At 49.8% G+C, this 144,179-nt stretch overlaps 1 long non-coding RNA gene across 1 annotated transcript; it reads left to right on the forward strand.

Annotated features, from left to right (window-relative positions):
- Positions 1-17,350: 17,350 nt before the first annotated feature.
- LOC144889852 (uncharacterized) lies at positions 17,351-92,123 on the forward strand. Its single transcript, XR_013622114.1, has 2 exons — positions 17,351-17,428; positions 90,972-92,123. It is a non-coding gene; the product is annotated as an uncharacterized LOC144889852 (long non-coding RNA).
- Positions 92,124-144,179: the final 52,056 nt, after the last annotated feature.

The following is a 144,179-nucleotide window of genomic DNA, read 5'->3' on the forward strand; positions in this document are numbered from 1 at the left end:
TTACAGTGACATATCGGAGCAATATCGAGAAATTATAAGCGATTTTCTTGCTCCAAAACTAAGGAACGTGGGATTGATGGTCAAACCTAGTTATTACCTGGCCCATACTGCTCATGCATCAATGTCACTCCTGAAGGACCTTCTTCTTTTTTTTGTATACAAGATCGAGGCTCGTGAAAGAGCTAACATTAATCACACAAAAAATCAAACAGACACAAACATATAATAAGGGGAGCGATAGACAAGATGGGAAAGAGGGGAAGCACACAAACACAACACTTGAGTGCAGGGACATCGGGAGACCTTTTCCCAGATTATCTCATTTCACGATTTGGAGATGGTAAATGAAGTCCAGTCCAGCCAGAAGTCCAGATTTAACAAATTGATCAGGAAATAACCCGTATTCCACTTGAAACCTAAAGAAAAGTGATGAAAAACATCGTTTTTTGGGTGTCAATGGTCAATCAATAGGTGTTATTTTGAAGACCTACAATTTGTGAACTGAAATTCTGGAAACTGCAAACGCCAAGCAACGGCTCCCACACAAGTGCGGCCCATGTATTAATGAAGCAAATAACATGCCAGCATGCTTAGGGTCATATATAAAAATGCTGCACAGGCCTGGTTGCCTATAATAATGGCTGCAAGAGGATATCCTATATATTAATTATATACGAGCAGAAGCCCATGGTAAAAAATACCACGATATAAAAGAACCCTTTTATTCCGGCACTGGTTGAAAGAGCTCAAAAATGGGAAATTCTATATTTCTTCCAGATAAGAGATGGTGGTTTCACCCTCTCTCTGTTCTTTTCACCCTATCTTTTGCTCAAGGTCATCTGCCAGCATCCTGGAAATCAGCAAACATTACCGCTTTACACAAAAAAGGTGCAAAAACAGATCCTTGCAACTACAGACCAATCAGCCTGCTCCCAATTATCAGCAAAGTCATGGAATCCATCATTGCTTCGGATATGAAATCTTTCCTCTTCTCCAATGGCTTGATCTCTGATCATCAATTTGGTTTCAGACCAGGTCACTCTACTCTGGACATGCTGCTTCTGCTGTCTCAACAATGGATGGAGGTCCTCAATGCCAAACAGGAAATCAGAGCTGTCTCCCTTGACATATCACGTGCCTTCGATACGGTCTGGCACCCAGCTCTGCTCACCAAACTCTCCTCCTATGGTATCCATGGAAATCTCCATGCATGGCTTGCGGACTTCCTCTCTGGTCGTAGTCAACGTGTGGCCCTGAATGGATTTCTCTCATCTCCCCTTCCCGTTCAAGCTGGAGTTCCCCAAGGCAGTGTGCTGGGCCCTGTGCTTTTTCTGGTCTTTATCAATGATCTCTCCGACTCTCTGGAAAATCCTCTGTATCTCTTTGCTGATGACTCCACTCTCTGCCGCTCCATTCCTCTTCCCTCAGATCGGCAGTCTGCAGCCTCCTCACTCTCTGAAGACCTGGACAAAATCACAGACTGGTCAAACATGTGGAACATGTCTTTCAATCCTGACAAATCTCACACTCTTACTATGTCTCTCCGAAAAGATCGACTGGACAACCCTCCCATCTACTTTCTCAACAATCCTCTCCAAGAAGTTCTGTCGCTCAAGCTTTTGGGTCTCACCATCTGCCATGATCTTTCTTGGGAAAACCACATTTCCAAGCTGGCCTCCAAAGCCAGTCGCCGACTGGGCATCCTCCGTCGTGTGAAGTCCTTCCTAGGCACACCTGAGCTCCTCACCACATACAAGGCTTTCATCCGCAGCTCAATGGAATACTGTTCTCCCCTATGGGCTGGTGCTCCTGCCTCACACCTGGCTCGGCTTCACGCTGTTGAATCCAAAGCTTTCAGAATCATTGGAATCTCCCGCGATGAAGCTATCTCTGAGGGCCTTTCACTCACTCACCGCAGGCAGGTAGGTGGTCTTTCTGTCTTCTACCGACTCCTCTCCGGCCTTGCTCCCCCAGCTCTCTCTGTGCTCTGTCCCCCAAATATTCCTACAGGTCGCACAAGATCTGCCAGCCACCCTCTGATGGTTAAACTGCCGAAATCTCGGCTCTCTGCTCACCTTCACTCTTTCATTCCTCTTTTCTCCCGCCTCTGGAACAAACTCCCACACTCACTTCAATCACACTCCTCCCTCCAGGTCTTCAAAACAGCTGTTCACCACCATCTCTTATCTTCCCCCATCCAAAACCTTGATCTTTTCTACCCCCACTAATTCACCCCAGATCCACCTTGTTTGAAATTCCAACTTCCTTCCTGGAAGTCTTGGCAGTGTCCATATGTTTTATACCTCTCCCACCCCCCCCCCCCCTTCCCATGCCTCCCCCCCAAAGCCCTCTCCCTCCCACAGTTCTCTCGATGTCTCCATGTCTCTCGGTCCCTGCTCTCAAATGTTGTGTTTGTGTCCTTCCCCCTCTCTCCCCATCTTGTCTACCGCTCCCGATGTTATTTGTTTTGTGTGTCTGTTTGTCTTTCTGTGTGATTAATGTTCGCTCTTTCACGAGCCTCGATCTTGTATACAAAAAAAAAAAAAAAACTTTGACAATACTTATTTCTCTGAGGAGCATTTCCGTGTTTTAGAATAGGACAGACAGACAGCATTAGCCTATGATCATACGCAATTTTGTGTCTGTCTGTCTGACCGTGATACATTCGGTCGTTACTTATCCAATCTCAACCCAACTTGACAGGAGGACTAAGGGTCACAAAATGAAGGTTGTCGCGACTTTATTTCTAAAATGAAGTTACTTTGCCCACAAAGTTTATTATCCTTTGAAAGTTTATATATTCACTAATCCCTTTTCTTTCATTCTTCCATATCACAAGTTGAGAGGGGATCAATCATGTCACATTATTTAATACTAGTACCCGACTGCAAAGCCGCAATGAGCCGGCGAAGCCAAAGCCTCTTGTCACTATTTTACCCATCACGATGGCATCAGTAGGTCAGGTAGTTGATAGTAGGTCGGTGTAGTAGGTACCGTACCTGGTAAGACTTGGTAAAAGAGAAGCGCAGACAGTCCTCCCCAATACCTACATACAATAAATGTCACAAGAAGCTTAAGGAAGTAACTATACGATGTGCTAGCTTAGGGCCTATTTTAAGAAATTTTAACTGGGCTTAACATGCGTTTTCACAGTATGTGTGTAGTCTTCTAACTTCAGTCGCTGTCAGGGCTGGTTCTCTCCGGGCACTGCCGCTTCCTCCACCAGAAGAAGTTAGCTTGCAGTAAGATCAGTGCCGACAGATCAGACGATAGCGCCGTTATTTCTAAAAAATAATTCTTCGTCAATTTTAGAATATTTGACGCCGTTTTCAGCGTCCGAAACGCATAATAAGCTTTTTAAAAATATTTTTTCAAATGCTCGAATCTCATTGGTTCTGGTGTTTGGTGACGATTTTCGTTGAAGATAACGAGGTTGGTCTTAACGTATTTTAATTACAAATTAGTGGTGCATTAAATTGTGAATCAAAGAAAGACGGGTGAAACAAACTCCTATTTAACTTTTTCGCAATTGTTTTATGCAAACTTCCGCATCCGGTCGATGGCGGCCTCCATTGCGTGATTTGGTTTTAGAAATATTTTTTCAAATGCTCGAATCTCATTGGTTCCGGTGTTTGGTGATGCTTTTCGTTGAAGATAACCAGGCCCGTGCGGGCCGAGGTTGGTCTTAAAGTATTTTAATAATAAATTGGAGGTGCATAAGATTGTGAATCAAACAAAGACGGGTGAAAGAAACTCCTATTGAACGTTTTTCAATTTGTTATGCATACTTCCGCATCCGCAAGATGGCGGCCTCCATTGAGCTTCGTAATTCTCAAGCCAAGGCATAATCTGCTTTTCGACATAATACGTACGTGTTTATTGACAACACCGGCTTCGCCGGCTATAAAGTATTATTAAATGGAAATACTACTATTCCTACAACCACTACTACAATGGTCTATGTGTAATACTTGAGACAGTGGAAGCACCTAATAGAACATCCTACCACCAAAGCACCAATCCAACAGTTTATAGTCGGTTCGGAATAAGACACCTGAGCTGGATGACAGCTTCTTCTTCTTCTTCTTCTTCTTTTGTATGCAGATGAGGCGAGCATGCAAACCTCTAGGCCAGCCTAGCTAGACAGCTCAACGGTAAGTGCACTCACAACCTGCACACCGGCGTGTATGATTTAAAGTGTTAATGGGAAATGTGCTTTTTAATGCTCGATAAATGCCCTGGGGTATTTGAGATCAGACTCGCACTTAGGACTGAGTTTATCAACCTGCCGAGGTCTTGTCCATGGCAAGAAACACATCAAAGCACAAACAGTGATTCATGTAATTCACAACCACACTGGTGAAGAAATATCAATTACTGTATTGTACAACGTCGTCACAGCAGTGAATGTGCCGATGGATTCCAGTGGGAGAATATTCCTGAAAAATCACAAACAGCCAGCAGAGGGCTCTCGCATCACACAAGTGGTACTCGTGCTACCTTGAGTTTGTGCTCGAAACTCAAGCTTTCACAGAACTGGGGTCCACATACGAGATGGTTCGGAGTCCAATGGGGTCCATGTACGAGACGGTTCGGAGTCCAAAATGTGAAGTTAATTGAGGACAGCATCCCAGTTAGTGCTCGTAAGGCATGCCCGAAGTACTTAGTTGACCATCAGCCCTGGGCAGCTTGGGCAGCCTATTCGAGAAAAATTTGGGCTAATATCTTCCCCCCAGCCAACCCCAGCCAATGGCTAAAGAAGAAGAATCAGCTTTTTTAAAATCACAATCGTTATTTTTCATGGTAAAATGATTAGTTTTAGGATGCGGTATTTTGGTGCCAACATAAATCCATGTGTGATTTGATAAGAAAAACCTCAATCAAAGTGTTGTCTTGACCTCTTCTCTTCATATTCTGATTCTGACACACCTGGTGGTTTGCCTTTGCCTTCCCAACAGTAGTTAGAACAGGAATTTGTAATTTGTTCAGCATGCCAGCCAGCGATAGCTCGCCGAATCTTCATGAAGGACACCGTGGGATCAATAACATCCACCAAACTAATTCCGACAGACGGGTTCATCCAAGGCACGGCTCACATTGATGATTCACCCAGCCTGTGAAACAGCAGGAAGGCAGTTTATAGCTGGGTCGGGATTCAAACCTAGGATAGACAGCTTAGAGGTGAGTGCATCTACCTCTCGGCCATCCTGCCAGACCCTGATAAAAGCTGATTAAAGAATTAGATTTCCGGCCCTACTAGCTGAAGTTCTATTACCATCTGGAGAGACAAACTGAATACAATGATTCACAATCGTTTCCATGACGACAGTTTCCTGGATTGACATTTACACCTCTGTATAGAAATGTAATTTTGGAAAACAAAGAAACATCCCACAACTCTAAATTCCCATAAAGTCATTAGGAAGGCCAAGACATGTGCTTTATGTATAAATTATATACTTTGCAATAATTTCAACAGGAGATGGCATTTCCTCCTGGATGAGACCCTTCGAGATTGATCGTTGCCCTTTCGGTCCACTGAAGTCAGGGACACCAGTTTACCTAAGTGGTTGTTTTTCAGGTCATGCACCTGTGCGGTCAGCGTTCCCAGGTGAAAACCAATGGAGGGTCCAGTCTAATACTGATGTCAAAATATGTACTCTAGACAGAGTACCATTTTTGTACCGTTTGTATCCTTTAGTTGACCAGGAGTTTACTTTTAATGAGAGTGAAAGATTATTCCCTGACCCTATCTGAACTTTTGGGCAACATTATAGAACAGAAATGAGTGTTCTGTTGATCTGTTAATGTGATAATGGTATTTTGGGGGGATTTTGAGATAATTTTCATCACTCTTGAGAAAGGTTGGCGGATGCATGTAGCTTGTCACATGTTATCAACCGAAACGTTGAATAATTGTTTGTTTTTTCAACTAAACGTTGGAGAACTCACCATGGATTCGATTGATTATACTCCCAACTTGTGTGTACACACACACACACACACACACACACACACACACACACACACACACACACACACACACACACACACACACACACACACACACACGGGTGGGAAGCCAAATGCGGAAACGGTGAATGCTAAACCATGGAACCAATAAATTCCACATTATTGTGCTACCTTCAGTCGAACGTCAGGCATGGACAGCAGATTCGTGAATGACTTGGGCAAAAAACATCTGAATGTGCCTGTCTGAGTCGTTCTTTATCCAGTCAATGGTGAATCTGCATATGGCGAATCCGCGAATGTCACGCTAAAAAAGTAGAAAACCGCACGTCATGTCTTCATTCATTTTAACTCAATATTCCTATTTTCATTCCAAACAGCATAATTCCAATCATATATTAACACTATAACAAAAATACTGTGGTAAATGATGATTGTATTGAGATATTATCAAACCAGCTCATTATCGTCATGTGTTCACTTCCGGATACGGAGCTGCTCGGTCAATCGAGTAAATTTCAAAATCATAATTTTATTGAGGAATTTATGAAACCTCCTATCTACCTTACAACATCCGCTGGGACCCCAAAACATTCAACAGAAGGTTTGGCGGGGCTAACCCCAAAACTGAAGGAGTAGTTTCTGGACGGACAGACTCCTTGTTGTGCCGCTCAATAAATGCTAAACATAATCATCATCCCTTCCCAGCAATCCCTAAACATCCGGCAATTCACCAACAACAACAACAACAACGGCAAACTCTGAAATAACCAAACACGTAAGAAATAACAACACTCCTGTTCCATAATAGTCGGCAAAGCCGGTGTTGTGAATGAACGCGTATGTATTATGTTGAAAAGCCAGATTTTGCTGAATCCTTTGAGAATTTCGAAGCTTTGACGCACTAAATCGCTCCATGGAGGCCGCCATCTTGCGGATGCGGAAGTATGCATAAAAAATTGCGAAAAAGTTCAATAGGAGATTGTTTCACCCGTCTTTTTTTGATTCACAATCTTATGCACCTCTAATTTGTAATTAAAATACTTTAAGACCAACCTCGTTCCCCGGGCCCACATGGGCCCTGGTTATCTTCAACGAAAATCGTCACCAAACACCGGAACCAATGAGATTCGAGCATTTGAAAAAATATTTCAAAAAAGCTTTTTACCACATTTCGGACGCTGAAAACGGCGTCAAATATTCAAAAATTGACGAAGAATTATTTTTTAGAAATCTCGCGGCCGTAGGGGATAGTTTTTCACGGCCGGAAATATCCGAAGTTGAGACGGAATTCACCGAATTAATCAAGAAGGAAATTTTATAAATTTTAATCTCATCCACAATGCAAATGGTGTCATTTTGAACTAGGTACGGTACCTACTACACCTATCTACTACCAACTACCTAACCTACTGATGCCAGGGTGATGGGTAAAATAGTGGCAAGAGGCTTTGGCTTCGCCGGCTCATTGCGGCTTTGCAGTCGGGAACTAGTATAGGCACACATGTATATCCATACTATAAGAGAGCCATTTGTCTGTGTGTGTGTGTGTGTGTGTCACCATTTTTCTCAGAGATGGTTGAACGGATCTTTGTCAAACTTTCAGGGGTTTGTCAGTGACTGCCAGGGAGTGTTTTAGACAAAAAGGGGAAATATTTGAAGAAAAAGCTCTATTTTGGGGGGGGATTTAAAAAAATTGCTCTACAGTGCCTAAACCTTTTTGATTAATGGCAGTTGTACACAAGTACACATACGCATAAATAAATACAAAACAATTACCAGACATTTTAACACAAATAATCAAACAAATCAGATTCAATCAAACAATTCCGGAAGCGGTCGAAGTTGGTGGTAATTCTTCTTCTTCTTCCTGAACGTAGTCAAACTTAACTCAGAAACGTGATCAACAGCACATTCACCAGCATATGTTAAAAGAAAAGGTAAAATGATTATTTGACATTTGTGATGGATTTTGATTTGGATGTTATTGCTTTTCCATTATATTTGCCCTCATTTCAAATATGTTAATATTTCTTTTTTGCGTGAGCAACGCCGCGTACTCCAGCTATAAACACTTACATACTTTAATCGGGCTTCAAATACAAATACAACTTTGTCTGGGGGGTGGTAACATAGGCTATGTGGCCGCTGCTTCATGCTGGGGTGTGGGGGACCGGGAGAAGGGCATAATTACTCCCGCCAGGGAGTAATGCATTCGATCGTGTGTGTGTGTGTGTGTGTGTGTGCGTATGTATGGGTATGTGTGTGCGTATGTGTGTTCGTGTGTTTGTGAACAAGATATCTGGAAAAGTTCTGAATGGATTTGGATGAAAGTTGGTGGGATGATTGCACTTGGGATAAGGAAGAATTGATTAGTTTTTGGTGAAGCTCAGGATATTATTCCGGATCCAGGAATTTTTTGAAGGATTTTTTACTTTTGGAAGATATGGCTCCAACTTGACCCATGGCGGGAGTATGCGCTCTACTGAGTGGCGTTATAGTTCTCTATGTAAATGTGTACTGTGTAGCGCCATCTGGTGATAGTGGCAGATGGCATTACAATTCCCTTTTTTAGCTGGCCAACACCAAGGTTAAAGCACTCTTTGAATGGGCACATTTTTCCTCCTTCACTTCCCCCCCCCCCCCCAAGACGGAGGGGCCTGTCAAAGCCACCCTCCCCCCACCCCCCACAAAAAGATGTATATGTGGTATATCTTTCCACTCCCTCTGCCCTCCTTCTCTCTCACCTCTCCCTGCCCTCCCAATTCCACTTCCCACACTCCCTTACTCTCCTCCCCCCCCCCCCCCCACCACCCGGGTACTTCAGCTAGTGTATATATGCTAATACATGCCGGGGGGGGGGGGTTTGTTGGGTAAGAGAAGGAGGAGGATGCTGAAGAGCACTTACCTGCACGAACCCACCGGCAGTCCTCAAACCTCCGGAAAATAACTCAAGCCAAGGCAAGATTAAAATGTACAAAAATGCCGGTTTTATTAAACGGAAGGCCGGTAATACAAAATAAAACTCGCAATAATAAATAATGTTCCTAAATGGGATGTCCACAGACAGACACAGACGAAGAATAAAATTAATGCAATCCAAAATAATGAGTGTGTGGTTGGCACTTATCTGCGAGCGGCTTGAACCTCATCAGGAATCGACCGCCCTTGGCGGGAAACGCACACCGGTTGGCGTGAACTTGTGCGTGGGAATTAGGCCTCGCTGAGCCCTCGTTTGCTTTACTGTGCGGTCCGCTCAAGTCCTGCTGCCTCCTTGGTTCGCTCGGCACGGCTCCCAGCTGCATAAAGCTGGGCTACTCGCACAGAGTCCACGAGCTGCGACCGCCTCGCCACACGATCGCCGCCAAACCCAGGTCCTTTGTTAATAGCGCTATCGAATGTTTTTGGCCTCGTGAAGAAAACCAACGGGAGAATAAAGTGAATAGCTCAACAAGCAACCGCCCACGATGCATCCACAGCGAGGAGGGCCACAAGAAGAACAACCATGTTGGTCAGAGAATTCTTTTAACGTCCAGACTCTGACGCCATCTGTCGTGCTTTTCCAATCAGCAAGTTGCTTCTTACTCGTCCTTGTGTCAATCAAAACCATGACAAATCACGACTCCTCGGGGCATTGCCTCAGCCTGCCCGTTCTATGTGTGCCTCCCAAGTCGGGGTTGTCAGTGGTAACCAGGACTCAATGTCATGGCTTCCGGTAGGTTTTATTATTGAGTGCCATTAAATGCGCGATTCTAACTAGTGTCTAACCCCCCCCCCCCCCCCTTCCCACTGCCAATCAATTCTCAACCACATATTTCCATAAAATATGTCACAAAAAAGATGTTGTGGTGGCCTGTTTACTTGTGAAATCCCCATTCACATTTCAACCACATTACACAATAATCATCTCCATTCCATTTCCATTCCCACGACAACACATAAACAAACGCCACCCAAAAGACACTTTGTGGCCCACGTTCCAATCACTCTCACCCACCCCCCATTCCAAATTCTCATGTCTCACTTTCTAAAAGCAAGTACTTAACCCTGGGACAGTAAACATCAAGGCACCTTACATTACCTTGATGGGCAGGTATTTGCAGGTTGGTCAGGTCCAAGAGTGCCATCCACCCTACTGAATCCTATATTTATCCCATCGGGCCTATCAAATTCCACCAAATTGCTCTTTTTATCTGTTGAACTGGAAAGTATGTGGATCCGCCTCCTCCGGTGACCTTTACTTCACTACCACGTTTGGGTACGACAGCTCCGCCCCTCTACCGTGCAAGGGCCATCGGCACAAGTTGAGCAGCCGAAATGCCAACATAAACCATTAGTGCCCATAAGGGCGTGATCCACCATCCATCCATCGGCCCCCTGTGAGGATCGCTGCTGCACTAGCCCCATCTGTCCAATGTGGTGAGCACCTGCTGCCAACTCCACCATTCCCAAAACCCCGGACTTGGGGGGAACGGTCGCAGTGTGTGGCATCCACATCATGTCCCCTGCACCTCTCACATCCCCCAGTCTACTCACATGCAGCCCCCAGTGCCCACCCAAACTTGACCACACTAAAGTTCGAGTTGACAGCCATGCTCCCCCAGGAGACTCATCCAGAAGACATGGCCCACACACCTCGGACACCCATAGCACCACGTTGACCTCCAGACTACCCAACTCCTTCACCACAACCCCGCGTCCCAAATATCGGCACCGGCGCCCCTGTAGCCAGTTGAAGGCTGTGTCCTGCTACTCTATCCATTTTTGTCCCAGCCTTTAACATTTTGGTCTAACACACCTGGATCAATAATGGTGTCACTGAGGTCAGTGTACACCTGACCTGACAAAATGAACCCTTAAATTTGCAGCTAACCCTCAGATTGCTCATGCCAATTATTTTTCACAATTCACCAATTTCACCAAAGAAGGGTGCTTCTCCATACATTTGCCAGCCGAGCATGGCCCATATGCTTCCATCAAACCCATGGCTCTCTTCCCAAGCCGAGAGTCCACAAATCAAAACAGATCATCTCTGGAAGACCATGCTCTTACCATCACGTTCCACAGATGCTCCAATGCTTGTCCGGTGGGATATAACATTCCTGTCCATGCGGTTCAACCCGCGTCCATAGACCAGCACAGCATGGCAGGTCACCGCATGCTGGCTGTCCCAGAGTCTCAGAGAGAGTCTGCCAGGCCGCATGCCAGGGCAGTCACCACATCAGGTCCTTATTGGCCCTCCGTGGTGCCGCCACCAAAGCGTGACCTACAACACCCCCCCCCCCCCTAGTGGTCCTCATTATACACCATCCTAGGCGCATGTGAGAAACCACCCCAGAGGTCTTAACCCCCACCAGGCTCCGGTGACCCTGCCAGCCTGAGACACTCGTTCGGGCGGTGCCCCAATGGACAAGGGACGCCACACTCCACCAGACCCCCCATGGGGCCCAGGCCATAGCACATCACCCATGGTCGGACCCCACGTCCAAATTTCACCAGCACAACACCCCAGCTGGCTGGCATAACCCGATTTTGAAAAGGGCAACTTTTCCCCGAGGCCAACCCCAATGACCTCACTTGGTCCAAATTCCACAGCCCGGGGACCAATTTCCTCCAAGGCTGTTCCAAATCAAACGTCCATTTAATTTTAAATTTACTTTTGAAATTTTTTGCGTCGTGTGTCCAACCGCAGCTGCAAGTATCAACCCCTTCCTCGGGTTGTTCTGCCATTCCCTGCAGCTGTTCCAAATTCTCTATGGGGACCAGTTTCTCCAAGGCTCTATTTCCTGACTCTTCCATATCTGAGTCTATCTCGGGGCCAAAACACCCCGGCAACTGGGTATGCAATTTCGGAGCCTCTTGTACCCCATTGTAGTTCGTCGTGAAGGTCCCCTCGGTCACTTTAATCTCATCAATGGACCGACTCAACTCAACCCCCAGGCCCTGTTGGACCTGAGCAACCTCTTCCCTGTTGATACTGTTCAAGGCCTCCAGCCGCTGTGTCAATTCATTTTCATAATCATCCCCAATCAATTCTGGCCCCAACAGGTCTTCATCCACAACTACCCAGTCCGGTTCCGTTACCTGGACCTCCAATATTTTTACCCACTGTTGCTCCGCACCACCACCCTGGTGCTGCAAAAATTCCTCCCCCTGCTGGTGCATTGTGACATCCACACAAGCCTGATAACATTCCAGGTCTTTTTCAGCCAAACATACCCCATTTAAATTTGAGTTTCCCCTATTTTCCTCTAGACACTCCCCATTTACCTCCCGACATTCTGTATTTAAATTTTCCCTCTCCCGTGGCTCAACTGTATAAACTTGGGTTTCACACTTCCATTCCCACTGTTAATTCCCCCCGTTTTGGTTCAAATTCTTCCGCCCATGGCTTTTCCTGTGCCCCATTTTCATTATTTTGTTCTTCCTTTAATTCATTCGTCCAACCATCAATTGTGTCATTCTGGGCATTCAATTCTCCCTTCATCCCATCAATTTTATTTTCCATTCGTTCACTATGCTCATTCTGAGCATTAATTTTCTCACTCATTCCCTCTATGTTGTTTTCCAATCTTTCGTTCATTCCCTTCATTTCGCCCATAACATTTATTATCATGGCCTGGAAAGCGTTCGGGTCTGTTCCCATTGTTCCCGGTTCCCTGGTAGGGGAGGGGGGTGGACTAATGCTCGGGGCGGGGGAAGTTCCAACTCTATTCTCATACCCCTCTATCCCCTGCCCGCCTCCAAGTTTTTCAGGATCCCCAACCCGCTCGGCCATCTCACTCGCTTCCGCCATCCGCGGTGAGAAAGCAGTTCTCCCGCCCGCGTATTTTTACCTCAGAAAAGAAAAGATTTTAAATTTTCCGAAAAACGTCATGTTGCGCTTCGCAAATCAATCAACTATAAAATTTGGACACCCCGGGACTATGATTACCTCCCCCTCGATGAGAGAAACACAATCGTTAAAAAATTTCGATTCCAAAAGCTGAGCACAATTTTCCCTTGGCAGGTGTCGAACTCGCAACCTTCAAACACTGAGTGTCCGAGGTTCGAATCCCTTACTCCTGACACCAAATATCGCGTGACTACCCTTGGTGAACACCGCAGGGTAACACGGATGACCAAAATGAGCTTAATACTCCGAGGCGTTCAGTCAAAAACATAGCGGAGGATATGCGTGGGGGCAAGTGGGGGTGGGGTCGGGGGGGGGGTGGGTGGGAACCGTCACATCTGGATATAGTAACTCAAACAACGCAGGTTTAAAATGTACAAAAATAAACTGGTTTAATGAAAGAAATGCCGGTAACAAAGAAAAGCACAATAAAACTAAATTCATAAATTGAGGGACCCCTCCATACAGACGTGTATACAGACAAATGGGAAAAATTACTGAAAAGAAATGTGTTGTTTTGTCGGGGACTTAGCTCAAATCGGCTGGGGTGTCTCGTCAGTAATCGCCAAAGATCGTCTCAGTCCTTGGCAGGGACGTGCGCTGGTTCACGCTGAGCACGTGGGCGGGAAGCCAGGCCTCGCTGTCCGTCCCTCCACTCCTGGCCTCGCGCGCAAATCGAACAGGCCGCTCCTGTCCACTCGCCGTTCCTGCTTGGAGACCCGCAGTTCATTTCCGAGGCTCTTCTTCCTCACGACCACCAGCAAGATCTCAGCACACGGCCGTTCACGATCGGGTCCAATGTCGGAAGGGGGAGAAGATGTCGGCACACAACCATCAGCTATGGCATCCAGAACAAGAAGGGGCAAGAGGAAGAGATAAATGCCGAATGAACGTGATCAAAACCAGAAGCAGAGAGAGAAAATGTCCGCCAGCGCGTTCCTTTATCGTTCAGGCTCTGACATTATTTGTCCTTCCTTCGCCAACCAGCGAGTCCCTTCTTACTCGTCATGGTGTCAAATCAAATTCCCCACCCAATCACCGCTCTTTGGGTGCATCTCCACGGAACTGCATGTCCTGTGCGATTACCAAGTCGGTGTAATCAGCGGTAGTACTTCATGCATGGCTTCCAGTGTTTTTATTTATTTATTAATTAGTGAGCTTAATTATGGTGTCGGTTGCATGGCTTGGCTATGTGTCTAGTGCGGTGTCACAAGGAACAAAGGAATCAATTACAGAGGCAACGACATACAGGGGATAAATTTACCCATAATCCCTGAGCTAATTAACACGAGCCACCCTCCCTATGGCCACATGTAACACTTAATCTGAACACCCAGAGCTGACTTATTTACATCACGATGGCTACACGACATTCAGAACATATTACCTACACATTCTACCTGTACTAAAGTAATCACTGCCTACCCCATACAAACGTAACAATATACAGATCGTTCCCGACCTACGACGGGGTTACGTTCCGTCATGTCCGTCGGATGTCGGTTCCGTCGGAAGTCGGACCCCCTTTTGTGGACCTGTATTTTTCAGGTAGTAGTTGGGTCATAGCTCCAAAGTACGTGTACTATCATAGTATCATGTGTTAGTCTTATGATGTTAATTACATGGGACATGTATTTCAAGTTAGTATTATGTCTTTAATTACATGTACCTATTATTGGCTTGAATTACATTTACCTATTAATATGCGTATACAAGTACGTATTCATGGATTATTTGTGACATTTTTCACGTCCGTTTTCCATCATATGACTTTGGAATGGAATATGAGATTTAGGCCAACGGCAAGGCACTGGGACCTATAGGGTCATTCAGCGCCGATATGACTTTATTATGTACCATGTATTGATACGTATTCAAGTACGTATCCGGGCATGGTTTTGCTGCTTGGTGGATGTACGTTCGCTCAGGCATCCTCTTCCAATAAAGTCCAGTTTCGTCGACGTTGAAGATTTGTTCTGGTTGTTATCCTTTTTCAACAATCAAAATTGAGTGCTGGTGTGAGTCATACGCTGGCATACGTCGACAAATTTTGTGCATGCACGAAATTTGTCGACGAGCTCGGCGTACTACGACGTATGCCAGCGTGCTTCAGCGTGCTCTTGACGTAGCCAAATTTTTCATACGTCGGCATACGCTGGCTAAAACGTCAAGGTGTGACAGCGGCTTTAGAGGCACACATTTTTGCAGCTGGTCTTCCACCCACGTCATCAGCATCTTCTCCATTTCTGCAATAGGTCCTTTTCTCTTCTTGGTGATGATCTTGATGATGGTAGACCATTGAGTGGGAGAAGCCAAGGCCACGTACGATGACGGCAACACTTTTACCGTTCTCATGCTGCACAATAATTTTGAGCTTAACTTCAAGATTGATCGCCTTCCTCTTCTTCTTATCGGCACCAGCCATGGGTGGACGTCTCTTGGTAGACATGTTGCTTGCAGTGGGGGTATAAACAGCGAACTAGTAGGGCAGTAGTAGCTGGCGAAGCCGGTGTTTGTGAATGAACGCGTACGTATTATGTTGAAAAGCCAGATTTTGCTGGATCCCTTGAGAATTTCGAAGCTTTGACGCACCAAATCGCTCAATGGAGGCCGCCATCTTGCGGATGCGGAAGTATGCATAACAAATTGAAAAATGTTCAATCGGAGTTTGTTTCACCCGTCTTATTTTGATTCACAATCTTATGCACCTCTAATTTGTAATTAAAATACTTTAAGACCAACCTCGGCCCTCAGTGCCTGGTTATCTTCAACGAAAATCGTCACCAAACACCGGAACCAATGAGATTCGAGCATTTGAAAAAATATTTCAAAAAAGCTTTTTACCACATTTCGGATGCTGAAAACAGCGTCAAATATTCCAAAATTGACGAAGAATTCTTTTGTTGAAATCTCGCGGCCGTAGGGGATAGTTTTTCAACGGCCGGAAATATCCGAAGTTGAGACAGAATTCACCGAATTAATCAAGAAGGAAATTTTATAAATTTTAATCTCATCCAGAATGCAAATGGTGTCATTTTGAACTCGGTACGGTACCTACTACACCTACCTACTACCAACTACCTAACCTACTGATGCCATCGTGATGGGTAAAATAGTGGCAAGAGGCTTTGGCTTCGCCGGCTCATTGCGGCTTTGCAGTCGGGTACTAGTAGTAGAGTAATCGTTGGTTTCGCTGAGTTACGGAGCGTAAGGGATGTTGCCAGTGTGAAACACAAAGAGCTACTAAATGAGGACGCTGCCTCGTGTGGGAGAAGCTGCCTGGAGAGCGATGACGTCATAGCGTCTCTCGCCACCATGATTTCTCACTTCGCTTCTTCTTCTTTCCTTTTAGTTTTTTTTTTGACGTATTTTAATTTTTTTTCCGCCCGTCGTTTCCGTCGTCGTACGTCCGGTTCGTCGTAGGTCGCGTACGGTCGTAGGTCGGGGAACTATCTGTATATATATATAGTATATATATATATATAATATATATATATATATATATATATAAATTTATATATATATATAATATATATATATACACATATATATATATATATATATACATATATATATATATATATATATATATATATACTGTATATATATATATATAATATATTATATATATATATATATTGTCCGGTTCCATAGCTAGTTAAGACCAGCCTTGGACAAATAGCCGTGACGGCCTTTCTCCCGAGGCGAGCAGCCGAAAATGGCAGTTAGTATTGTCGTATGCGGATTGAAGGAAAACAAAGCATTTGCCTGACGAAAGCACACTCGTTTATATAGAAACCATAACGGAAAAAAACACGACAGTAAATTCAGCCAATATATTTAATGAAAGTAAATTCAAGATGAAAATTTCAAATTAAATGTCGAGGTAAAAACTAAAATTTAAAATGAGGTACCTCACATGCAGGCTCAAAAACAGACAAGGGGAAAGATACAATAAAATTAATGTTCCTTTTTATAGTGCACTTATAGACTGCATGCTGACCCCGAAAATCTTTCACTTTTGTGACCACCGTGCTGCAACTACATAATATCCTAACATGATGTATATAAATATATTTCAGTAAGTTTGTGAAACTCGTCAAGAATATAACTTGCACAAAAGAGAGAAAATGAGAAAAAACGAACAAAAAATTAGCTTTTCCTATCCAAAATATTGACCAATCACAGCGCGTGTCTTACGCGAAACCGCAATCGCCATCTCCTCTTAACCAATTATGCCTCTTGTTACATTTGCGCAATACTAAACAACATGGCGACCTACATGCCGTATGTGTCTTCCATGTCGTCTGAGGCAGATTCCGAAGGAAAATCTTCTGCATTTTGCTACATGCACACAGTAGACACGCATGGCAAGGTTCTTTCTTTCAGTGAGAAAAGTTTTTAAAAATTCAAAGAATGTGCCGAGCAGTGGAAAGAGTTGGATGGGAGCCCGGAAAGTGCGATTGCTGTGAATGCAGAAAGTCTGGAATTCGACCGGGATGGTGCTCGCATTAAATCACGCCATGGGTCAGGATCAAGTGAAGTTGAAAGTGGACATTCCACACGGTAGGCCTTCGTAAACAGTGTTTTAGATTGTGTATTTTGGTAGAGTCAATTTCGTTGTATAATGTCATGGTTTATTAGGTCTAATTTGTATTTTAAAACAAATAAATTAGGGGTCTATAGTCGGTCGCCGACCGTCGGAGCTAGTCTCGACCCTCCTCTTGTCAAGTCAAGCCAGGCTCAACTTCGGTTCGAGTCAGGCCAGGATACTTTCTGTATGATCTGACTCGGCTTTGAGTACAAAGAGTGGCCAGCAGTGGCTGAGTAGAAAGAAGGCAGCAAGATTTGTTACCAACGTAACACTCATCAAGGTCTATCACGTATCACTATCAGTATCAGCGTTGTCAACCTGTGTTATCTTCTCTGCTCATGATCGATGATCATCAGATCAACACGAGAACAGTGTGAACACTAAATCCTGATTGAAAGTAAAAAATTCAATCAAATTCAGTTGACAATTACACCGCCCACGGTCCACAAGTCTATTCTATTCTATTCTTTTCTATTCTATTCTGTTACTCATCAAAGCCTGTTCACCGTCCTGATGAGGAGCGGCAATTGTGGATGAAATGTCCTGCCGGAAGGACATAACATGTGTCAAATACTCATCAAATGTGGAAGCAATATGAGAGCCGAATAAATAAAATGTATCCCAGTTGAACGAAGCTTTATATTTACTAGGGCATGCCCGTACTATATATATATCTAAAATTATATCCCCCCCCCCTCTATTTACATGAAATGGTTTGGTCCATTCGCAAAGCCAAAGCGAACGGCTTGCGAGTACGGTGACAATCCCCCCCTCTATTTACATGAAATGGTTTGGTCCATTCGCAAAGCCAAAGCGAACGGCTTGCGAGTACGGTGACAATCCCCCCCCCCCCCCTCTATTTACATGAAATGGTTTGGTCCAAAGCGAACGGCTTGCGGAGTTTGGTAAATAAATCGCCATAGCTCGGTAACTACTTGTCCGATTAATATGAAACCTTGAAAAGGCACATCCTCGGGTCCCCAGCAATATACCTGGCAAGTTTCAAGTATATCGGACCCGTGGTTGTCGAGAAACAGCGGTCACAGACAAACGACACACACACATACACACATACACACACACATACACACAGAGATTACTGGAATTATAGATAGATAGATAGATGACTAATTTGGCACAACATCAGCAATTTGCACACAAGCACAAGTCACTGTACACAGGTACAACTCAAGTCATGATAACCTTGCTGGATTGTACAGAAACCTACACTACCGATACAGATAAGAATTAGATCTAATCATGGACCCCGCATGTTTCAATACGTAAAGAAAACTGTTTCTTCTAAGTTGGCTATGCTCAATAGAATTCGCGACTGTGTTCCCCAAAGCAGTCTGCACACTCTTTTTACAAGCTTAGTTTTGCAATCTAGAATATTGTTGGTGTACTTGTCAGAGCGCAAGATATATCAGAAAGCATTAATTTATGAACAGTAGAATGACAAACACTTTGTGAATATATGATCTTCATTTGGTCATATTTGTGGAAGATGTTATGTGGGGATGAGTATCATATCTCCACTATATAATGTACATCCCTGTAGTGATTTCACTATAAATCTCAATCTAATTTTCAACAACTACTACATAAAGTTTAATCAAGTGTCTCATTTCATAAGAAGTTGTTTTAATTTGTTCCCACAATTGTTACAACTCACCAAAATGCTTGCTAGTGATTGGCCAAGGGCATATTTATATTTGTTATTGATAAGTAATTCTGAAACAGGATAAAGATGGTTAGGTATGTGTAACGGCATCCATAATCCATGAAATTATGAAATATTCAATGTTTATCTTGTCAACTAAACATATTAATGTGTACATGTCATATGGTGCACAATTACCATATACATGTAATTTAATGATTGAACTGTGTTTGGTTATGAAATTTTGTTGTCTTAATTTCTATTCTTCTTTGACACAAAGAATAACATTGTTTTATCTGGAGATACATTCTAGTATTGGATGTGGTTTATGGTATGATGGACATTGCCTCCGAAACGTTTCAGTTTTGTTTTGATACATATTGGCACTTAAAAAGCTTTTAAAGCTTTTTGTCTCGTCTTTGACAGTTCATCAATTTCAAATAAGATAGTAAAACAACAACAGAAATAAATGAAGAGGCTTGGTTTGCATGTGTCATGTTCACAAATAAAACATTTATTAATGAAAAAGAATGTGCATTTAAATTAATTAGCTGTTATTTCACAACAAATTGAATGAGACAAAGGGAAATGGAAAGTTTGTTCATTGTTGTAATGGAGTATGTTGCGAGAGGAAAGGAAATTAGAAATTCAGTGATTTTACAAGATGTGAAGAGTGGATTTGATGAAGTGGAATAGATGAATGGAATTGTTGATGAACCCGATGTCAGAGAAGAGAGAAAATTCATTTCAAGCAGAACATATAAAATGTAGCAGATAATAGACAAGAGAGAGGGGGGGGGGGGAGGGAGAAAAAAATGACCATGTCACAGAATATTCAAACTGGTTTTGACAAAAAATAAAGAAAGTAATTGAATATTAAATGAAATAATACATGGAGCATCTCTTGGATATTTAGCAAGCTGTAATATACAAAATATGCTATGGATTGGTGTTGTATTTTGTTAGTGCCATTATTCTTTTTTTTTAAATCCGCGGGTGGTTCTAGACCAATAAAAGCCACTAAATCCTAGTTGTCAATGCATCCTTCAGATAGGATGTAAAACCAAACATGGTAAATTAATTTGCATAAAAAAACACCCACATGTAACATTTCTTTGACGAGTAATAGCACATATATGCCATGGATGGGAGCTCTATTTGCCATTATTCATTCAAAGAATCCACCAGTGATTATAGAAAAGAAAATACAGTGAATCATAGTTATCCAAGCATCCTTTGGGTAGGATGTAAACTCAAATGTGTTCCTGGATCATAGAAAATAAATTGAGTCTTCAAGATTTCATACCAAATTCGTATATCACGTACTCGCGGAGAGGATTCCGTTGGAAGTCAGTCAGTAATAATCCTTATTATACAATCCCCCAACAGGACTCAAGAGGGCGACAAACAGAAGTTCTGAAATTTTAAATTACTATTACTAAATAATGTGCAAGTTTTATCCTTGACGACTTTGTGTGTTTATTCAATGTATTTTTCCTCATCTTTCTACAAAATTTCAAGTAGTTGCCAGATGGTGGTTGCAAAAGTCAAGAAATAGAGCTCTTTCTGCTCATTGCATTGTGGTCTATTATCTGGTCCCAACGAGCAGTTTGGTGAGGTCAGCAGTGCAAGGTGACGACGGCCGACGAAAGGCCTGCGTGTCGTAGCGCCCCAAAATGGCGCTGGTCAATGACGCAAGCACACTGAGCCATAAAGAGGGCAGCTAAAACGTCCTCCTCTCGATTCCTGGCCAGCAAGCACAACCGCTGCCCCCAGCTTCTCTGAAGAGCACCACAACTGCCAACACCTCCACCTCTGACTTTGCAAAACCGCTTCAAAGCTCCAAAAGCTCTTCTCACATGTGCACACACCAAAAAGGCCAGTGTCTTTCTCCTCAGGCTCCCTATCAAAGCTTCTCGCTCTCTGACGTCACCCCCCCCCCCAACCCCAGCCCTCATCACTCCGGGGGCGTGGCCTGTCGGCTCGACTCTTCCACGCCTCTCGTACCACTTTGGGAGAATGGCCTTTTGCCATATGTCTCCATGTGGGCGGGCTTACTTGCCGATCGGCTCTGTTCGGGTTCTGTCTGCGGTTGTGGTTGTTTAAAGGAGGTTTTGATTGCCGGCCTTTTCAATGTAAAATATAAAGGGAAAGTGACAAAGGCAAATCACACACTGGGAAAAACTAACCGTAACCCCTCACTAATTATCATAGCTTCACCCCTCGTGTGAAGATGCGTAAACAATCTTAAGATACAGTTTCCCTACTTAATACATCGAGATTTCTCCTACGAATCCACGGTCCATGCTATAATGATACAATCCTTCCTTTGCTATGAGTTTCCTTCATCCACTCCAACAAACATAACAATATATATATATATATATATATATATATATATATATATATATATATATATATATATACAGTGGAACCTTGACTTACGAGTGCCCCAACTTACGAGTTTTTCGAGATACGAGCCGTCGCTCGGGCGGTTTATTGCTTTGAGATGCGAGCCGAGATCTGAGTTACGAGCTTTTGCCACCCGGTCACGTGGTTATCTTGCCGTGCAAGTACAGTATCTCTGTCGTATAGCGCTGCATTTTTGTTTTCGCATGTTGGTTATTTTGAGTTTACGCCACCAGGTGGGTTCTGGTCACGTGGTTATCTTGCCGTGCAAGTACAGTATCTCTGTCGTATAGCGCTGCATTTTTGTTTTCGCATGTTGGTTATTTTGAGTTTACGCCACCAGGTGGGTTCTGGTCACGTGGTTATCTTGCCGTGCAAGTACAGTATCTCTGTCGTATAGCGCTGCATTTTTGTTTTCGCATGTTGGTTATTTTGAGTTTACGCCACCAGGTGGGTTCTGGTCACGTGGTTATCTTGCTGTGCAAGTACAGTATCTCTGTCGTATAGCACTGCATTTTTGTTTTCGCATGTTGGTTATTTTGAGTTTACGCCACCAGGTGGGTTCTGGTCACGTGGTTATCTTGCCGTGCAAGTACAGTATCTCTGTCGTATAGCGCTGCATTTTTGTTTTCGCATGTTGGTTATTTTGAGTTTACGCCACCAGGTGGGTTCTGGTCACGTGGTTATCTTGCCGTGCAAGTACAGTATCTCTGTCGTATAGCGCTGCATTTTTGTTTTCGCATGTTGGTTATTTTGAGTTTACGCCACCAGGTGGGTTCTGGTCACGTGGTTATCTTGCCGTGCAAGTACAGTATCTCTGTCGTATAGCGCTGCATTTTTGTTTTCGCATGTTGGTTATTTTGAGTTTACGCCACCAGGTGGGTTCTGGTCACGTGGTTATCTTGCCGTACAAGTACAGTATCTCTGTCATATAGCGCTGCATTTTTGTTTTCGCATGTTGGTTATTTTGAGTTTACGCCACCAGGTGGGTTCTGGTCACGTGGTTATCTTGCCGTGCAAGTACAGTATCTCTGCCGTCAACTTGTTCAGAGTGCCGGCGATAGCTCGCCTTCTCTTTGTGGAAAACACGGTACTGAGAAGAAGTAGAGGATGATGTGCTTGGATATAAAACACGCAATCGTCGAAAAACATGAGCGAGGTGTGCGTGTTGTCGACTTGGTGAGGCGGATGTGAAGGCAGCTGAAGATTTTATTATAACTGAGAAGAAGAAGAGGATGATGTGCTTGGATATAAAACACGCAATCGTCGAAAAACATGAGCGAGGTGTGCGTGTTGTCGACTTGGTGAGGCGGATGTGAAGGCAGCTGAAGATTTTATTATAACTTTTGCCGAACTGATAGAAGCCGAACGATACATCCCCCAGCAAATCTTCAACTGTGATGAGACAGGGCTCTTCTGGAAAAAGATGCCGAGGAGGACGTATATAACGGCAGAGGAGAAGAGCATGCCAGGCCACAACTTGTTCAGAGTGCCGGCGATAGCTCGCCTTCTCTTTGTGGAAAACACGGTGAGATCCTTAACATCCAACAACTAATGGGACGCAAACGGGGCGCCCAGTTTAGCGGTACACACATTGATGAATCACCCTGCCTGTGATTCACCCATGACAGGTTATAGCTGGGTCGGGATTCAAACCCAGGCTGGACAGTTTAGACTTTAGAGTCAAGTGTGCGTACCTCCAGTGCAGGCCATCCTGCCAACTTGTATGCTGCATACAGGTGAAATATAAAGCGCGAGATATTTTTATATATACTGTATATTTAAAAAAAAATTGGTGTGGTTTTTGGCGGGCTGGAACGGATTAATAGCATTTCAATGCATTTTAATGGGGAAATTTGATTTGAGAAACGAGCAATTTGAGTTACGAGCTCGGTCACAGAACGAATTAAACTTGTAAGTCAAGGTTCCACTGTATATATATATATATATATACTGTATATATATATATATATATATATATATATATATATATATATATATATATATATATATTGTTACGGAAATGGGGACGGCGCTCCCCTTAGCGGGGGGGGGGGGGGGGGTTTAATCCCCATTCTATTTGCACTGGCCGTCTCCGATCCTGAAGCTACCCTGCTCCCATGTGGGGTGGAATTGCCCGAAGTGATTGGTCAAGGGATTCCTGTACACCTCCGGCAATCCCTTCACAAGGCAGGTGGGTAACTCCGCTCGAACCCCGGTTTTAGATGGACTAGTTGCCGAGCGGTTTTTAGCAACCCGAAGTTCGAGCCATTTATCAAGGACTAACCCAATTCTGAGCGTTGCCCAAATCGTGCCACAGGTATTCAATGGGGGAAATCACAAAGATGATCGGATGTGGACGAGGAAGCCAAAGTAAGGAGGAACAGGAATTTATTAACCAATTATGTACACAATCAAAGAAACCAAGGGAGAAGGAAAGATACGAAAATAATTACAGAAGAGGAGGAAGACCGTGCTATTCTAGCTTATCTACAGGCTTAACTTATTCCCAAGACAGAACAAACAAGACAAACTCACGTACACGAATGGGGAATTCTCAGGCAGGAATGGCGGGAAGGATGCGAAGGTGGGACCACAGGGCACAGCAAGCGGGTCCGCTCCGGGCGGGAAGCGAAGAGCCGGCAGTTCCTCGTATTCGGCTTTACACCACACACCGGCAGTGTCACTCGCTGCCCCGTCAGGGCTTCACGTGGCTGGTTGAAACGGGGCTGGTTGAAGCGGCTCTCTGCAGAAATCTCTCTTGTGCAGAACTCAGCTGGGTCACGCATCTGCTGTGAAAAGGCTTGCGCGGGCGCTTATATAACGCGCTTCAAGATCAATGCGCGCCATGCCCTTCATGGTATCTCATCAGCCCTGGTTGGCTGGTGGGGGCTCGCTGGCTCCACCCTTGATGACGAGGTGGTGCCACACCCGTGATCCGACGGCTCCTCCTCCTTCTTCTCCAGCTTAACCATGTGCGTAATGGAGGTTTTGGGGCGATTCGAGCGAGCCCCAGCCAAAGGGCAGCGAACGCTGCCGGCAATTGCGTTTTGGTGGCAATTGAAAGGGGATTCTACCTTATTTCATTTGGTGCAATGCAGAGTCAACTAATGGGAAACAGACTTATACTGACAAAGAATAAAGAGATAACTATTTAGAAGATCCTATGATTTTCTACGTGTATGCGATGGACTAGCTAAAGCGACGACCTTTGACCTTTACAATTAATGGCGGTATTTACAAGGAATTACTATTATTTACAGAGGGTTATATTTACAACAATTATCAACGTGCAGGATTCTCAAATCCGCAACACGGCACCCTCATCCTCCAGGCACGTCCCGGGCCTTTAAAACTTTAACTTAATGTGGCACATAGGTGTAATTCCCTCTACAATTAACCTGAACCTGAGTGTGACAGTTTTAAAACACAAATAAGTATGTCCTGCTGTTGCATTGCACCCACCTAACAGATTCACGCCCACAGGATAACCGAATTGTGGAATTGATTTTCAAACTACACATGAACGGTGGGGAGCATTATTTACAAGTGACGCTATTTCGACTATTAACAAAACGCAACCCAGGACCTGTGATTTTTTCTTTTAGGGAACAAAAATAATCCTGTGGGAGGGGAAGAGACAGCATGCACTGCATCGACGCACCAGCACCAATAAAGAGCACCAAAACACCAATCACCAAAACGCACCGAAGTGCACAGTCACCACAGTTCAATAAAACAAACAAACACACTGTTGGTGGTCTTGTTCTTCTGCTCCCTCTGCTGGCCGTTGTCGTTCTTGATGTTATTTTTCTTCCTTCATGTTCTTTGCTTGCGGCCTATTTGCACATAATAATAAAAAGCACAAAACGTGTCCACTTTTTTTTATTTAGAGCCCACAGGGGCCAACTAGGGGTGGTTCACCTGTATGGCATGGGTGCCACGTTACCGAGGTCCGCAAGCAAGATCTTCCTCTAGCCAACCTGGCCGGTCCCAGCAGAGGGGCCATGCCACAAAACTTGTGGTCCATAAGTGGTGCTTGGCCACAGACTGCGGTCCATAAGTGGTGCGTGGATGCAGGCAGCTGGTTGTGGAAATTTCAGGTTCACAGACGCGGCCTCCCGCATGCTCCCCCTCAGTGCCCAGAGAGCACGATCCTCGGGTCGGGCAAGGAAGACAGAGATGACAGGTTAGCGAGGGTTAAGGTCACAAGGGTACACATCAACAAAGGCAATGCAAGGTGAGGTGCGCACGGAGAGCGAAGTGAGAAAGCTCGTCCCTACCATACGCCCCCCCCCCCGACCCCCTCCCCCGTCACCTACTCCACCCTTGCCCTTACCCATATTTACAACAATTTACAATTCGTCTATTACGATTTACAATTCATATTTACAACAATCTAGCGTCACGTCTTCCCCATATCTCCCCTAATACCAAATTCGTCACAATCCCTCGAACCAAATTTGACATCATCCAAATTCCTCATCAATTCCTCATAAGGAGGAAGAGATGGAACATCAAGCACAATGTCACACCCACGTCATGATGCATCTCACAATCCAAACATTTGCACAAAAATAACCAAAACATGGCATGGTGTGGAGCTACGTCACCTCAGGTGAGTGGATGTAGATGGTGCGAGGAGATTTCAATCCTAACTACTTCCTAAATGACATTAACACACTTTACACTACCCGGGGTCTTTCCCTGCCAATCCATTGGCCATCTTACAATCTATGCGGTTTTAAGAACCAAACTCCCATTGACCAAACTGTGGTGCCCATCAATTTGGGGTCTCACTCCCCCGATTCAACTCCCTGTGCCTTCGCACAATTTCTTGGCTGAGTCGTGTGGGTCTCCCAGCAGGTCTACCCACCTGCACACCTCCACCACTGCAGTTGCCTCCGAGCTTACCTGCTCCTTACCTAACCTATCTACCTGGGGAAGGCCCTCCTTGGCGCTTACCCCCTCGGTGCCCTCTCTGGCACTGGGCTATCCGGGTCCTTCCTCTGGATCCTCGGGCCCCATTGAACTCTACCGGCTCCCAGAGCCCACCTGCGGCCTCACCTGGCCGACATCCTCACAGTGGCGGAGTGCCCATTTAACTACACACACTAACAGGCCACACGCCCAGCCATTTCCACGTCACTAATGCACCAATCCAAACACCATTCTTCCACACGCACCACAGATGCTAATATCCAACCACAGTTTACCTATACCCTCTACCTAACTCTTAAACTACCCTCCCCGGGTATTCGTGATGGGGTCCATCCTCCCCATACACTGCTTTCGCACCAACCACTCCACTCCACAGTTTTCACCATACTCACTCCACACCATCCATTCCATACTCCATGTATTCCATACCAGCTATTCCACACCACCATTCTCACCTGAATTTGCACACCTGTGCAATCACACCTGGTGCCACCTGCACTCTCCTTCCTCCCAGGCTTCTTCATTCACTCAATACAATGCACAGTCACAATTGTTCCTCATACACTGCTCCATACACTTCCATGCTCAATACAACTCGCAATGTCGTCACACTTTTCACAATACACTTCCGAATACACTTTCAACACTCACATGGCGCCATTCGCGAGCATTGCCTCATTTGCTCAACATGCTCACCCGCAAAAACTTCCATACCAATTCCTCATCCCATAAACCACAAACACACGGCATCATCTAAGCTGACTACTCCCTTCTGAAACTCGCGCTTCCCAGTCGCCCCTTATATTATCGCGCTCCCTCGTCGTTATAATCCAACTAATCTGCTACGTCCCCTACTACCTGTACAATGTCGCTACTTACTCCTTATGTCACCTATGGTCATTTTTCTAGATCCCTATACAATTATCCAAACCCTCCCTCGGTGAGCTTACACTGCCAAACCCCAAAGCTAGTGCTCATGTGCCCCGGCTGCGAGGGATGGTGGATTTACCATCGTTGCACATCGGGCATCTCCCACCATAAATTTTGCCCATCCAATTTCCTGCAAATCAAAATTTGCCAATCACTGCCAATCATTTTACCAAGCATCAATTTGCCAATCATTACTGCCAATCCTATGCACTATTCTCAATTTCGGATCCAAAACACGAACATCATCACAGTCCGCCATATCTGAGCCTCTCGGTACATCATTACCTCATTACAACTCGGCTTCGCAAAGCCAAGCAATGAATTCGGGTAGTTTGGTCACCTGCAGGTTGAGTCCGCCCGGCATTCGGTTCAAGGGAGGCGGCATGCTCGGCCCGAGATTCCACGCACCATCTCGGCGTGGAACCTTTCGGTCTCCGGCCCGATGGCTCGATCCCGCCCGGCCGGAACGCCGCAACCACAAGGGGGCGCCGCCTCCGGTCCCTCCTACCTGCCCTTGAACCGGACCGGTCGCTTTGCCCGGCAAAGCCCGGACTCGACCGTGCAGGGCGGGGCTTGGTCCGAATCCGCGGTGAGCCTCGCATCCAACAAAGCGCACCGCGCCCGAGTGCTCGCGTCGTCTATCCGTCGCCCTAAACGCTGCCCCGTTTAACGTCGATGCCTTACTCGCCTGCTCACACGCATACGCGACCCGTTTTACACTCACCAAGCCCGACGTTCCAACGCCGCCCATACATTCCACACACTCCGTCCATTCCACCACCGCACTCCCTGTTACACACCACACCTTTCGCGCACCCTCTTGCGCACACTCGTCGTTCGCACACTTCGTTCCACACCTCTCCTCCGTTACGTCCTCCGCAACACTCACCATGGGCGTGCACTCTCGCATCCACCCACTCACGCACTTCAATGGGCTCTCCCGCACCCGCGCCACAACCAACTCAGATGTGCTTTCTCGCACACTCTCGCCGTCCATCCCAAGCGTGCATCCTCGCACCCGCTCCTCCACCAACTCACTCTCCGGGTCACTCTCACCCTCGCACATACACTCCGTATCACTCTCACTCTCTGTGTCACACTCCGTACACTCCGACGTGCATTGCTGCTTGCACTCGGTTTTACTCCCACACTTTATAACACACTCACTCGCCGACGCACACTTTTTCCTCACACGAGTGCCATTTTCTCACACCACGCATCACGGACCTCCCACAAACGCCCGGGTGCCATGTCGACTCCAATTGCGCGACAATTCTTTTCGCGCCAAACATTCTGCTGAAAAACCTCTTAGCACCATACACAGCCCGTCTCACCTTCGTAGTTCTTCTTCCTCCCTGCTCCAACACCTGCAAATCTTTATAAGGATGAATAAGCACAGCATCGTGATGTGAGCATGGACTTTGGGCAATTTCCATTCCTTCCTCCAACTGTTGCTCTTCTAAGTCTGTCGTCTCTACAATATCAATTCCCACTATTTGTTTTTCTTTATTCACCTCAATGACCGCTGGCTTTAATAAAATTTTCTCTACCTCAGTGGTCGCCGGCTTTTCCAAACCCCAGGTCGCGATCTCTATACCCGTCATTTTAACCGCGCTTTGCTCTGCCTCGCTCAACCAGCGCTTCTCAACCCCCTTTACCTCGTCGTGCACCCTTGGGACCTGCTCGCCCAACATGCGATCCATGCTCTCCCCACTTTTTTGTATGAGGTCACCCATTCTGTCCCCAACTTTACCGATTCGCTCCAATTTGCTTCCCAGCCCCCCTAATTTGCTTTCCAAATCATTTCCCATTTCTTTAATTTGATTTCCCAATCGCTCCCCCATTCCCCCCCACGTCTCGACCATAACGGCCCTCATTTGCTCCATGAAGGTGTCCATATATGATTGCAAATCGACCACCCCCATCTGCACAGTGGGCGTGGCCCCCGCCGCTACCGCGGGCTTGACCTCCGCGGCGCCGCCCCTTTGTGCGCCTGAAACCTCGTGCGCAAGGCCGGCATCTTGTGCGCCGGAACCCTCCGCAACCCAATGTGTATTGCTTTCCTCCCGCATTACTCCCACCTCTTTGTGGTCCTGGGCTGCTTCTAACCCTTCTTCTAACTCCCCCACCGGCATCCGGTCGCCTTGATTATCCATGGCACGATTTTAAAATTTAGGATATAAAATAAAATTTTGGCCACTCGTAATTTTGAGTGCGTTAAGCGCACTTCGGGTCCGAATCTCACTCCCAGACACCAATGGTTACGGAAACGGAGGACGGCGCTCCCCTTAGCGGGGGCGGGGGGGTTAATCCCCCTTCTATTTGCACTGGCCGTCTCCGATCCTGAAGCTACCCCACTCCCCTGTGGGGTGGAATTGCCCGAAGCGATTGGTCAAGGGATTCCCTTTCACCTCCGGCAATCCCTTCACAAGGCAGGTGGGTAACTCCGCTCGAACCCCGGTTTTAGATGGACTAGTTGCCGAGCGGTTTTTAGCAACCCGAAGTTCGAGCCATTTATCAAGGACTAACCCGATTCTGAGCGTTGGCCAAATCGTGCCACAGGTATTCAATGGGGGAAATCACAAAGACGATCGGATGTGGAAGAAGAAGCCAAAGTAAGGAGGAACAGGAATTTATTAACCAATTATGTACACAATCAAAGAAACCAAGGGAGAAGGAAAGATACGAAAATAATTACAGAAGAAGAAGAAGACAGTGCAATTCTAGCTTATCTACAGGCTTAACTTATTCCCAAGACAGAACAAACAAGACAAACTCACGTACATGAATGGGGAATTCTCAGGCAGGAATGGTGGGAAGGATGCGAAGGTGGGATCCACAGGGCACAGCAAGCGGGTCCGCTCTGGGCGGGAAGCGAAGAGCCGGCAGTTCCTCGTATTCGGCTTTACACCGCACACCGGCAGGGTCACTCGCTGCCCCGTCAGGGCTTCACGCGGCTGGTTGAAACGGGGCTGGTTGAAGCGGCTCTCTGCAGAAATCTCTCTTGTGCAGAACTCAGCTGGGTCACGCATCTGCTGCGAAAAGGCTTGCGCGGGCGCTTATATAACGCGCTTCAAGATCAATGCGCGCCATGCCCGTCATGGTATCTCATCAGCCCTGGTTGGCTGGTGGGGGCTCGCTGGCTCCACCTTTGATGATGAGGTGGTGCCACACCCGTGATCCGACGGCTCCTCCTCCTTCTGCTCCAGCTTAACCATGTGCGTAATGGAGGTTTTGGGGCGATTCGAGTGAGCCCCAGCCAAAGGGCAGCGAACGCTGCCGGCAATTGCGTTTTGGTGGCAATTGAAAGGGGATTCTACCTTATTTCACTTGGTGCAATGCAGAGTCAACTAATGGGAAACAGAGCCTTCTACTGACATAGAATAAAGAGATAACTATTGAGAAGATCCTATGATTTTCTACGTGTATGCGATGGACTAGCTAAAGGGACGGCCTTTGACCTTTACAATTAATAATAATAATAATAATTCATTTATTTTGTATAGCGCTTTTCATGAAGCCCAAAGGCGCTTTGACAGAGTGCAAAACATAATGCATAACAAAACATGAAAACAACAATTGCAAAAAGACAAGAATCAATAGGGAAATATTTAAAGCAAAAGGAGGGAGAAGGAGAAGTGATAGTCAGGGGTTAAATGCTGTGGGTTGAATGTTGAATGCAGTGCTGAACAGGTGGGTCTTGAGTGATGTTTTGAATGTGGTGAGTGAGGAGGAGTCTCTGATGGTGTGAGGTAGTGAGTTCCAGAGGGTGGGAGCAGCGATGGAGAAGGCCCTGTCCCCCCAGGATCTGAATTTGGTCCGGATGGGGGGGGGGGCAGGAGGTTGGTACCAGCAGAGCGGAGGTTGCGGGTCAGCCAGGTCAGCCAGGTAGGATGGGGCCAGGTTATGGAGGGCTTTGTAGGTCAAGAGGAGGATTTTGTACTGGATTCTCTGGGAGATGGGGAGCCAGTGAAGCTTGTAAAGGACGGGGGTGATGTGGTCACGGGTCCGGGAATGGGTGAGTAGATGGGCAGCGGAGTTCTGAATGTATTGGAGTTTATTGGTGATTGTTGAGGGTGAAACATAGAGGAGGCTATTGCAATAGTCCAGACGGGAGGTGATGAAGGCGTGGATGAGGGTTTCTGCAACCGTGGAGGAAAGGGATGAGCGGAGACGGGCGATGTTTTTCAGGTGAAAGAAGGCTGTCTTTCTGATCTGTTTAGTGTATTTGTCGAAGGAGAGGGTTTGGTCAAAGATGACGCCAAGATTCCGGATGAGAGGGGAGGTGGATACTGGGATACCGTCGATGTTGAGGGCAAAGTTATGGGTGGATTTTGTGAGCGTTTTTGGGCCAATGATGATTATTTCAGATTTATCACAGTTAAGTTTGAGGAAGTTGATTTGAAGCCAGGATTTTATTTCAGTGATGCAGTTTGTCAGGATAGAGTGGGTGCCGGTGGAGACGGACTTGGTGGAGATGAAAAGCTGGATGTCATCGGCGAAGCAGTGGAATTGGAGACCATGACGGCAGATTAAGTGACTGAGGGGGGACAGGTAAAGGATGAAGAGGAGGGGGCCAAGAACTGAACCTTGGGGGACACCTTGGGGGAGGGGAGCAGTGGGGGATTTGCAGTTATTGATGGAGATGAACTGGTGTCTGTCAGAGAGGTATGATTTAATCCAAGAGAGGGCAGTGCCGGTAACGTTAAAGGTGGATTCAAGTCGGGTGAGGAGGATGGTGTGATCGATGGTGTCAAAGGCAGCGCTGAGGTCGAGGAGGACGAGAATGTTGAGGTTGCCAGCGTCAAAGGAGAGGAGAAGGTCGTTGGTGATTTTGAGGAGAGCAGTTTCAGTACTGTGGTTGGAGCGGATTCCGGATTGGAATGTTTCATACAGGTTATTGACAGAGAGGTGATGTTTGAGTTGAGCGGCTACAGCGTGTTCCAAAACTTTTGACAGAAAGGGTAGGTTGGAGATGGGTCTGAAGTTATTTAGGGTGTCAGGGTTTAGACCAGGTTTTTTTAGAATGGGGGTAACAGCAGCAATTTTGAGGGATGGTGGGATGATGCCTGTAGACAGGAAGGAGTTTATTGTTGCAATGATAAGTGGAGAGAGAGCAGGGAGGGAGGCCTTGACAAATCTGGAGGGGATGGGGTCAAGAGTGCAGGTGGCAGTTTTCATTCCTATGAGGAGTTCAGAGAGGTCAGTAGGGGAGACCGGGGAGAATTGAGACAGGGGAAGGCAGGATAAGGGGGGGGGGGGGCAGGTGGTTGGAGGGGGAGCGGGTGCGGCGGTGGTCAAGCTGTTGTAGATGTTGTCAATTTTGCGTTGGAAGAAAGAAAGGAAGGAGATGCAGTTGTCTACTGTCAATGACTGGGTGGTGGTTTCCAAGGGGCGGAGGAGTTTGTTTATTGTCGAGAAGAGTGCTTTTGGGTTTCCGGAGCCAGAGTGGATAACTTGAGAGTAGTAGGCGGAGCGGGCGTGGGAGAGGGCATCTTTGTAGTGTTGTAGGTGGTCCTTGTAGGCTTGGGAGTGAACTATGAGACCTGTTTTATTGCGGAGTCTTTCAAGTTGGCGAGCACGAGTTTTCATCAGGCGGATTTCAGGGGTAAACCAGGGAGCAGAATTGGGTGAAAGAAACTGTTTTGGTTTTTACATGCGCAAGCTGGTCAAGGCAGGAGGAGAGAGTGTGGTTGTAGTAGTCAGTGAGGTCGGAAGGGGTGTGGAGGTCAATGAAGGGAGAAGTGGACATTTTTTCAGAGAGGGTGGATGAGAATGAGGTAGGTGAAAGAGCGTTTAGCTTACGGAAGTTGATAGTGCGATAATGTCTTGGAGGTATTTACAAGGAATTACTATTATTTACAGAGGTTGATATTTACAACAATTATCAACGTGCAGGATTCTCAAATCCGCAACAATATATATATATATATATATATATATATATATATATATATATATGTGTGTGTGTGTGTGTGTGTCACGCTACCAGATTCTTGTACCAGATGCGCTAAACATCTACTGCGTATAAACGCCGTTGAAAGGCGGCGCCGCGTGTTTCACCGTTTTCGCTTCCGGATTGATCGTTTATCAGCAATAAACCGCCGGAAATATACCTTTATTGGACAGTTTCGTCTTATATTTCACCCACCGATGGAAAAATATACGATCTTTCGTTCTATGACAGTGGCATTACCTGTTATGACCGTTGAAGCCTGAATTTTGCTTCGGACCCGACGGTCATTTTCCGCGATTCCGCGGCAACAGTCGCCTGGTGGCGTGCTAGTCGCTACACGTGTTTGTTTAGATAATGATTAATGATACTGATAATGAATAATACTGATACGTGACTGATAATGATTGAGACAGTCATCATAGTTTGTGCAATTGATAAAACCTGTACATGCTGCTCAGTGCTGTGCATCCAGTGTGCATGATATTTTATTCATATACTGGACAAAGAATATCGTTTACTGAACAATGCTGTCCTTGTATGTACTTTGTGAATTAGGCTCACAAGACAATGACTTGACCTTTGAATCACACTTCTGGCGGCCAACTTAATATCCCGTGGGGTTTTCAAATGTAACCAGTATGATGCCACATGCATTTATTGTCCTTCATGGATAAGTCAAGCCTTGTGTACATACTTCTTGTAAATGGTGCTTCACCAAACATGTGTGTGAAAATTCTATACATGTAGGCCTACTCGTCATTTTGCCTTGATATTTTGGCATGACAGCTTGGGCTAGCGTACAGATTGGGGGTGGGGGGGGGGGGGCGAGGATTTACAGTATTTGTGCATAGTTGCAATGCAGATTATGCTTGAAGATTCAATGCAGATTATGCTGCACATAATAAATACAGCAGTAGTAGAAGAAACATGAGTGTGTTTGTTTCCCATAAATTCCAATTAAAATCAGTGCTGGTCACAACTTATTTGCTAGGAAAAAGTGAAAAATACAGAATATTGGCACGGTGCCAAAAATAATTGGCACTCAGCCAATAACTCTTATGGTACTTTTATTTACTTTACTTGCCCAACATCATGCTTGAAAAAAACCTTTAGAACCCTAGAAATGGATTCTGATTGTAAATTACTGGTTGGTATTTTTTGCGAAATTTTCTAGATTTCCTGGCATGAAAAGTTGAAAAACTTGACATTTTGGGTAACACATGAATATTTAAATTTTTGTTTTCATGCATTTGTAATTCCCCAATTTGACCAACCCTGCTATTTAACAGAGGTACAGGGTTGGTACTTCAATGCTGCAGGTAGAACTCTAAATCCATAATTTGAGCACCTGGTACAAGAATCCGGTAGCGTGACACAATATTATATATACATATATATATATATATATATATATATATATATATATATATATATATTGTTGCGGTTTTTGTAAATAAAGGCAACCCCCCTATAGTTAGTTGCACCACAACATGTAGCCTCGCTTAGTTATTCCTTATTAAATCTGAAGTATAGTCTCCTTCCCAGTTTTAGTATGCGTTGAGGCAGGTAGAGTAAGGGTAGGCCTCATTGAAGCCTGGAATGCCATTACATGGGCCGAGGACAAGTCTAGGAGGCCCGAGGGAGGAGCTGGAGGGCGTGGCTGGTAAGCAGCGAACGGCCAATGGGAGCTAAAGGGAGTGGCCAGGAAATAACGGCCAATGGGAGTTAAAGGGAGTGGCCAATAATGGCGGCCAATGAGAGCTATGGGGAGTGACTAATGGGGGGTGTCGCGACACGTGACCCCCGGCAGCCAGTGGAGACCCATGGAACATTCTGGTGCGGCTCCGGAGGATATACAACCCAGCCCGGACCCCGGATTCTTTCTCTGGCAGGACGATCTCTCTAGGTCTGGATTTGCACTCTGAATGCGCTCTCTGCCCGGACGACCTCTGCCTGGACTCCCTGCACGTGCGCTTTGCCTCGCTGACCATTGGGGCAGGCTCAGTGGATTCCCGTTACGTGCACGACTGAGATCGACGTCCCTGCCGCTAACATCCTCGGGGGGGGGGGGAGGGGGACCACCCAACGAGCTGTCCAGGCGAACTGCACCAAGCGGCCGTGCTTTGTGTGCATTCCCCTCTTCCTCCCCTTCCCCCGAACGAGTCTGAGGGCCCTTGTCTGGGAATGTAAGTAAGGCTGTTACGGTTCTCTTCTGTGTCCCTTTTCTATCACCATTGTACATTTGTGAATAAATCCTGTGGTTTGTTTCCAACTTGGTTGTCTTCATCCCTTCACCATTGGCCTAGCATTGCACGAGTTAAAACCGCTCGATCGGGTTCATAGTGATGAATGGCATGAGTTACGCGACACACAAACTGCTCGGGCGTACCATACCAGCGTGACTCGTGCGAGGTTCAGCTCCCGTTCTCACAGCTGCATGTGTTGAAGGTACTCGGGTTGTGACCGTTAACCCTTCCACGCATTAGCTGTGGGTTTGGTGTCTGGAATTGCCCAGCAATCCGTCCTCCACGAGTAGAGCGTAGTGGCGGCTTCGTGGACTCGAAGCTCGAGGGGGAGCAGGGCTTAACCCCCCCTCGGTACGTCGACGGGCTCGAGATCCGCAACAATATATATATATGTCAGGTAGCTGATTTGTTACTGCATAAGCTCTGTTATAAATGTTGTTTGACTGATTTGTTACTGCATAAGCTCTGTTATAAAGGTTGTTTGAAAATGTTATTTCATAGTTAATAAAAAGGTTTTCGCTTTGCCATAGTTTAAAATGAGAAAATACTCGCTTCATCTGTGCAGAACAGATGGCTTCGTTGTATATGTGCGTTCTTTACAGGCCAGATAGCCTAGTCGTAAAACTCTCTCCTTGATCCTCAAACGGCGCTTCGAGCCGCGGGCAGGAAGGCGGATTATATATGTGTGAAATGTGAACCTTACGTAGGATGCTTGAATTGTAGACATAGACCTTCTTTGATAGACTGTTAAAACATTAACTATATTTCGTATAATCAAAGTGACGCTTGAGTTACGATAAATATGCTCTGGATTTAAGTTTAAATGAGAAAGTGAGCTGAAAGGTACATTCAACACCTGGAACTCATCAGAACGCCCTCATACATTTTATGGCCTTATCAGAACCAGGAATGCAATCCCCCTTCAGTGAGTTATATTTCCTGTCACCTCGGAGCCTTGAAAACACATCTGGTCCGGATCCTAACGGTGCGTGCTTCACTCCTCCAAGACGAAAGGACGGATGACGGTGGGGAACATGGCCCACTGGGGATGATGGTGGGAGGACCCTTTGCCAGTTCCTTTGTCCTCCCGGACTCTAGCGGAGATTCTCTGATAAAGCGTGCCACTATATAACTGAACTGCGAATCGATGTGTCTTTAGGAAGGTTGACATGGCATGCTGTTCCTTCATGCTGTAGACGTCTCCGTTTTCCTCCCAGCTGTGTAATTGGTATTTAATAAAAGTTTGTCATTCTCAATCTGTTGGTGGAATTCTGTTACGATCAAGGAGTCACTCCCGACATTTTATGGTGCCATGACTCGGATTGCATCAGCGAGAGGACGAGAGGAGCGGACCCCGAACGACAGGAGGGAGGCTGCCTGAGACCTTGGCCGGCACGCTGATTTGTTTTAAGGTGAGCATTGCCTTGTATTAAAGGGCTACTTTTCCAAATTCGAACCTCCCTCCCTCGAACGGGCTCAGTCCGCTCCCTTGTCATCTGCCCTGCCTGCTCTCCGAACGAAAATTGTAAGTAAAGGCTATTTTCAAGCCTCAGAATGACAATCCTTTGTTAAATTCACCAGGATAACGTTAAGGATAGAATTTTCGCAGGATAACATTAAGGATAAAGTTAAGGATAGAATTTGCGCAGGATAACATTAAGGATAACGTTAAGGATAGAATTTGTGCAGGATAACAGTAAGGATAACGTTACAGTTAGCAAGGAGGAGGGGGAAATGTGAGGTCGGACAGCCATAAGGCTGCGCCGGTGGCCAAGAACTTTCCAGGAAGGATCATCCCAGAGCAATAAGATGGGAAACAAGCTAAAGGAAGAGGGGGAGCCCCTCAAGGGAACCCCGGCATCTTTCATGTTTAAGAGGCATCATTTTGCCGCGGTAAGACCAGGAAAGGACTGGGCTGTTTTAACTAAAGATTTGAGTAATCCCTGGCCAGAGGAGGGATCGTTTGCACTTGACAAATTGGAAGTGCTGTACGGGGCTTTGGATAAGCTAGAGAAAGAAAGGCAACACTTCCCACCCGATTATTGGAAGGTGTATGGGTGGTGGGAAAAGGAAGGGATGAAGCGACTGGCGGCCTCAAGACAGGCTAGCTTGGCAGGGGAAGTACTGAAGCTTCAGGGCCAAAAGAAACAAGCAGACAAGGTTCAGGACAAAACAATTAGGGAGGTAGTTAAGCAAGCAAATCAGCGGCTAATGCCGCTCGTCCAAAATCCGGACCAAGACCCCGCGGTAGGGGAGGTAGCTACCATGCCTCTACCCCCCCCCCCCCCAAGCCCTGAGCCCTGTCCCCGGGCCACAGGCGCCACCTCTCCCACCCCCGCCCCTGTTTCCCCAGGGGTTAGACCCCTAGAGAACTAGACCAGCCGCCCCTCAGGTTCACCTTAGCCCGGGTAATCCATTTAGAGAACAAGAGGTTAGTGGGGCGGACAGCGGGTTCGCGCCTCCAGTAGGGCTAGGAGAACTGTACCCCTCATTGGAAGGGTTCACGGAATCGGAGAACCCACAGCCTACAATCGGGATGTGTCCCTTAAAAACCATAGGACTGAGAGCGGCGGGACCCATTAACATCAGGGTACCCTGGAGAGAATCAGATTTGGCGTCTATGCAGGAGCGGGTGAGAGCCTTGCTGGCTGACGAGCCCGGTCAGATACCGGAATTTATGCGTTTGTGGATACACAATACAGGCGCAGATTGGCGGGACGTCTGCTATATGGGGAAGGCTGTATTGCCCGCGCGGGTGTGGGACCAGGCCAAAATACACGCACGCTGGCCAAATGTAGCACCAACCCCGGCCCAAACCGCAGCCCAGACTCTCGTCGCTTGGAATGCCCTTGTCGACCTATTGTTGACCGGGGTATACACCGCACTGATGCCAGCCGCGGGGCCAGATTGGAATAAAATATACGGCCTAAAACAGAAACATGGCGAAGCAGCAATCGATTGGAGAGAGAGGGTAGAAAGAGCAGTGTTAAAGTGGGGAGGACTGGGCCAGGTGCGGGCACAAGATCTCCCTCGCGCTGTAGTGAACAATTTTATGGTAGAAGGGATGAGACCGGCAGTTAGGAAGCGCATTCAAACGGCTATGATAGGATGGAGGAACACCCCAACCGACCAACTAGTTGAAGCGGCCGAGCAATGTGGCGACGGCGATGATAAGAAGGCCGATGTAAAGGACGACATGTTGCAAATGCTTGTCCAGGAAAAACGGGCCCAACTCAACCAAAATAAGAAGGGAAATCGAGGCCAAATACGGGCCCAGAATCGGAACACCAGGATAGAGCCCAACGAAGAGTGGGGCCGCGATAACGAAAACGAAAATGACGTCGACGACAACGACAGTGGACGAGTCGACATGCGGACACAAGGGAACCCACAAGGGCCCCCTCCCCAAAATTGGAACCCACAAGGGCCCCCTCCCAAAAACTGGAATATGCAGGGGCCCCCTCCACAGCCGCAGAATTGGGCCGTGCAAACACCCCCTCCACAGACCTGGGCAGTACAGACGCCCCTTCCCCAGAACGGGTATCCACAGGGACCCCCTCCCCCTCCCCAGAACGGGTATCCACAGGGACCCCCTCCCCAAAACGATGGACCTCCCCCAAGTTATTGGGCCCCAAGCGGAGCAAACGGGAATGGGCCGCCACAATGGGGACAGCAGAACCAACAGCCTGCGAGGCGTCCGACACAACAGGGTCCGCACAATAACAATGGGTACCCCGCATCCACCGCTCCACAAGGGGCGTGCTTTCGCTGCGGACGGATGGGACATTGGAAACGTGATTGCCGGGGGCCCCGCCAGGGATACCCGCCACCGAGAAATCAAGTAGCCTATTGACGGGACGCCGGCGGGCTGCCCGTAGAATGCCCTCTCTTGACTATGACACCAACCGAGGAGCCGACCCCACCCCCCCCCAAGACCTGAGCTCAGTCCCAGGGCTCTAGGCAACACCCCAACACCCCCCGCCCTGCCATACCCTTTCCACCTCAACCCACCCCGTCCAACCCATCCCAAAAAATCCTTTTTCCTTGAATGAGAGACGTAATATGAATGAACAAAGATTGTACATGGGAGTGGCTGGAGGAGGGGCATGATTTGAGTCGATCTGGTGTTCGCGCGACGTCTGGGAGACTCACTGGTATACGAATGAGGAATGAATGTATATTGGGATATTAATTGACGTGTGTATCTGGCCAATGTATTTGTCTGTATGACATATGCAAAGCAGAGGGTTTCGGTGTGAAGCTTTGTAAGTGGTCTGCTTGACGTGCGGAAATCCAGGCCGGGAATGTCGATTTTAGCGTCTATCCGAGGGACCAGGTGAGGTCCTTAACTGAGTCCGGATTTTCATTTGTTTGGGAGTGTTTGGGAGCGATTTGATATAAATCGGGTCAGGAGAGCACTCGGAGGAACGTTGATATGAAGTGGTTTCTTGGAGATGGTTACAAGATGGGCTGCCTTTGTCTTTCGAGTGGCAGTCGGGCAGAAATTTGGAATTTGTTGAATTAAATTCAGAATTTGAATCGAATCGTATGTTTGACTTGAATTGAAGAGTTCATTCAATGACAGAGTGAAGAATTCAGTCAACTTAACTGAATTCAGAAGTTGAATTTAGAATACGGAGTTTGCTCAGAGTGCAGGTGATAACCTGCCCATTCAAAAAGGATGTGCCCCGCACGGTGGGAGGTCCGTGAATGGTTGACAAAAGGTTTCTTGAATTGCCTGCAGGAATTATGTGATTAACGATTATATTGTGTATTGGTGACTTGTGGATTGTATGAGTATATCCCTGAGGCCGATGTGACCTTGGGAGTCAATGGGTCGTGTAATGAGAAAGATTACAGTTTTGCTGGTGTGAAATTATGTCATGGTGTGAAATGCGGTCAGAGGTGCGAAATACACACCCTTGATCTGGAGAGAGAGCGGAGGTTGTGGTTTCATTGCTGTGTCTGTCTGTGGAGATATATTTCTGAGGCATGGATTTCAAGGAGGAGGTGTGTGCCCCGAGAAGATTGTGGGTCGCAGATTGGGCACTCTGGGTGGGCACTGGGGGCTGCAGTTGTGTGGGTGCGCAGGAGAGTGCAGGGGGAGTGGGCGTGAGGAGGTGTGTTGATGAAGTGTGCGAACGAGGAGGGATGTGCGAAAGGTGTGCACCAGGTAGTGAGGGTGCTGCATGGTAGAGCACGCCTCCCACGGAAGTTCCTGGGCAGATTGTTGACGGTTGTTTGATTCGTAGGGTGTTAGCATTTTGCAATGTGGAGCCTCAATAATGGTCGTTTGTCTGTCCGGATGTGGAGTTCTTGCCACGGCAGGATGTCGCCGGACTTGTATTATTTGTGGGATGAAAGCGCTGGTTACCCCAATTCGACGTTTGTACCACCTTTCTTCGTTTGAAGTTTGACCTTTTGAAGTTTATTTGACCTTTGTTCGAGATATGCAAGGGAACGAGGTCAGAGGTAATTCACTAACCTTGGAAGAACGACAGGCTGAGTCAATCTACTGGGTGTTGCTTTAACGGCAGGATATAGAACTTAAATCTGGAAAGAAAGGACATATATTGTTGGTTAAAACTGAAATCATGTACGTAATTAGTGAACAGAGAATATCGAGTTCTGTTTTTTGTTGTTGTGGTTGTCGTTGACGTCTCAATAGGTAATTCAGGGGACTCAAGAAATAAACAGATTTCCGGTGCCGACCGGAAGCGTCAGGTACAGTATGCTTCGAATTTAATTTAACCGGGCCGAGTACAGTGACGTGTTTGATCGAGCTCTGGGGATAGTCATGTTAAATGGAGGACATTTGGGAGGATGCAAAGAGAGGCAAGTAACATGGATTAAGTTGTGGTATCAAGAGATGGGTGCCCAGGTGTATTGTGGTTAGTATAACTTGCGGATTATGGGGGGCGCACCAAGTAGAGATCGGGTTGCATGGTGGAGCATGCATGCATGGAGCGTGGAGCTTGGAGCATGCATGGAGCATGGAGCAGGGTGGAACACCCCGTGTGGTTGGAGGTTGCAATTGCGTGAAATGCAGTGAACATGCCCGACTTTTGGCTTTGCGAGGCTCAAGATAGAAGTTGGCATTTCGATACTGTGGATTATATTGTGCCTGTCTGGAGAGGTGATGTCCTGTGCTGAGGCTGGTGACACGCCTCTGTTATTTGTCTGTCTGTCTGTCTGATTGTAAGTCTGTGGTACGATGGAGGGCTAATTGAGTGCTCAGGTGTCATTGTATTAAACATCGGAATGCACCTTTGGGAGGACCACCAACTGTTCCATGGAGGTAAATATGGCAGTGTAAGCTCGCTGAGGAAGAGTTACCTGTAGTAGGGGACGTAACAGATTGGTGGATTATAATGACGGGGGAGCGCAATAGTATAAGAGGCGACTGGGAAGCGCAAGTCTCAGAAGGGAGTAGTCAGCTTAAATGATGCAGTGTGTGGGAAGGAGGTGATGAAAGCGTGGATGAGGGTTTCTGCAGCCGTGGAGGAGAGGGATGGACGGAGACGGGCGATGTTTTTAAGGTGAAAGAGGCTGTCTTTATGATCTGTTTAGTGTATTTGTCAAAGGAGAGGGTTTGGTCAATGATGATGCCAAGATTCCGGATGTGAGGGAAGGTGGATACTGGGAAACCATCAATCTTGAGGGCAGAGTTATGGGTGGTTGAGGTCGTTGTTGGTTGTTGTTGATCTGAAGCCAGGATTTTATTTCAGTGATGCAGTTTGTCAGGATAGAGCGGGTTGTGGTGATTGAGCCGTTGTAGATGTCATCAATTTTGCTTTGGATGAATGAAAGGAAGGAGATGCAGTTGTCTACTGTGAATGACAGGTGGTGTGTGTTATCGTTGTTGTCTTGGAAGTTCAGTTGTTGACATAGTCCGGAGTGTTCTAATTTGCACAGGGAATGACAATTGGGATGACAATTGAAAAGAAAAAAATTGAGTAAGTTACATGTTTTGTTTTGTGGATCTGGGGACAAGCTAGTTTGATGGGTACCCTGGGGTCTTCAGCGTGTCTATGTGTTTGTCTGTCTGTTACACCGGACTCTTGAATGGGTTTTCCTGAGACGAATTTCAGACATAACAACAGTGAGAATCTATTTTGAGCGAATCACAGTGGGTGAGAAAAACATTGTGTGTGACCAGACACCAGAACTGACCAGAATTGGAATTGGAATTGACCAGACAGTAAGACACATTTCCAATAAATAGACCAGGTTATTTCTATTATTTGTTTATTCGCGAAAATAAATAAATAATAGGGGGAGGTTCATGGAGGTTAATGGTGGTTTGTTTGTGTTAATGGAGGTTAATGGTGGTTTGTTTGTGGTAATTCTAGTTGAAACTCTAGCTGAAATAATTTTCGTTTATTTATTATTGATGTAGGAAACAGGCAAATGGGAGGCTGAGAGAAGGATTAGAGAAAATTGGATTGAATTTAAAATCGAATATTGGATAAAATTGGATCCACTTGGAAAAAGTGGATTAGGAAATTGGTGACCAGGTGTCCCAGGGCGCTTGTGGACCAGGTGTTCCACCAGAGGAAAAAGACCAGGTGTTTGTGGAGCACTTCACCCACAAGAACGCCCTGGAAAAGGTGGACGGGACCATTCCAGGTATTGCCGACTACACCAACCGCTGTCTTTTGCGAGGGCAAGACCTCGTGGATCCACACCACACATTGTAAGTTGGCCCTACCCACACCCACCGTCACACAGGATGGGGCAGGAGCTGCACAGACATATAGGACTAATTACACTTGCACTGCTAGGATTATACCACCCCGCCAGCACAGCGCCCACCACCCCACTCCTCAAGTGGGCGGACATGGTGGCATATGTTGAAGAATTATATGAAAACCTAACCTCTAAGTCTCACGTCCATTATCAAAGCATTACTTGGGGACAGAAGATAAACGTACCATGTTGTCTAATACCACCAAAGGACCCCCCATGGATATATATAATGTGGAGGTCGGAAAGGACAAATCCAAACGGAATGAAGTCAACACAAGTTTCCCTCTCTCATCGGAGGCAAGTAAAACGGGGAGGAAAGGTTGGACCAACAGTAAGTTCCGCCAGAGCAGGATTCGAATGGGGAAAAGGTCCGAACACTTTAACCACGGACGCTTTACTAGAAAGAAATACCACCCTGATATTGATATGTGAAGTTACGACCACACAATTATTGACTCCCCGACCACCATGCATTGAATACATACTCACGCCGCACCCCCAGGACAAGGCCCCAAAGAAGGGTGAAAACACATATTCGAAATTGGCAAGAGAGGTGGCGACAATTCAAAATAGGACACACTGCTGGTCGTGCATGCACTTTCCCCAAGCAGGCACCACAGGAATACACATGATAGTGCTACCTCTGTCCCTCAATGACCTTTGCTCACAACCTATCGATTCCCCATGTTTAGTCACCACGCTGGAAAGAGAAGGGGTTGGCAACGACAAGAGTTGCAATCGACAATTTAATTATTGCCCTTCAATGATTGCCCATGTGGCCGAGAGGCCTGCCCCCGTCTGGGTCAAACCACAGAAAGGGATGGTCTGCCTCCAGGGTTCCGGCCACTTGCTTATGGGAGAATCAGAATGCGCCTACACTCTCCCCGGGAAGCTGGGACAAGGGAGCGCTGGGATTACACTACGAATAGTACTGCAAGATAAACACAACCACAACATAACGGCTATAACATTCTCTAGGGGGGTTAGTAGGATTAATGGGGTGATAAAGGGACTCCAGTGCTTATCCACCCACCTGGTCCCACCCCATGGGACAATGTTTATATGCGGCGACAAGGCTTACCCCTATTTACCAAATAATTGGGGGGGCACATGTTATCTTGGTTCAGTCCTTCCTGACGTCGAGATACTGGATGAGCTAGACCCAAAGTCCTTGGACAGGCGACATAAGAGGTCAGTCATGAACGAAGATGGAACCACTAAACTACATGGGAGCCTATGGGAAAAGGTGTTAGGTTTCTTCTTCCCAGGTGCGGGCACAGCCATGAACAGCTTCCGGATAGATAAATTGGCTTTGGCCCTAGAAAAGGTGGCAAACGACACCGCTACGGCTCATGACATACTATTGGACACGGTAGTTCACATGCGTACAATGGTGATGCAGAATCGGGTGGCTTTGGACATGCTCCTGGCAGAGAAAGGAGGGGTATGCGGAATAATAGAGGGAAAATGTTGCACTTACATACCTGATCCATCCGAAGGAGTGTCAGCCGCAATAGTGAGACTAAGGGAAACTAGCCACGCCCTGACGATCAATCGGATCGCGCGCGAGAACTCTTATAAATTTAGCTGGCTCACTGACTGGTTCCGGGGATGGACAGGCACTATAGTGAAGTGGTTATTGACCACACTGGCCATGATAATCGGGGTAGTAATTTGGGGGGCACTACTGAAATCTTTAGTCCTCCTCTGTATGAGAAAGTACTTTACAGGATGGAAATTGAAGAAGCCGCCGACAACGACTATGGTTCTGACCACAGAGGCTGTCGACCTGAATGGGTCCTTCAACAAGGCAGATGTGACCGGCACTTCAGAAGATTGTATTGATTTTTGTGATGACTGTGATACTTGTGTTGAAAATCCCTTGTGGGAACTGGCTGATGCCTGTATTGATGTTTGTGATGACTGTGATACTTGTGTTGTAAACCCCTTGCGTGTACTGGCTAACGCCTCTTATGTATTACAAGCTCACAGCTGTACACCCCCTTCCGACCCAACTATGGATCTGATTGCGACACTGGGTCTGGCAGTCGAGGGACCCGACATGGATATCCTAGACCCGCAAGCCGACCAGGCGTCCATGGGAGACTTTGACATAAAGGAAGTCCCTCTCTTTGCTTCAAATGTTTCGGATCTCTTTGCTTCAAGTGATTCGGATTTTAACGCTCTGTACCCTGACCAGGAACATGAGACACAATATACTGACAACATTATGTATTCCCCAGAACAGCAGCACGTGAGAGATCTCATGGGCATGATCGTTGATTAACTTCGAAGATCTGCAAGGACCGCGTCTGCAAAGGGTGGGGGGAGCAAGTTCCGCAGGGGAGGTGATTGGCCCCCTGGCGGGGCAGAACCTCATCTGGACCAGACGCCTTCGTTGTGGATCCGAAACGTTAATGGACTTTCATCTTCTGAGCCCTCAGGTTCCAAGCACGCACCACACGACACGTTCCCCAAATGCACGGGCGAGGCGCTATGGGGTGCACGGTATGCCCTTGGGAGATACCCGCATTACACGATTGTCTTTCAATAAAGCCCGATGCGGCATGTTGTCTCTTGAGATACTTTGTCTCGACGAGACAAGAGGAAGGTTAATTGTCAGGTAGCTGATTTGTTACTGCATAAGCTCTGTTATAAATGTTGTTTGACTGATTTGTTACTGCATAAGCTCTGTTATAAAGGTTGTTTGAAAATGTTATTTCATAGTTAATAAAAAGGTTTTCGCTTTGCCATAGTTTAAAATGAGAAAATACTCGCTTCATCTGTGCAGAACAGATGGCTTCGTTGTAGACGTGCGTTCTTTACAGGCCAGATAGCCTAGTCGTAAAACTCTCTCCTTGATCCTCAAACGGCGCCTCGAGCCGCGGGCAGGAAGGCGGATTATATATGTGTGAAATGTGAACCTTATGTAGGATGCTTGAATTGTAGACATAGACCTTCTTTGATAGACTGTTAAAACATTAACTATATTTCGTATAATCAAAGTGACGCTTGAGTTACGATAAATATGCTCTGGCTTTAAGTTTAAATGAGAAAGTGAGCTGAAAGGTACATTCAACACCTGGAACTCATCAGAACGCCCTCATACATTTTATGGCCTTATCAGAACCAGGAATGCAATCCCCCTTCAGTGAGTTATATTTCCTGTCACCTCGGAGCCTTGAAAACACATCTGGTCCGGATCCTAACGGTGCGTGCTTCACTCCTCCAAGACGAAAGGACGGATGACGGTGGGGAACATGGCCCACTGGGGATGACGGTGGGAGGACCCTTTGCCAGTTTCTTTGTCCTCCCGGACTCTAGCGGAGATTCTCTGATAAAGCGTGCCACTATATAACTGAACTGCGAATCGATGTGTCTTTAGGAAGGTTGACATGGCATGCTGTTCCTTCATGCTGTAGACGTCTCCGTTTTCCTCCCAGCTGTGTAATTGGTATTTAATAAAAGTTTGTCATTCTCAATCTGTTGGTGGAATTCTGTTACGATCAAGGAGTCACTCCCGACATATATATATATATATATATATATATATATATATATATATATATATATATATATATATATATATATATATATATATATATATATATGTATGTATATATATATATATATATATATATATATATATATATATATATATATATATATATATATATATACAGTGAACCCTCGTTTATCGCGGGGGTTACGTTCCAGAACCCCCCGCGATAAACGAAAATCCGCGAAGTAGCGACCACATTTTTTTATTTTTTTTATATATTTTAAAGCATTATGAACTCCCCACACTCTTATTAACCTTTCCCATACTCTTATAAACACTTCCTATACTCTTAAACACTTTTTACACTCTTAAACATACGTAATTTTAACAACATATAAAATTCTAATGGGTACTCACCATTGAAGATACTGTAGCTACCCATGGGTTCCCCAAGCAAGACCAGCATCAGAATCTCCTTGCTCCAGCTGGTGACGTCACCGGCGGGGATTCCCGGCGCGAGAGTGGCTGGTCACGTGACCGCTAAAGCGTGCCGCGCTTTGCGGGTATAATCAGCTACACCTGTTGATCACGTGACCACCGATTCACCGAAGCACGCCACGCTTGAGAGGCGTGGCTTTCGGTTTCTGGTTGTGCTTTATAATGCAGCCCGATAAATGGGCTTTTCAGTGTTCCCGAGTTGGTTTTGAGAATAAATATCTTCTCGGACGAGTTTGTGTCTTGCCCGTCATTTCGTCCGTATCAAGCAAGAGCCCCGGCTCTTCAATACTACAACTTGCGTGATGAAGATGATGATGAATTAGCTGTGCAGTACTGATGACGATGAAGGTGATGACGATGATGAATGTACTGGCGTTTTCCATACGCACGACTCTTTGTCTACCCTTCTACTGTACACTATGTACAGTATTTTATTTCTTGTAATATGTTTTAAATACTGTATTTTTCTTATTTCTTTACGTTTTTTAATTTTTTAGGCTAGAAAATGCTTATTTTACCACAAAAATATTTAAAATAATAGTATATAAAAATACATTTATACCGCAAAATCCCGCGATATAGCGAAAAATCCGCGATATAATTTTACATATACTAGCGAGAAAAAACCGCGATGTACCGAATCCGCGAAAAGTGAACCGCGATATAGCGAGGGATGACTGTATATATATATATATATATATATATATATATATATATATATATACAGTGGAACCTTGACTTACGAGTTTAATTCGTTCTGTGACCGAGCTCGTAACTCAAATTGCTCGTATCTCAAATCAAATTTCCCCATTGAAATGCATTGAAATGCTATTAATCCATTCCAGCCCGCCAAAAACCACACCAATTTTTTTTTAAATATACAGTATATATAAAAATATCTCGCGCTTTGTATTTCACCTGTATGCAGCACACAAGTTGGCAGGATGGCCTGGACTGGAGGTACGCACACTTGACTCTAAAGTCTAAACTGTCCAGCCTGGGTTTGAATCCCGACCCAGCTATAACCTGTCATGGGTGAATCACAGGCAGGGTGATTCATCAATGTGTGTACCGCTAAACTGGGCGCCCCGTTTGCGTCCCATTAGTTGTTGGATGTTAAGGATCTCACCGTGTTTTCCACAAAGAGAAGGCGAGCTATTGCCGGCACTCTGAACAAGTTGTGGCCTGGCATGCTCTTCTCCTCTGCCATTATATACGTCCTCCTCGGCACCTCGCTCATGTTTTTCGACGATTGCGTGTTTTATATCCAAGCACAAGTTTTATATAAAACACGACGATTGCGTGTTTTATATCCACAAGTTGTGGCCTGGCATGCTCTTCTCCTCTGCCGTTATATACGTCCTCCTCGACACCTCGCTCATGTTTTTCGACGATTGCGTGTTTTATATCCAAGCACATCATCCTCTTCTTCTTCTCAGTACCGTGTTTTCCACAAAGACAAGGCCAGCTATCGCCGGCACTCTGAACAAGTTGTGGCCTGGCATGCTCTTCTCCTCTGCTGTTATATACGTCCTCCTCGGCACCTCGCTCATGTTTTTTGATGATTGCGTGTTTTATATCCAAGCACAAGTTTTATATAAAACACGACGATTGCGTGTTTTATATCCACAAGTTGTGGCCTGGCATGCTCTTCTCCTCTGCCGTTATATACGTCCTCCTCGACACCTCGCTCATGTTTTTCGACGATTGCGTGTTTTATATCCAAGCACATCATCCTCTTCTTCTTCTCAGTACCGTGTTTTCCACAAAGAGAAGGCGAGCTATCGCCGGCACTCTGAACAAGTTGTGGCCTGGCATGCTCTTCTCCTCTGCTGTTATATACGTTCTCCTCGGCACCTCGCTCATGTTTTTCGACGATTGCGTGTTTTATATCCAAGCACAAGTTTTATATAAAACACGACGATTGCGTGTTTTATATCCACAAGTTGTGGCCTGGCATGCTCTTCTCCTCTGCCGTTATATACGTCCTCCTCGACACCTCGCTCATGTTTTTCGACGATTGCGTGTTTTATATCCAAGCACATCATCCTCTTCTTCTTCTCAGTACCGTGTTTTCCACAAAGAGAAGGCGAGCTATCGCCGGCACTCTGAACAAGTTGACGGCAGAGATACTGTACTTGCACGGCAAGATAACCACGTGAACAGAACCCACCTGGTGGCGTAAACTCAAAATAACCAACATGCGAAAACAAAAATGCAGCGCTATACGACAGAGATACTGCACTTGCACGGCAAGATAACCACGTGACCAGAACCCACCTGGCGGCGTAAACTCAAAATAACCAACATGCGAAAACAAAAATGCAGCGCTATACGACAGAGATACTGTACTTGCACGGCAAGATAACCACGTGACTGGGTGGCGAAAGCTCGTAACTCGGATCTCGGCTCGCATCTCAAAGCAATAAACCGCCCGAGCGACGGCTCGTATCTCGAAAAACTCGTAAGTTGGGGCACTCGTAAGTCAAGGTTCCACTGTATATATATATATATATATATATATATATATATATATATATATATATATATATATATATTGGTGCTGTTTTGAGTCTGTCAAGTGAGTTTAATGAAGGTTAAAGTCTGTCCCCCATAGTTAGTCACACAAGCAACATGTAGCCTCGTGATAGTATAGTTATGTCTTAGTATTTGTGAGCTTAGTTCCCTTCCAGTGTTAATTCTGCATTGAGTTGGAGCCCGGAAAATAGGCTCTACTGCCACCGATCATCCTACGTCCATAGCCTCAATCCCTTTTGCGTTAACGTTGGTTCATATTGGGTGAGTTAACACAAGGCAGGCAGAGGAGGATCGGGGCGGAGTCGAGGCGGAGCGGCAGAAGCGATGACGGTAAGCACGAGCCGCCAATCAGGGCTCAGATGTGGTGGTGTCAGAGGGTGTGGTGAGAAGAGTCTGGTGAGTTCCAGAAGGTTTGGGGGCGTAGCTATAAGAACCACTGCGCAAAAACCCTCGACAGGACTTGACTTGCTGCGAGAGAGAGAGAGAGAGAGAGAGAGAGAGAGAGAGAGAGAGAGAGAGATAAAAGGACTCGCGTTGTAAAGGACTGCGGCCTGATGAACTTGACCATTGCACGAGAATGCGCGCGCTAACCAACACCAAGTGTATTGAAGAAGAGGAGTTGGTCGCTACATATACACGGGCGCAGCCAGACGCGCCGATAACGAATGTAGCGCATTTCAGCCGTGCGAATGAACAAGGCTGAGTAACCGCCAGCCGCGCTAAATTCCACCCTCTACCGTTCCGCCCCTTCATCTGCTTGTTCGAGAGACGCACTACGAGTCCCTGCCTTCACCTGCCACTATCTTCGCGGGACGTGCCGGGGACCCTGGAGAGCCGGACAGGAACCCTCTCTCGATGCGTGGGGAACACCTGCCCATCTGCAATCCCCTGTGTGAGTGTGACACGGGCCCGTTGTCCAAGGGATAAGTTAAGACTGTTTAAGGATTGCTCTGTGTCTCTTCGTCCTTGAACTGTAGATACGTGTGGGAATAATTAAACCCTTGTTCTTTCTTTCTGATTCGATCATTCCTGTGGTTTCTCCAATTGACTAAGTGTGGCACGAATAAGATCGGTCCAATCGGGTTCCACTAATTAAAACTGCACGGACCACGTGTACGCAATCCGCTCGGTGTACTAACATCATACGTGGTTCGTGCGAGGCTTGTTTCCTCGCTCCCAGGGCAGCGCAGGGACTTAGGTACTAGCGAAAAGTAGTCACGAAACCCTACGCCGCATGTGTCCAGGAGGGACGTAATAAGTCTCGCTTCTGCCAGGCCCAGTAAAGACAAGGGGATTAATCCCCCCTTGGTAAGGGGAAGAAGGCCGGCATAGAGAACCACAAAAATTGGTGTCAGGAGTGGGATTTGGAACCTGGGACAAAATTTGTAGACCAAATTTTGGACACCAATTTTGCATATTGGCAGTAACAATTGGTGTCAGGATTGTGGGATTGGACCCGGAGTGCGCTTCACGTACTTGAAATTGCGAGTGGATGAAATTTAGTTTTAAAATCCAAAATTAAATTTGTGCCATGGCTAGCCAAAGCGATCGAATGCCAGTGGGGGAAGAAGAGGAGGTAGATACGAGGTGCAAGGAACACGGGGAGAGCGGGGTGGAGCAGAGCATGGCTAAATTGACCGAGGGGATAGAAATCGCGACTCGGGGTGTGGAATAGCCGACGGCCGTCAAATTGGAAAAAGAAATTTTATGTGCACCTGCGGTCGTCAAGGAAATAGAAGAAATAAAAGAAATAGTTGAAATTGGGGCCGAAGAGATGGCAGAGATAGAGTCGGGGAATGTATCACGGGAGGAAAAATTGGATTGTACTCAAAGTCTGCATTCGCACCGTGTTGTCGGGCTTGCTAACCCCAATGAAAGTTTCCAGGTGGTGCTGCCAGAGAAGAAGGTCCATAAGGTGAGCAGGAATGTGTATGGCGGGAAAAGGTTTTTGGCACGCTTGGGATTGAAGCGAAACCCTGGCGCTCGTGGAAGGAACGTGGTGCGATGTGTGAGGGTGACTGGGGCGCGTGTGAGAGAGAGGTGTGCACCGGAGCGCGAGTGTATGTGGGAAGAGTGCGTCAGAGAAGAGTGTGAAACAGAGTGTGCGATGGCCAAGGAGAGTGAGAGAGAGTGCACACCAGAGCGTGTTGTAGAGAGTGTGAAGAGTGCACACCAGAGCACGTGATTGGGTGTGTACCAGGAGAGTGCACACCCATGGACATTACTGAGTGTGTAACAAAAGTGTGCATGCAGGTGTGCGATGGCAGATGGTGTTACAGAGTGTGAAATGGAGTGTGTGAGTGGTATGAGCGCCAGGATGTGCGTGAGGGTGTGTGATAATGGAGTGTGTGAATGGCATGAGTGCACATGGGTGGTGTGCACCTGAGTGTGCAAGAGAAGAGTGTGCACAGGAGAGTGCAGTAACGGAATGCATGGAGTGTATGGGGGCACCGCGGTGTACGAGAGTGGAACGGGTCGCATGTGGTGAGAACGCGGCTCAAGCATCGACGCAGACCGGGGTAGCGTTTAGCGCAATGTATAGCCGACGTGAGCCCTCGGTGCGTGGTGTCCTTTGTGTGCAGCGGGCATCGGCAGGGATCATTGCCGCGGCAGTCTCACAAGGACAGATGTGCACGATTCGTGCCGGGCCCCGCCCTGTATGGTCTGCGCCGCGCCTTGGCGGGAAATGCGATCGGCACGGTTCAAGGGGGGTAGGAGAGTTCGGAGCCGTGCCCCTTGATGGCTGCGGTGCTCCGACCGTGGGTGGTTGGGCCATCGTGCGTGGGACTGCAAGGCCTCGCGTAGGGATGGCGCTTTGAACCTTGGCCCAACCAAGCCTCCTCCCCTGAATCGAAAATGCCGGACGGACCCAACCTACAGGAGACAAACCACCCGCATGCATCGCTCGGCTTTTCGAAGCCGAGCTGTGACGACGATGTATTTCCACACGGAGAGGCTCCAGTGTAGCGGACGATTAGCAGTAGTTTTGGGGAATGGTGCCCGGCGTGGGGGAATGGTAGTTTTACCATTCCTCACACTTTGGGGCTCATGAGCATTAGTTTAGGGGATGGCAGTGAAATGCACATGGAGGGACCAGCGATAGTTACCTCCATGGGGCACTGAAGCTCGCCGAAGGCGAGCTAGGTTAATTGTTAGGGATTTAGATGACTTTAGAAGACAAGACGTAAGTAGCGACATTTGTACAGTTAGAGGGGACTTAGTTAGATTAGGTGGATGATAATGACGAGGGTGTGCTTAGTTTAATGGGAAGATGGGGAAGCACGAGTTTTAGGGGAAGTAGTCAGCTAGATGATGCTGTGTGTGTGTAGTAATGTGTGAGGAATTGTGTATTGAGACAGATGGAGTTGTGTTGTGTTTGAGGAAAAAGGTGTGAGAGCACAAAAGGAGTGTGAGGGGAGTAGTGTGTGAGATCAATGGTGTGCGAGAAGAATATATGATGTGGAATGCTTGGTGTGAGATAAAAGGTGTGGAATTCATGGTGCAAAGGAGTGAATGGGGGGAGATGAACCCCTTCACGAATACCCAGGGTGGGTAGTTTAAAGCCAGGTAGAGGGCTTAGGTAAATTGTTTGGATATTGACACCTGTGGTGCAGGAAGTAGCAAGAAGTGCTTGGTTGGGTGCATGAGTATATGGAATTGGCTGGGCGTGTGGTTTAATTTGTAGTTATGGTTATTGACCATAATTGTCCCAATTGGTGTCTGGAGTAACCAATTCCCTTGGGGTTTCAATTGCATGCAGTTCGAATCCCTCGGGGGTTATGCTCCGAACAATACCAGTTGGAGGTTATGGTCATTGAACATGACATTACGTCACCAACTCCCTCGGAGTTTCAGTTGCATGTGGCTCCAATTCCTTGGGGGTTGTGGTAGTTGCGTTACCATTGGTAGTTATGGCACTCCGCCACTGGTAGTTTGTCGGCCAGGTGAGGCCGCAAGTAGGCTCTGGGAGCCGGTTTGTTGTAGTGTTGAGTGGGGCCCGAGGATCCCAGGAGAGGACCTGGGTTACCCAATGCCACGGTGGGCACATAGGGGGTAAGCGCCAGGAAGGGCCTTCCCCAGTTAGGGTAGTTGTGAGTAGTTGTTCAGTGGGGCCCGAGGATCCAAGACATGGACCCGGGTAGCCCAATGCCAAGGAGGGCATCAGAGGGGAAAAGAGCCAGGAGGGGCCTTCCCCAGTTAGATAGTCGCAGGAGCAGGTAAGCTCGGGTGGCGACTTCAGTGGCGGAGGTGCGCAGGTTGTTAGACCTGCTAGTGGAGCCACATGACCCAGCCACGAAATTATGCAAAGGCACAGTGTGAAAAATTGGGGAGTGAGACCCAAATTCAGGGGCACCACAGAGTGGTCAGTGGGAATTTGGTTTTTAGAACCACATAGTGTAAAGAGGCCGATTGGCAGGGTACAACCCCGGGTAGTGTAAGTGAGTTAATGTCATTAGTGTAGTTAGGAGATGAGAGAATTCCCTTCGCGCCATTCCACATTCATTCACCGAGGATGACAAACCTCCACACCAGGACTCTGTGAAACTATTTGAGTGAGTAAGACACATCACGACATAGAGCGACATTGTGTTGGTTCCATCTCTTCCTTCTTGGGAGGGATTGGAAGACGAATTTGGAATTAGAGGGGGATATGGGAGACAGAACGTAGTGACGAATTTGTAAATATAAGGAAGGGCTAGGGTACTGTAATGTAAGCCGACGTTGGTGGGTACGGACGGTTAGGGAGGAGTCTGCTCTGCTCGCTCCTCCGCGCCCCTCGCGTTGCATTACCTTGTGTTGATGTGTACCTTTGCGCCCTTTCTGCTTTGCTGACCGTGCTTTGTCTCTCCCCCCCACCCCTGGACCCACTTTGGAGGAGGAGTTGTGCAGCAACATCGAACTGTGCAGCAACAGTGCTACACCTTGCTGCACCTGTGCAGCACCCTTGCTGCACTTTGCTACAACTGTGCAGATGAACTGCATGGCACTTTGCTGCTGTACCCTTGCATTCATTTGTTATAACTTTGCTGCACAAGTGCAGCACTTGCTGCCACAGACACTTTGCTGCACATTACCACATTACACATTATGGACCACAGGTGTTGTGGCCTTACACTTTGCGGTGCAGCACTTTGCTGCAGGATCACCTTGCATCTTCGGACCGCTTGTTTTGAGTGGCATCAATGTCACGCAGTTGGACCACATAGGGTTGGCCCTGCTGGCAAATAAAACAAACACGTGTTTTGTACATTTTTATTATTGGTGTGCTAGGAAAGAAGAACTGTAAGTTTTATTGCACACAGAAGATGCAGGAAGACAGAAGATGCCGGACAACAGCAGCAAATGTGAATTGTGAACTGTGAACTTTTGATGACTGTGTATTTGTGCATTGCTGTGCTTTTCTCCCCTCCAACGTCTTTCCAAAAAGGACAGGTCCTGGGTCATAGAAATCTAAATAAGGATAGGTTTTGTGATTGTATATAAAATGCTGCCCACCGGCTCTATGTTTAGTTTGAAAATAATTCCGCAATTCGGTTAATTGTGGGTGCGAGTCTGATAGTTAGCTACTCAACGCAGTAGGTGGGACATATTTAGTGTTTTAAAACTGTCACATACACGGGTTAGAGTAAATGTTAGGGGGAACCACCTCTAAGTGTCACACATAATTAAAAGTTAGTCCCAACGCTTTCTCAAAACCGGTCAGTCCAGTGTTTGTAGGTTCAACTCAGGGACGAGTCTGACGAGGGAGGGGGGGGGGCAGTGTTGCAGTTTTGAGCCTGTAAAGTGAGTTTAATAAAGGTTAAAGTCTGTCCCCCATAGTTATTCACACAAGCAACATGTAGCCTCGCGATAGTATAGTTATGTCTTAGTATTTGTGAGCTTAGTTCCCTTCCAGTGTTAATTCTGCGTTGAGTAGGAGCCCGGAAAATAGGCCCTACTGCCACTGATCATCCTACGTCCGTAGCCTCAATCCCTTTTTCCATTAACGTTGGTTCATATTGGGCGAGTTAACACGAGGCAGGCAGAGGAGGATCGGGGCGGAGTCGAGGCAGAGCGGCAGAAGGGATGACGGTAAGCACGAGCCGCCAATCAGAGCTCAGAGGTGGTGGCGGCGGCATGGCATCAGAGGGCGTGGTGAGAAGAGTCTGGTGAGTTCCAGAAGGTTCGGGGGGCATAGCTATAAGAACCGCTGTGCAAAAGCCCTCGACAGGACTTGACTTGCTGCGAGAGAGAGAGATAAAAGGACTCGCGTTGTAAAGGACTGCGGCCTGATGAACTTGACCATTGCACGAGAACACGCACGCTAACCAACACCAAGTGTATTGAAGAAGAGGAGTTGGTTGCTACATATACGAGGGTGCAGCCAGACGCGCCGATAACGAATATAGTGCATTTCAGCCACGCGAATGAACGAGGCTGAGTAACCGCCAGCCACGCTAAAGTCCGCCCTCTACCGTTCCACCCCATCATCTGCTTGTTCGAGAGACGCGCTACGAGTCCCTGCCTTCGCCTGCCACTATCTTCGCGGGACATGCCGGGGACCGTGGAGAGCCGGACGGGAACCCTCTCTCGATGCGTGGGGAACACCTGCCCATCTGCAATCCCCTGTGTGAGTGTGAGACGGGCCCGTTGTCCAAGGGATAAGTTAAGACTGCTTAAGGATTGCTCTGTGTCTCTTCGTCCTTGAACTGTAGATACGTGTGGGAATAATTAAACCCTTGTTCTTTCTTTCTGATTCGATCGTTCCTGCGGTTTCTCCAATTGACTAAGCATGGCACGAATAAGATCGCTCCAATCGGGTTCCACTAATTAAGACTGCGCAGACCACGTGTACGCAATCCGCTCGGCGTACTAACATCACACGTGGTTCGTGCGAGGCTTGTTTCCTCGCTCCCAGGGCAGCGCGGGGACTTAGGTACGAGTGTAAAGTAGTCCCGAAACCCTACGCCGCGTGTGTCCGGGAGGGACGTAATAAGTCTCGGTTCCGCCAGACCCAGTAAAGGCAAGGGGATTAATCCCCCCTTGATAAGGGGAAGAAGGCCGGCGTAGAGAACCGCAACAATATATATATACAGTTATCCTGCCTTTTATACTCCTTTTGTTTGATTTTACTGCTCCAGGAGTTAATTTTTCCATTCAGGTAATCCAACTCCACAAGGAGCCACGACTGCCAGCTACGTTGTGGCGGTCGAGCAAGCGGGGTCAACCGCAACACCTGCCAGACAAAGTGGAACTTTCCAGCATTCCAGCAATTTACTCCTTCATCCTGGTGTGCTCGACGATTGCCCAGGGATTCCGAAGACGTTCGAGTTTTGAGCTGCTGTTGGCAATGTGAATAAAACATGCCGGTTCTTTCAGTCGTCGCACGAAATGAGGAATTACTGTGTCTCACATTCACTTTAAGGCAACATAAACAAGAACAGACTGAAAAAGTGAGCGGATGCATAATTGAACAACTCATAAGCAAATGTTTCTCGTTTATATTTGTGCCCTCGTTGGAAACATCATTCTTGTCTCCGTAATTATATAACATCTAACTAAATTGAATTTCCGCACGTACATTGTGCTTTATTGGCCACAACTAATTAGCGCTCAAAACGAATTTTCCACTGTGCCTCTTTGTGGTCCGACATGGTCGCAACAAAAGAATGGAATCCTTCAATTTGCGAAACCGCTAATTGAATGGGGAAAAAAACATTGGCAAACATTTTTACATGTACCATCTTGATTATATCATGATGTAATGTAACATGTACCTCCAGCACCCCTAACCACCTTTTCCCCCGACCCCCTCCCATGTTATTTTTTTCAGCAGTGAATTCTGAGGATCATCAGAAATGATTTAAGAAAATCTTCAGAATTGAAGTTGAGCTAAATTTCTGTTATCAGGAGCTTAGCGAAACCACAAGATGAAATTTACTCTGTAAAATTTTAAAACTACCACACTCTACCCTCATACGCAGATATATGACATGATCCATGGGGGCGTTGCGCCATTTTCAAGGTAAAATGGTGAAACTACGAGGGAGGCAACATTTAAAATATATGAAGAAGAAGAAGAAAGATTGATGTTTGGTAGCTGTAGCAAAGATAACTAGATGGTATTCGTAGAATACTTACCCTGCGCAGTCAACTTATTGCGAGCCAACTATTCTGTTTTTAAACATTTTTTTCCTTTTATCCAATATGGCTGCCAGACCACGTGAGCGATGACGTCATAAATTTATATTCTCTAATATAATTGTTGCATAGATCACGCTCAATACATTTCAAACTGATCAGACTAAGCGTTGTCCCTGTCGAATTATGACGTCATAATTATGGCACCAATGACATCATCGTTAACAACATCTATTCCCCATATGGATTTCTTTACAATGAGCCGTGTTTCAATTTTTCCCAAGCAGTGGTTTTGGAGATATAGAGGTGTGAGGTTATTCCAAGATGGCGCCTGTACCACGTGACCTATGACGTCATAATAATCATTGAAATATTCTGCAGGAGGCGGCGCTCCTATGGTGAAAATTTCATGTCAATCGGACCAACAGTTGCCGAGAAAATGATTTTTTTTTTCAATGCAGACATGTACGGCACACGGCACACGGCACACATACGCACCTGAATGCTTAACCCCGATTTTCGTTTCACGAGCGCAGGGTAATAACCTGGGAGAGCACCACGGCAATATTGGACCAAATGGCCTTATTTCCTTGTTTGAGGTCCTTTATAATCGCAAGAGACTACTTACTCTCAGTGTAATCCCGCGGCGGCTGTGGACACTTTGTATATTCATATCTATTCCACATATGGAATATAAATACTTAAAAGAAATTGGTTAGATTCCTGTCAAATAATTCATCTTCAAACTTGAGGCAGAAAGGGCTCGAAGACATCAGCCATAAGGCAATCTTTGTCCCTCTTACCAACAAGGGGGAGACTCGATACAACGCTCGATTGTCCAGACCGGCGTTATTTCTTGTCTTAAGATAAATTTGATTCAAAATTGCATTTTTAGCCGCGTCGCAGACGCTGCTCATAGAGTGCCCTCTGCTGTTGTTGTTGTTGTTGTTGTTGTTGTTCTTCTTCTTCTTGTTCTTGCAGAGAAGACAAAACCTCAAAGCTCCACCCATTCTGGGAGAGCCTTCATATAAACAAATATCCACCATTTTATTAACTCGCATAGCTTTGAGGCCTGTTTTGTAGGCCCGTGGTGTCTTCCTCTCTCACACAGTTTTATTTCAAATCAAATTCGATATATCATTTCATTTTTCACAGTCGCTAACATAGTTTTAGACTCGGTTGAAAAAAAACGGGAAGAAAATCCGATGAAAGTTGCCCTTTATAGAACGAAATGAATTCTCAAAGGCCTGTAACTTCAAGTCCATTGAGATATTTTTTTTTTAAATCGCGGCATGGTCAGTCATACACTGCCCGAAATAAGAGACGGGAAAATGCCGAGATATATATATATTTTTTGTTTAAATCGCGGCATGCTCAGTCATACACCGCCCGAAATAACAGACGGGAAAATGCCGAGATATATTAAAAATTCGTCCATTTGATGACAATCGTCACGATGAAATATTTAATTTATACGTCGTCACAATAATGTGGAGAGAGGAGCATAGCTTCGTTCATGTGTCGCCACACACGGGAGATTGCCGAGATATATATTTTTTTAATCGCGGCATGGTCAGTCATACACCGCCTGAAATAACAGATGGGAAAATGCCGAGATATATTAAAAATTCGTCGCCACACACTGGAAATTGCCGAGATATATTTTCACTTTGCACAAAAATAACATCAAGTAATCGAATCAATAGGAATGTCCTGTGCCTATAACATCGACGTTATAGGCACAGCTGCATCTAGGCATTGTGTAACATCGACGCGGCTTTTGTTTTAATTAAAACTTTTTGTACTTGTTTTTATTGTGATGATGACATTGCACCTGTTATAACTAGAACGGTACTCAGTAGAGAGCATACCTCCGCCTGGTTGGCCATATCACTCAATGGTGAAGAATCACTTTTAAAATTATATGAGCCTCACTCAGATCTTCACCAAAATCGAATCGTCCTTGTCAAACACCCAACCGGTCCAACAAGTTTCGTCCAAATCCGTCAAAACTTTTTGAGATGTCCTGCTATGTATCGTTTTGGCCCGATCTCCAAATGGTGAAGAATCACTTTAAAAATTCTAGTAGCCGGATCCGAATCCGGATCTTCACCAAAATCGAATCATTTCGTCGGTGTCACATTCGCTACATCTTTGCCAAGTTTCGTCCGAATCCGTCTCCAACCTTTTGAGATATTTTGTTCACAAACGGACAGACAGACAGACAGGCAGCGGTGAAAACAAAACACCTGTCGGGTCAGGCACTCCCTGCACGTATTTTGCGCCGTACGTGCTTCGACATCCTTCCTTAAAGCATGGCCAATCTCTCCCTTTAACTTTCTAGCCAAAGCTATTAAATCTTTTACAGTTTCACCCGCCTGAGTTCGATATAAATTATTGCGTACCGGTTTTTACAATTCCCTATCTCCCGTGGCTCCGTCTCTCCCTTAGCCTGCAACCCATTTCTCCCTCTACATGACCCCTGGCCTCACCAGCCGCCATTACACACTGCGTACCACACACGCACCCCACATTCTCCCGCACACTCATGTCACTGCCGGGGCCTGCCAACCGAGTCTCCAATTCCGCCCGCATCGCTTGTATTCCTCTGCTCGCCGCCTCGTCTATTTTCACGCTCAAATTGTTGGTCACCATTTGCATATCACTCTTCATTTCTACGGGCATCATTTCCATTCGTGCCATCAATTGTTCAAAGTACGGTTCAAAGAACGGTGCTTGTTGTGCCGGTGCCAATCCGCAATTTTGCGGGGGATGATGGTGGGGGCTATTCTTTGTGCAGAGCACCTCTCTTGTTTCCTGGTCCTGGATCGTCATTTCCTTATCCATATTCACATCACTAAGGCCCACCGGGATCTGTCCACGTTGATCAGCCATTGTTCGCGCCAATAGAGTACACAGAATCTTGTTTCTCACAGTTTGAGAGTCCTTCAGGTGCTTTTTTGCAAACTCCAAGCGGGCTTTCATGTGTCTTTCACTGAGGAGGGGCTTCCGTCTGGCCACTCTGCCATAAAGCCCAGATCGGTGGAGTGTTGCAGTGATGGTTGTCCTCCTCGAAGTTTCTCCCATCTCCACACAGGATCCCTGGAGCTCAGCCAGAGTGACCATCGGGTTCTTTGTCACCTCTGTTATCAAGGCCCTTCTCCCCCAATTCCTCAGTTTGGCCGGGTGGCCAGCTCTAGGAAGAGTCCTGGTTGTTCCAAACTTCTTCCATTTAAGAATTATGGAGGCCACTGTGCTCTTGAGAACCTTCAATGCAGCAGAATATTTTTGTAGGCTTCCCCAAATCTGTGCATCAACACAATCCTGTCTCTGAGCACTGCAGGCAGTTCCTTCGACCTCATGGCTTGGTTTTTGCTCTGATATGCATTGTCAGCTGTGAGACCTTATATAGACAGGTGTGTGCCTTTCCAAATCATGTCCAATCAATTGAATTTACCACAGGTGGACTCCAATCACGGTGTGGCGGACACAATGCCAGCAGGCAATAATTCCGCGCACCAGTGGGTGGCGCGAGCGACCGGGCGTGGAAACGTGGCTCGGGCCACGCCCAGAGCAAAGGCGTCACGAGGCACAGGGTGGAACTGAAATACATGCCCCGCCTTTCGGCCGACCGGCCACGCCCGTGGGCAAGGCGTGGCCTTGGGACATATATGTGGGCTCGAAAGTCGAGCCCGCCCAGTGCTTACGTGCGAGCCTAGAATAAAGTGTTTTGGTTTGTACAATGAGTGGTGGCCTACCTTCTTGGCAATCGAGTTGTGTGTGCACAGCACCACACTGGTGACCCCGACTGGTTCAGCCGTAGCTGACCCCTGAATGCGCCATGGTAATACACTGGTGAAACGCTGTCGCCGTTAAACTCCCGGAGTTCTGGGAAGCGCAGGCTGACGTTTGGTTTGTGCAGGCCGAAGCCCAATTCCAGCTCCGGGGCATCACGGCAGACGACACCATGTACTTTCACGTGGTCGCTGCCCTCGGGCCCGGCACTGCCGCCCGCGTCATGTCCATCCTTCGGCACCCGCCGGGCGCCCACAAGTACACGGCGCTCAAACGACTTCTCCTCGCCACGTTCGGGCTCACGGAGGCCGACTGCGCCGACCGCCACCTGGACCTTCCCGCCCTCGGTGACACACGACTATCCGTTTTTTTTTTTTTTTTTTTTTTTTTTTTTTTTTTTTTTTTTTTTTGTATACAATATCGAGGCTCGTGAAAGAGCGAACATTAATCACACAGAAAGACAAACCGACACATAAAACATATAACATAGGGAGCGGTAGACAAGATGGGGAGAGAGGGGGAAGGACACAAACACAACATTTGAGAGCAGGGACCGAGAGACATGGAGACATCGAGAGATCTGAGAGAGGGCGAGGGCTTTGGGGGGGGGGGGCGTGGGAAGGGGGCAGTGGGAGAGGTATAAAACATATGGACACTGCCAGGACTTCCAGGAAAGAAGTTGGAATTTCAAACAAGGTGGATCTGGGGTGAATTAGCGGGGGTAGAAAAGATCAAGGTTTTGGATGGGGGAAGATAAGAGATGGTGGTGAACAGCTGTTTTAAAGACCTGGAGGGAGGAGTGGGATTGAAGGGAGTGAGGGAGTTTGTTCCAGAGGCGGGAGAAAAGAGGAATGAAAGAGTGAAGGTGAGCGGAGAGCCGAGATTTCGGCAGTTTAACCATCAGAGGGTTGCTGGCAGATCTTGTGCGACCTGTAGGAATATTTGGGGGACAGAGCACAGAGAGAGCTGGGGGTGCAAGGCCGGAGAGGAGTCGGTAGAAGACAGAAAGACCACCTACCTGCCTGCGGTGAGTGAGTGAAAGGCCCTCAGAGATAGCTTCATCGCGGGAGATTCCAATAATTCTGAAAGCTTTGGTTTCAACAGCGTGAAGCCGAGCTAGGTGTGAGGCAGGAGCACCGGCCCATAGGGGAGAACAGTATTCCATTGAGCTGCGGATGAAAGCCTTGTATGTGGTGAGGAGCTCAGGTGTGCCGAGGAAGGACTTCGCACGACGGAGGATGCCCAGTCGGCGACTGGCTTTGGAGGCCAGCTTGGAAATGTGGTTTTCCCAAGAAAGATCATGGCAGATAGTGAGACCCAAAATCTTGAGCGACAGAACTTCTTGGAGAGGATTGTTGAGAAAGTAGATGGGAGGGTTGTCCAGTCGATCTTTTCGGAGAGACATAGTAAGAGTGTGAGATTTGTCAGGATTGAAAGACATGTTCCACTTGTTTGACCAGTCTGTGATTTTGTCGAGGTCTTCAGAGAGTGAGGAGGCAGCAGACTGCCGATCTGAGGGAAGAGGAATGGAGCGGCAGAGAGTGGAGTCATCAGCAAAGAGATAGAGAGGATTTTCGAGAGAGTCAGAGAGATCATTGATGAAGACCAGAAAAAGCACGGGGCCCAGAACACTGCCTTGGGGAACTCCAGCCTGAACAGGAAGAGGAGATGAGAGAAACCCATTCAGGGCCACACGTTGACGACGACTAGAGAGGAAGTCCGCCAGCCATGCGTGGAGATTTCCATGGATACCAAAGGAGGAGAGTTTGGTGAGCAGAGCGGGGTGCCAGACCGTGTCGAAGGCACGTGATATGTCGAGGGAGACAGCTCTAATTTCCTGTTTGGCATTGAGGACCTCCATCCATTGTTGAGACAGCAGAAGCAGCATGTCCAGAGTAGAGTGACCTGGTCTGAAACCAAATTGATGATCAGAGATCAAGCCATTGGAGAAGAGGAAAGATTTCATATCAGAAGCAATGATGGATTCCATGACTTTGCTGATAATTGGGAGAAGGCTGATTGGTCTGTAGTTGCTAGGATCTGTTTTTGCACCTTTTTTGTGCAAAGCGGTGATGTTGGCTGATTTCCAAGCAGATGGCAGTTGACCTTGAGCAAAAGAGAGGGTGAAGAGAACAGAGAGAGGGTGAGATAGAGCAGCAGAGCAGGATTTTAGGACCCGTGGGCTGATGCCGTCGGGTCCAGTTGCAGAATCAGAGTCGAGGGTTGACAGAAACTTTTCCACCTTGTCAGGAGGAAAGGACACGGAGTCCAGGAGCAGCAGGGTACGACTGGGTATGGTGGGTACAGAGAGGGATGGGTTTGGGACACAAGATTTAGAGGCAAACACAGAGTTGAGGCATTCAGCTTTTTCACGTGCGGAGTCAGCTGTGTAGCCGTTTGAGGTAAGGGAGGGGATGGAGGGGGAACAAACACCAGAAACGGATTTGACCAGACGCCACCAGGATTTGGAAGAGGGAGACAGATAAGAGAGTTCGGTCTTGAGAACGGAGAGATATTGTTTCCTGGCTCTCCTGAGGGTGGACACACACTTGTTTCGGGCTTTGTGAAAGGAAATGAGATTTCCTTCCGTTGGATTTGCTTTCCAGGAGACGAAGGCAAGTTGTTTCTGGGCAACAGCCTCACCACAAGATTCCGTGTACCATGGACGGGAGGAAGGGTATGACAACTGAAGACGAGATGGGATAAATCTGTGCATGAGAGAGAGCAATTTACTTTGGAAGAATTCCCAGGATGAGTTGATGTCAGAGGTGGTAGAGATGGGAGACCAGTCCAGATGATTGATGGCTGCTTGAAGACCGTGCCAGTTGGCCTGAGTGAAATGCCAGACTCGTCGACGCTGAGCAGGCTCCCTGAGGATGGTCAGAGAGATGTCCACTTTAACAAGGACATGATCAGATGATCCGATCGGAGCAGAAGAAGAGCAGCAGACATTTTCAGGGAAGTTAGTCATAACCAAGTCCAGAAGAGAAGATGTTCCGTTGACTGAGATCCGGGTCGGGAAATTGACAGATTGTGTCAGTCCCAGTGAGTCGCAGAAGTCCTTTGCTGAGGAGCCATGGCTGGTGAGAGAGGTACCCACACCCAGCCAACTGGCATGATGACAGTTGAAATCACCACATATGAGGAAGAGAGAGTTGGGATGAGTAGATAGAAGTTGGTCCATATCATCAGACAGCGAGATGTAGATGGAGTCATCACTGTTTGGTGGACGGTACAACACACATATGAACAAGAGGTGGGAGCGAATGGGAAGCCGTAGCCAGAGGTATTCCTGGGGGTGAGGTGGAGAGAGTGCAGTGCAGGGCGAGTGAGGAAGAGAGTTTTTGATAAAGATAGCAACCCCGCCTCCAGGACGAGGCTCAGGTCTATCATACCGGAGGAGGGAGTAGCCCGGGAGAGATACTATGGAATCAGAGACATCATAAAGGAGGAAAGTTTCTGTTAAGCAGATCACGTCTGGTTTGACAGAAGCAACCTGTATGGAGAGATCAGTTAAGTTTGAACGAAGGCCCCGGATGTTTGAGGTCCATACTGTTAATGAAGAGGAAGGGGGAGCATCAGATACAGAACAGGGGGGAGGAGGGGTAGGGTAAGATGTGGAAGAGGTGGAAGAGGTAGGGAGAGCTGTTGAAGGTGTGTCAGAGATTTCAGAATAGCTCGGAGAAAGGGAAGGATGGGGCGGACAAAAGGTTTGATGGTGATTGGGTGAGCCACAATGAGGTGTTATTTGAGGAGGGGGAAGAGCGAGGCAGAAGGTTGGGGGAGATGGAGGTGAGAGTTTGAAGGGGGAAGAAGCGGGGAGGACGCTTTGAGGAGGGGGAGTGAGCGGGGGGAAATTGAGAAGCAATGAGGGTGGGGAGATTTGAAGGGGAGGGGTGAGGGGGGAGTTTGGGAGGGAAGGGACAAGGGGAGGGATTTGAAAGGGATGGGATATGGGGGAGATTTGGAGGGGAGGGGTGAGGCAGGAGTCTAGGAGGGGAGGGGCGAGGGGGCGTCTTGGCGGGGAGGGGTGAGGGAGTAGTTTAGGAGGGAGGGGGCAAGGGGGGAGATTTGAAAGGGATGGGTGATGGGGAAGATTTGGAGGGGAGGGGTGATGGGGAAGATTTGGAGGGGAGGGGTTATGGGGAAGATTTGGAGGGGAGGGGTGAGATTGGATTTTTGAAAGTATACGATTTATGGGAAACGAACATTTATTGCAAAATGAGTTTCTTGTGACCTTCGAGTTAAAAATACGTTTAAGGACGCTGGATGGAGGATGGAGTGCAGGAGAGTTTAGGGAATGTAGAACAAAGGCACTATAGGAGATGGATATTTTTTTTGGGATGAATTGATTTGGTGAGCAAGTCGAAAGCAGCCTTTTAAAGAAGAAGAAGAAAAAGGTGTTATAAAATATGACGGAATACATAACTTGAGGGGAAAGTGTAAACATTGAAGGTTAATGAGTGAAAAACTATCTGGGGAAATGGGGGAGAAACACGTGGTCGAAGAACGAACGAACGAATAAGAATGAATAAACGAATGAGAACAGAGAAGGAAATGTTTTTTTTTTTTTTTTTTTGAGTTGAGATTTACACAAGGAAGTAGGCTATGGGTGAAAAGCCTGGGAATACAGAGAACGAAAGTTATTGGATCACAAACGACGGACCACTGAGAGAAAAACAAAGCCTCAAGGTTGTACAGTGCACACTGTACAAGGCCTTGCTCGCGACACGGCAAACAGACGATCAATTTATGAAAGATAAACACCGAGAAACAACCAAAGTTGCACACAATAACTTCACACACCGAAATATAAATACAGTTTCGACAAAATACAATTGTGAACAGACTTAACTTCGAAAAACGTGGAGACCGTGTGGAGCTTCGAAAATCCCTGCCGCCGTCTCCAAGATCTCGCCTGGATGGATTATCCCGGATTATCCCGATCCCGGTTCGGATGGATTATATGTTGTCCCTTCTTGGAGACCAACACCCGGATTTCCTTTTCCGCGCGCTTTTCCTCCACCAGCTACCAGCACAGGTGCGGCTATTTTCGGTTCGAAAATAACGGAACCCCATGCCCTGGCCGGAGAGGCGGACAAATTTTTCGCGGTCTGCGACAAGCGGCCGGCGTATGGCGCTGCCGTAGTGGATCCTGGTGCGGAGGTTTCAGCGCCGCACACGCGGCCGGTGCATGGCGCTGCCGTACTGGATCCCGGTGCGGAGGCTTGAGCGCCGCGCCCCCTTGTGGCCGCTGCTACACCCCGTCCACCACCGCCGTCGTGACCGACGCGGCAGCCACCACCGGGGCAAACCTGGTGTTATTATCATGCCAGGTTCGGCCACAAGGCTAGGGCGTGCCGCCCGCCGTGTTCTTTCGACGGGTCGGGAAACGACCGGGCCGGCGCTCACTTGTGGCCATGAGCGTCGGCCATTCCGGCAGCCTCCTGTTCATCACAGACACCTCGTCTGGTCACCGTTTTCTGTGCGACACTGGAGCGCAGGTAAGCGTCCTCCCTGCCTCCGCGTCCGACAAGCAAGCCACGGGCCGGGGCCCCACCTTGCTCACCGCCAACGGAACTCCCATCTGCACATTCGGAAAGCGTTGCCTCTCGCTGCGTTTCGGGGGACTGCGCTTCCAATGGTCTTTCGTCACCGCCAGCGTGCCAATGGCCCTGCTCGGTGCGGACTTCCTTTGTGCGCATGGGCTGTTGGTGGATGCTAAACGTCGACCGTCCAGGCCGAAACCTTCAGCTCGCTCGCTTGTTCGCTGAGCGGCTCTTTGAGCAGCTCGCTGAGTGGCTCACCGAGCGGCTTACCAAGCGGCTTGCTGAGCGGTTCCATCCCGGCGAGGTTAGTCTGTACGCTTCCGGCAGCGGACGAGTTTACCCGCCTCCTCGCCAGTTTCCCGGCACTCACACGGCCCACCTTTTCAGCGGTGGCCGTCAAACACGGGGTGGAACACCATATTCCCACCGTCCACTGCCCACCGCCACACCCAGGTCCCGTTGGCCCCGTTTACGGTGCCCGAACGTAGGTTCGACCATGTGCACGTCGACTTGGTGGAACCTCTGCCCCCCTCGCGGGGTTTCACCCACCTCCTCACCATGGTGGACCGCACCACCCGGTGGCCGGAGGCCGTGCCCTTGGTGGCGACCGCTGCGGCTGACATCGCGCAAGCTTTCATCGCCACTTGGGTTGCCCGGTTCGGCGCCCCCTCGGACATTTCGTCCGACCGCAGCCCCCAGTTCACCTCGGAGCTCTGGGGAGCGGTGGTGCAAGGGCTCGGCGTCAAGCTGCACCGCAACGCGGCCTACCACCCCCAGGCCAACGGCCTGTGCGAGCGCTTCCATCGCTCAATGAAGGCCGTGCTCTGGGCCAGCCTCCACGACGGCAGCTTGGCCGACAGGCTCCCCTGGGTCCTGCTGGGCCTCAGGACAGCGCCCAAGGACGACCTGTGCACGTCCTAGGTGGAGCTGGTCTTCGGACAACCACTGCGGGTACCGGGCGAATTTATCCCCGACTCCACGGCACCTTGGTCCGTGGCGCAACAGCGCTCCACCCTTCAGGAGACCGCCAGGAGGTTCGCCCCTGTGCCCCGCAAGCTCACCCTTCAGGTGCATGGGAATTCTGGGGGGGGGGGCGCGTGTGGCGGACACAATGCCAGCGGGCAATCATTCTGCTCACCAGTGGGTGGCGCGAGCGACCGGGCGTGGAAGCGTGGCTCGGGCCATGCCCGGAGCAAAGGTGTCATGAGGCGCAGGGTGGAACTGAAATACATGCCCCGCCTTTCGGCCGACCGGCCACGCCCGAGGGCAAGGCGTGGCCTCGGGACATATATGCGGGCTCGAAAGTCGAGCCCGCCCAGTGCTTGCGTGCGAGCCTAGAATAAAGTGTTTTGGTTTGTACAACGAGTGGTGGCCTACCTTCTTGGCAATCGAGTTGTGTGTGCACAGCACCACAACGGTGTAGAAACATCTCAAAAGATGATCAAGAGAATTGGGAGGAACCTGAGCTAAATTTCAAGTGTCATCGCAAAGGGGATGAATACTAATGTCAACGTGATATTTCAGTTTTTTCTTTTTAATAAATTTGCAAAACTTTCTAAAATCCTGTTTTCTCTGTCATTATGGGGTATTGAGTGCAGATTGATGAGGCGAAAAATGAATTTAAACGATTTCAGGATATGGCTGCAACATAACAAAATGTGAAAAAAGTGAAGTGGTCTGAATACTTTCTGAATGCACTGTAAATAAGTATAGGACTTATCTAGCCCGGATGTCGGCTGAGGTGTATATTTGTCCCGATTACGAGGAATGGGGCGTGTTAACTCGTGTTGTAGGAGCTGTGCTCCAACGTAAATCGGAAGAATGGCCGCGACAAAAAGCTGAAATTCGTCCAAGTTTCTTTATTGTGTCAAATCAACTCGGGTACTCTGAAAAGCCCGTTTATCGGGCAGCAATATATATACACATTATCCCGGAGCGTTTGCCCGGGAAACGCGAGACCGGGCGTGCCCGGGCGTCCTGGGCGAACCCTGGAAAGGTGAGTCTGGACATGCCCGGGCGTCCTGGACGAGGCCTGGCAAGTCGAGAGCGGGCATGCCTGGGCGTCCTGGACGAGCCCTGGAAAGGCGAGGCTGGGCGTGCCCGGGTGTTCTGGGCGAACCCTGGAAAGGCGAGTCTGGCCATGCCCGTGCGTCCTGGACGAGGCCTGGCAAGTCGAGAGCGGGCATGCCCGGGCGTCCTGGACGAGCCCTGGAAAGGCGAGGCTGGGCGTGCCCGGGCGTCCTGGGCGAGCCCGGCATGGTGATCGCTCCGCGTCCTCGGTAGGTGCAAGGCGATTGTGTATACCCAGCGGTAGCCGCTACACACGTCCCCCCAGAATCGACTTGCACCGGCAGGGTCAATTTAAGGGGGGTCCTGATGACCCGGCCGAAGCGACTCCTGGCGGGTCGTGGGGGTGGGGGGGGTCCGGTGTGGTGGTGGGCGGTCGAGTGGGGGGCACCGTGGATGGGGGGCGGCCTTGCCGCGGTGGAAGGGCCAACCGTGGCGGTTGGTCGATGTCCACGTGCGCCGGCTTGAGGCGGTCCACCGCAATCCGGTCCGACCTGCCGCCGATGTCGATGACGAACGACTTGGCGTCCCGTCGCAGGACCCGGAAGGGCCCGTCGTACGGCGGCCGGAGTGGCCCCCGATGTGCATCATGACTGCACATCGGATTTTTATGTGAAAAAATAAAAAATATTTTTTCACATAAAACGGCTTTTTTGCGCGCAAAAAAATTATTTTGCTATTTTCGGAGAAAAAAAAAATTTCGCCCTTTTTCGGGAAAAATAAAATAAAATGCCCTTTTTGGTCGAAAATATCTGTCAACGCTAAAAAAAAATTAGGGAATTTTTCGAAATTTTAAACTGCGATCGAAATTTTTAACTGCGATCTAAATTGTTAGCTGCGATCGATCTCAAAAACAAAACGTTGCGTCCACTTGCGTGCATTGAGTCCCCAGCGTGTACAGCAGTGAGGCGGTGTACTACAGTGAGAGAGTGTACACAAAGTGTGAACAAGTCTCCTATCAAGATGAGTGCTGCTCTTCGTGACAAGTGGCTGAAGGAATTCAACGCTGGCGGCGATGGGGCCACCTTCAAGTACGTGTCGAGTGACACGGCTTTCTGTCGAGCTTGTGAAAAGACTTTCCGGGCGAAGCAGAAGTCTGAGCTGGCCCAACATGTCCGAGGAGACCGCCACAAGAGCAACTTGGCCTTGAAGAAGAAGAGGACGGTCATGCAAGCCACCATGGAGGACTTTGGTGGCGGAAAGAGGCACAAGTGCGACGTCGTGGCTCAGGAGCTGTGCCAGGCCATGCTGGCCGCTGGCATCCCATGGTCGAAATTGGAAAACCCTGCCCTCCGGTCATTCCTGGAGAAGCACATCACTCTCCAGATCCCCGATGAAAGCTGGATTAGAAAGCACTACCTCGACAAGTGCTATGACGAGACCTTGGCGGGGATCCGTGCCGACCTCGGACAGCAGCCCATCTGGCTGTCCGTCGACGAGACGACCGATTCGGCAGGTCGATATGTGGCCAACATCATCGCGGTACGCTTGTCCAAGGAGGGGTACTTTCGTCCCCACCTCGTCCAGTGCATGTTTCTGGAGAAGACCAACTCCGGGGAGATCGTGCGCGCAGTCAATGACACGCTGCGCTATCTTTGGCCTGATTTCAAGCCGGAGTGCCTCAAGGTCCTCGTCAGCGACGCCGCGGCCTATATGATCAAGGCCGGCCATGCCCTGAAGAAACTCTTCCCGGACTTGCTGCATGTGACTTGCGTTGCCCACGCGCTCCACCGTGTCTGCGAGACAGTCCGATAAATGTTCAAGGACGTCAACGACCTGATTGCCACGATGAAGAAGGTGTTCGTCAAAGGCCCGTCACGTGTTGTCCTTTGGAAGGAGCAGCAGCCCAATCTTTCTCTCCCCCCGGAGCCCATTCTGACTCGGTGGGGGACGTGGATCGACGCCGCGGTGTTTTACGCCGAGCACTTCGAGGCCGTCAAGGACATTGTGGACCAGCTGAACGATGACGACGCGATGGCAATCCGGAGTGCCAAGGACCTGTTCGGAAAGGCGGACATCAAGCTCAGTTTGGTCTTCTTAAATGCCCACGTGTCGTTCATCCCGAAGATCCTTAAGCAGCTGGAGGAGGCCGGCATGGAGCTGGCCAAGGCCTTCCAGCTCCTTGATCAGGCCAAGGAGGAGCTCGAAAAGATCCGAGGCTGCCGTAAGGAGATCCTGCTCACCAAGTTCAAGGCGGTGCTGCAGCGCAATCCCGACATTGGTGTGCTGAGGACAGTGGCTTTGATCCTGAATGGAGATCAGCATGGATCTGAGGTTGGTGTGCCGGCTGGAGTCAAGCTTGCCGACATCCCCCTCTTGAGGTACTGCCACATCGTCAGCGTCGACGTGGAAAGGTCCTTCTCCGTCTACAGAAACGTACTCACTGACCGCCGACACCGCCTCACCAAGGAGAACATTACCAAGATAATGATTTCAAACACCTACTTTAACCGTTCCTAAAAGGGTCTTGTCAATTTCTTCTAGTCCTCTACTTATCAAACAATGCGGTTGCAATAAAGGTACCTGAACGTCATTTTTTACCTGTTTACTAGCCCAGAGTGCTTAATGTTGTGCAGGAAAAAGCTTACCATTTTTTGTTCTTTTTTTGACTGATTTCTGAAAAATTTGGTAATAATAAAAAATGAATAAATCGGGGGAAAAAAAGATTTCGGGATTTTTTCACATAAAAAAAAAAAATTCCGCTTTTCAAAACATAAAAGGCCTATTTTCTTAACATAAAAATCCGTAGTCTAGTCATGACACACAAAAACGTACTCCGCTGTGCGAAGCGCTGGGGGGACGTAGGACTGGGGGTCACCGTGGTGGGACGTTGGCACGGGGGCAAACCGTCGGGCAGTCTCCTGGAGGTCCGAGCGCTGGTGAACTGCGGACCAGGGACTGGTAGCGTCGGGCACGAATTCGCCCGGGACGCATAGCGCCTGGCCGGAGACAAGCTCGGCGGGGGACGCCCAGAGGTCCTCCTTGGGGGCCGTGCGGAGGCCCCAAAGGACCCACGGCAGCCGGTCGGCCCAACCGCCATCCTGAAGGCCGGCCATGAGCGCGGCCTTCATGGAGCAGTGGAACCGCTCGCACAACCCATTGGCTTGGGGGTGGTAGGCCGTAGTACGGTGGAGCTTGACCCCCAGGTTGCGGGCGACCGCGCGCCACAGCTCGGAGGTGAACTGCGGTCCGCGGTCCGACGAGATGTCCGCCGGTGCGCCGAAGCGCGACCCAGGTGGCGATGAAAGCCTGCGCCACGTCGGCGGTGGTGGTGGAGACGAGGGGAACGGCCTCCGGCCACCTGGTGGTCCTGTCCACCATGGTGAGCAGGTGTGTGAAACCCCGTGATGGGGGGAGGGGGCCCACCAGGTCCACGTTGACGTGGTCGAAATGTCGTTCGGGCACGGTGAAAGGTGCCAGCGGGGCCTGGGTGTGTCGGTGGACCTTGGCCTGTTGGCAGGCTGTGCAGGTGCTGGTCCAATCGCGGACGTCCCGTCGAAGGCCGTGCCAGACAAATCGCGCCGACACCAGCTTCTGGGAAGCTTTCCGGCCCGGGTGGGAAAGACCGTAGAGGGAGGCGAAGATGCGGCGTTGCCAGGTAACGGGCACGATGAGGCGAGGCTGGCCTTGGGAGACGTCGCAGAGCAGGACAGTGTCCGTTTTCTCTGTCATTATGGGGTATTGAGTGCAGATTGATGAGGCGAAAAATGAATTTAAACGATTTCAGGATATGGCTGCAACATAACAAAATGTGACAAAAGTGAAGTGGTCTGAATACTTTCTGAATGCACTGTAATTAAGTATAGGACTTATCTAGCCCGGATGTCGGCTGAGGTGTATATTTGTCCCGATTACGAGGAATGGGGCGTGTTAACTCGTGTTGTAGGAGCTGTGCTCCAACGTAAATCGGAAGAATGGCCGCGACAAAAAGCTGAAATTCGTCCGAGTTTCTTTATTGTGTCAAATCAACTCGGGTACTCTGAAAAGCCCGTTTATCGGGCAGCAATATATATACACATTATCCCGGAGCGTTTGCCCAGGAAACGCGAGACCGGGCGTGCCCGGGCGTCCTGGGCGAACCCTGGAAAGGTGAGTCTGGACATGCCCGGGCGTCCTGGACGAGGCCTGGCAAGTCGAGAGCGGGCATGCCTGGGCGTCCTGGACGAGCCCTGGAAAGGCGAGGCTGGGCGTGCCCGGGTGTTCTGGGCGAACCCTGGAAAGGCGAGTCTGGCCATGCCCGTGCGTCCTGGACGAGGCCTGGCAAGTCGAGAGCGGGCATGCCCGGGCGTCCTGGACGAGCCCTGGAAAGGCGAGGCTGGGCGTGCCCGGGCGTCCTGGGCGAGCCCGGCATGGTGATCTCTCCGCGTCCTCGGTAGGTGCAAGGCGATTGTGTATACCCAGCGGTAGCCGCTACACACGTCCCCCCAGAATCGACTTGCACCGGCAGGGTCAATTTAAGGGGGGTCCTGATGACCCGGCCGAAGCGACTCCTGGCGGGTCGTGGGGGTGGGGGGGTCCGGTGTGGTGGTGGGCGGTCGAGTGGGGGGCACCGTGGATGGGGGGCGGCCTTGCCGCGGTGGAAGGGCCAACCGTGGCGGTTGGTCGATGTCCACGTGCGCCGGCTTGAGGCGGTCCACCGCAATCCGGTCTGACCTGCCGCCGATGTCGATGACGAACGACTTGGCGTCCCGTCGCAGGACCCGGAAGGGCCCGTCGTACGGCGGCCGGAGTGGCCCCCGATGTGCGTCATGACTGCACATCGGATTTTTATGTGAAAAAATAAAAAATATTTTTTCACATAAAACGGCTTTTTTGTGCGCAAAAAAATTATTTTGCTATTTTCGGAGAAAAAAAATATTTCGCCCTTTTTCGGGAAAAATAAAATAAAATGCCCTTTTTGGTCGAAAATATCTGTCAACGCTAAAAAAAAATTAGGGAATTTTTCGAAATTTTTAACTGCGATCGAAATTTTTAACTGCGATCTAAATTGTTAGCTGCGATCGATCTCAAAAACAAAACGTTGCGTCCACTTGCGTGCGTTGCGTCCCCAGCGTGTACAGCAGTGAGGCGGTGTACTACAGTGAGAGAGTGTACACCAAGTGTGAACAAGTCTCCTATCAAGATGAGTGCTGCTCTTCGTGACAAGTGGCTGAAGGAATTCAACGCTGGCGGCGATGGGGCCACCTTCAAGTACGTGTCGAGTGACACGGCTTTCTGTCGAGCTTGTGAAAAGACTTTCCGGGCGAAGCAGAAGTCTGAGCTGGCCCAACATGTCCGAGGAGACCGCCACAAGAGCAACTTGGCCTTGAAGAAGAAGAGGACGGTCACGCAAGCCACCATGGAGGACTTTGGTGGCGGAAAGAGGCACAAGTGCGACGACGTGGCTCAGGAGCTGTGCCAGGCCATGCTGGCCGCTGGCATCCCATGGTCGAAATTGGAAAACCCTGCCCTCCGGTCATTCCTGGAGAAGCACATCACTCTCCAGATCCCCGATGAAAGCTGGATTAGAAAGCACTACCTCGACAAGTGCTATGACGAGACCTTGGCGGGGATCCGTGCTGACCTCGGACAGCAGCCCATCTGGCTGTCCGTCGACGAGACGACCGATTCGGCAGGTCGATATGTGGCCAACATCATCGCGGGACGCTTGTCCAAGGAGGGGTACTTTCGTCCCCACCTCGTCCAGTGCATGTTTCTGGAGAAGACCAACTCCGGGGAGATCGTGCGCGCAGTCAATGACACGCTGCGCTATCTTTGGCCTGATTTCAACCCGGAGTGCCTCAAGGTCCTCGTCAGCGACGCCGCGGCCTATATGATCAAGGCCGGCCATGCCCTGAAGAAACTCTTCCCGGACTTGCTGCATGTGACTTGCGTTGCCCACGCGCTCCACCGTGTCTGCGAGACAGTCCGAGAAATGTTCAAGGACGTCAATGACCTGATTGCCACGACGAAGAAGGTGTTCGTCAAAGCCCCGTCACGTGTTGTCCTTTGGAAGGAGCAGCAGCCCAATCTTTCTCTCCCCCCGGAGCCCATTCTGACTCGGTGGGGGACGTGGATCGACGCCGCGGTGTTTTACGCCGAGCACTTCGAGGCTGTCAAGGACATTGTGGACCAGCTGAACGATGACGACGCGATGGCAATCCGGAGTGCCAAGGACCTGTTCGGAAAGGCGGACATCAAGCTCAGTTTGGTCTTCTTAAATGCCCACGTGTCGTTCATCCCGAAGATCCTTAAGCAGCTGGAGGAGGCCGGCATGGAGCTGGCCAAGGCCTTCCAGCTCCTTGATCAGGCCAAGGAGGAGCTCGAAAAGATCCGAGGCTGCCGTAAGGAGATCCTGCTCACCAAGTTCAAGGCGGTGCTGCAGCGCAATCCCGACATTGGTGTGCTGAGGACAGTGGCTTTGATCCTGAATGGAGATCAGCATGGATCTGAGGTTGGTGTGCCGGCTGGAGTCAAGCTTGCCGACATCCCCCTCTTGAGGTACTGCCACATCGTCAGCGTCGACGTGGAAAGGTCCTTCTCCGTCTACAGAAACGTCCTCACTGACCGCCGACACCGCCTCACCAAGGAGAACATTACCAAGATAATGATTTCAAACACCTACTTCAACCGTTCCTAAAAGGGTCTTGTCAATTTCTTCTAGTCCTCTACTTATCAAACAATGCGGTTGCAATAAAGGTACCTGAACGTCATTTTTTACCTGTTTACTAGCCCAGAGTGCTTAATGTTGTGCAGGAAAAAGCTTACCATTTTTTGTTCTTTTTTTGACTGATTTCTGAAAAATTTGGTAAAAATAAAAAATGAATAAATCGGGGGAAAAAAAGATTTCGGGATTTTTTCACATAAAAAAAAAAAATTCCGCTTTTCAAAACATAAAAGGCCTATTTTCTTAACATAAAAATCCGTAGTCTAGTCATGACACACAAAAACGTACTCTGCTGTGCGAAGCGCTGGGGGGACGTAGGACTGGGGGTCACCGTGGTGGGACGTTGGCACGGGGGCAAACCGTCGGGCGGCCTCCTGGAGGTCCGAGCGCTGGTGAACTGTGGACCAGGGACTGGTAGCGTCGGGCACGAATTCGCCCGGGACGCATAGCGCCTGGCCGGAGACAAGCTCGGCGGTGGACGCCCAGAGGTCCTCCTTGGGGGCCGTGCGGAGGCCCGAAAGGACCCACGGCAGCCGGTCGGCCCAACCGCCATCCTGAAGGCCGGCCATGAGCGTGGCCTTCATGGAGCAGTGGAACCGCTCGCACAACCCATTGGCTTGGGGGTGGTAGGCCATAGTACGGTGGAGCTTGACCCCCAGGTTGCGGGCGACCGCGCGCCACAGCTCGGAGGTGAACTGCGGTCCGCGGTCCGACGAGATGTCCGCCGGTGCGCCGAAGCGCGACCCAGGTGGCGATGAAAGCCTGCGCCACGTCGGCGGTGGTGGTGGAGACGAGGGGAACGGCCTCCGGCCACCTGGTGGTCCTGTCCACCATGGTGAGCAGGTGTGTGAAACCCCGTGATGGGGGGAGGGGGCCCACCAGGTCCACGTTGACGTGGTCGAAATGTCGTTCGGGCACGGTGAAAGGTGCCAGCGGGGCCTGGGTGTGTCGGTGGACCTTGGCCTGTTGGCAGGCTGTGCAGGTGCTGGTCCAATCGCGGACGTCCCGTCGAAGGCCGTGCCAGACAAATCGCGCCGACACCAGCTTCTGGGAAGCTTTCCGGCCCGGGTGGGAAAGACCGTAGAGGGAGGCGAAGATGCGGCATTGCCAGGTAACGGGCACGATGAGGCGAGGCTGGCCTTGGGAGACGTCGCAGAGCAGGACAGTGTCCGCGAAGGGGATGTCGGCCAGGCGGAGGACCGTGTCCGCCGCCCGGAGGGCTTGCACCATGGTGTTGGTGGTTTGATCCACCACCATAAGCGCGAAGTCCACGCCGAGGTGGACCGCGTTCGCGCTGGCCCGAGAAAGACAGTCGGGCACGGCGTTGTCTTTGCCGGCGACGTGCCGGATGTCCGTGGTAAACTCTGACACGGCGGAGAGGTGGCGCTGTTGGCGGGCCGACCACGGCTCCGTGACCTTGGCCATTGCGTAAACCAACGGCTTGTGGTCGACGAACGCCGTGAAGGGTTGGCCCTCCAGGAGGTGGGGGAAATGGCAAATGGCCAGGTGTAGACCGAGGAGCTCACGGTCAAACGTGCTATATTTGAGCTCGTTCGGCCGGAGTTGCCGGCTGAAAAAAGCGAGGGGCTGCCAAACCCCGTTCACCCATTGCTCATGTACGGCGCCCACCGCGTAGTCGGAGGCATCCGTGGTGAGGGCGATGGGAGCGTTGAGCACCGGGTGAGCGAGCAGTGTTGTGTCGGCGAGGGCCCGCTTTGAGTTTTTAAAGGCCGCGTCCATTGCTGCAGACCAGACGACGTCTTGCTTGGCCGGCTTGCCCCGGAGGGCTTCGTAGAGGGGCCACATGAGTTGAGCAGTGCGGGGCACGAAGCGGTGATAGAAATTCACCATTCCCAGGAATTCCTGCGGGGCCTTTATGGAGCGGGGACGCGAAAGCGGGGACCTTTATGGAGCGGGGAAACGTGGTGATGGCCTCGACCTTGGTTGGCAGCGGCACGGCCCCGTTCTTGGTGATGTGGTGGCCCAAAAAAGCAACGGTCGTCGTGCCGAAGTGGCATTTGGCTGGGTTGACGATGAGGCCGTGCTCGCTGAGGCGCCCGAACAGTGTTCGGAGGTGGAGGAGGTGCTCGGCCCGGGACGTGCTGGCGATGAGGATGTCGTCCAGGTAAACGAAGAGGAACGGCAGGTCGCGCAGCACGCCGTCCATCAAGCGCTGGAACGCCTGAGCCGCGTTCTTGAGGCCAAACGGCATTCGCAGGAATTCGAATAAGCCGAACGGCGTGATGACGGCCGTTTTTGGGACGTCGGCCGCCCTGACAGGTACCTGGTGGTATCCCCGTATTAAATCGATCTTCGAAAAAATGACCCGTCCTGCCAAACGGGCAGAGAAGTCTTGGATGTGCGGGATCGGATACCTGTCGGGGGTGGTAGCGTCATTAATGCAGCAGTAGTCGCCACATGGGCGCCAGCCGCCCCCTGGTTTTGGGACGATGTGTAGTGGCGAAGCCAACGCGCTATCGGAGCGCCGCACGATGCCGAGGTGTTCCAAAGCGTCGAACTCGGTTTTGGCCATGGCGAGCTTGGCTGGGTCGAGGCGGCGGGCTCTGGCGTAGACCGGCGGGCCCGTGGTTGGTATGTGGTGCTCGATCCCATGTCGTACTGCGACGGCCGAAAACGTCGGCCGCGTGAGGGCCAGGAACTCCGTGAGCAGGCGAGCAAACTCGTTCGCCGCCGGGAGGGTGCATGCCAGCTCGGTCGGAGCGGAGCTGCTCAATGTGCATGCCAGGGAGCTGAAGGTCTCGGCGTTGACGAGGCGACGCCGTTTGACATCAACCAGCAGTCCGTGTGCGCAGAGGAAGTCGGCGCCTAGCGGAGCCATTGGCATGCTTGCGGTTACAAAAGTCCAATTAAAGCGTTGGCCGCCGAAGCAGAGGGTGACGTTGCGCAGGTCGAAGGTGCGGATGGCCGATCCGTTGGCCGCAACCAAGGAGGGGCCGCAAACTGCGGACTGCCTGTCCTGATCGGAGGTGGGTATGACGCTCAGTTGGGCGCCGGTGTCACACAGGAAGTGCCGTCCGGACGCTTTGTCCCTGATGAAAAGTAAGTTGCCCGTGTGGCCGGCGCTCATGGCTGGTAATGAACGCCGGCCCGGCCGTTTCCCGGCTTGCTGAAGGTGCACGGGGGTTGGCATGTCCGGGCCTTCTGTCCGAACCTGGCATGATAATAACACCACGCCTGGTCAGGTGGAGGCCCCGGTCGTCGTGCTGGAGGTGGCCGGCGCGGCGTAGCCCGGGACGCATAGGGTCCATTGCTGCGGACCAGACGACGTCGTGCTTGGCAGGCTTGCCCCGGAGGGCTTCGTAGAGGGGCCGCATGAGTTGAGCAGCACGGGGCACGAAGCGGTGATAGAAATTCACCATTCCCAGGAATTCCTGCAGGGCCTTTATGGAGCGGGGACGCGGAAACGTGGTGATGGCCTCGACCTTGGTTGGCAGCGGCACGGCCCCGTTCTTGGTGATGTGGTGGCCCAAAAAATCAACGGCCGTCGTGCCGAAGTGGCATTTGGCTGGGTTGACGATGAGGCCGTGCTCGCTGAGGCGCCCGAACAGTGTTCGGAGGTGGAGGAGGTGCTCGGCCCGGGTGAGGTGTTTTGAATCACCTGGTGGTGAGATGTGTCGGCAGTTCGGTCGTCGACCGTGCCGGGTGCTCGGGCGCCATGGGCATTGCTTCAGACGGCGGTGGGCTCCAGGTCGCTGCTCCAATGCGTTGGCCTGCCGCGGAGATCTTGTCGGCTTCCCTGGCGAGGGCGCGGGGATCCGTGATCGTCGTGCTTGCCAGGGCGAGGCGTACCTGGCTAGGCAGCTGACGGAGGAACAGCTCCCGGAACAGGAAAGCTGGAGAGTGCTCGCCGAGCAGCGAAAGCATGTAGTCCATTCGCTCGGACGGGCGCATGTCGCCGAGCTCGGGCAGGTCTAGCAGGCGCCGTGCGCGTTCCGCTGATGAGAGGGCGAAAGCGTCGAGGAGGAGCTTTTTAATCGCGTCGTATTTGTCAGCGGCTGGCGGGCTCTCGAGGAGGCTCAGGGTGCGGGCTGCGGTGGCTGAGCCGAGTGCTGCTACCACATGGTGAAGCGGGTGTCGTCGGCCGTGATGCCTCGCAGGGCGAACAGGGAGTCCGCCTGGGCGAACCAAACCACCGCGTGAGCCTCCCAGAATGTAGGCAGTTTGAGGGCAACTGCCGTGTCCATGTCGGGTCACCAATGTAGGAGCTGTGCTCCAACGTAAATCGGAAGAATGGACGCGACAAAAAGCTGGAATTCGTCCGAGTTTCTTTATTGTGTCAAATCAACTCAGGTACTCTGAAAAGCCCGTTTATCGGGCAGCAATATATATACACATTATCCCGGAGTGTTTGCCTGGGAAAGGCGAGACCGGGCGTGCCCGCGCGTCGTGGGCAAACCCTGGAAAGGCGAGTCTGGACATGCCCGGGCATCCTGGACGAGGCCTGGCAAGTCGAGAGCGGGCATGCCCGGGCGTCCTGGACGAGCCCTGGAAAGGCGAGGCTGGGCATGCCCGGGCGTTCTGGGCGAACCCTGGAAAGGCTAGTCTGGACATGCCCGGGCGTCCTGGACGAGGCCTGGCAAGTCGAGAGCGGGCATGCCCGGGCGTCCTGGACGAGCCCTGGAAAGGCGAGGCTGGGCGTGCCCGGGCGTCCTGGGCGAGCCCGGCATGGTGATTGCTCCGCGTCCTCGGTAGGTGCAAGGCGATTGTGTATACCCAGCGGTAGCCGCTACAGTGTCAGGATTATGTTAATTCCCCTGTGTGTGAAACCTTTGAGGTTATCCCTACATTTTTTTACCATCACCAGTGCCCACTAGTTACCCTAATTAATAATTACCCCAATAAAACTCACCGGAAGTGCAGGCAGGGAGCGCCCACGCATTGCTCTGCCATGGCGATAAAACATTGCTCAGGCAGGCTGAGGCCACGTCCACCTCGCGATGGATTGACACCAAGGGTTTGATGGGAGATTACATCACTGGTAGGGAGGGACAATCGGCACGCAGCTGAAGCCCAGGGACAATAAGGAGCCAGCTGATTGGCCAAGGGGGATCAATAAGAGTGGAGAGAAGTGGGCATTTTTTTCTCTCGTGTTGGAACTGATAGCGAGTGGCCGTAGACCGAGATATTCTCTCTCTCTCCCTTTGTGCTCTCGATTTGGACTGCCGTCTTGCACTTGGATTTTCGGCTTGACCTGGACTCTCTCTGCTCTCTTGCTTTCTCTCTCACTTGGCCCTCACATATTCCTCTGCCATTGACTCTCCCCTCTTCATATCGGACATTGGCGAGCGACTGTGTGCGGGACATGACCTGTGGTTCCGAACCAAGGAAAGATTGTGTGCGGGGGTTCGTAAAAAGGCAGAGCACCAAGAACGAAGAGCCGCAGTTTCCGTGCCGCATTCATGAGGAAGGGCATGGTTGGGGAGCGGGTTGCGCGCTCGTTCGCCTCGCACGGGAGGCGTTCATCAGGGCCGAGCGAACAAGGGCGAATCGAGGCCTTCTTGGCGCCGAGGTGTTTTGACGCGCACGGAGCCGCGTCCGGACGGCGAGTTTGGGGCCGACACCATTCCTGACAAGGTTCAAGCAGTTGAGCTGAGTGCACGATAACTCACACGATTTATTTTATCCAATTATCCTCCCCATTTGTCTGTGTTTAACTTTAAGTCTGGTGTGGGGATGTCCCGATTTAGGAACCATAGTTAGTAACCGGCACGTTTTATTTTGTATTATCGGCATCTGGGGCAATAAAGCCTTGTTTATTCTTGTACATAATTCAGTTTTTCGTGCGAGTTCATTTCCTGCAGGTTTTGAAGACTGCCCGGTGAGATAATGTCTGGTAAAAGCTTTCCGCTTCTTCTTCCTCCCACCCCTCCCGCGCATATATAGTGAAATGCGCATTCGATCGTCGCCTCGCATTAAGGCTCGTTTCCATCCGTGATTTCCCGGTTTTCACCGAGAGGAATCGCATGACAATATATATATATACAGACTTGGCATTTAATATGGAATTTTTTTTTTCTTGACTTGGGTTTACTTTCTTAACTCAGTATCTCAATCTGGTGAGTTTCTTTTACACTTTGGTGATTTATTTGTTAAAAGAACCATGTCACTGATTGTCTGTCGCAGCAAGAAGTCAACAACAGGATTATATCACAGGTGGCGTGGCAAAATTTACGGACAGGTGCATTTGATGATTGGCTTCACAGTCGGTTATACAAGGGTTGTTGCGTTCTGTATTAGTGGAAAACAACTGCTGCACGTCTCCAAAAGTTATTGTCGCTTCCTCTGGAGATGGACCGTCAACTCGACAATGCTGTTTGTCATGGAGTGGTGGCTTTACGAAATTACGGCATGAAACAGCGTGCTATTGCTTGGCAGTATGCCATCACTCAAGGTCAGGTGTCAACGATCCTGAAACGAAATGCTCAGAGGGGTGTCCCGACTCCAATACCGAGGCCAAGACGTCCCCGCAGAACCACAAGGAGGGATGATCGCCAGCTGCACCGGTTAGTCCGCAATGGCCGTACCAAGTCAGCTAATCGGCTTAGGGCTGAGTGGCAGCAACTGACAAATGTGCCTGTATCCAGAAGGCTAGTCAACCAACGACTGGTTCAAGCAGGCTATCGTGCCAGGCGTCCCCTGAGAAAGCCATGCCTGACCAGACAACACAGCTAGCACCGATTGCAGTGGGCCAGAGAGCACCGTCAATGGCAGCCAGGACACTGGAATCATGTGATCTTCAGTGACGAGTCTAGATTTCTGGTCTATCGTCAAGATGGCCGCGTCCGAGTGCGCAGACAAGTGCATGAAGCCTACAACAAAGTTTGTATAGTGCCAAGAGTCCAAGCTGGAGGTGGTGGGGTGACCATTTGGGCTGCTTTTCATGCAGGGGGCAAAACTGACCTGGTTGTTCTGAATGGAAACCTGAACCAGTTCAAGTACAGGGCCATTCTGGAAGAAACATTGCTTCCATTTGCTCGTGCAGCCTTTCGAGGAAACTTTGTCTTCCAAGATGACAATGCACGGCCTCATCGTGCTCGCATGATCCAACACTTTCTTGCTGACTGTGGTGTAGAGCATATGGAGTGGCCTGCCATGTCCCCGGATATGAATCCGATAGAGAACTTGTGGGCAGAATTAACGCATCAAATCGACCACTTGGACCAGCAGCCGACCTCTGTGCGTGAATTGCAGCAGGCTATTGTCACTGCATGGCAAGCGATTCCTGTCCAAACCTTGGCAAATCTCGTGAACAGCATGCCTCAACGTGTACGTGCTCTCCTGAATGCTTGTGGGGGTTACACGAAGTACTGAACTGTAATTTTACTATCCGTAATCCCAGTCGTACTTTAACTTTTGTTTTTGTTAAAACAAAAAATTGGCTAATGTGCAAAATAAAGAGATACTTCTGGAAAACGTACAGAAGTTTAACACAGTACTGTCCATGAATTGAGTTCGATATCAGTTTACATCACTTTCAAGGATCAATTTATTTGTTTCGAAATGTCAAATGTGGTTTTTGCTTCTTTTAAAGGTCACATTAACAAAATCTAGAATAATTTCAACATAATTCCAATGAACTTTTGGTTCTAAGACATCTTGAAAAGTAAATTCACCCCCACAAAAAAATAATCCATATTAAATGCCAAGTCTGTATATATATATATATATATATATATATATATATATATATATATATATATATATATATATATATATATATATATATATATATATATATATATATATATATATGTATATATGTACACTACCGGTCAAAAGTTTTAGAACACCTCAATTTTTTCCAGTTTTTATTGAAATTTATGCAGTATAATGTCTCAATGTACTCTGAAATTAAGCATAGAACAAATAAACAATTGGAGATAAAAATAAATCATCGAATCATTTTGTTTAACAAAATTTAATAAAAACTTTTGATGCAGCAAAGTAGCCACCTTTTGCAGATATAACCGCCGACCACACTTGTGGCATTCTTTCTGCAATGGAAATCAAATATTGGTCGGGAAGTTCTTCCCAACACTGTTGCAGAAGTTCCCACAAATGTGTTGCACTTGTAGGGTGCTTTGCTTTTACCGTTCTGTCCAGTTCATCCCAAACCAGCTCGATGGCGTTTAAGTCTGGAGACTGTTTTGGCCAATCCATGATTTGAAGCCTACTGCCTTGTTCTTTTCCTCGAAGGTAGGTTTGACATAGCCTGGAGGTGTGTTTAGGGTCATTATCTTGCTGTAAGACAAAAAACCCTGACCAACTAGGCGTATACCAGAGGGTATTGAATGGCGCTGCAAATGGCGCCAGAGTCCTTGCAGTGTTCATATGTTTTATTCCTCTCCCACCTCCCCCCAAGTCCTCCCGATGTCCCTGCTCTCAAATGTTGTGTTTGTGTCCTTCCCCCTCTCTCCCCATCTTGTCTACCGCTCCCCTTGTTTTTTGTGTTTTGTGTGTCGGTTTGTCTTTTTGTGTGATTAATGTTAGCTCTTTCACGAGCCTCGATCTTGTATATAAAAAAAAATTTAAAAAAATTATGTGGTAGCCCTTTTGGTTCAGGGTGCCAGTCGCTCTGTGCAAGTCGACGAATCTGGATCCAGCACAAGAGCCCCAGACCATCACGCTTCCTCCTCCATGTTTGACAGTTGGGGTCACACACTGAGGAACCATCCTTTCACCTACTCGACGGCGTACAAAAACCCTGCGTGATGAACCAAAAATTTCAAATTTAGATTCATCGGTCCATAAGACCTTCTCCCAGTCTTCAGTAGTCCACTGGCGGTTCTTCATGGCCCAGGCAAGCCTCTTTTTCTTATTTTGCGATCTTAGCAATGGCTTTCTTACTGCCACTCGACCTGTCAAACCTGTAGCTTGAAGTCTTCTCTTCACAGTTGAAACTGACTTGCTTACTTCGACCAGTGTTAAGCTGTGCTTGAAGCTGTTGTCCTGTGAGCCACCTATCACGCAAGCTGTTGACTCTCAGAAACTTGTCTTCTGATTCTGTTGTGGCTTTGGGTCTGCCAGACCTCTTCCTGTCAGAGTTTCCTCCAGTTTCCAATATACTACTTCCTGCAGTGCAATATTGTCCAAATAATGCTTCAGAGGGTGTAATAACAGTCTGTTCCAATACTGCTTTTATACAGACAGGGGTTTGTAATCAAGTAATCAGTCGGTGGTTGGGACACCTGTAGGAATTGTTTGCATCAACTTTCAAGGCTTAATTTACTTACTTTGCTGCAGAACAGCTGTAAGTAGTTAACCCATTACTTGTTCCCTGAAGAAGGCCTTTTTTTTTTACAATATAACTGTGCAATTTACATTTTCCCCGTTTTTGCTAACCTAATCATTTTTTTTATTTTTTTTAACATCGAGCAGTTTACTGCTCACCTTTGTACCATTTCAGATTTTCACTGGACTTGAAATGCTCAAATTTAAATAAAAACTTGAAAAATTGAGGTGTTCTAAAACTTTTGACCTGGAGTATATATATATATATATATATATCTGTGCAGTGTCTGTCCTGTGTTGTGTTGTCACTGAACTACTTTCTGAAACTTTTGTGAAAGCGTACCAAACTTCTGGTATGCACATATCTCTCCCGTCGGTCTCGGTATGTCCTAAGGGTATTTTTTTTGGAAAAATTTCCATTTTATTTATTTATTTATTTTTTGGGGGAAAATTTTTTTTCAACTTCAATTGTTTATAAAATGTGATATCACGCATATTACAAATACATTTGTGCAAAATAATTGTTGGAATTATGATTGGCTTAAACCATGACAAAACGGCAACTCGGGTACAGTCATTTATCTATACTAGGGCATGCCCGTACTATATCTATATCTAAAATTATATCCCCCCCCTCTATTTACATGAAATGGTTTGGTCCAAAGCAAACGGCTTGCGAGTACGGTGACAATCCCCCCCCTCTATTTACATGAAATGGTTTGGTCCAAAGCGAACGGCTTGCGAGTGCGGTGACAATCCCCCCCCTCTATTTACATGAAATGGTTTGGTCCAAAGCGAACGGCTTGCGGAGTTTGGTAAAGAAATCGCCATCGCGTGCACAAAGGCGCAGGAAAGCGAAAGAATCGCAAATTAGTTTTAATTAGTTTTAAAACATAGTTTAACGCCAACATAGCGCCAACATAGTTTGCCGACGGGAAATAAATGAATACGCTCTCAAATGTGCCATCCGAGGCAGAGTCTGTTCGCCACGTTCGGCACACGTGATAGCTCGCTGCTCTCTGATTGGTTGAATCGTTTTTTGGACATAGCTCGGTAACTACTTCTGCGATTAATTTAAAACCTTGAAAAGGCACATCCTCGGGTCCCCAGCAATATACCTGGCAAGTTTCAAGTATATCGGACCCGTGGTTGTCGAGAAACAGCGGTCACAGACAAACAAACACACACACAGACACACAGACACACACACACACACACACACACACAGAGATTGCTGGAATTATAGATAGATATCTACACATCTGGGCAGTGTCTGTGTTGTCACTTAACGACTCCCTCAAACTTTTGTTTCCGTGGTTGTGAAGTGTTTTTAATAACGTTGTGGTGGTTTTGAATCACGTGGTGGTGAGGTGTTTTTAAATCACATGGTGGTGAGGTGTTTTGAATTACGTGGTGGTGAGGTGTTTTGAATTACGTGGTGGTGAGGTATTTATAATTACGTGGTGGTGAGGTGTTTTTAATTATGTGGTGATGAGGTGTTTTGAATTACTTGGTGGTGAGGTATTTATAATTACGTGGTGGTGAGGTGTTTTTAATTATGTGGTGATGAGGTGTTTTGAATTACTTGGTGGTGAGGTATTTATAATTACGTGGTGATGAGGTATTTATAATTACGTGGTGATGAGGTGTTTTGAATTACTTGGTGGTGAGGTGTTTTGAATTACGTGGTGGTGAGGTGTTTTGAATTACTTGGTGGTGAGGTGTTTTGAATTACGTGGTGGTGAGGTGTTTTGAATTACGTGGTGGTGAGGTATTTATAATTACGTGGTGGTGAGGTGTTTTTATTATGTGTTTTATGGCTGTGAGGTGTTTTTAATTTCGTGGTGGTGAGGTGTTTTTATTTCGTGTTTTATGGCTGTGAGGTGTTTTAAATTTTGTGGTGGTGAGGTGTTTTCAATTTCGTGGTGGTGAGGTGTTTTTATTACATGTTTTATGGCTATGAGGTGTTTTTATTACGTGTTTCATGGCTGTGAGGTGTTTTCAATTTCGTGGTGGTGAGGTGTTTTCAATTTCGTGGTGGTGAGGTGTTTTTATTACATGTTTTATGGCTATGAGGTGTTTTTATTACGTGTTTCATGGCTGTGAGGTGTTTTCAATTTCGTGGTGGTGAGGTGTTTTCAATTACGTGGTGGTGAGGTGTTTTCAATTACGTGGTGGTGAGGTGTTTTGAATTACGTGGTGGTGAGGTGTAATCGTCCCAAACATCCAGTCTGCACCTACCCCTCCCCTATGTGTGTGCAGAGGGGTTCTTTCTTAAAATAAAAAAAACATTCAACCTGAATCTTCAACCTAAATTGCCTATAAAAATGTAATATCACAAACACAACAAATACATTTGTGCAAAGTAATTGTTTGTATTATGATTGGTGAAAATCATGACAACACAGCAACTCAGGTACAGTCATTAGCCTCAGCTAAAATAAGCCCGTTCCTCAGTAACGACGCGCGAGCCGAGCCAAGCTCGTATATATATATATATATATATATATATTTGAGGAAATGCCAGGGACATAGAAAAGCCCCTTTATATCGTATGTGACATGTGGCAAAGTATAGAAAAGAAGGGACATTCCATGGCTTGAAGAAAATGCCAAACAATAGAAAGTAAGGGGCATTCAAAAAATCTCGTGTGCATGATGAACCATCGTCCATCGGGAACTGCGGTTGGTGATTAAATTAACAGCTGGGGACGGAAATGAGATATATGTGGATATGTTAGGAGGAACCAAGTAATGCTCTAGAAAAGTTCATATGAAGGGGCATTAATTTGATTCATACAGTTACATGAAGAAGTAAATGTATTTTATTTGCATATATATATATATATATATATATATATATATATATATATCTATATATATCTATATATATATATATATATATATATATATATATATATATATATATATATATATATATATATATATATATAATCACGGTCTCGTATAGCATGGATGCCATCTCACCTGGCATGGTGTCGTAATAACATGGATGCTATCTGTAGTACAATGTGTGAATAAAAGTGTGGAGTTATTGGAATTGCAACTGTACGTGGCTCTTACACCAACTTAAGGCAGACATTTTACAGGTAGATGGGTCACATGGATTCCAATTATGTCAAAAGTAAAATTCATAACATGATACTCACTGCAAATTACTTGCGTGGGTTTTTATTATGGCAATGATAGGATGAGTAATATAATTGCTCACGAGTGCAGTCAGAGTGGCACTGCCAAGCTTTAGATTAAATTGCGCGAAGCGAGGGTAGGGGAGAGGTGGCGTAAAGACATCAGACAAGAAACACCGTCGTCTCGTAAAAGTCCAGTTGCTTAATGTCAGTGCACAAATCAACACGATATATGGGATTCACGTGCTAGGTGGCACAGGGATGCCAAGCGGGCCTATGCTCAACGCAAACGTGACTGCTTTCACGACGTCCATTTTGGTCGCGTTCGCAGGAGCACATGATGAAGTGCAAAATTATTGAGCTGAGCAAGCCCTTCCATTAAGTGGACCGCAGGATCCTACACCGATTACAATTATCTTGCAAGTGGCAACAAACAAGGTGTAGGGAATGCACCTGAAGAGTCAGCATGCTCACAAGCTGAGTTGGGTCTTCACAGTCACGGCATGGTGTAGCCAATCGTTCATCACCATCCAGAAAAATAAGCAAGGGAGAGAACTGCTGAAGGCAGACAGCCTGATCCCGGAGAGATGCACAAAGATGGCTTTAATTGCTGTACGTAATCCACGTGTTTGTGCTGCTTTGGGATGAATCACTGGAAGTGGGGATTGTCCGATATTACAGATAGGCCACGGACCAGCCTGCTGTGCATGACCAGCACACCTTGTACCATAGCTGGATGATGCAGGAGACTATCGCTCACCAGAGGCCTAATCCATGACACAATCTCGGGACTTGGAATTGCGTACAGAATGGCCGATCAATACATGGACTTTCAGTCCAGCCTGGAAGTGTGCTTGGCTCAGATAAAATCATGAGAGATGCTCAGGCCAAGAAGCTCCAAGGAATGAGGCTCTGAGTTGATGACAGATTCTGTCTTGTGGATATGTTAAGTTGTCCTTTCAGAGAAACAGGGGGTGAGGACATGGGGATGTACGAAGGTTAAACTCATCATGTGTCGACTAAGATCCAATTTTTTTTACATCGGCAGTCAATGAATCCAGCACAATGAGGCCAGCACAATGAAGCCAGAACAATGAGACCAGAACAATGAAGGTAGAACAATGGGACCAGAACAATGAGGCTAGAATAATGAAGGTAGAACAATGGGACCAGAACAAGGAAGCCAGAACGGAGGCCAGCACAATGAAGCCAGCACAATGAAGCCAGCACAATGAAGCCAGCACAATGAAGCCAGCACAATGAAGCCAGCACAATGAAGCCAGCACAATGAAGCCAGCACAATGAAGCCAGAACAATGAGACCAGAACAATGAGGCCAGCACAATGAAGTCAGCACAATGAGACCAGAACAATGAGGCCAGAACAATGAAGGTAGAACAATGGGACCAGCACAATGAAGCCAGAACAATGAGACCAGAACAATGGGACCAGAACAATGAGACCAGAACAATGAGTGTAGAACAATGGGCCCAGAACAATGAGGCCAGCACAATGAGGCCAGCACAATGAAGCCAGAACAATGAGACCAGAACAATGAAGCCAGAACAATGAGGCCAGCACAGTGAGACCACAACAATGTAGGTAGCGCAATGATGCCAGACAATGGGACCAGAACAAGGAAGCCAGAACAATGAGGCCAGAACAATGAAACCAGAACAATGAGGCCAAAAACAATGAAGCCAGAACAATGAGGCCAGAACAATGAGGCCAGAACAATGAGACCAGAATAATGAGACCAGAACAATGAGGCCAGAACAATGAGGCCAGAACAATGAGGCCAGAACAATGAGACCAGAACAATGAGACCAGAACAATGAGACCAGAACAATGAAGGTAGAACAATGATGCTAGACTGAAGCCAGATCAATGAGGCCAGAACAATGAGGCCAGAACAATGAGGCCAGAACAATGAGGCCAGAACAATGAGGCCAGAACAATGAGGCCAGAACAATGAGGCCAGAACAATGAGGCCAGAACAATGAGGCCAGAACCATGAGGCCAGAACCATGAATGTAGAACAATAATGCCAAAACAATGTGACCAGAACAAGGAAGCCAGAACAATGAGTCTAGAACAATGAACCCAGAACAATGAACCCAGAACATTGAAGCCAGAACAATGATGTCAGAACAATGATGTCAGAACAATGTCCAGAGAGGGATGAAGCAGGAATAGGTATATTCCCCATCAAAGTGACGAAGATTCACATCCACAAAGTGATCTGCTTGGTTCCAACAGTGAAGGGTTCTGGTAGTTCTGTAATGTGGGTGCATTTTCCTGGCATGTTTTGGGTACAGTCATTCCCTTAGGCTTAGAAGGTAAAGTCAATGGCAATCACTATGGGTGCCCCAACACCTTCCCCCCGTCCAGCTCTACTGGGTCGCCACTGTACAATGGTGGGCATATAGCGGGAAGGATCATTCATTTGACATCTCAAATACCAAATTTCATAATGATCTAATGAGCCTTTCTTGTTCTGTTGCAGATTTTGTGAAGTGATGTCGTGGTCGGGTGATTCCGAGAAGAAAAGGTGGATATGCCGCATCATGGCTATCGCGTTCCGAGTCGCCAGGGATCAGACGCCGGGAACCATATCCCGATCCTGGGTTGCCAAGTACCTGAACAGGTCTGAGGACTTCGTCAAACGCAATTGGAACCGTGATCCCTTCGATTGCGAGATGGACAGCCGGCCCGAACAGACAGCACAATGTTTGTCTGAGGAAAGCAGGGATATCATCATTGAGTCGCTTGCCAAGGAGAAGAAAAGCATTCGAGGGCTCCAAAAGGAGATTGAACAAGTTTGAGGGAAGAAGAAGAGCTTATCAAGTATCCATAGGTTCCTTCAGTCCATTGGCGCAAAGGCTTTTCACCAAATTCCAGCACCGAAGCTGACGGAGAGAACGTCGAGGATCGAATGTGGTTTTGTGAGTTTTTGAGCGAGTGGACCTCTGATGATTTTCTTTTCCTTGCCCCTTCTGATGAATTTTTCATTTATGAGGCTCGACGTCCCAACTTCCGGAATGACAGAATTTGGGCTCTTCACAATGATGACATTCCACAAGAACTCAAGATTCGAGAGAAATCGAAGAGTGCACGGTGCGTTGGCGTCTTCTTGATGTTCACAGCGAAAAGGCTGATGTGGGTCATCAAAGAGCAAGGACAATCATGGGACGGCAAATACCTCCGAGACGTTGTGCTGATCCGCCATGTTATTCCGTTCTTACGGAACCCAGAAAATGTCCTCAGCATCAAGGAAACCACGTTTCTGCACGACCCAGCCCCGTGCATGAGCGCACTGGCGACCCAGAATCTTCTGAAGGCGAACGAGGTCGATTTTTTCGGAAACGATGAGTGGCCGGGAGCATCGCCTGACCTCAACGCCTGTGAACATTTGGGGGCGATACTCAAGGACAGAGTTGAACAACGCCTCCAGAACACCAGGGAAGAGCTTCTCACTGCTTTGACTAACGTTCTCGAAGAAATGGAGTTCGATCGTGACTTGTTTGTGTCTCTCTTGGAATCCTACCCCACGCGTTTGGAGGCAGTTCGGTCGGCGGGCGGTGGGCACACCAAATATTGAAGCAAAGCTTTGAAACTGTGCACATGAGATGTCGAATAATAAAGCTTTTTCCCCCTATTCTGGTTTCTCCCTACCTCTCCTACGTTGGGCTGGGCAGGGGGGGGGGGGCTAAGGTGTTGGGACATCCTGTACTTGATGGTACTGAGTGAACCCCATGTTGCAGCATCTTCACTTGTGCATTCTTGAACACAGAACAAATTCATTCGTCCTTGTCACACAACCAACATGTCCACCAAGTTTTGTCCGAATACATCCATAACGTTTTGAGAAATCATGCTTAATATTCTTTTTGGCCCTATCCCTATCTATTCAATTAGCGATCAGTATCTGATTATATTACATGATCTTCCAAAGAATACTCACCCCATGAATCCTAAAGGGCCTATCTCATTGGCGGAGACGTCGCCGCGACTGCCGCGACTGATCAATCGCGGCGACTCGGGAGACCAAAAAATGGCTTGCGCTCTCACCAAGGCGACGCCAGGGCGACGTCTACGCCAGGGCGATGATATTCATCACTACTCCTTTCGCTACATATTTTACATATTTTTGCATGTATTTATTTTAATGCAATTAAATATAAATTCAATGCAATTTAAATATACACTCACATGTATGTAGGGGCTTCTTGATCTCCTCGAAGATGTTCCGCATATCAACAAGGAAGGTTTCAACCGCTGCTTTCTTGTATTGGTTATATTTGTATCTTGCATACGATTTATCGTAAAATTCCGGATGATCCTCCCAGAAGTCAGCCATTGCCTCTTGATGCCCCTCTTTCCAATCATATTGTTTTCTAGTCGGATCGCCGCTGGAACCATGTTCCTCATCTTCTCTAGCATCAACTGCTGCCTCAGCATCCACAAACTGTGCTGAAGCTGCTTCATCCTCCTTCTTCTTGCCCTTCCGGCCCCCACTGCCCTTGGGTGGCATGGTGGAAGGACAGTACTACTCTGGAGTTGGAGCTGTCCCCTGGCAAGACAAGATGGTGGGGCCTCTTCCAAGGCAGTACAAGGAGCAGCAGCAGCAGCAGTAGCAGGAACAAGTACCAAATGATGAAGACCTTGACTGGATCCTGTACCTGACTTGGACCAGGAGTGAAGGCGTCTCGATGATGCCAGCACGCGCTGTCACGTGGTCTCTAAAGTGGGTCAAGCAGCGTCAAGCAGCGTCGCGGAGACGTCGCAGCATCGTCGCCGCAACGTCTCCTCAGTCTCCTCAGTCTCCTTGGTCTCCAGCAGGTCGCGGAGACGTCGCGGAGACGTCGCGGAGACGTCTCCCCAGTCGCGGACAAGATTAGTCTCCGCGACGTCGCCGAAAAATCGAACATGTTTGAATTTCCCGCGACTTCCCGGAGACCCGGCTAGTCTCCAGGAGACGTCACGGAGATGCCTCCGCAAACAGCGGAGACTCGAGTCGCCACCAGGTCGCCACCTAGTCTCCAGGCCAATGAGATAGGCCCTTAATCGAGTTGATTATATGGTCATACAAGTTGGGTTATCCGATAAATATTGATTTATTTAGATTTTAACAAACCATCAAGAAGATGGCGACAATGCAACACGGCAATGTTGGGCCAAATGGCCTCATTTCCTTCGTTGTCAGTTTGTCCCCAGTCTCATGGGTGTGGGGAGGAATGGGGGCGGGGGGGGGCAGGAGTGGATGCATGGGGTGGACAAGATGGATACAGGGAAAAAACTCCAAGGAAGCAAATTTTTGATGGAGGAGGGATTGGAGCAGAGTTGGAGGGTGGGGTTAATGAGAGTAGAAAAGATGATTGTTTTAGATTGGGGATGATCTGAGATGGTGGGGAACAGCTGTCTTGGCGAGATTTCATCGGAGGGTTAGTCGAAGGTATTTCACCGGGATTCAAACCAAGAATAAAAAGCGGCTCACGAACGGAACACACAAAGCAAGCGGTTTGCTAACGGAACACACCAAGCCCCATGAACCCTAATCCCATGAATGCCATTCGAATGCACTAATGACATTCGAGTAGGGTCAAAGTTTATAAATCCATCGGAACTTGTGCTGGGTGATAATCGTGCTTTAGATTTACGATCGCGATAACGATAATCCATATTTATTATCACGATGGGTGCTGCGCATGCGCAGTTGGCAGAATGGAACTTGAACCCAGATATTGATGGTGTATTGACTGTCTTGAGCGGTTTGTGTGCTTAGTTTCTCTCAAAAGATATACCTGTGGTGCTGCGCACACACGACTCGATTGCCAGAGAGGTAGGCCACAACGCGTTGGTATAACAAAGAGTCTTTATTCAAAGCTCGCACTTCAGCACTGGGCAGGCTCGAGCCTAGAGCCCGCATATATGTCCCGAGGCCACGCCTAGTCCCCGGGCGTGGCCGATCGGTTGAGAGGCGGGGCGTGTGCTTTCGCTCCCTGCCTGGACGCTCGCGCCACCCACTGGTGCGTGGAATTATTGCCCCTTGTGCCCGCCACACGCGCCCCCCCAGAATTCCCGCTCACCTGAAGGGACAGTTTGCGGGGAAGCCGGATGACCCGGCCGAAACGCCCCCTGGCGATGGGTGCAGGGCTGGGAGGTAGTGGGACAGCGGGGCTGGGAGGTGCCGGGGGTCCGACCGCCGGGGGGTGGCCTCGACGCGGCGGCAGAGCTGCTTGTGGGGGGTGGTCCAGATCGAGGTGGGCCGGCTTGAGGCGGTCCACGGAGATGCGATCCGGTGTACCGCCGATGTCGATGGTGAAATATTTGTCCCCGGTCTCCAGCACGCGGAAGGGCCCGTCGTATGGAACATTGGGCGTCGTGCCAGACGAAGACGTACTTCGCCTTGCGAAGCTCCGGGGCGACGTTGGAAGATGGGCAACCGTGGTGTGCCGCCGTCACTGGGGCGAACCTCCGGGCGGACTCCTGAAGGGCAGAGCGCTGTTGCGCCACGGACCAAGGAGCCGTGGACTCGGGGATAAATTCACCCGGTACCCGCAGTGGCTGCCCGAAGACCAGCTCCACCGAGGACGCGCACAGGACGTCCTTGGGCGCCGTCCTGAGGCCCAGCAGGACCCAGGGGAGTCTGTCGGCCCAGCCGCTGTCACGGAGGCTGGCCCGGAGCGTGGCCTTCATTGAGCGATGGAAGCACTCGCAGAGGCCATTGGCCTGGGGGTGCTAGGCCGTGGTGCAGTGTAGTTTCACACCGAGCCCTTGCGCCACAGCGGCCCAGAGCTCTGAGGTGAACTGGGGGCCGCGGTCGGACGAGATGTCTGAGGGGGCACCGAACCGGGAAACCCAAGTGGCGATGAAGGCTTGCGCCACATCAGCCGCAGACATCACCGCCAATGGGACGGCCTCCGGCCACCATGTGGTGCGGTCCACCATGGTGAGGAGGTGGGTGAACCCCCGCGAGGGGGGCAGAGGTCCCACCAAGTCGACATGCACATGGTCGAACCGATGCTCGGGCACCGCAAACGGGGCCAACGGGGCCTGGGTGTGGCGGTGGACCTTTGCGCGCTGGCACGCGAGGCATGTCCTGGCGCAGTCGAGGAACGTCCTTCCTGAGGCCATGCCAGACGAACTTCGCCGCGACGAGCTTCTGGAAGGCCTTTGTGCCCGGGTGGGACAGGCCGTGAATGGCGTCGAACACTGGGCGCTGCCAGCCAGCGGGCACGACGGGGCGAGGCCGGCCGAGGGAGACGTTGCACAGGAGGGCCGCACCCGCGGCGTCGAACGGCACCTCGGTGACGCGGAGGCCCGTGATGGCGGTCCGCAAGGTCTGGACGCCGGGGTCGGTGGTCTGATCCTCCACCATCCGGGCAGAGTCGATCCCGAGGTGGACCGCGTGCACGACGGGCCGGGAAAGGCAATCCGCCACCGGGTTGTCCTTACCCGCCACGTGACGGATGTCCGTCGTATACTCGGACACAGCAGAGAGGTGACGCTGCTGCCGTGCCGACCATGGCTTGGCGACCTTTGCCATCGTGAACACAAGGGGCTTGTGGTCGACGAAAGCCGTGAACGGGCAGCCCTCCAGCAGATGGCGGAAGTGTCGGACCACCAGGTGGAGCCCGAGCAGCTCACGGTCGAAGGTGCTATAGCGGCGTTCGTGCGGGCGAAGCTGCCGGCTAAAAAACGCCAGCGGTTGCCAAGCACCACGCACCCACTGCTCGTGCACCGCGCCCACCACGTAGTCCGACGCGTCGCTGGTGAGGGCGATCGGCGCATCGGGCACCGGGTGCGCCAGCATGGTGGCGTCGGCCAGGGCCAGCTTTGAGCCCACAAACGCCGCGGCCATCGGCTCCGACCAGGCAATGTCACCTTTGCCCGGCTTGCCCCGGAGGGCCTCGTGCAAGGGGCGGAGGAGCTGGGCGACGTGAGGCATGAAGCGGTGGTAAAAATTTACAATGCCCAGGAACTCCTGGAGCCCCTTGATCGTGCGGGGTCACGGGAAATCCCTGACCGCCTCCACCTTGGCAGGTAAAGGGACGGCCCCGTGCCTGGTGATGCGGTGCCCCAAGAAGTCGATGGTGGCGACGCCGAAACGGCACTTGGCGGGGTTGATGATAAGGCCATGCTGGCCCAGGCGTTCGAAAAGAGTGCGGAGGTGGAGCAGGTGCTCCTCCCGGGACACGCTCGTGACTAGGATGTCGTCCAGGTAGACAAAGAGGAAAGGTAAGTCGCACAAGATGCTGTCCATAAGCCGTTGGAACGCCTGGGCCGCATTCTTCAACCCGAAAGGCATTCTCAGGAACTCGAAGAGGCCGAAAGGGGTGATGACGGCCGTCTTCGGGACATCGTCTGGTTGGACGGGGTCCTGGTGGTAGCCCCAGATGAGGTCCACCTTGGAAAACATGGTCGTGTTTGCCAACCGGGCGGAAAAGTCCTGGATATGCGGGACCGGGTAGCGGTCGGGGGTGGTGGCATCATTGAGCCGGTGGTAGTCCCCGCACGGCCGCCATCCCCCGCCGGGCTTCGGCACAATGTGCAGAGGAGAAGCCCAAGCACTGTTGGAGCGCCGTACGAGCCCCAGCCGCTCCAGCATGACGAACTCCGCTTTCGCCACGGCAAGCTTCGTGGGTTCGAGTCGGCGTGTCCGGGCATAGACCGGCGGCCCGACCATGGGTATATGGTGCTCCACCCCGTGTTTAACGGCCACCGCTGAGAAGGTGGGCCACATGAGGGCCGGGAAACTGACTAGGAGGTGGGTAAAGTCGTCCGCTGACGGAAGCGTGCAAACTAAACTCGCCGGGACGAAACCTTCCAGCAAGCTGCTTGGCAAGCCGCTCGGTGAGCCGCTCAACGAGCCGCTCAGCGAACTAGCGAGCGAGCTGAAGGTTTCGGCCTGGACGAGCCATCTGCGCTTCACGTCGACCAACAGCCCATTCGCACATAGGAAGTCCACGCCCAGCAGTGCCATTGGCACGCTGGCGGTCACGAACGACCATTGAAAGCGCTGCCCTCTGAACCGCAGTGAGGGGCAACGCTTCCCGAATGTGCGGATGGGTGTGCCATTGGCGGCAAGCAAAGCGGGGCCCTGGCCCGCGGTTTGCTTGTCGGACGTGGAGGCGGGGAGGACGCTTACCTGCGCTCCTGTGTCACAAAGAAAACGGCACCCGGACAAGGTGTCCGTGATGAACAGGAGGCTGCCGGAATGGCCGACGCTCAGGGCCGCTAATGAGCGCCGGCCCGGTCGTTTCCCGACCTGTCAAAAGGGCATGGCGGGCAACACGTTTTAGCCTTGCGGCCGAACCTGCCGTGGTAGTAGCACCAGGTTTGCGGCGGTGGCGGCCGTGGTGGTGGCGGTGGCGGTAGTGGGCGGGGCGCAGCAGCGGCCATGAGGGAAGCCGGGGGCGCTGTAGCCTCTGCCCCGGGATCCACTACGGCAGCACCGTAAACCAACCGCGTGTTGCAGGCCGTGAAAAACTTGTCGGCCTCTTCGGCCAGGGCGCGGGGTTCCTTTATTTTGGAACCGGCCAGCGCGAGGCGTACCTGTAGAGGTAGCTGGCATAGGAAAAGCGCCCGGAATAAGAAATCCGGGGGCTGGTCTCCAAGCAGCGACAGCATGTAATCCATCCAGATGGATGGTAGTGTGTCGCCGAGGGCGGGAAGGTCCAGGAGGCGGTCGGCCCGTTCAATCTCCGTGAGCCCGAACGTGGCGAGGAGGAGACGTTTGAGTGCCTCGTACTTGTCTCCTGGCGGGCGCCGAAGGATGGACACGACTCGGGCGGCAGTGCCGGGCCCGAGGGCGGCGACCACGTGGTAGTACCGGGTCTCGTCCGCCGTTATGCCTCGGAGCTGAAATTGAGCTTCGGCCTGCACGAACAAAATGTCGGCTTGCGCTTCCCAAATCTCCGGGAGTTTAACTGCGATGGCGTTGGTAGCCATGGCGCGTTCAGTGGTCAGCAATGGCTGAACCAATCGGGGTCACCAGTGTGGTGCTGCGCACACACGACTCGATTGCCAGAGAGGTAGGCCATAACGCGTTGATATAACAAAGAGTCTTTATTCAAAGCTCGCACTTCAGCACTGGGCGGGCTTGAGCTTAGAGCTCGCATATATGTCCCGAGGCCACGCCTAGTCCCCGGGCGTGGCCGATCGGTCGAGAGGCGGGGCATGTGCTTTCGCTCCCCGCCTGGACGCTCGCGCCACCCACTGGTGCGCGGAATTATTGCCCCTTGTGCCCGCCACATACCCGTAATAAATGCAGCTCTATAAAATATAGCAGGTGATATAACATGGAATGTATATTCTCCAAGATGCAATTTAAATTGGTATTTCATTGAACAATAAGCATTAAAACAAACAACCAATTAATGAAGGCGCTTCCGGTGTCGAAATCACCGATCCGTTTAAGTTCGTTTTGTCTGTGCACGAAGTTGAACACCAAAGGTAACATCGACAAGGTGAACGTACTCGGTGTGTGGAGTTTTGCCTTTGAGGACAAGGATAAGCAGGTAATCTCGTTCCTCTCCTATCACCGTTCACGATGGACCGAACGAGCGGGAAACATGGCGACGTTGTTATTACCCTGCGCTCGCGAAGCGAAAGGCAGGGTTTCAGCATTGGGGTACATACGTACGTCGTACGTACGTCGTGCGTGCAACCCTTGGTCCGATTGACATGAAATTTTCACCATCGGAGGGCCTCCGCCTGTGGAATATTTTATTGAATATTATGACGTCACATGTCACGTGGTATGGGCGCCATCTTGGAAAACCAAAAAACTTTGCACCTCAAAATCTCAAAAACCGCTGCACAGAAATAATTGAGACAGGTCTCATAGCAAATAACTCTCCATGCGGGATAACATGTGAATGATGACGTCATAGGTGCCACCGTTATGACGTCATAATTCAACAAGTAAAAAACTTTATCCGATCAGGATGAAATTTCTTGAGCATCTTCTTGGTATAAATTGATGCAGAAATAAAATTATAATGACGTCGTAAGTCACGTGGTTCGGACGCCATATTGTTTTGAGTGAAAAGCCTGAAAAAAACCACTAAAATCCAATTTTCTCACAAACGACAGAACAGATCAAGGCCAAACTTTTCAGGTGGAATCGCATACCCATGACGAACAAAAAAGTCACCGAGCATGACGTGTCATGCATCACATGGTTTCAGAGTTATGATGTTTTTAAGCATAAACCTTTACAAACCAAGCTCCTCTCTCATTTTTGATCCTATCGAGGGGAAACTTCAAAGATGTGTTCAGCATATCAGTCTACTAAAATGACCTTTTGGAATTTGCGATAGATCACGTGGTTTGGCAGACATAGATAATTAAATGAAAATAATTTAAAAAATTATAACTCTTGAACCGCTTCATTGATCGACGTGAAACTTTATATTATAAGAGAGGTAATGAAGTGCAACATATATGCAAAATTTCAAGATGATTGGATGTACGGTCTGGAATCTAGAAGTTGTTATTGCATGAAGAAGAAGTCTTCTAGTGTGGGCATGGAATTAATTATCACACTGCACATGACGAGCAGGCAAAGTACGGAGCGACCTCACGGGGTCATTTTGACCTCAAAATTCTGATTTCAAATTTGTCAATCGCTGAGGTATATTAACACATGACCAAAACAGATTTGGAGAAATTCTGACGATTTTGACAAAAATATAACATTTGTGTCTGCATTTCAGTAAAGTAAAGTGTGTGCCGTGTCAGCATTTTAAAAATTGAAACGTGGCTCATTGCAAAGAACTCCATATGGGGAATAGGTTTTGTTAACGATGACGTCATTGGTGCCATACTAATGACGTCATAATTCGACAGGGACAACGCTTAGTCTGATAAGTTTGAAATTTATTGAGCATGATCAATGCAACTGAAGCGCGGTGCTACGCGCGCTTGCTTGTACAACAAGAAGGAAGCGGACAACGCGGTGAGTTTAAGAGTCTTTATTAAACGAGCACAACTGCAGCACTGGCGCGCTCTGGGCTGCGCACCCGGTGTATATCCCGCGGCCACGCCTACCCCTCGGGCGTGGCCGCCGCCCACTTGGTGCGTGGAATGATGCCCTCACGCCAGTGAGCTTTCGTGTCCGCCATACGTGCCCCCCCCCCCCCCCCCCAGAATTCCCGCGCACCTGGAGGGCCAGTTTGCGGGGCAAACGGATGACCCAGCCGAAGCGCCCTCTGGCGACCGGCGGCGTCCGGGGTGCAGGGATGCCAGCTGGGATGCCTCTGGCTGCGCCCGGGATGGGGGCAGGCCCGGGGGGCGGCGGGGCGGCGGGCCGGGGTGGTGCCGGGGGTCTGCCCGCAGGGGGGCGGCCCCGACTGGGGGGCCGAGCCACTGGCGGTGGGTAGTCCACGTCGAGGTGGGCCGGTTTGAGGTGATCCACCGAGAGGCGGTCGGGAGTACCGCCGATGTCCAAGGTGAAGTGTTTCACCCCGGTCTCCAGCACGCGGAAAGGCCCGTCGTACAGGGGCCACAGTGGTGTCTGGTGGGCATCGTGCCGGACGAAGACGTACTCCGTGGTGCGAAGCTCATAGGCGGGTGCCCGTGGTGCGCCATCGGTACCGGGGCAAACCTCCGGGCTGTCTCCTGCAGCGCGGAGCGCTCCTGTGCCGTGGACCATGGTGCCGTGGGGTCGGGGAGGAACTCGCCCGGCACCCGCAGTGGTTGTCCGAAGACCAACTCCGCCGCGGATGCACGCAGGTCGTCCTTGGGCGCCGTTCGGAGGCCCAGCAGGACCCAGGGGAGCCTGTCGACCCAGCCGCCGTCGCGGAGGGTGGCCCGGAGCGCGGCCTTCAATGAGCGGTGGAACCGCTCGCACAGGCTGTTGGCCTGGGGGTGGTCGGCCGTGGTTCGGTGCAGCTGGACCCCGAGCCCCCGCGCGACCGCCCCCTAGAGCTCCGAGGTGAACTGGGGGCCGCGGTCGGAAGATATGTCCGAGGGGGCGCCAAACCGGGCGACCCATGTGGCGATGAACGCCTGTGCGACGTCCGCCGCCGTCGTCGCCGCCAAAGGCACGGCCTCCGGCCACCGGGTGGTGCGGTCCACCATTGTCAGGACATTGGTGAAACCCCGCGAGAGGGGCAGAGGTCCCACCAGGTCCACGTGTACGTGGTCGAACCTTCGTTCCGGCACCGTGAACGGGGCCAATGGGGCCTGGGTGTGCCGGTGCACCTTTGCGTGCTGGCACGCGAGGCACGTCCTGGTCCAGCTGCGGACGGCCTTCCGGAGGCCATGCCAGACAAACTTGTTGGCGACAAACCTCTGGGAGGCCTTCGTGCCCGGGTGGGACAGGCAGTGGATGGTGTCAAACACCTGGCACTGCCAGCCCGCGGGCACGATGGGGCGAGGCCGCCCGAGGGAGATGTCGCACAAGAGGGCCGCGCTGTCCAACGGCACCTCGGTGACGCGGAGGCCCGTGACGGCGGTCCGCAAGGCCTAGATGCCGGGGTCGGCAGCCTGGTCCGCCGCCATCCGGGCATAGTAGATGCCAAGGTGGACTGCGTGGGCGACGGACCGGGAAAGGCAATCTGCCACCGGATTGTCCTTCCCCGCGACGTGCCGGATGTCCGTCGTGTACTCGGACACGGCCGAGAGGTGACGCTGCTGCCGGGCCGACCACGGCTCGGCGACCTTGCCCATCGCGAAGACCAGTGGCTTGTGGTCGACGAAGGCCGTGAACACATGGCCCTCGAGCAGATGGCGGAAGTGCCTGACCGCCAGGTGAAGCCCGAGCAACTCGCGGTCGAAGGTACTATAGCGGCGTTCGGGCGGGCGAAGCTGCCAGCTGAAGAACGCCAGCGGTTGCCAAGCACCACGCACCCATTGCTCGTGCACCGCATCCACCGCGTAGTCCGAGGCGTCGGTGGTGAGGGCGATCGGTGCATCCGGCGCCGGGTGCGCCAGCATGGTGGAGTTAGCCAAGGCGAGCTTCACGACCACGAACGCCGCGTCCATCTGCTCGGTCCAGGTAACGTCACCTTTGCCCGGCTTCCCTCGGAGGGCCTCATGCAAGGGGCACAGGAGCTGGGCAATGCGGGGCAGGAACCGATGGTAAAAGTTTACCATGCCCAGGAACTCCTGGAGCCCCTTGATCGTGCGGGGGCGCGGAAACCCCTTCACCGCCTCCACCTTGGCCGGTAGGGGGACGGCCCCGTGCCTGGTGACGCGGTGCCCCAAAAAAATCGATGTCGGCGACGCTGAACCGGCACTTGGCGGGGTTCACGATGAGGCCATGCTGGCCCAGACGTTCGAAGAGCATGCCGAGATGGTGAAGGTGCTCTTCGCGGGACACGCTGGTGACGAGGATGTCGTCCAGGTATACGTACACAAAATCCAAGTCGCGCAAGACGCTGTCCATGAGTCGCTGGAACGCCTGAGCCGCATTCTTCAAACCGAAGGGCATCCGAAGAAATTCGAACAGTCCGAACGGCGTGATGACCGCCGTCTTTGGGATGTCCTCCAGCCTGACGGGGACCTGATGGTAGCCGCGTATGAGGTCCACCTTCGAAAAGAAGGACATGCCCGCCAACCGGGCAGAGAAGTCCTGCATGTGGGGGACGGGGTAGCGGTCGGGGGTGGTGGCGTCGTTGAGGTGCCGGTAGTCCCTGCACTGTCGCCATCCCCCGCCGGGCTTTGGCACGATGTGAAGCGATGACGCCCAAGCACTCTCAGAGCGCCGCACGATGCCGAGCCGCTCAAGCATAGCGAACGCCGCTTTAGCCACCACGAGCTTCGTCGGCTCGAGGCGGCGTGCCCGGGCGTAGACCGGTGGCCCGGCGGTGGGGATGTGGTGTTCCACCCCATGCTTGACGGCCCCCGCCGAGGTGGGCCGCGAAGCTGGTGAGGAGGCAGGTGAAGTCGTCTGCTGCCGGGAGCGTACAAACTAACCTCACCGGGACCGAACCGCTCAGCGAGCCGCTTGGTGAGCCGCTCAGTGAGCCGCTCAACCAGCTGCTCAGCGCGCAAGCAAGCGAGCTGAACGTTTCAGCCTGGACGAGACGTCTGTTCTTCACATCTACCAACAACCCGTGTGCACAGAGGAAGTCCGCACCGAGCAGTGCCATGGGGACACTAGCGGTTACGAATGTCCACGTGAAGCATTGCCTTCCGAACCGCAGGGAGAGGCAGCGCTTCCCGAATGTGCGTATGGGTGTTCCGTTCGCGGCAAGCAACGCAGGGCCCTGGCCCGCGGTGTGCTTGTTGGATGTAGAGGCAGGGATAACGCTCACCTGTGCCCCCGTAGCGCATAGGAAACGGCGCCCGGACAAGGTGTCCGTTATAAAAAGAAGGCTGCCGGAATGGCCGATGCTCAGGGCCGCTATCGAGCGCCAGCTTTGTAGTTTCCCGACTTGCCGAAGGAGCACGGCGGGCAACAAGTCCTCGCCTTGTGGCCAAACCTGGCGTGGAAATGGCACAAGGTTTGCGGCGAAGGCGGAGGCCGCGGTTTTCGCGGTGGTGGTGGGCGTGGCGTGGCGGTGGCCACGCGGCATGCGTCAGCCTCAGGATCCCCGAGGTGTGGTGCATCAGCATCAGGGTCAGCCTCGGGATGCGCGGCGGCCGCGCCAAAACTCGCCTGCGCATCCAAAGCCGCGAAGAACCTGTCGGCCTCGGCAGCGAGCGCTCGGGGTTCCGTCATCACGGAACCGGCCAACGCGAGGCGGACTCGTGCCGGCAGCTGGCGTCGAAATAACGCCCGGAAAAGAGCGTTCGGGGTTTCGGCACCCATCAATGACAGCATATGGTCCATGCGGACCGACGGTCGCATGTCACCGAGCTCGGGGAGGTCCAGGAGGCGGTCGGCCCGTGCGTCCACCGTGAGGCCGAATGTGGCGAGGAGGAGACGCTTGATCGCCTCGTACCTGCCGTCGGCCGGTGGGTTCCTCAGGACCGACAGGACGTGGGCGGCCGTGCCGGGCCCGAGGGAAGCGACCACGTGGCAGTACATGGTCTCGTCCACCGTGATGCCTCAAAGTCGGAACTGGGCTTCTGCCTGCAGGAACCAGACTTCGGCTTGCGTCTCCCACAACTCGGGGAGTTTCATTTGGACCGCATTGTTTGCCATTGCGATGGCGTATTCTGATGGTCAGCGACGGCTGACCAGAACATCGGAGTCACCAATGAAGCACGGTGCTTCGCGCGCTTGCTTGTACAACAAGAAGGAAGCAGACAACGCGGTGAGTTTAAGAGTCTTTATTAAACGAGCTCAACTGTAGCACTGGCGCGCTCCGGGCTGCACGCCCGTTGTATATCCCGCGGCCATGCCTACCCCTCGGGCATGGCCGCCGCCTACTTGGTGCGTGGAATGATGCCCTCACGCCAGTGAGCTTTCGTGTCCACCACACAACAATTATTTAGAGAATATTCCGGGTTCGGTTTTTTTTTAGAACACTTCCGGGTTCGGTTGCGAGAGGACGCTGGCGTTGCATATTCGCCGCTTCTCCGACTGGATGGATGTACAGGGTCTGCTTCTACTTTTCTGACCTGACATCTCACACCTGTCCTGCCTTTTCACACCCGCACGTGCCGCGTGTTCTCCGGCTGGATAACGGAATCTGCTTTTGATGGTACGGAATACGGAATCGAAAGGCCCGCTCCCGTTGTTTGTGGCCGTGGCCTTGTTTGCCGGTGGCCTTGTGGTCTTGGTGGCCTTGTGGCCTTGTTTGCCGCTGTGGTCTTGATTAGCGGCTGCAGTCGTTTGCCGCTGCGTTTGCCGCTGCGTTTGCCGCTTTGCCTCCTCGACCTTGGCCTCGTACTCGTCCCTTCGCTCCTGCCTGGCATGGCTCTGAAGTACTCCGCCGCAAGGCTTCTTCTGCTCAATACCCGCTCCACCCCATCATGCATCTCTGCCATCAAATCAAATGGACTCCTCCGACGACCCAGGTACATTCACCGTGGCTCCGGTCGCAAGTTTGTTTATTTGCAATCAGGTCACTCCATCCCCGTCCTCTGGTCGGCTCAGCGCACTCTCACTCTTCGTCCCAGCGCACCTGGTCACAGCAACCCACACGATCGCACCTCTTGCCTACGAACCCTGGCTAAATCACCTGAATTCATCCCTGCTGTTCAAAACAACATCAACCTCACCCTGTTCAACACCCGGTCCCTCAACAATAAATGCCTCATCCTGAACGAATACATCCTGGATAACAAACTGGACTTTCTCTGTCTCACCGAAACCTGGCAACAACCTCTGGACTACTACACACTCAACCTCACCACACCCAATGGATATTCCTACGTCAATAAACCACGCTCGGAGGGCCGAGGTGGTGGAATTGCCGTTATCCACCGTCAAGACATCAAGACCAACCTCATCTCCATCTCATCTGCTCCATCATTTGAACACCTGGCTTTAAAACTCTCTGGTCACACGCAGTCAGTCATGGCTGTCGTCTACCGCCCTCCCAAACCACACCCATCATTCCTGTCTGACTTCTCCTACTTTCTGACCCAGCTATGTTCCCTCTCCCCCTCAATCCTCCTCCTTGGTGATTTCAATATCCACATGGACTCCACTGACTCCACAATAACCACTGACTTCACTGATTTACTCACCTGCTTTAACCTCACTCAACATGTCGACTTTCCTACCCATATCCGTGGTCACATTTTGGACCTTGTCTGCTCCACTGGATTAAATTTGCACCATCTCTATGGCTCCGACCTCACCCTCTCTGACCACTTAGCCATCACTCTGACCATCAACATCCCCGCCCCAACACCAAGGCATTATCGCACAATCAACTTCCGTAAGCTAAACGCTCTTTCACCTACCTCATTCTCATCCACCCTCTCTGAAAAAATGTCCACTTCTCCCTTCATTGACCTCCACACCCCTTCCGACCTCACTGACTACTACAACCACACTCTCTCCTCCTGCCTTGACCAGCTTGCGCCTGTAAAAACCAAAACAGTTTCTTTCACCCATTCTGCTCCCTGGTTTACCCCTGAACTCCACCTGATGAAAACTCGTGCTCGCCAACTTGAAAGACTCCGCAATAAAACGGGTCTCACAGTTCACTCCCAAGCCTACAAGGACCACATACAACACTACAAAGATGCCCTCTCCCGCGCCCGCTCTGCCTACTACTCTCAAATTATCCACTCTGGCTCCGGAAACCCAAAAGCACTCTTCTCGACAATAAACAAACTCCTCCGCCCCCTGAACACCACCACCCAGTCATTCACAGTAGACAACTGCATCTCCTTCCTCTCTTTCTTCCAACGCAAAATTGACAACATCTACAACAGCTTGACCACCGCCGCACCCGCTCCCCCTCCAACCACCTGCCCCCCCTTGTCCTGCCATCCCCTGTCTCGGTTCTCCCCAATCTCTCCTACTGACCTCTCTGAACTCCTCATAGGAATGAAAACTGCCACCTGCACTCTTGACCCCATCCCCTCCAGCTTTGTCAAAGCCTCCCTCCCTGCTCTCTCTCCACTTATCATTGCAACAATAAACTCCTCCCTGTCTACAGGCATCGTCCCACCTTCCCTCAAAATTGCTGCTGTTACCCCCATTCTAAAAAAACCTGGTCTAAACCCTGACACCCTAAACAACTTCAGACCCATCTCCAACCTACCCTTTCTGTCAAAAGTTTTGGAACGCGCTGTAGCCACTCAACTCAAACATCATCTCTCTGCCAATAACTTGTATGAAACATTCCAATCCGGATTCCGCTCCAACCACAGTACTGAAACTGCTCTCCTCAAAATCACCAACGACCTTCTCCTCTCCTCTGACGCTGGCAACCTCAACATTCTCGTCCTCCTCGACCTCAGCGCTGCCTTTGACACCATCGATCACACTATCCTCCTCACCCGACTTGAATCCACCTTTAACGTCACCGGCACTGCCCTCTCTTGGATTAAATCATACCTCTCTGACAGATGCCAGTTCATCTCCATCAATAACTGCAAATCCCCCACTGCTCCCCTCCCCCAAGGTGTCCCCCAAGGTTCAGTTCTTGGCCCCCTCCTCTTCATCCTTTACCTGTCCCCGCTCGGTCACTTAATCCACCGTCATGGTCTCCAATTCCACTGCTTCGCCGATGACATCCAGCTTTTCATCTCCACCAAGTCCGTCTCCACCGACACCCACTCTATCCTGACAAACTGCATCACTGAAATAAAATCCTGGCTTCAAATCAACTTCCTCAAGCTTAACTGTGATAAATCTGAAATAATCATCATTGGCCCAAAAACGCTCACAAAATCCACCCATAACTTTGCCCTCAACATCGACGGTATCCCAGTATCCACCTCCCCTCACATCCGGAATCTTGGCGTCATCTTTGACCAAACCCTTTCCTTCGACAAATACACTAAACAGATCACAAATTCAGCCTTCTTTCACCTGAAAAACATTGCCCGTCTCCGCTCATCCCTCTCCTCCACGGCTGCAGAAACCCTCATCCACGCCTTCATCACCTCCCGTCTGGACTACTGCAATAGCCTCCTCTATGGTTCACCCTCAAAAATCACCAATAAACTCCAATACATTCAGAACTCCGCTGCCCGTCTACTCACTCATTCCCGGACCCGTGACCACATCACCCCCGTCCTTTACAAGCTTCACTGGCTCCCCATCCCCCAGAGAATCCAGTACAAAATCCTCCTCCTGACATACAAAGCCATCCATAACCTGGCCCCATCCTACCTGGCTGACCTCCTCTCCAGACAGACTCCCACCCGCAACCTCCGCTCTGCTGGTACCAACCTCCTGACCCCCTCCATCCGGACCAAATTCAGATCCTGGGGGGACAGGGCCTTCTCCATCGCTGCTCCCACCCTCTGGAACTCACTACCTCACACCATCAGAGACTCCTCCTCACTCACCACATTCAAAACATCACTAAAGACCCACCTGTTCAACGCTGCATTCAACATTCAACCCACAGCATTTAACCCCTGACTATCTCTTCTCCTTCTCCCTCCTTTTGCTTTAAATATTTCCCTATTGATTCTTGTCTTGTCTTTTTGATTCTTGTCTTATATATATGCCGTATATCGCTGCTGTTTGTTTTCTTGATTCTTGTCTTTTTGCAATTGTTGTTTTCATGTATTGTTATGCATTATGTTTTCCACTCTGTCAAAGCGCCTTTGGGCTTCTGGAAAAGCGCTATACAAAATAAATGAATTATTATTATTATTAATATAAATTTATGATGTCATCGCTCACTTGGTCTGGCAGCCATGTTGGATCAAAAAAAAAAGAAACGTCCAAAAATAGAAGAGTTGGCTCACACCAAGTTGAGTGTGCAGGGTAAGTATTCTATGAATACCATCTAGTTACACTTTTGTTTGAAGTCATTTATTACATTTTTGGCACAACATGGGATTGCTTGGCATTTATTATTCGCGAAGTTCAGTTCAACATCAGTTGTTCTTCAACAGCCACTATTATCCCACCTTGTGGGGACAGTCGGGGAAAGCTTGGCCCAAGTCATTCACGAACCGGCTGGCCAGGCCTGCCGTTCGCCTAGTTATGGCAGGAGTTTTGAGTTTGGGCATGGTGCCAGCAATAGCTCGCCTCCTCTTTGCGAATGACACAATGGCATCTGTAAAGTTCACCAACCCAAGCTGGCAGACGGGGGACTCTTGGTCCTAGTTTAACGTCCATCCGAGGGACAGCGCACACATTGATGAATCACCCTGCCTGTGAAACACCGAACTGACAGTTTATAACTGGGTCGGGATTCAAACCCAGGCGAGACAGATTAGAGGTGAGTGTGTGTACCTCTCGGACATCCTGTCAGCTCGCGAAGTTCAACATCAAAGGGGTAATTTTAAATGCACGAAGAATGAAGATTGTCATATATGACTTGCTTCACAAATGGAGTGTTCTGTTAGTAAGCAGCTTGCGTGGTGTGTTCCGTTATCGAGCCGCTTGCTCGGTGTCTTCCATTAGCAAGCCGCTTGCTTGGTGTGTTCTTTTAACAAGCAGCTTGCTCGGCGTGTTCTTTTAACGAGCAGCTTGCTTGGTGTGTTCTTTTAACAAGCAGCTCGCTTGGTTTGTTCCGTTGGCAAGCAGCTTGCTCGGTGTCTTCCATTAGCAAGCCGCTTGCTTGGTGTGTTCTTTTAACAAGCAGCTTGCTCGGTGTGTTATTTTAACAAGCAGCTTGCTTGGTGTGTTCTTTTAACATGCAGCTCGCTTGGTTTGTTCCATTAGCGAGCCGCCCGCTTGATGTATTCCGTTGGCAAGCCGCTTGCTTGGTGTGTTCCATTAGCAAGCCTCTTTCTCAGTGTGTTCCGAGGGGCAAGCCGCTTGCTTGGCGTGTTCCATTGGCAAGCCTCTTGCTTGGCGTGTTCCATTAGCAAGCCTCTTGATTGGTGTGTTCCATTAGCAAGCCTCTTGATCGGTGTGTCCCGTTGGCAAGCCGCTTGCTTGGTGTGTTCCGTTGGCAAGCCGCTTGCTTGGTGTGTTCCGCTTGCAAGCCGCTTGCTTGGTGTGTTCCGTTGGCAAGCCGCTTGCTTGGCGTGTTCCATACCACTTCGAAACGGTCCTTACGGACTTGGTCTCGTGCGTCCGTATGTCTTCTAACCATATCTCTGCTCTGCGATGTATAGACCGATTTTGTTCATACTTGGCACACAGGCAACACATGATGGTGTACATAAGCACATCATTTTGTTTCACGATGTGATCAAAGGTGACCGACTGGCGGCCATTTTAGTTATAAAAAAACCCATGTTGAACACGTCCTCAACCATTTCTCGGACATACATTTACCGATGTTCTTCAAACTTGACACACAGATAATGAATGGTTGCTTACATATGCACATAATTTTTTTCTTGAGAGAAGCAAGATGGCTAACTGGCAGCCATTTTGTTACTTAACCGTATATCCAACAATTTCTCGGACGTGCATGGTGCAATTTTCTTCAAACTTGGCACAAAGACAATACATGAGAATACATATATGCAGAAGATTTTGTTTTGTCATCCGACCAAAGATGGCCGACTGACGGCCTTTAACTCCATACAGCAAATTATTACTAAAACCACGGCGGTTGTTATGACATTTTATGTCTTTTTCTTCTTGTTTATATTATCATGATATTATTGCGATAATCGTCCATTATCGTGATATAGGTTTTTCCATTATCACCCAGGCCTACTCGGAATCAATCATCAGGTCCCAATTATTCGCACTTTCCTGTCGGGTCGGCCAGGGAATTATTTTGGCCCAAGTCTTTCACGAACTCGACGTTTGGCCACAGTTGTTGTGGGAAGGATTTTATAATTAGTGTACAGAATGCCGGTGATAGCTCGCCTTGTTTTCGCGAAAGACACCATGGGATCTTTAACGTCCACCCTGTAATTCCACCAGTTTAACGGTGCAGCCTGTGAAGCACCAATCCGGCAGTTTACAGTCGGGTCGGGAATCGTTCCCAGGTTATACAGGACAAAGGTAAGTGTGCTACATGCACATCATTATTTTAGAGACAATTCTCTCTCCTTCCTCCAATTCCTTCCTTCTCTCAACACTCCCTTCACACTCTTCTACCTTGGTTTTCTTCTCTCATCCTCATCATCCTCATAAACTTCATCTTATCATCTTCATCCTCATCATCATCATCCTCAGCCTCATCATCGTCCTCCTCATCCTCATCACCATCCATCATCATCTCTGCTCTTGCTTTTCACTTTTCTTCATTTCCAATTTTCTCCTTTTCGCTAAACAGATTAATTTCATGGAATATTGCCGTGATCATTATTTTCTGCTGGATTCCACTTACCTTCCCGAGTGTGCAATAAGGAACTTCACTTATTTAACCACGTCATCATTTTAGTGACTTTTTATATATTTTTTCTTTCCAAGGCCTTTAACTCGGGTACTTATTAGCTTTGCATATCGCCCGGCTCAGGGATTTATCGGGAGCACATTATGGGAGCAATTTTCTTCCCTCTCTGTGTATGGCAGAACGCCACAATATTTGCATTCATACAACAGGGAGACTCCCCGTAAATGGGACGAACATGTAAATGAGCATCGCGATATGAACCATAAAGTATGGGCTATGGCTCCTTTTTAATGTTTCTGGTCGGGATTGTACATTGTGCTCCAAGGATATGATCGGGTAAAAGACGTCACGTGTCTGGGATTTTTTGACCGGTGGGTCAAAAACATTGCACACACACACAAACACTGAACACAAACACACACACACACACACACACACACACACACACACACACACACACATACACACACAAACAAACACTGCACACACACAAACACTGCACACACTGCACACACACTGAACACACACTGCACACACACACAAACACACTGCATGCACACACACACACACAAACAAACACTGCACAAACTGCACACACACAAACACTTCACACACACTGCACACACAAACACTTCACACACACACATTGCACACACACACATACACATGCAGACACACACACACACACAGTTACACACACAGTCAAACACACTACACACACGTACACACACACACACACACACACACACACTGCAAACAGTCACACACACACACACACAGTTACACACACAGTCAAACACACTACACACATGTACAAACACACACACACACACACACACATTGCAAACAGTCGCACACACATACACACACACACTGCAAACAGTCACACACACATACACACACACACACACACACACACACCCAAACACACTACACACACGTACACACACACTGCAAACAGTCACGCACACGCACACATGCACACACACACACGCGCGCGCTCAAACACACGCACGCTCACACACACGCACACACGCACGCTCACACACACGCACGCACACATGCACACACACACGCTCAAACACACGCACATGCACACGTACACAAGCACGTTTCCATCGTTGGTAATCCGGTTCATTGAGCAATGGAACCTGCGTGGAGCATTCACAGAGCTTGGCGCCTGAACCCAGATGGACGATCATCGATCGAGCATTCTGTTGTTTGCCACATAATGAGGCATTCCATCAATATACAATTAGCTAATTACCAGGCCGAGGCAGAGACAGAACGCACATCTTCTGAACGAGACCACATGTGCTGGTATATCCATGTGACTCCATAGCCTAGGATTGCAGAGTGTTCCCTGTTTCCTTTAATTCATTGGATTTTACAAGAGAGGAGTTATTCATGATGTCCTGGAGCTGAAGTCTGGTGTTTCTGGCCATGCCATTTTGTCTGGTCCTCTTTGGAAATGGGAAGGTATCTGCAGGGTCAGAAACTGAAGTGGATCCAGGAATACTTGACAGGAAGATCTCAGAGAGTAACTGTTAATTGAAAAAGATGTGTCCAAACCAGTTACATTCCTCAAAGCAGTTTAAAAGTTGGGAATAGTGAAATGTTTTGGGAGTGCTGTTTGATACCAATCTATCCTTCAGTGGGTACGCAGCGGATGTAGCGAAAAGAGCAAACGCAAAACTTGGTATCATAAAGAGATCCTTCTTGGCATTGAGTGAAAATGATCTTCTCAAACTATACAAGACAATTGTTCGTCCAACCCTGGAATACTGTAAGCCTGTATCGTATGGTACCCCATGTTTCAACGGGGACAAATATGTACTTGGAAAAGTAAAGCAGAGAGCCACAAGGTTACTTACCCCATCTCCGTCAACTGGAATATCCAGACAGACTAAAATTCCTGAATCTCTCCACACTTGCTTACAGAAGGCAAAGGGGTGAACTCCTCTAGATGAAGGCTCACAAATTCTAGGATAGGCTCAGAAAATGAGGAAACAAACAGTGCATAACTAATACAAGACAAAATGCTCTCTCAATGAGAACCATTAACAGCTACGCAGAGAAGTTGTACAGGACAGTCCAGTCAACTACTTCCCTCAAATCAGCCCTGGAAAGACACCAGAAGGACCACCCCCTGAAGTTTACGCCATGCCAACAAAGGGCTTAAGTAATGTGTGACAAATAAGCAATGCTTCAAGTCTCTACATTCAAATATATATATATATATATATATATATATATATATATATATATATATATATATATATATATATATATATATATATATATATATATATATATATATATATATTGTTGTGGATATGAGAATGGTTTTTATTTATTTATTGTATAGTAAATTGTTGTAAATATCACCCTCTGTAAAATGTAATGATTCCTTGTAAATACCTCCGTAGTGTAAAGGTCAAAGGGCGTCTCGGTAGTTATTCCATAAACACCACATTGCAGGACCCGATAAAACCCTTGTTCAGTAGCTTATATCTTATTATGTGTCTTAGGGTAAGGCTGTGTCTCCAATTAACTTAAATACTCCATTGCACCGAGTGAAATAAGAGTAGATTCCCTTCATTCCCATTCCCAAAACTTCCATTGCCCCTTTCGTCATTGCCAGGCCTCAATTGCCATCGCCAATTACATCCCCTCCAATTGCCGCCATTGACCACGAGGCAGGGTCGGAGAAGAAGGGCGTGTCTCCACCTCGTCATAGAGGGGAGGAGTGAGCCAGCCCCGAACAACCAACCGAGCACGAGGGGTTTGGTTTGAGAGGGCGGAGGAAGAGCGATCGGGGAGGTTCGCAAAGGTTCAAGGGTGGGGCTATATATAACCCATGAGAGACACCCCCAGAAAAGAGATGCGCTTTTACTGAGAGAAGGAGATGAGTCTGAAAAGAGAGGTCCATGACAAGAGCTGAGTTGGTCGTCAGGGGTGGTCAGTGGTTGCGTGAGTGGTTGCGTTGGTTGCGTTGAGTTGTCGGTGGAGAAAGAGTGGTTGGACCAAGAAAGAGAGAGGAGAGAACCCGTCACGCCAGACCCCCCACCAGCGCGTCGGCTCCGACCGTGATCCGACCCGTGATCCGACCCGTGATCCGACCCGTGATCCCGCGCACACGACAGGATCGGTGGCATCAGCGGCCGTCGAGGTCCAGCCCGACGTCCCGTGCGGGATCAAGCTCCAGCCAGCTCCGTGCCGTCCTCCCCCTCCAGCCACACACCTCCTTCCAGCCAATCCACTCTGCAATTCCCCGTGTGAGTCGTCTTTGTTTGTTCTGTCCTGGGTAGTAACTAAGTCTGTATAAGCTAGTAATTTTCACTGTGTCACCTGCGTCTCATGTCCCTGTACATAATCGTGACTGCTCCTTTTTGCTTGTGTGTGTAAATAATAAATCCTGTTACTCTTCTGTACGTCTTCTTCCTCTTTGCATTCGGTCGCTTTAGAGTTTTCCCGATTGAGTAGCTGTGGCGCGATACGGCCAACGTTTGGGTAAATCGGGTTTTAGTCGGGGAACAACTGTTCGGCCGCGGTTACACCACCGCTCGGTAAAAATAACATCTAATCCGCGGACCGTAACAAATTGGTGTCAGGAGTGGGATACGAGGCCCGAAGCGCGCTTAACGCGCTCAAAATTACGAGCTGCTGAAAATTTGTGTTTTAAAGCAAAACCCGAATTTTGAAATCGTGCCATGGCTGGTCAAGGCGACGGGATGCCGGTGGGAGAGATAAGCGGGGTGGAATCGACCCAGGACCTCGGGGAAATGTATGTGGAGGAAAGGGAGGAGGAGAACATCGGCGATGTGGTTGAGGGGGTATCAGGTGCACAAAATGGCGCTCTCGCGCACGTGGTATCAGACGCACAAAGTGGCAGCTCGCACGAGCGTGGGGTAGCCGCGCCCGCTGCGCAAATAGCGGGAATTGATGTGCGGGACCTCATGGCGCAGATTAATGCAGCCATACTAATGGCAAATATGGGGCTAGAAGCAAAAATGGAGGCTCATAATGAGCAAATGGGGGCAATGAGGGACGAATTGGGGGGCAAAATGGGCGAAATGGGGGGCAAAATGGGAGAAATGGGGGAACGGCTAGAAGCTAAATTTGAGGGGTTAGACAATAATTTTAAGGGATTAGACAAGAAATTTGGGAAGTTAGACGACAAATTTGAGGGGTTAGACAACGGGATAAAAGAGGTAAAGAATGGGTTAACGGGGGTGGAAAATCGAATGGCTGCCCAGGAGAATCAGTTAGAGGGGGTGAAAAACGGGTTAATGGGGTTAGAAAATAGGATGGAAGACAAATTGCGGGAGATAGGGGAGCAATCCGCCCGAGAAATTAAACAAATAGGAGAGCAGATAGAGGAGGTGAAAATCGGGGTAGAAACCAAACTGGATGCTCAGAGGGATGAATTGGGACAGATGAGGGCGGCATCTACAAAAGAGAGGGAGGAGATGAAAGAGGAGATACGACGAGGTGTAAGTGAGGAGGTCTCGGGGGTACGCGAGGAGGTAAAGCGAGGCGAAAAGCGTATAGAGAAAGAGGTGAGGAATAAAACGGCGAGGTTACAAGGGGGCATAGAGGACCTGACGGAGGAGGTGGAACAGCTGACAGTGGGACAGATGGGGTTAGTGGAGCAGGTTCAAAGGAACACTGCGGTGCTAGGAGGGTTAAAAGCGACACAAAATGACATTAAAAATGACTTAATAGCGACACAGAGGCAATGTCAGATGGTACGTGAGGGACTGACAATGAGGTTGGACGAGGTGACAGAGGTAATGGAGACGAAGGACCGAGAGGTGAGGACGCACATAGAGACGGTCAAGATAGCCTTAGAGGACGAACTTGAGGAGACGCACCGGGAAATAAAAGAGGTGAAGCAAAAATTAGAGGAAGTGGAAGAAGAGGTGAGTGAAATTAAGAAGAGAAGGACAGAAACTAAGAGAGAAATACAGGAGGAGGTGATGGAATATGTACAAGGTCGGTGCTCAACTCATAATGGTGTGCTCGCTAACCAAATAAAGAGTTTGCAGGTGGTGAAGGAGGTGCGGAGACGAGGTGCCAAGGTGAGTGGGGATATACGAGGAAAGGTATATGATGTGAGGGGAGCTTCAGTCGGCTTGGGGGTTGCTTTGGACCCGGGTGTTCGTGAGAGGCCGTTGGTGAAGTGTGCAACAGGTATGGTGTGCGAAGGAGGAGGTGTGCGAGAATGTCCGACTCTGGGGTGTGTGAGGAAAAAGTGCGCGCCAAGGAGCGAGTGTGCTGTCGAGAGTGAGTTGGTCGAAGCGCGTGTGCGAGGGAGCACATGGAAGCGCGTAGTGAGGAGTGTTACAGAGGATGTAACGAGAGCATGCACGCCTGTGGTGAGTGTTACCGAGGAAGTAACGGGAGAGGGTGCGCGAGAAAGGTGTGTAACGGACGGGTGCATGGGGAAAGAGTACGCTGTCAAGTGTGAGGGAGAATGCATGCCTGTGGTGAGTGTTAGAGGGTGTAACGGGAGAGTGTGCGCAAGAGTGTGCGCGAGAAAGGTGTGTAACAGACACGTGCATGAGGAAAGAGTGCGCTGTCGAGAGTAGAGGTGAGTGCGCGACCGAGTGTGGAGGTGAGAGTAGTAAGAGTGACACGGAGCGTGAGTTGGTTGTGACAGGTGAGAGAGGATGTACACCTGGAATGGAAGGATGCACACCTGGAATGGTAGAGCATGTGTGGGAATGCACACTTGAGTTGGTCGTGAGGCACGTGGTTGGGTGTGCGAGTCAGAGCACACCTGTGGTTGTCACAGAGGAGGTGACCGAGGAGGGGGTGTGAAGAGGTGTGTTGGTGAGGTGTGCGACCGACGAGTGTGTGCAAAGGTGTTCGGTGGTCAGGTGTGTGACCAAGTCTGTGAGTGGAATGAGTGTACCTGGGTGTGTAAGAGAAGGTGCAATGACCAAGAGCAGGGAGACAGCTGGATGTATGAGCAAGGAACGGGCTGCGGGGTGTACGGGCGGCGTTGGAGCATCGAGCTCAGTGAGGGTGAAAGGGGTAGCGTATGCGTGTAAGCATGCAGGTGAGGCATCGACGGTAACCGGGTTAGCGGTTAGAATGACATTTAGCCGAATCGGGCCCTCGGTGCGCGTCGGGCAGCTTCGCGTGCCGCGAGGACCAGCGGGGATCCGAACCACGGCGGGTTCGAAAGGACCGCCGTACGCGATCCACGATGGGCATCGCTTTGAACGGCCGCGTCCGTGCTCCACTAGGCGGAGCGGGCAGCCCGATAGGAAGGGTCGTCATGACGACCCCTTTTTGTTGAAGCGTTCCGGCAGGTCGTGATCGGGACATTGGATGGCTCCGTGCCGAGGTGGTGCGTGGGATGTCGGCCCGGGTAAGCCCCCGTCCCTGCACCGAATGCGGGACGTATCCAGCTGCTGGCACAAAACAACCCGCATTCATTGCTCGGCTTTACGAAGCCGAGCTCTGGAAGTGAATTGGCGCACCGAGAGGCACTAGTAAGTAGACTGTGATGATGAGGATAGTGTTTTGGCCCCGAAATTAGAAAAACAAAATTTGATGATTGGCAAAGGATTGGCAGTAATGATTGGCAGCGGATTGGTAGTGATTGGCAAATTTTTGATTGGTTGGAATTTGGTGAGCAAAATTTATCGTGGAACGTCCCCGATGTGGTGGGATGGCCAATCCACCATCCCTCACAGAGGGGGGCAAAGGAGCACTAGTTTATGGGGTTTATGGCAGTGTAAGCTTGCCGAGGGAGGGTTTGGATAATGTGTAGGGATCTAGAGATTGACAATAGGTAACGGTAAGGTTAGGTAGCTACATTGGACAGGTAGCTGGGGACATAGAGAGGGTAGTGTGGATGATAATGACGTGGTATGTGCTTAGTTTAAAGGGAAGACGGGGAGCACTAAGTTAGCAGGGCAACAGGTAGTTTAGATGATGCCGTGTGAGTCTTGGAGGTGTATTCAGAAGTGTATTGTGAAAAGTGTGTGAGGAACAGGTGTGATTGCACAGGTGTACAACTGAACAGGTGTATGGAGCAGTGTTTGAGTGAGTAGTAGTGATTGCGTGTGGTGTTGACTAAATGGTCCAGGAAGGAAGGAGGGTGCAGGTGGCACCAGGTGTGAGTGCACAGGTGTGCACCAACAGGTGTGTGGAATACATGGAGTATGGAGTATATGGAGTATTGGAATGGATGGTCGTGGAGTGAGTATGATGGAAACTATGGAGTGGAGTGGATGGTGCGAAGGTGTGAATGGGGGAAGAGTGGACCCCCATCACGAATACCCGGGGCGGGTAGTGTAAGTGTTAGGTAGAGGGTACAGGTAAATTGTGGTTGGATATTGGCATCTGTGGTGCGGGTGAGAGAATGGTATTTGGATGGGTGCATTAGTGTTGTGGAAATGGCTGGGCGTGTAGCCTGTTAGTGTGTGTAGTTGGTTTGGGCACTCCACCACTGTGAGGATGTCGGCCAGGTGAGGCCGCCGGTGGGCTCTGGGAGCCGGTAGTAGTTGTTGTGGATGGGGCCCGAGGATCCGGAGGACGGACCCGGGTAGCCCAGTGCCAGAGGGCACCGAGTGGGGTGACAGAGCCAGGAGGGGCCTTCCCCAGTTAGTTAGGTTAGGGTGAGGAGCTAGGTAAGCTCGGGTGGCAACTGCAGTGGTGGAGGTGTGCAGGTGGGTAGACCTGCTGGGAGAGCTACACGTCACAGCCCAGAAATTGTGCAAGGGCACCGGGAGATGAATCGGGGGAGTGAGACCCCAAATTGAGAAGCACCACAGTTTGGTCAATGGGAATTGGTTTTTAGAACCCATAGTGTAAGTTGGCCAATGGATTGGCAGGGAGAGACCCCGGGTAGAGTAAAGAGTGTTAAAGTCCAGCGTTAAAGCGCAGTTAAAGAGTGTTAAAGAGGGTAGATAGGATGAAGGATCTCCTCGCACCATCTGCATCCACTCACCTGAGGTGACAGTTACTCCACACCATGCCATGTTTAGTTATTTTTTGAGGCAAATGTTTTGGATTGTGAGACGCATCATGACGTGGGTGTGACATTGTGCTTGATGTTCCATCTCTTCCTCCTTATGAGGATTGATGATGAATTGGGTGATGGCAAATTTAGGATAGAGGGATTGTGGTGACTAATTTGGTGTAGGGGAAATATGGGGAAGACGTGACAGTAGCGACGAATTTGTAATGTGTAGATTTTGTACATATGGGGTAAGGGCAAGGGTAGTGTAGGTGACAGGGGGGTGACGTACGGTAGGGACGAGCTTTCTCACTTCGCCCTCCGTACGCATTTCGCCTTGCATTGCCTTATTGATGTGTACCCTTGTGACCTTACCCCTCGCTCATCTGTCTTGTCCCCCTTTTGTCTCCCACATGACCTGAGTGCCATTGGGCGCCGAGGGGAGCGTGCGTGAGTCGGCCATTGTGTGCCCGGAACTCCCAGAACCAGCTGTCTGCATCGATGCACCACATTATGGACCACATGTCTGTGGCCGAGCACCACTTATGGACCCCATGGGTTGGGGCGTGGCCCCTCTGCTGGAACCGGCCATGAGGGCCCGAAATATTGCTGGCGGACCTTGGCCACAGGGCACCGATGCCCCACAGGTGAACCACAGTAGTCGGCCTGGTGGGCCATAAATAAATAAAAGGGACACGTTGGGTGCATTTCAAGTTTTAATGCAAATAGGCCGCCAGCAAAGGAAAAAGGCAACAACTGGAAGAAATAATAATAGCCAGCAGAGGGAGCCGAAGAGCAAGAGATCACCTGCAGGGTTCGGGGTTGTTTGGTTATTTTTATTCATTGAACAGTGATGACTGTGCACCGATTGGTGCTTGAGGGTGTGTTGGTGCGTTATAGGTGCTTTCATGGTGCGTCGATGCAGAGCAGACTGTCTCCCCCCAGAAAGAACAATCACAGGTCCTGGGTTAGTTTTGTAAATAAAAGTAGTGTCAATTGTAAATAATGCTCCCCACCGTCAGTGTGTAGTTTGAAGACCATTCCGCAATTCGGTTAACTGTGGGCGTAAGTCTGTTAGGCAGGGTGCAATGGAGCAGCGGGACACATTTATTTATGTTTTAAAACTGTCGCACTCAGGGTCAGGTTAAAAGTAGAGGGAACTACACCTACGTGTCACACTAAATTTAAGTTGTAGGCCCGGGACGTACCTAAGAGGAGGAGGGTGCAGTGTTGTGGATATGAGAATGGTTTTTTTTTTAAATTGTATAGTAAATTGTTGTAAATATCACCCTCTGTAAAATGTAATGATTCCTTGTAAATACCTCCGTAGTGTAAAGGTCAAAGGGCGTCTCGGTAGTTATTCCATAAACACCACATTGCAGGACCCGATAAAACCCTTGTTCAGTAGCTTATATCTTATTATGTGTCTTAGGGTAAGGCTGTGTCTCCCATTAACTTAAATACTCCATTGCACCGAGTGAAATAAGAGTAGATTCCCTTCATTCCCATTCCCAAAACTTCCATTGCCCCTTCCGTCATTGCCAGGCCTCAATTGCCATCGTGAATTACATCCCCTCCAATTGCCGCCATTGACCACGAGCTAGGGTCAGAGAAGAAGGGCATGTCTCCACCTCGTCATAGAGGGGAGGAGTGAGCCAGCCCCGAACAACCAACCGAGCACGAGGGGTTTGGTTTGAGAGGGCGGAGGAAGAGCGATCGGGGAGGTTCGCAAAGGTTCAAGGGTGGGGCTATATATAACCCATGAGAGACGCCCCCAGAAAAGAGATGCGCTTTTACTGAGAGAAGGAGATGAGTCTGAAAAGAGAGGTCCATGACAAGAGCTGAGTTGGTCATCAGGGGTGGTCAGTGGTTGCGTGAGTGGTTGCGTTGGTTGCATTGAGTTGTCGGTGGAGAAAGAGTGGTTGGACCAAGAAAGAGAGAGGAGAGAACCCGTCGCGCCAGACCCCCCACCAGCGCGTCAGCTCCGACCGTGATCCGACCCGTGATCCGACCCGTGATCCCGCGCACATGACAGGATCGGTGGCATCAGCGGCCGTCGAGGTCCAGCCCGACGTCCCGTGCGGGATCAAGCTCCAGCCAGCTCCGTGCCATCCTCCACCTCCAGCCACACACCTCCTTCCAGCCAATCCACTCTGCAATTCCCCGTGTGAGTCGTCTTTGTTTGTTCTGTCCTGGGTAGTAACTAAGTCTGTATAAGCTAGTAATTTTCACTGTGTCACCTGTGTCTCATGTCCCTGTACATAATCGTGACTGCTCCTTTTTGCTTGTGTGTGTAAATAATAAATCCCGTTACTCTTCTGTACGTCTTCTTCCTCTTTGCATTCGGTCGCTTTAGAGTTTTCCCGATTGAGTAGCTGTGGCGCGATACGGCCAACGTTTGGGTAAATCGGGTTTTAGTCAGGGAACAACTGTTCGGCCGCGGTTACACCACCGCTCGGTAAAAATAACATCTAATCCGCGGACCGTAACAATATATATATATATATATATATACATTGTTGCGGATATGAGGATTGTATTTTTTTTATTGTGTTGTATTGTGGTAAATTGTTGTGTAACATTGCTTGATTCTGGCCCCTCCTGCCTCCAGTGTTGTGTAAAGGTCAAAGGGCGTTCCGGTAGTTAATTCCATAAAGCATACATTGAAGGACACTATAATACCCTTGTTCAGTAGCTTATATCCTTATTCTGTGTATCAGGTTAAGGCTTTGTCTTCCATTAAAGTGACACTCCATTGCACCAAGTGAAATAAGATAGATTCCTTTCATTCCCCATTCCCACTCCCAAAACTTCCATTGCCAAGCCTCAATTTCCAGCTACATCCCCTCCAAGTCTCCATTGCCAACTGCACTGGGCAGTTGGCCAGTTTGTTACAGCTGTGGGTTGTTTTCGCCCCAAAGCCGCCATTGAACATGTGCTCGGGTTGGGGAAGAAAGGCGTGCCCGCCCGTCGTCATCAAGGGTGAGCCAGAGGGTCGCGCGACCAACCAGGGCCGAGGTGAGCACACCGATGGGCGTGTCCTAAAAGCCGGCGGCTTAATCACCGGAGGCGCTATAAAGGCGCGCACGCAAGAAGTTGCAAGGAGGTCCACGACAAAAGAGAGGTCCATGACAAGAGCAGAGCTGAGTTGTGTGGTTTTTGGTCAGAGTTGGTCGTCAGTGGTGGTCAGTGGTTGAGTCGAGTGCTTGCGTTGGTTGCGTCGAGTTGTCGGTGGTGAGGAGTGATTGGGCCAAGAGAGAGAGAAAGAGTGGTTGGACCAAGAAAGAGAGAGGAGAGAACCCGTCACGCCAGACCCCCCACCAGCGCGTCGGCTCCACCAACCAGCTCCGACCCGTGATCCCGCGCACACGACAGGATCGGTGGCATCAGCGGCCGTCGAGGTCCAGCCCGACATCCCGTGCGGGATCAAGCTCCAGCCAGCTCCGTGCCATCCTCCCCCCTCCAGCCACACACCTCCTTCCAGCCAATCCACTCTGCAATTCCCCATTCGTGTACGTGAGTTTGTTCTGTTTGTTCTGTCCAGGGAATAAGTTAAGCTTGTATAGTTAAGCTAGTAATTTTCACTGTCACCTGCTTTTTCAATGTTCCCTGTACATAACCGTGACTGCTCCTTTTGCTTGTGTGTGTAAATAATAAATCCCGTTGCTCTTCTGTACGTCTTCTTCTTCCTCTTTACATTCGGTCACTTTAGAGTTTTCCATATTGAATAGCTGTGGCACGATCCGGCCAACGTTTGGGAATCGGGTTTAGTCGGGGAAAACTGTTCGGCCGTGGTGCCTCCGCTCGGCAAACCAACATCCTTAACCGCGGACCGTAACAATATATATATATTGTTGCGAATATGGAATTTGGCCTCCATATCCGCTTGTAAATATTCCCCTATTTCCCCAATACTCCCCAACTATCCCCAATCCCCCATTCCCTAGTCCCATTGTCTGTAAACAACAATCAGTAGAGCCGACCTTCCCCTTTTTCCCCCATTAAATGTCGTGCCCAGGTCCACCGCACCACACGTAGACAACTTTCGGACATCTTGCTAGTTATTCTTAGTCTATGTCAGTTAAGGACTCGTTTTCATTAATTATGACTCTTCGTTGCACCAGAATGTGATTATATGGCACCAGTAGTGAGTTTAGGACCTTTCCCATACCTCCTCCCATCTTCTTCCCCAAACAACAACAACAACAACAGAGGGGCACGGCGCTGCGCGGGGGGGAGTGTGCGTCCTGACACCGGCTCGGTTAGCCGCCATTGGCAATGCGCTCCAGACCATGCGCTCCACGGGGTTACCACAAAGGGGCTGGCTGTCAGCTCCTCGTCAAGGGCGGAGCCTGGTAAACCCCCCGCACGCACCCAATGAGAAGCAACGTGCCGATTCCACGAGGCGGAGCTAACGAGCCGAGGGCGTGTCACTCCCCGCCGGATATACGCGGCCACGTAGCGGACGTGACGTCAGATGCGCCCCCAGCTTGAGCAGACAAGTCACCATCTCCGAGCGCTGTGACCTTCCCGCATCTCTGGACCGGACCGAGTCGATTCTGCCTCGAGCCCAGGTGCACCTGGAGCCATCGATAACCGCTTTCCTAGCCATCAAACCCCGTGTGAGTCAGCCTTTTGTCCCGTTTATCTGTCGTCTGTTGGGAATAATATAAGAGTGTGTCTAAGTGCTTGTCTTTCTATGCTGTACCTCTTGTAGTTATAATCTAACCTTCCGCCTTAATATAACCTCCTCCGGAGGTCTTGAGAACTGAACCCTGGGTGTCGTGTCATTTGAAACCCAGCCGTGTGTCCTTTTCCTTTATTGCCTTTATTGACCTAGCGTAGCGCGATTAGTCAACGTTCGAGTATAATCGGGTAACTTGTGCAGACGTGGTCATACCAAAACCGCTCGGTAAATAACATCTAAGCCACGTCTGTAACAATTGGTGTCGAGGAGTGGAATTCGAACCCGGGACTAAATTTATTAGGCCCAAATTTGTAACAATTAGAATCGATTCGGAGCGCGTTTCCCGCTCGAAATTATAACGGCCGAAATTTGTTTTGTTGTATAAAAACCCGAATTTTGAAAGTCGCGCTATGGCAGACCAAGACAGCTGGGGTCCGGTAGGGGAGAGTGAGGCAGGGTCGGTCCAGGACCAAATTGAGGGACATGAGGGACAGGAGGAGAGCGAAGCAGCGAGGGTAGCAGACGCACAAAATAGCGTCGTTGTGCCCGACATTGCGGGAGCGCAAAATGGCGCCTCGCTGATCACCGCGCCCGCGACCGTGGCAGCGCCCCCGGTGGATTGGAACTTGTTTTTCATACAAATGAAGGCCCTTATGGCCCAGAATAGCGAGAAATTGAGGGAGGACATGGGGTCCAATAGCGAGAAATTGAGGGAGGACATGGGGTCCAATAGCGAGAAATTGAGGGAGGACATGGGGTCCAATAGCGAGAAATTGAGGGAGGACATGGGGGCCAATAGCCAACGGTTAGAACAAAGGATGGGGGCCCAGATCGGAGGGTTAGGGAGTAGAATAGAGGGATTAGACAATAATTTTAAGGGTTTAGACAAGAAATTTGGGAAATTAGACGATAGATTAGGGGAAATACAGGAGGGGTTAATGGGGGTAGAAAACAGAATGGCCGCTCAAGAGAATCAAATGGAAGGGATGCAAAAAGGGTTAGAGGGGTTAGAAAACACCATGGAAGGCAAATTGAGGGACATGAGCGACCAAGCGGAAAGGGAAGTTAAACAAATGGAGCAGCAGATAGAGGGGGTCAGAATGGGGGTAGAAACCAAACTGGATGCTCACAGGGAGGAAATGGAGCAGATGAGGGTGGCATCTGGGCAGGAGATGCAAGTGATGGGAGAGGGGATCAGAAGAGGAGTGAGTGAGGAGGTTGGAGGAGTGCGCGAGGAGGTGAGGCACTGTAAGGAGCACATGGAGAAGGAGGTGAGAAAGGGGACTGTAAAATTGCAAGGGGGCATAGAGGACCTGACGCAGGAGGTGGAGCAGCTGACGGAGGGACAAAAAGGACTAACGGAGCAGGTTCAAAGGAACACTGCGGTATTAGGAGGTTTAAAAGCGACACAAAACGACATAAAAAACGACTTGATAGCGACAAAGAGGGAATGTCAGATGGTACGTGAGGGACTGACAACGAGGCTGGACGAGGTGATAGAGGTAATGGAGACGAAGGACCGGCAGGTGAGGACGCACATGGAAACGGTCAAGGTAGCCTTAGAGGATGAGCTTGAGGAGACGTACCGGGGAATAAAAGAGGTGAAGCACAAATTAGAAGAAGTGGAAGAAGGGATGAGCGAAATTAAGAAGCGACGGAGAGGGGATAAGAAAGAGATAAAAGAGGAGATAAAAGAATTGGTCCAAAGTCTGTGTTTGGATCGTGATGATGTGCTCATTAACCGGATGAGGGATTCGCAGGTGATGGAGGAGAAGCGAAGAGGAAGAGGACCCGGTGTAAGTGGTGACCAATATGGTCGTGCGTATGATGCGCCAGGGGATTTAAGGAGCTTGGGGGTCGAGATGGACCCGGGTGTTCGTGAGAGGCCGTTGGTGAAGTGTGCGACAGGTCTGGTGTGCGAAAAAGGAGGTGTGCGAGAAAGTCCGACTCTGGGGTGTGTGAGGAAAAAGTGTGTGCCAAGGAGTGAGGGTGCTGGCGAGAGTGAGTCGGTCGTAGCGCGTGTGCGAGGGAGCACATGGAAGCGCGGTGTGGTAAGTGTTACAGAGGGTGTGACGGGAGAGTGTGCGCAGGAGTGTGCGCGAGAAAGGTGTGTGACGGACAGGTGCATGAGAAAAGAGTGCGCTGTCAGAAGTAAGGAAGAGTGTCCACCTGTGGTGAGTGTTACAGAGGGTGTGACGGGAGAGTGTGCGCGAGAAAGGTGTGTGACGGACAGGTGCATGAGGAAAGAGTGCGCTGTCAGAAGTAAGGAAGAGAGTCCACCTGTGGTGAGTGTTACAGAGGGTGTAATGGGAGAGTGTGCGCGATAAAGGTGTGTGACGGACAGGTGCATGAGGAAAGAGTGCGCTGTCAAGAGTAAGGGTGAGTGCGCTGTCAGGAATGGAGGTGAAAGTAGTGAGAGTGACATGGAGCGTGAGTTAGTTGTGACAGGTGAGCGAGGATGTACACCTGGGATGGCAGGATGCACACCTGGAATGGTAGAGCGTGAGTGGGAATGCACGCTGGAGTTGGTGGTGAGGCACGTGGTTGGGTGTGCGAATGAGGGCACACCTGTGATTGTCACAGAGGAGGTGACCGAGGACGGGGCGCGAAGCGGTGTATTGGTGAGGTGTGCGAGCAACGAATGTGTGCCAAAGTGTTCGGTGGTCAGGTGTGTGACCAAGGCTGTGAGTGGAATGGGTGTACCGAGGTGTGTAAGGAAAGGTACGAGGGGCATGGAAACGGCTGGATGTGTGAGCAAGGAACGGGCTGCGGGGTGTAAGCGTCCAGGTGAAGCATCGACGTTAGACGGGGTAGAGTTTAGAACGACTTAAAGCCGAATCGGGCCCTCGGTGCGTGCTGGGCCTCGCTTTGAACGGCCGCGTCCGTGCTCCACTAGGCGGAGCGGGCAGCCCGATAGGAAGGGTCGTCATGGCGACCACTTTTTGGTGAGACGTGCCGGCAGGTCTAGATCGGGGCATTGGATAGCTCCACGCCGAGGTGGTGCGTGGGATCTCGGCACGGGTAAGCCCCCGTCCCTGCACCGAGTGCCGGACGCATCCTGCCGCCGGCACAAAACAACCAGCATCCATTGCTTGGCTTTACGAAGCCGGGCTTTGGACAGGAATTGGCGCACCGAGAGGCATTATTGAGTAGACTGGGTGATGAGGTTAGTGTTTTGGCCCCAAAATTAGAGAAAAACAAAATTTGATGATTGGCAAAGGATTGGCAGTAGTGATTGGCAGATGATGGGTAGTGATTGGCAAAATTTTTGATTTGTTGAAATTTGATGTGCAAAATTTGTAGTGAGAGACCCCCGATGTGGTGGGATGGCATCCCTGCCACCCTTCCCATGTGGGGGCAAAGGAGCAATAGATTATGGGGTGTATGGCAGTGAAAACTAGCCCGGGTGGGTTAGGTTATATGATAGGGATCTAGAAGAGATTGACATTAGGTAACGTTAAGTTTAGTTAGTGACTGATACCTGTAGTGGGGACGCAGGTAGATTAGTATGGATGATAATGACGAGGGAGCGCAATAGTTTAAAGGGACGACTGGGAAGCGCAAGTTTCAGAAGGGAGTAGTTAGCTGAGATGATGCCGTGTGTGTGAAGATTGAACAGGTGAGAATTGAACAGGTGTGATTGCACAGGTGTGCAACTGGACAGGTGTGTGGAGCAGTGGATGAGTAGTGAGTGTTGTGGATCAGCGCAAATGCGCTTGGGGAAAGAAGGGTGCAGGTGGCACCAGGTGTGAGAGCACAGGTGTGCAAGTACAGGTGTGTGGAGAGAGTTGGAGTAAGTGGTATGGAGTGGTGTGCATGGTGCGAAGGTGTGGATGGGGGAAGAGTGGACCCCTTTCACGAGTACCCGGGGCGGGTAGTGTAAGTGTTAGGTAGAGGGTACAGGTAAATTGTGGTTGGATATTGGCATTTGTGGTGCGGTTGCAGAATGGTGTTGTGGATGGGTGCATTAGTGTTGTGGAAATGGCTGGGCGTGTAGCCTGTTAGTGTGTGTAGTTGGTTGGGCACTCCACCACTGTGAGGATGTCGGCCAGGTGAGGCCGCAGGTGGGCTCTGGGAGCCGGTAGAGTTGTGGATGGGGCCCGAGGATCCGGAGGATGGACCCGGGTAGCCCAGTGCCAGAGAGGGCACCGAGTGGGGAGAGTGCCAGAGGGCCTTCCCCAGGTAGTTAGGTTAGGGTGAGGCGCAGGTAAGCTCGGAGGCAACTGCAGTGGTGGAGGTGTGCAGGTGGGTAGACCCACTGGGAGAGGTACACGCCACAGCCCAGAAATTGTGCGAGGGCACCGGGAGATGAATCGGGGGAGTGAGACCCCAAATTGAAAAGCACCACAGTTTGGCCAATGGGAATTGGTTTTTAGAACCCATAGTGTAAGAGGGCCAATGGTTTGGCCGGAGAAAGACCCCGGGTAGTGTAAAGTTGTTAAAGTCATTTAGGAAATAGTTGGGATTGATGAATCTGTCGCACCATACGCAGCCACTTGCCTGTGGTGATGATGATGACTCCACACCTGTGTTTTCTTTGTTTGTGTTGCAGAAATGAGATTGCTGTGGATTTGTGAGACGCATCACGACGTGGATGAGACATTGGGGTGATTCCATCTCTCCCTCCTTAGGAGGGACTGATGATGAATTGGTGATGGCAAATTATGATGTTGAGTTGGAGATGGCAAATTTTGATGAAAGTTGAAAATGGCAAATTTGATTGGTTAGGAGGGAAAGAAGACGAATTTGGTATATGGGAGGAACGGGGAAGACAGTAGGGATGTTTGTTGATTTGTAAAGTAGATGTTTATGGGTAGTGTTGTGTTTTGTGGATACAGTAAGGGGTAAGGGAGGGGCCATGTAGGTTACCTGGTGGGGGGGGGGCGTACGATAGAAACGTACCTGTCTCACCTGGTTCCCATGTGCCCCCAGTGTGCATCATCTTGTATTGCGTGCACTTTTGCGCCCTTACCACCTTACTCACTTGTCTGCTTCTTTTGTCTCCCACCTCCGAGGATCTGGCTTTGGGGTAGAGAGAGAGGAGAGAGAGGTGCTGGCTACGCAGTTGTGGGCCTGCACTTTCGCTGCTTGCTGCTTGGATCGATACACCATATGGACCGCAATGTTTGTGGCCACCCACAATGGACCGCAGCTCTTTTGCGGCCAAGCACCACCCGTGGAAGGACCTATGGGTCAACGTGGCACCTATGCCAAACAGGTGAACCACTAACAGTTGACACCACTGAAGGCCACAATATAGAAATGGACGCGGTTGGCGCCTTTCTTTATTTTTTGAAAGAGGCAAGAAGGCCAAGTGCACCACACGAAGGCAAGACCAGCGGCAGAACATCGGCCGGCTGCGACACCACCGGTGATTTATAGACACTTTATTGGTGCACCGGATGGTGCTCACTGTGTGATGGGGTGGTGCTTGATGCTTGGAAGGGGTGCTCTGCACATTATTAAAGGCCGTAGGCCACAGAGCACTCGTGGGTTGGTGTATCGATGCTAGCATGCGTGCTCTCTCTATGCATAACATCTGCATGTGTTCCTCCAAAAACAGGTCCTGGATCGTAGTGTAAATATCAGCGTAGTCTTGTGTAAATAATGCTCCCTACCGGCTGTATGTTTAGTTTGCGAATTCTTTCCGGATTCGGTTATCCTGTGGGTGTGTTTCTGTGAGGAGAAGGGTGCAACGTCGCAGGGGGACATATTTACTCATTTGTGAATATCTGTAAAACTGTCGCACTCAGGGTAGAGTTAATAGTAGAGGGAACTACATTGCGTGCCACACTAAAGTAGGTAAAAATTTATCGGGTCGGGACGCCCCGAGGGTAGAGAAGGGTGCAATGTTGCGAATATGGAATTTGGCCTCCATATCCGCTTGTAAATATTCCCCTATTTCCCCAATACTCCCCAACTATCCCCAATCCCCCATTCCCTAGTCCCATTGTCTGTAAACAACAATCAGTAGAGCCGACCTTCCCCTTTTTCCCCCATTAAATGTCGTGCCCAGGTCCACCGCACCACACGTAGACAATTTTCGGACATCTTGCTAGTTATTCTTAGTCTATGTCAGTTAAGGACTCGTTTCCATTAATTATGACTCTTCGTTGCACCAGAATGTGATTATATGGCACCAGTAGTGAGTTTAGGACCTTTCCCATACCTCCTCCCATCTTCTTCCCCAAACAACAACAACAACAACAGAGGGGCACGGCGCTGCGCGGGGGGGAGTGTGCGTCCTGACACCGGCTCGGTTAGCCGCCATTGGCAATGCGCTCCAGACCATGCGCTCCACGGGGTTACCACAAAGGGGCTGGCTGTCAGCTCCTCGTCAAGGGCGGAGCCTGGTAAACCCCCCGCATGCACCCAATGAGAAGCAACGTGCCGATTCCACGAGGCGGAGCTAACGAGCCGAGGGCGTGTCACTCCCCGCCGGATATACGCGGCCACGTAGCAGACGTGACGTCAGATGCGCCCCCAGCTTGAGCAGACAAGTCACCATCTCCGAGCGCTGTGACCTTCCCGCATCTCTGGACCGGACCGAGTCGATTCTGCCTCGAGCCCAGGTGCACCTGGAGCCATCGATAACCGCTTTCCTAGCCATCAAACCCCGTGTGAGTCAGCCTTTTGTCCCGTTTATCTGTCGTCTGTTGGGAATAATATAAGAGTGTGTCTAAGTGCTTGTCTTTCTATGCTGTACCTCTTGTAGTTGTAATCTAACCTTCCGCCTTAATATAACCTCCTCCGGAGGTCTTGAGAACTGAACCCTGGGTGTCGTGTCATTTGAAACCCAGCCGTGTGTCCTTTTCCTTTATTGCCTTTATTGACCTAGCGTAGCGCGATTAGTCAACGTTCGAGTATAATCGGGTAACTTGTGCAGACGTGGTCATACCAAAACCGCTCGGTAAATCACATCTAAGCCACGTCTGTAACAATATATATATATATATATATATCTATATATATATATATATATATATATATATATATATATATATATATATATATACATACATATATACATACATATATATACATATGTGGTGGTGGGGTAAGGGGAAGAAGGGCAGCGAAGAACCATAACAATTGGTGTCAGGAGTGGGATTCGAACCCACGCCTCCAAGGGAGGATTAATCCCCTTGTTCTTTCTGCGCTTCATGGAACCGAGACTTGAAACGCCCCTTCCGGGCAAACGTAGAGTAGGGTTTCGGGACCAACTCTCACTCGTAGGGTTTTTTGTGCCACCATTTTCTACCCCTGCTGCCGGCCCCTTTTCTGCTTCCACCACCAACTGTCTCTGCATTTCGTCCTGGGTCATCAATTCTTCCTGTGGGTCCTGAGTGGTGAGAACGCGGCACAAGCATCGACACAGACCAGGGTAGCTTTTAGCCCGATGTGAGCCCTCGGTGAGATGTGTGCGGCAGGGACCGGTGGGGATCAATGCCGCGGCGGTTTCACAAAGAGCGCCGTGCACGATTCGTGCCGGCCCCCGCCCTGTATGGTTGGTGCCGCGCCGTGGCGGTAAAGGCCTTGGTGTCCAGCGGCGCGTATCGTTCACCGCCAGTGGATGGGCGCTTCGTGCTGGACTCCGGGCTCCTCAGATCAACTTCACGCCACACTCAACGTCCTTCCCTTATGCAACTCAGCCACTCTCCAGCGCAACTCTCCTTCTTCAGCCACTCTTGAACCCTCCCACTCAACTCTCAGAACTCTCTTCTTGACGCATGCGCACGCGTTTTATATCGCGCCTCGACCTCTCTCCGCGAGCTCTCTGGGCACGCCTACCGGGTCGCTTACTGCCATGCCGGTTGGCTTGCACGGTCTCTTTTGGCTCCGCCCTTGATGACGAGGGGCGGCCAACGCCCTGGATTCGGTGGCTCCTCCCCCCTTCTTCTCTGAGCCCACCTCATGGCTAATGGAGTCGCGGTGAAAACCGCCCAGCAGTTGCGGCGAAAACCACAAGCCCAAAGAACAGCGTAACGCAGCAAACCGTGCAGAGGAATTTGTTAATGCGGCTGACAAAAGGGGGATCCCATGGAGGTTCTGAGGAAATTGAAAGGGGATACTACCTTTGTTTGAATTCGATGCAATGCAGTGTTAACTAGTTGGAAACAGAGCCTTAACCTAATACACAGAATAAGGAAATAACTACCAACAAGGAGGAAATCTATGATTTGGCTACGTGATGGTATATGACCTAACTAAGGGACGCCCTTTGACCTTTATACACAACAACTGGAGGAAGGAGGGTGATATTTTACAATTTATTACACAATAAAAAAATACAATTCTCATATCCACAACACTGCACCCTCCTCCTCTTAGGCACGTCCCGGGCCTATTACTTTTACCTTTAGTGTGGCACGTAGGTGTAGTTCCCTCTACATTTAACCTGACCCTGAGTGTGACAATTTTAAAACACAAATAAGTATGTCCCCCTGCTGCATTGCACCCTACCTAACAGTTTCACACCCACAGCTAACCGAATTTCGGAATGGTTTTCAAACTAAAACATGAACGATGGGGGAGCATTATTTACAGTTGATGATATTTTATTTACAAAATGCAACCCAGGACCTGTGATTGTTCTTTTGGGGGGGAGACAGTCTGCCCTGCATTGACGCACCAGAAAGCACCAAAACACCATCAAGCATCATCAAGCACCACAAAGCACCCTTTGGTGCACAGTCATCACAGTTCATGAATAAAAAATAAACAAACAAACCCTGCTGGTGGTCTCTTGCTCTTCAGCTCCCTCTGCTGGCTAGTGTAATTTTTACAGATGTTGTCTTTCTTCATTTTCTTACTGGCGGCCTATTTGGACTTAATAAAAGTGCAGAAAACGTGTCCGTTTTTTATTTATGGCCCACAGGGCCGACTAGGGGTGGTTCACTTGTGTGGCATAGGTGCCCTGTGACCAAGGTCCGCCAGCAAGATCTCGGGCCTTCATGGCCGGTTCCAGCAGTGGGGCCATGCCCCAACCCATGGGGTCCATCAGTGGTGCTCAGCCACAGACATGTGGTCCATAAGGTGGTGCATCGATGCAGAAAGCTGGTTCCGGGAGTTTCGGGCGCACAATGGCGGACTCCCGCACGCTCCCCTCGGCGCCCAGTGGCACACAGTCCTCGTGTGGGAGACAAGGGGGGAGGGGGGGGGAAAGACAGGTGAGCGAGGGGTAAGGTCACAAGGGTACACATCAAACAAGGCAATGCAAGGCGAGGTGCGTTTGGAGACGGAGCGGAGAAAAGCTCGTCCCTACCGTACGTCACCCCCCCTGTCACCTACTCTACCCTTGCCCTTACCCCATATTTATTTACAACAATTTACACATTTACAAATTCGTCACTAATGTCTCGTCTTCCCCATATTTCCCCGAAACCAAATTCGTCTTCACTCCCACTAATCCAAAATTTGCCATCACCCAATTCATCATCAATCCTCATAAGGAGGAAGAGATGGAACAACAAAGCACAATGTCACACCCATGTCATGATGCGTCTCACATTCCAAACATTTGCACAATAAAAATAATAAAAACAACCTGGCATGGTGTGGAGGTACGTCACCTCAGGTGAGTGGATGTAAATGGTGCGAGGAGATCTCAATCCTAACTACCTTCTAAATGACTTTAATACACTTTACACTACCCGGGGTCTTTCCCTGCCAATCCATTGGCCAACTTACACTGTGGGTTCTAAAAACCAATTCCCATTGACCAAACTGTGGTGCTTATCAATTTGGGGTCTCACTCCCCCGATTCATCTCCGGTGCCCTTGCACAATTTCCGGGCTGAGTCGTGTAGCTCTCCCAGCAGGTCTACCCACCTGCACACCTCCACCACTGCAGTTGCCTCCGAGCTTACCTGCTCCTTACCCTAACCTATCTACCTGGGGAAGGCCCTCTGGCGCTCTCCCCACTCGGTGCCCTCTGGCACTGGGCTACCCGGGTCCGTCCTCCGGATCCTCGGGCCCAATCCACAACTCTACCAGCTCCCAGAGCCCACCTGCGGCCTCACCTGGCCGACACCCTAACAGTGGCGGAGTGCTCAACCAACTACACACACTAACAGGCCACACGCCCAGCCATTTCCACGTCACTAATGCACCCATCCAAACTCCATTCTTCCACATGCACCACAGATGCCAATATCCAACCACAATTTACCTGTACCCTCTACCTAACACTTACACTACCCTCCTCGGGTATTCGTGATAGGGGTCCACTCTTCCCCCATTCACACCTTCGCACCAACCACTCCACTCCACAGTTTCCACCATACTCACTCCACGACCATCCATTCCATACTCCATATATTCCGGACCATTTATTCCATACAACCATTCTCCATACACCTGCAGTTGCACACCTGTGCAATCTCACCTGATGCCACCTGCACCCTCCTTCCTCCCTGGACCATTTGGTCAACACAACACACATCACCATCACTCACTCATGCACTGCTCCATACACCTGTTCAGTTGCACACCTGTGCAATCTCAATCGTTCCTTACTCACTGCTCCATACACTTCCACGCTCAATACACTTCTGAATACATTTTTACACACACACACAGCATCATCTGACATACCTGTTGCCCTGCTAAAACTCGCGCTTTCCCGTCACCCCTTTAAACTATTGCGCTCCCTCATCATGATAATCCAAACTAATCTACCTGCGTCCCCACTACAGGTATCATTGTCACTACCTAACCTTACCGTTACCTATGGTCAATCTCTAGGTCCATACACACTATATCCTAACCCTCCCGGGCTAGTTTTCACTGCCAAACCCCATAAACCTACTGCTACTTTGCCCCCACTGTGAGAGATGGCAGAGTTGCCATCCCACCACAACGTTAACGGGTATCTCTCACTATCAATTTTGCTCACCAAATTCCAGCCAATCAAAAAATTGCCAATCTGCCAATCATTCTACCAATCATCAAATTTTGCTTTTCAATTTTGGATCAGAAACACTATCATCATCACACGTCCACTCACGTGAGCCTCTCGGTGCGCCAATTCATTTCTAAAGCTTGGCTTCGCAAAGCCGAGCAATGAATGTGGGTTGTTTGGTGCCGGCGGTTGGATCCATCCGGCATTCGGTGCAGGGAAGGAGGTTTACTCGGGCCGAGATCCCACGCACCATCTCGGCACGGAGCTGTCCAATGGCCCGATCTCGCCCTGCCGGAACGCCGCAACAAAAAGGGGTCGCCGTGACGACCCTTCTTACCGGGCCGCCCGTTCCGCCTAGCGGAGGGCAGACGCGGCCGTTCAGAGCACGGCCCGGCGTGGATCGCATACGGCGGTTCTTTCAAAACTGCCGCGGTTACGATCCCCGCTGGTCCCCGCGGCACACGAAGCTGCCCGGTACGCACCGAGGGCCCGCTTCGGCTATAAGTCGATCTAACCGCTAACCCGTTTAGCGTCGATGCTCCACTTGCATGCTTACACCCCACAGACCGTTCCTTGCTCACACATCCAGCTGTCTCCATGCTCTTCGTCATTGCACTTTTTCTGACACACCCCCCAGGTACACTCATTCTGCTCACAGACTTTGTCACACACCTGACCACCACACACCTTGGCACACACTCATCGTTCGTACACCTCACCAACACACCTCTTCGCGCCCCCTCCTCGGTCACCTCCTCTGTGACAACCATGGGTGTGCACTCGCTTGCACACCCAATCACGTGCCTCACTACTAACTCCAGTGTGCATTCCCATACGTGCTCGACCATTCCAGGTGTGCATCTTTCCATTCCAGGTGTACATCCTCTCTCACCTGCCACCACCAACTCACGCTCCGTGTCACTCTTACTACTTTCACCACCACACTCGGTCGCGCATTCACCCTTACTCTCGACAGCGTACTCTGTACTCATGCACCCGTCCGTTACACACCTTTCTCGCGCATCCTCTTGCGCACACTCTCCCGTTACACCCTCCGTAACACTCACCACAGGTGTGCACTCTCTCGTTACATCCTCTGTAACACTCCCCACTACGCGCTTCCATGTGCCCCCTCGCACACGCGCTACGACCAACTCACTCTCGACAGCACACTCACTCCTCGGTGCGCACTTTTTCCTCACACACCCCATAGTCGGACATTCTCGCACACCTCCTCCTTCACACTCTGCACCTGTCGCACACTTTACCAGCGGCCTCTCACGAACACCCGGGTCCAAACCAACCCACAAGCCGACTGAACCTCCCCTCACACCATATACATTTCCGCGTATATCGCCACTCACCTCGGCACCTCGTCTCCGCACCTCCTTCGCCACCTGCAATCTCTTTATTTTGTTAGTGAGCACATCATCATGATTTGAGCACAGACCTTGCACATATTCCATCACTTCCTCCTTTATCTCCTTCTTAGTTTCCCTCCGTCTCTTCTTAATTTCACTCACCCCCTCTTCCACTTCCTCTAATTTTTCCTTTACCTCCTTCATTTCCCAGTGCGCCCCCTCTGTCTCTTCCTCTAACGCCACCTTAACCGTTTCTATGTGCGTCCTCACCTCCCGGTCTTTCGTCTCCATTGCCGCTGTCACCTCGTCCAACCTCTTTGTCAACCCCTCATGTACCATCCGACATTCCTTCTTTGTCGCTCTGAGTTCGTTCTTTATCTCCTTCTGAGTCGCCTTTATCCCCCGATTATTGCAGTGTTCTTTTCCACTTGATCCACTAGTTCCTTTTGTCCCACCATCAGCTGTTCTACTCCCCTTGTTAGATCTTCTATGTCCCCCTGTAACCTAGCCGTACTATTTCTCACCTCTTTCTCCATACGCTTCTCACCTCGCTTTCCCTCCTCGTGTACCCCCGAGACATCCTCACCCACACCCCGTCTTATCTCCTCCCCCATTTCTCCCATCTCTTTAGTAGATGCCGCCCTCATTTGTTCTAATTCATCCCTCTGAGCATCCAGTTTACCTTCCAACCCGATTTTCACCTCCTCTATCTGGTTCCCCATCCGTTTGATTTCCCGGGCGGATTGCTCCCGTACTTCCCGCAATTTGTCGTCCATTGTGTTTTCTAACCCCCCTAACCCATTTTTCATTCCTTCCATCTGGTTCTCCTGGGCAGCCATTCTATTTTCCAACCCCGTTAACCCATTCTTCACCTCTTTTATCCCGTTGTCTAACCCTTCAAATTTATTGTCCGAACCCTCAATTTTATTTCCCAACTGTTCGCTGGTACCCCTCGCTTCGTCCCTCATTGCCCCCAACTGCTCCCTGGTACTCCTCACTTCGTCCCTCATTTGGCCCCCCATTCTGTTTTCCATCCCTTTGAAATTATCGTCTGTTTTTACCATAAAGGCCATCATCTGTTTCATAAACAGGTCCAGATTCATTGGCATCTCGGGCTCAGCTGCCGCAACCACGTGCGAAGCGCCGCCATTTTGTGCGCCTAAAACCCCCTCAACCACCTCCTCATTGTTCTCCTCCATTTCTTCCCTCTGGTCCTGGGTTACCCCTAACCCTTCTATCTCTCCCACCGGCATCCCGTCGCCTTGACCATCCATGGCATGACTTTCAAATTTAGGATGTTAAATAAAAGTAAATTTCGGCCCACTCGAAATTTGAGCGCGCTATTCGTGCTTCAGGCCCGAATCCCACTCCTGACACCATATGTTGCGGAACCCAACATCGGCCTCGGATCCCTTCTCGAGGGGGGATTAGTCCCCTCGTTTGTGACTGACCGACGTGAGTCCTGAAGCTGCACAAGCTCCCTCCAGAGGCAGGTGAGCAGCTTCGTTCGCGACCGTGGATAACATGTTAATTTGCCAAGCGGATGGCAGCCGCGGCACGAACCGTTAACATAAACTAGACCCGATTCTCAAACGTTGGCCAAAATCGCGCCACAGGTTTTCAATGAGGGAACAGACAACAATGACGGATGTAGAGGAAAGAAAGGCAAAGGGTAAGAAATACAAATATGATTTATTTACTATTTACACAATTGAAAGCAACCAAGGAGTAGGAAAAGATAATAAAATAAAAACAGAAGAAGAGGAAGCGGACACAGTGAAAATGCTAGCTTATCTATTAGTCTTAATTAACCCAGGGACAGCACAAACAAAGACAGACTCACACAGGGAATTGCAGAGTGGATTGGCTGGAAGGAGGAATGGGAAGGCCCAGGCCACTTTAGGCATCGAGGTCCGGCTCCAGGAGTCGACTCGCGTTCTTGGCGGGAAAACCTTGGTGTCCAGCGGCATGTGTCGTTCACCGCCAGTGGATTGGCTCTTCGTGCTGGACTCCGGGCTCCTCAGCTCCACTTCAGCGCCACTTCACGCCACACTCAACATCCTCCCCTTACGCAACAAAGCAACTCTCCTTCTTCAGCCACTCTTGAACCCTCTCACTCAACTCCTAGAACTCCCTCCTTGACGCATGCGCACGTGTTTTATAGCGTGCCTCGACCTCTCTTCGTGAGCTCTCTGGGCACGCCTACCGGGTCGCTTACTGCCGTGCCGGTTGGCTCGCACGGCCTCTTTTGGCTCCGCCCTTGATGACGAGGGGCGGCCAACGCCCTGGATTCGGCGGCTCCTCCCCCTTCTTCTCCGAGCCCACCTCGTGGCTAATGGAGTCGCGGTGAAAACCGCCCAGCAGCTGCGGTGAAAACCACAAGCCCAAAGAACAGCGTAATGCAGCAAACCGCGCAGAGGAATTTGTTAATGCGGCTGACAAAAGGGGGATCCCATGGAGGTTCTGGGGAAATTGAAAGGGGACACTACGTTTGTTTGAATTCGATGCAATGCAGTGTTAACTAGTTGGAAACAGAGCCTTAACCTAATACACAGAATAAGGAAATAACTACCAACAAGGAGGAAATCTATGATTTGGCTAGGTCATGGTATATGACCTAACTAAGGGACGCCCTTTGACCTTTATACACAACAACTGGAGGAAGGAGGGTGATATTTTACAATTTATTACACAATAAAAAAAACGCTTCTCATATCCACAATATATATATATATATATATATATATATATATATATATATATATATATATATATATATATATATATATATATATATATATATATATATATTGTAACTGATTTGGGAAACCCTGCACTTGGTGTAATTATTGTAAATATCACCCTCTGTAAATAATAGTAATGATTCCTGTAAATACCTCTATTTGTGTAAAGGTCAAAGGTCGTCCCTTTAGCTACTCCATGTACAAGCACGTAGCCAATCATAGAACCTCTCAATAGTTATATCATTATTATGTGTTCCAGTTTAAGGCTCTGTTTTGCATTTGTTGACTCTGCATTGCACCAAATGAAATAAGGTAGAATCCCCTTTCAATTGCCCCAGAACCTCCATTGCCAACTGCATTCGCCCTCCATTGAACACGTGCTCAACTTGGGGAAGAAGGGCGTGACCCGCCCATCGTCATCAGGAGGTGGAACCAGGAAGCCCTTGCGCCCAACCAGGACTCGGTGGGCACGGCTTGGTAAGGTGTGGCTATGGCTTGGTAGGGCGTGGCTATATAACCCGTCGAGGGAAGCCCCCACCGAGCAGATGATTGAGGGAGCAGATGATTGAGGGGAGCAGATGATCGAGGGAGCCAGAGGCGTGTCAAAGCAAAAACAAGCTCTACCGCGTGCAATGAGATATGTGTGCCTGCCGCGAGGAACGAGATACGTGTGCCTGCCAGCTGCCACCACCTTGCTCGCTTCCAGCCCGGAGCGGACCTGCTTGCTGTGCCGCCCTGCCAAACCTTCCAGCCCTGTGGTCCCACCTTCTTCTCCCTCCAGCCAATCCAATCTGCAATTCACGATTCGTGTGAGTGAGTTCGTTCTGTCTGTATTGTCCTGGGTATAAGTAAGCTTGTCTAAGTTAACCACTGCACAGTGTATCTGCTTTTCCATTGTCCCTGTAAATTACATTTCTTTTCTACTCTTGCTTTGGGTTTTTGTGTAAATAATATAACAATAAATCCTGTTATTTCTTACCTTTGGTTTTCTTTCCCATCCGATCGCTTTCGTCCTGTCCCCCATTTATATACGTGGCACGATTTGGCCAACACTCAGGATCGGGTTAGTCTTTGTTAAATGGCTCGAACTCCGGGTTGCTAAAAACCGCTCGGCAACTAGGCTATCTAAAACCGTGGTTCGAGCAGAAGTTATTCCCTCGTTCCCGGCTGGCGGTAGTAATTAGGTACGTAGCGAACCCCTAGGCCTAACAAACCCTACCTACCGTCGGTCCGAGAAGGACGTTGTAGCTTCAGGATCGGAGACGGCCAGTGCAAATAGAAGGGGGATTAACCCCCCCCCACCCCCCTCCCCTTCGCTAAGGGGAACTCCGTTTCCGTAACAATTGGTGTCGAGGAGTTGGGATTTTGACCCGAACCAAATTTTTAACATCTAGAAATTTGGTCGAAATTACGAGCGGCCGAAATTCTGTTTAAAATCCAAATTAAAGTCGTGCCATGGATAATCAAGGCGACCGGATGCCGGTGGGGGTAGAAAAAGAGGGGGTAGAATCGACCCAGGACTCCAGGGAAGAGGTGGGAATAATGGAGGAGGAGCGCAATACGCATTGGGTAGCGGAGGTTTCAGACGCACAAAATGGCGGCCTCGCGCACGAGGTTGGGGGTGCACAGAGTGCGGCGCTGTGGAGGTCGAGCCCGCGGTGGCGGCTGGGGCCGCTGTGCCAATCGGGTTTGATTTTAGGTTATTCCTAATCCAGATGAATGCAAAAATGGACGCCATGATAGAAGAAACGAGGGCTCAGAGAGAAGAATTGGGAAATCTAATTGAAGGGTGTTGTAATAGAATAGAGGGGGACAAATCAAGGGCAGAAATGAGGGCCGATGGAGAGCAAATGGGAAAATGATTGGAAAACCAAATTCGGGGAATTGAGTAAGGAGGTGGAAAAGATGGATGTAATGCCAATGAAGGAAGAAGTAAGGGCCAACACCAATAACTTAGGAAGCAAATTGGAGGGACTCGGAAGCAAATTTGAGGGATTCGGAAACAGATTAGGGGACAAACTGGGGGGCATAATTGGCCAAGCCAAATAAATTAATGAGGCGAGGCGAGGGGCAAGTCGCATCTGAGATAATGGAAGCTGAGAGGGAGGTTGATCGCAGGTTGAGCGATGAGGTTGCGGGGGTGCACGACGAGGTAAAGCAGGTTGAGAAGCGTGGGTTGAGCGAGGCGGAGCAAAGCACGATTAAAATGACGGGTATAGAGATCGCGACCCGCGGTATGGAAAAGCTGGCGACCGCTGAGGTAGAAGAGGGAATTTTAATAAAGCCAGCAGTCGTCAAGGAGAATAAAGAAAAAGAAGTAGTGGGAATTGAAATTGGAGAGACCGGGGGCTTAGAAAAGCACTCGCGGCAGGGAGAGATGGATATTGTACAAAGTCTGAATTCACATCCTGTTGCCGTACTTGCTAATCCTTATAAAGATTTGCAGGTGCGCGTGGAGAGGAGGATCCCAAAGGTGAGTCGTGCTGTATATGGTGCTAAGAGACCCGTGCTGTATATGGTGTATATGTGTTTGGGTCTTCGGGGTGTTTTCAGGCTTCGGGGTGTTTTCGGTCATTGGGGTGTTTTGGGTCTCCGGGGTGTTTTAGGTCTTCAGGGTGTTTTGTGTCTTCGAGTTGTTTTGGGTCTTTGGGGTGTTATGGCTCTTCGGGGTGTTTTGGGTCTTTGGGGTATTTTGGGTCTTCGGGGTGCTTTGGGTCTTCGGGGTGTTTTGAGTCTTCGGGGTGTTTTAGGTCTTCGGGGTGTTTTGGGTCTTCGGGGTGTTTTTCGCGCTTTTCGAAATTTCGAAATTTCGCTCTTTCACGAGCCTCGATCTTGTATACAAAAAAAAAAAAAAAAAAAACAAGAGGTTTTTCGGCAAAGTGTTTGGCGCGAAAAGAATTGTCGCGCGATTGGGGGTCGATATGGCACCCGGGCGTTTGTGGGAGGTCCGTGGGGCGTGGCGTACGAAAGAATGGCACTCGTGTGAGGAAAAAGTGTGTGTCAGTGAGTGAGTGTGTTATAAAGTGTGGGAGTAAAACCGAGTGTGAGTGGGAATGCACGTCGGTGTGTACGGAGTGTGACACAGAGTGAGAGCGATACGGAGTGTACGTGCGAGGGTGAGGGTGACCCGGAGAGTGAGTTGGTGGAGGAGCGGGTGTGAGGATGCACGCTTGGGATGGACGGCGAGAGTGTGCGAGAAAGCACACCTGAGTTGGTTGTGGCGCGGATGCTGGAGAGCCCATTGAAGCGCGTGAGTGGGTGGATGCGAGAGTGCACGCCCATGGTGAGTGTTACGGAGGACGTAATGGGGGAGAGGTGTGGAATGAAGTGTGCGAACGACGAGTGTGCGCAAGAGGGTACGCGAGAGGTGTGGTGTGTAACAGGGAGTGTGGCGGTGGAATGGACGGAGTGTGTGGAATGTACGGGCGGCGTTGGAACGCCGGGCTTGGTGAGTGTAAAACGGGTCGCATATGCGTGTGAGCATGCAAGTGAAGCATCGACGTTAAACGGGGCAGCGTTTAGGGCGACAGATAGCCGACGCGAGCACTCGGGGTGCAGTGCGCTTTGGTGGATGCCAGGCTCGGGGCGGATTCGGACCAAGCCCCACCCTGCATGGTCGAGTCCGGGCTTTGCCGGGCAAAGCGACTGGTCCGGTTCAAGGGCAGGTAGGAGGGACCGGAGGCGGCGCCCCCTTATGGTTGCGGCATTCCGGCTGGGCGGGATCGAGCCATCGGGCCGGAGACCGAAAGGTTCCGCGCCAAGATGATGCGTGGAATCTCGGGCCGAGCATGCCGCCTCCCTTGAACCGAATGCCGGGCGGACTCAAACTGCAGGTGACCAAACTACCTGAATTCATAAAGCCGAGTTTCAACGAGGTAATGATGTACCGAGAGGCTCAGATATAGCGGACTGTGATGATGATAGTGTTTTGGATCCGAAATTGAGAATAGTGAATAGAATTGGCAGTAATGATTGGCAAAATGAATTGATTGGCAAATGATTGGCCAATGTGATTGGCAGAAAATTGGATGGGAAAAATTTATAGTAGGAGATGCTCGATGTGCAAGGATGGTAAATCCACCATCCCTCACACGGGGCACATGAGCACTAGTTATGGGGTTTGGCAGTGTAAGCTCACCGAGGGAGGGTTTGGATAATGTATAGGGATCTAGAAAAATGACCATAGGTGACATAAGGAGTAAGTAGCGACATTGTACAGGTAGTAGGGGATGTAGCAGATTAGTTGGATTATAACGACGAGGGAGCGCGATAATATAAGGGGCGACTGGGAAGCGCGAGTTTCAGAAGGGAGTAGTCAGCTTAGATGATGCCGTGTGTTTGTGGTTTATGGGATGAGGAATTGGTATGGAAGTTTTGCGGGTGAGCATGTTGAGCAAATGAGGAATTGATGGGCAATGCTCGGGAGAGATGTGTGTATGAGCTTGGGAGAATCTGGGTGCCTGAGGCAATGGTTTAGAGAATTGAAAGTGTACGGAGCAGTGTATGACTGAGTAATGGTGATTGTGTGTTGTGTTGAGCTAATGGTCCTGGAGGAAGGAGGGTGCAGGAAGCACCAGGTGTGATTGCACAGGTGTGCAAGTGAACAGGTGTATGGAGAATGGTTTTTCGGAATAAATGGTATGGAATACATGGAGTATGGAATGGATGGTGTGGAGTGAGTATGGTGGAAACTGTGGAGTGGAGTGGTTGGTGCGAAGGGAGTGTATGGGGAGGATGGACCCCCATCACGAATACCCGGTGAGGGTAGTTTAAGAGTTAGGTAGAGGGTATAGGTAAATTGTGGTTGGATATTGGCATCTGTGGTGCGTGTGGAAGAATGGTGTTTGGATGGGTGCATTAGTGACGTGGAAAAGACTGGGCGTGTGGCCTGTTAGAGGGATGGTTGGTTGAGCGCTCCGCCACTGGTAGTCTGTCGGCCAGGTGAGGCCGCAGGTAGGCTCTGGGAGCCAGTTAGAGTTCAATGGGGCCCGAGAATCCAGAGGAAGGACCTGGGTAGCCCAGTGCCAGAGAGGGCACCGAGGGGGGTAAGCACCAGGGAGGGCCTTCCCCAAGTAGGTTAGTGAGGAGCAGGTATGCTCGGGAGGCAACTTCAGTGGCGGAGGCGCACAGGTAAGTAGACCTGTTAGGGGAGCCACACGACTCAGTCCCGAAAGTGTGCAAAGGCACAGGGAGTTGAACCGGGGGAGTGAGACCCCATATTGATGAGCACCACAGTTTGGTCAATGGGAATT

This window comes from Myxine glutinosa, chromosome 1 (assembly GCF_964187855.1).
Source record: "Myxine glutinosa chromosome 1, kmMyxGlut1.1, whole genome shotgun sequence".
NCBI lineage: Eukaryota > Metazoa > Chordata > Myxini > Myxiniformes > Myxinidae > Myxine > Myxine glutinosa.